The sequence below is a fragment of the Mytilus trossulus genome, chromosome 6, assembly GCF_036588685.1.
Source record: "Mytilus trossulus isolate FHL-02 chromosome 6, PNRI_Mtr1.1.1.hap1, whole genome shotgun sequence".
In the NCBI taxonomy this organism is placed as follows: Eukaryota; Metazoa; Mollusca; class Bivalvia; order Mytilida; family Mytilidae; genus Mytilus; species Mytilus trossulus.
In genome coordinates this window covers 50034050-50178228 of record NC_086378.1, presented here as the reverse complement: position 1 = coordinate 50178228, position 144179 = coordinate 50034050, and the positions used below count along the sequence as shown (strand labels likewise).

The 144179-nt window shown below is 32.2% G+C and overlaps 3 protein-coding genes across 4 annotated transcripts; 1 reads left to right on the top strand and 2 right to left on the bottom strand.

The window, feature by feature from the left end:
* Positions 1-53009: 53009 nt before the first annotated feature.
* LOC134722775 (uncharacterized) lies at positions 53010-58484 on the bottom strand. The gene has a single exon (XM_063586403.1). It carries the CDS (start codon positions 58482-58484, stop codon positions 53010-53012), a length of 5475 nt encoding a protein of 1824 aa, XP_063442473.1.
* Positions 58485-69023: 10539 nt separating this feature from the next.
* Positions 69024-111286, top strand: LOC134723512 (uncharacterized). Of its 2 annotated transcripts, none has more exons than XM_063587101.1 (4): positions 69024-69262; positions 104855-105968; positions 109970-110112; positions 111132-111286. In XM_063587101.1, the coding sequence occupies exons 2-4, from the start codon at positions 104868-104870 to the stop codon at positions 111268-111270; spliced, it is 1383 nt and encodes a 460-aa protein (XP_063443171.1). In that variant the 5' UTR covers positions 69024-69262; positions 104855-104867; the 3' UTR covers positions 111271-111286. The 2 variants fall into 2 exon arrangements, with proteins under 2 accessions (XP_063443171.1, XP_063443172.1); XM_063587102.1 differs by lacking the exon at positions 69024-69262 and adding an exon at positions 84970-85185.
* A 22303-nt stretch (positions 111287-133589) lies between these two features.
* LOC134723510 (uncharacterized) lies at positions 133590-141272 on the bottom strand. The gene is made up of 3 exons (XM_063587100.1): positions 141179-141272; positions 134884-134946; positions 133590-133994 (listed from the first exon to the last, which is right to left on the bottom strand). The coding sequence occupies exons 2-3, from the start codon at positions 134936-134938 to the stop codon at positions 133609-133611; spliced, it is 441 nt and encodes a 146-aa protein (XP_063443170.1). The 5' UTR covers positions 134939-134946; positions 141179-141272; the 3' UTR covers positions 133590-133608.
* Positions 141273-144179: the final 2907 nt, after the last annotated feature.

Here is a 144179-nt window from a genome sequence, read left to right as displayed (position 1 = left end):
CCTCAAATATAATATCTTTATTCTCTTAATTGCCCATGTCTAGATTTTACACACAGCTTTTCTGCATCAATGCTATTTAACAACAAAGTATTAGTATATTTTTGACAAAAATCTACTGGTCAAATAGGTTTCACTCTCCAAAAGAATTCTAAACGGAGGCACCAACCTCAACGCGTCTTGTTCAGAGCTAAAAAAATGGACGTCCATTCCAAACCCAAAGTAGGCGTTGCACTATGAGTGCTGCCACTCTCTTACCTGAGCCATCCCCCCCTGGAATCTCCTGTTTATTCTTTGGTTTTCTATGTTGTGTCATGTGCACTATTGTTTGTCTGTTTGTCTTTTTCATTTTTAGCCATGTCGTTGTCAGTTTGTTTTAGACTTATAAGTTTGACTGTCCCTTCGATATCTTTCGTCCCTCTTAATCTTAGGGAGCTCATCAATAGTCAAAGATTTGAGAATTTACTGAAAGTCATATCTAGAAGATTGTGTCAAGTTGAATCCTTTGGCAGCATCTAACACTCTTTTTACACCGACGAAACGCGCGTCTGTTGTAAATGTAGAATTGCAATCCAGGTATCTATGATGAGTTTACCTATGTCATCTTCGGAATCAATATCATCTTCATTATCCGGAGAAGTTTCGATATCAGTCACCTGTTCATTAAATGAATTGCAAGTACTAGTGCAATATGCATGGTCACTGTAATATACAAATTAGATATAAGGTCAAGTGTTAGTCTAAAGTCATATGAAACGAGTGAGTGGTGAAAAATAATGTTTGTCCAATTCCTGAACCAATGCATGTATACATCATAAACTTAGTCCTCTGTGCACGATTTTATCATTATTTTCGCAAAAATATCATTTCATCGGCAATTTTTTTTTCTCTTTGTTTGTTATGATTTAACATATACTCATAACATAAACTCAACATATACCCTCACGACACTTACCAAAGAGGAAATCCTGGATAATCATAGGTCTGTTCTTTGTTCCTTTGGTATTTCAACCAAAGATGAAGAACTGGATCTTCAATCACTGTATTGGATACCTTAACTACATAAGTGTCCTTAAAACAACGGTATATTGCTGGGTCTTCCAAGTGCTCCACGAAACAGCTTTCTAAATTATTAACATCAATTTTATCAGCAATCAAAGACGGGCTTCAAAGTTATTGTGAAACTGCCTATTCTAGAGGTGGCGTGAATCAGATGTGGATACTTAAAAATTCCAAAGATCTTTTAGAGTACATACAATATAACCCTCTTTCATCTTGTAACAGTATTAAAACATTTGACTTTTCTACTCTTTACACAAGTATTCCACATTCCAAACTAAAAGACAAATTACAAGAGTAGGTATTACTTTGCTTCATAAAAAAGAATGGCCAACGTAGATACAAGTATCTTGTCTTAGGGAGGGATAAATCCTACTTTGTAAAGAATCACTCTGATTCAAACAAAATATTCTCTGAAAACGATAATCTCTAATTCTATGGAAATTTATCCCTTTGCGAACCCATTGTATAAAAAAAAATTAATCAACGTGTGATTGCTGGTGATCTCTTAAGATCATTGGATGATTTTAAGGGTCATGACCTTTTTAGCTAACTGGATGAATCGAAATTTGATAACAGATGTTAATGAAATTGACAACTTCGTGCAATGTGAAAGGCACTCGAAAGGGATTTTCGGTTAACAAAAAAAGAAAATGTCTTTTTAATCATTAGAGAAACAGATTCTTACATAGTTACTCGTGAATTATCGGATTTATCCAATCTCGATAGTTAAATTATAAATATATGAGGCGGCTTGGACTTCAAAATTAATAATTTAACCATCTCGATTGGATAAATCCGATAATCCACTGGTATCAATGTAAGAATCTATATTTATCAAGATGCTTGATTTCTTGAATGACAACATATTTGTTACGTTCGGAGGACGTGTTTTTCGACAGACTGTCGGCATCCCAATGAGAACAAACTGCCCCTCTACTTGCTGACTTGTTTCTTTATTATTATGAGGCTGGCCTCATGCAGGAACTTCTTAGGAAGAAAGATAAGAAGTTAGCAATATCATTTAGCTCTACTTTTCGCTTTATAGATGACGTTCTTTTACTAAACAATTCAAAATTTGGTGACTATGTGGATCGCATCTATCCCATCGAATTGGAGATAAAGGATACTACAGATACAGTTAAGTCGGCTTCGTATCTTGACTTATATCTAGAAATTGACAATGAGGGTCGGTTGAAGACAAAACTTTACGACAAATGAGATGATTTCAGCTTTCCAATTGTGAACTTTCCATTTTTAAGTAACAACATTCCAGCAGCACCTGCATACGGGGTATATATCTCCCAATTGATACGATATTCCCGTGCTTGCATTTCCTATCATGATTTTCTTGATAGAGGGTTACTGCTCACAAGGAAGCTATTAAACCAAGAGTTCCAAATGGTGAAGTTGTAATCATCCCTTCGTAAATTTTACGGACGCCATCAGGAGTTTGTTGACCGTTATGAAATAACCGTTTCACAAATGATATCGGATATGTTCATTACGTCGTAACTACAATCCCCTTCCCTTCCATAAATTTGACCTACCGAATTAGACTATTTACCGGATTTGTAATCACATAAGCAACACGACGGGTGCCGCATATGGAGCAGGATCTGCTTACCCTTCCGGAGCACCTGAGATCACTCATAGTTTTGGTGGGGTTCGTGTTGTCTTTTCTTTAGTTCGGACCTCCCTTACATACTTCCCATACTCACGCGTACGGATATGGCTATTAAGGTCATACTCATTCCTACACCTAAACATACAAAAGGTGTAGGTCAACGACTGCCACCAAGTTTGTAATTGAGAGTCCTGTTGCGTCGTGTATTTTAAATATGGAAACACCTACAGAGTATTCTATGCCAGTTCCACCTCTGGATCAGTTTGAATTTGATCTAGAGGATAATTTAGAATGTGGAAGCTTAAAGTTTCCTGTCTCGGTATCATCTCAATCTATTGAAGATGAAGTTGAATGCCCAGATGACCTGGTTGCAAATTATAAAAACAAAAGTGATCAAAATAACAATCGTATTGATTTAACTAAATCTTCTTCCTTCCTAGAGGCAAAAGTGTCTGATGTGCAGTTAACCTATTACGGACAGAATTTTGTAGGTTATTTGAAACGTAGTTTTCATTGACTCGTCTGTTAGAATCTATTAATGGGTTAACAAAGTCCATAACTGTTCAAACGTCAGCATTTAATGCCATGGACCGGAGTTTAACTCCAGTCAAGAGACCGCTACCGTCCATATGGGGGAAACCACTATAATACTAAAAAGAATAACAAAAACAAAAGATTTAGGGACTAGTTTAAACTGTTTGTGTTATTTGGTGTAGTTTGATATTAATGGGTGAATTTTAAAATATATTGTGTGATGTTATATAATTCAATAATAATTATGGAAGGGGGTTGGTTTTTATATGTATATATATTAATGTGAAGATAGTTTCTTTGATGAGTTATCTTTTGGTTAATATTTAGTGGCATGGGTGGACTTTACAAATTTGAAATTATGTGGGTGAACTTTATGATAAATAAAAGTTGAATTTCTCGTTTACATCTTTAGCAGTACAGGGTAATGAGTAATAAAGAACATTGGACAATAGTGTTTTAATTATATTATCTTACAATTGTTATTAATATTAAGTGTTCATTTATTGATGATAAAAAAAAAGATATATAGTGGATAAATTCAGTATTCAAATTCATTTGTGTTGTTGACTATACTTTGTCTTTGCCTTGGCACTGGGTGAATTTATAATAGCATATATAATGACATGTTGTTTGGAGTATTTATATGCTTACTTTATACCGTATCAATCATTAGGTAATGGCCGTTGTTGTTTGTAAAATGATCAATTTTGGTTTCACATGTTTTGTAAAGGAAGTCAATTACTCGCTTCTAATACTACTTCTCCTTGATGTAGTAATTAGGCAACCCGATAGCTTTAGGCTTATCGGTAAGAAAGTTCGGTTTCGAGCCATATACACTTCAAACCTAGAATCTGACAAACTATATAGCTTTTTAAATAAAATTTATTATTAGTTTGATTCAATGTTTCATAAATACAAGTCTGGAAAGATACAATAACATAAATAGTAATGGTCACGTGATTATTAGAGTAAGGAGAATATTGTTGTAACCAATCGTAAGGCCTAAATTCTCCTTTACTGATGACGCTGACATATACAAGCTCAGAAGCGGCAAAGTTCGAATTTCGTTAAGCTAGTAATAAAAAGAAACTGCTTCCCCTTAGTTATACCTGTGCTGTAATCAACAGTATCAACAGAAACATGTATGTTTAACTGTGGTCAATAGCGGGATAGCGGAGTAAATTTATTAACATGAGGATAAGGAGAAAAATAAATGTTTATTTTGTTGTGAGCTTGGGGCTTTTCTCTAGAAGTTACAGAATATTGGGCCATGTATGTAAATAAAGTAATAGAGATCTTGCATATGATATGAAGGTTTATGGGGAAGAATCCTTAAATGCTTATCATTAATTTTTAGCGTGTAACTTGAGGATATGGAATTATCCTAGTGCTAGTTTTACAAAAGTGAATTTTAGCTGGGAGAGTACGCCGCCTGTGCTGTGTTTAAGCTCTTCACTATAATGATATTTTTATTTACATATAAAAGGGGGGGTCAGACTTTGAAGAATTTACTTTTTGTCATGTTCAGTGTAAATAGTTGTGAATATCTTTAGTTATTGTTGAAATTTGTAATATATAACATATGAATAATTACTGTTTATGGCTCTGTAGATAGGCGAAATATCTCTAAAAAATATTCAAGAGGGGCGCTCTTGCTATATAAAATACATGCTATAATATATGTCGTTCTTTGGAATGACTATGGCTGACTACACGTATGTGTACTATGATACAGAAACTGTCAGAAATAATATTATACTAGTATATATACAGTACGAAAGCCAGTCGAGCCTAGTGGAGGTTTCTCCCATATATATATCTATATACAGTTGCAATTATAATATAAATGTATGGTAAGAAGTATAACTCAATTAGTCTCTCCTTTAACTAATTGTTATAACATGTATTCTTGAAGCATCAGTAAAATACTTCCTTTAGTCTTGCTCATCTTCTTTGGTTAACTAGTTTCAAATTAATAGTTACTTAATTTCCAAGTCAAACGAACGTTACTGTAAATACAAACTAAGAATGTAGTAAAGTAATAACCACTAAGCCAGACCGTCACAATAGTCTAGAGACTTAGAAAGTAGTGCATTACTTTGCATAAAGAAGCGGGCTTAAAATCAACGAACGGCAGAGGTCATTATGTTGTAGTGTACTAAGTATACAGAAAGGAAACGAGCGCTGTATGGAGATTGATAATTGTCTTGTGCTACAGAAAAAAATTCAGTGTTCAAAATGCCCGATTCAGATCGCAGGAAAAAAACTAAAAAGAAAAAAAATTGTCAAAGGGTACTAAACCGAGAAAAAAAAAAGTCAAAGGGTACTAAACCGGGAGAAAAAATTGTCAAAGGGTACCTCCCTTGGAATGACAAGGAAATTATATCAGATACTGAAGCAGAACATCAATAAGTTAACAACAGAGTCCGTAGGCCTGAAATGAATTTATATAAATTTCAGTGTCGCAGTATATTAGAGAAGAAAATACATTGCCAACAAAACTCCAGCCTAGTCATAACTGCATGGAGGAGGAAATTGAATAGCGAGAGGACAATACAGAAAATATTAAAGTCAATTTTTCAAAGTTAAAGGATTTTATCTAAAAAAAAAAAAAGGGCATGAAACATCGGTAAAGGGAAAAGTTTAGTATGAATATTGCCATTTCACACCGCATGGGTGCATGCATTTCTCTACTTGCGAATTGTGAAAAATGCCACTTCGACACAACTTCATATAAGGTATACACAGAGTGTAAACAAAAGGTAGAGGACCAGCTGCATACTTCCTCCATAAAGAAATGACACTGGCAGTATTAAAAACAAAAATGGGAGGATTATCCCACAAATGACCCTAGCATGCCTTTAGATCAGGGTGCCAAGTTTAGAGCTTATATCAAATAACATAAATAAACAATGTGATACAAGTTTAGAGCTAAATGAGGACGCCATGATAAAAAAAAAAAGAGATTTGTGAAAGACTTTAATACTTGTATCGGTAAAGACAATGAGGTAAATGTAGAAACTGATCTAGCATTTAACAATAGGAACTAAGTTGGGTATAAAGCTGGTACGTCCTTATGCCCACTTTTTGAGAAAAAATACACTGGACTAAATTTGCCTATTACTGTGTCAACAACAAACAAACTATGCAGCAAGAACAAAAAATGTAGTCACAGTCACATTCAAAGTTGTAAGAAAATTTACAATACTGATGATAAAATTGTTTCCAGTTAAGGAAAACTTGCAGGCAAGTATTTGCAAACAGATAATGATTTCAAAAGGTGACCAGTGATGCAAGCGCTCAATTGAGTTAAGTTGTGAGAGAATTTGGGGAAAAGTCTGGCAACTCCATTCCGTACTATCAATGTTTTGTACAGAGGATGCGCACTGTTGAAAATATATTAAAAAAAAAAAGATTTTTTTCGAAATTACTACCTGGTTTTGACAGAGACTTTTTTCGGCAAAGATTAGCTACTTGTATTCGATCTAGGGTAAGGCTCGAGTTAGTGTGCATTTACAAAATTTGTACAGAACATACTTTAAGAACTTTAGCACAGTCAGCAATCGAAAATATTGTTTCTTGTTTTAGTGGAAATCATGTGAATTGCAAAGAAAATTCTGGAACCTGCAGTGCACTTTTAGACACTTTTAATAATTAGTCTAAATATTTGCTGTATGCAGTTTCTTTGAATCTTAATGTGATCTTTCTTTAGATTTTTTAAATAAGGTTTCTAGTTTTCACACAACAAACCAATGTGAGAGCTTGCATCACCGTGTAATCACATATGCTTCAAAATAAGTACTGCATGAAAGAAATTTTTATGTTTTATGTCATTCTGCATGTCACTCGTCTATATTTTGAACTGGGAAATCTTCTATCTAATCGGCTAAATCTAAAGGACTTAACATTTCAAAAGACATCATCACACAGCAAAATATATAATTCAAAAAGTCCTGGCTAAGTGTAAAAGACAAAAAAGAAGAGTAAGGCAAGGGTCTATGTTAGTTGCGGCAGTAATGATAAAAAAAAATCTAAATTAAAACCATTATGTTCTTATGGTTTACATTGGGTTCTCTCAAAATTAATGTTAACCGTTTCTGACATGTCTGATAAATGATCAATATTTAAACACATTTTTTTTTGGCATGAATGTGAAACATGGTGAATGATATATTAAAGAAAATTTGCAATTATTTGCCAAAAAATAGTGAAGGCTGTGTACGATGAAGTTTTGTTTTTTGCCTCTAAAAGTTGGCCGTATATGCTATATCTATTTGCATTTGTTGCCATATCTGACGGTCATTTTGTATATTGAATCTAAAAAATATTTGCATTTAACACATAAAATAAACAAAGACTAAACTGCAATTGAGCATAATGGTTACAAAAATGAAAAATGATATGTACATGCGTAAAAAAAAAAATGAACCCGAGCTGTCTTGAATATTTTTTATATAGTATGCTTCATCCATCAACAACTTCCTGTTTTCCGAGCACTTTCTAATGATAGCCAAGTTGAAATTTTTTGTCCCATATTTGTCCGATTAACGGATTATTAGACCAACGGGGTAGTCCGACAAATGGGATGTCGGAATAATTGTAAGTTTTTCTTCAAGCTTTCGAATGTGAACATTAGCAGAAACAATTTTGATATCTTCCATCCAGCAGTGGTAAGATATTCAAATGTATATGTATATTTTATTTTGCATAGTGTAATTGGCGTTGGAAAAAAGGAAACCAAAAAACGCGTATGAAAAGATCCGTAAATGAAGACCGAGCGAGAAGTGCCGTCTTTGTGCGAAAAGGCATTTGAAGAATACAAAAGAACTTTTAACAAGACAGAGCGAGAAGTGATGTCATAGAGACATGATCAAATGGTGATGTACTAATATCTGCTTCTCCATGTTCTCATGATATAAAAAGTAAAATCACAAAAATACTGAACTTAGAGGAAAATCAATTCGGAAAGTCCATAATCACATGGCAAAATCAAATAACAAAACGCATCAAAAACGAATGGACAAGAACTGTCATATCCCTGACTCGGTACAGGCATTTTCAAATGAAGAAACGTAAAGGGAATCTCAATCTAAGTGGTTTGCTAAAAGATGACTGAATTGGCACATATAAAATTTATGGTGTTATACACAGTGACACCATTGTTCATATATTTGACCATGTCAATCAAGATGCTATAATATCTAGTGCAATTTTTGAAAGATTCTGTTTTGAAACTAAAAGAGAAAAACCTAAATTTAACAAGAGAATATATATCTTTATTGCAAAATTACACCCATGAGGGTCAAGCAATACAATGAAACAATAATTTTATACTTTACAATGCAATACAATGATATAAGATCGGATAATGCTGGTTGTTCCCATAGTATAATGGCCATTTTGGTATTCCTCTTTTAAATCGAGTAAGTACTATGAAGGTTGTGCAAGAAGATTTTGCTGACCTACTAGGCCGCGGAAAAAGTATATGCGATCAAAGAGTTGAACATATTAAAAGGTCAATCAGAATATATATGAAAGAAGGGATTAATTTGACTGTCTGAAATGAATTGTGAATGCTATCATCATATCTAAAATTAAGAACGTTCTGCTCCAAGTTGCTACAGCAACCCGACCATGTGAAATCGTTGTGAAAAAAATAGTCAAAGTTAAAAAAATTTAAACAATTTTCAATGTCAGGATGTTCATGTTTTAGCTTTCAAGCAATCCCAGATTGGAAAAGGAGTAAAGATTGTCAATGCATCTTTTCATGTCTATGGTGTTTACTCATCTAACACAATTCTCAAATCAAACTCTACAGATGACGTTGTAAACGACCAAAAACCAAAAGCTGCAATCGAAAATATAAATCCTTCTGTAGCGGACAGAATGTGCAACTACAATGATACGAATTGCAGACTATAACAGTTGTATCACTTTCATCTTTAAATGACCGGAACCATGTCGCTTTCATGAAGTACGAAGTTTGTTTGATAACAAATATTCCACCAGAAAACCAAATGACGTAGACGTTTTATTCTATGTCACTGATCTGTCTTAACCTGTTTATAAGAATAATTAGGTTATCAGGAGGTTAAATGGAGGATTAAACCTGGTTAATAGCGCTAAACCTCTCATTTTGATAACAGTCTAAGCAAATTCCGTTATATTGACAATGATGCGTGAACTAAACAGACATAATTCAGTGGTTGTCGTTTGTTTAAGTGTCACACATTTGTTTTTCGTTCATTTTTTTACATAAATAAGGCCACTAGTTTTCTCGTTTGAATTGTTTTACATTGTGTTATCGGGGCTTTTTATAGCTGACTTTGCGGTTTGGACGTTGTTGAAGGCCGTACGGTGACCTATAGTTGATAATGTCTGTGTCATTTAGGCTTTAGTGGATAGTTGTCTCATTGGCAATCATACCACACCTTCTTTTTTATATAATAAATAAAATAAGTCCAAATATTGGTACAGAAGTCATCATCGTTTAACAATTTTAAAAGGATCAATTTAACAGAACACAAAAACATCTATCGACATACACATTCATTGATTCGTGTGGCTGACGTCAGAAAATTTTACACGTCACATAATTTTAAAATGTCACATGGGCAATGTTAGCATACAGAGTTCAAAAATCAAAAGTATGCAAGAATTAATTTAAGAAATAGACGAAGATTTTAAATATCCCAAAAGTTAGAAACATTTTATACAAAAACCATAAAAAGTTTATTCCACCAACGATTAATTTTGAGGTTTGTGGTTCAACATATTTTGTAATTCATAATTGAAATATATCGTGGCATATAATAGAACAATATCATACTGACGGGATCTTTAAAAGTACAGAGTCACGTTATAAGAACCAAAGAAACACAAAAAGTCGTTATTTTAAACACACCAGCAAATAATGAAAGACAACACAAACACACTGACGGGATGTCTAAGTACCGAGCCACTTTACATAGATATCACAGAAAACAATCCAACGGTACATTCTACTCAACCAGCTTCAACTCAACAGTAACCACATTCGTCAGATCAAGAAATATTGTCACCTCCTCGTTAGAGCCTTCTACTGAACAAGCTTCAACAAAAAATAAACAAGTTCATCAGTTCAAGCAGTCAACTGCAAGATATATAAGAATCATGTTTCATAGGTGATTCATATGGTTCTTCAGACATTTTATCTAACAACAATATAACAATATTTAACATATTATTTGCATGCCCAGAATCGACACGTCTTCTACAGAGAATAATGGGGGACAGCTATAATACGAACTCCTTACTCCTATAACAAAAAAGTAATGTCATGTCTCTATCAGCATTCAATTTGGCTTTTATTTATCATTAAAACTGGAATATGAGACCAAAGGAGACCATAAATGCCCTGCTTAGTCTTTTCTGATTGCATGATTATTGAAATTTAAAATCTTGAGTCAAACCCACACTTTTCACAAAATACCACGCTTCACTTCTTTATGAAAATTTGCCACTCTGAAATTGATATGTTATAAACCAACTCTCAACATTAATTAGAACTTAGGATAAACTTTTGACCGGATGCATGATTGACAGAGAAATGAATGCTAACATAAAAGAATGTGTCTGAGGGCAAACAAGATGTCCCTCTTTTTATTTCTGCATACAACATTTTAAAGTGATGCTACCAAAATTTTAAATCAGTCTGTGTTTTGAGGTTATAAACATTGTGTTCAGTTCAGGAAAAACTAAGTTAGAGAACGGAAACGAAAAATTCATCATCTTTTTTTTTATGTGTAAAGGGGCATAACAATTATCAATCACCGTACAGCGCTCGTTGCCTTTCCGTATACTTAGTATACTACAATATAATGGCCTCTGTCGGACGTTGTTTTTACATGTAAGCACTGCCTTTCTATGCAAAGTAATGCAATACTTTCCAAGTCTTATGATCAGCTTCAAAACTGTTAAATAAAGATATAGTTATTTATAAAAGTATTTTATCAATCAAAAATTATAAAAAAGATTCATTGTAATGCGCTTAAAAAAGTTGTATGTGTGCTTTGAGAGTAAGGCACTTTGTCGTCTGCAATCATCCATGAAAATGTAAACAAAAAATAAAAGTATCATTTAATTCTGTTCTGTCTGTAAAGGAGTAAAATCATGGAGATATATAAACATATCTGGAGACGAGGAAGTGTTTCATAAAAAAATCTGTTCCCTATTTTGTGTAAATCAAGTCCAAGAAAATGTAATCCTCTGATACAATTGCAGATCATTTATGACAAAGGTCAACTTTTGTGGCAAATCGCAGGTACAAATGAAGTGATGTACGCGAGAAAAAATACAGGGAAAATTATCAGACACCTTCAAAATCCAAAAATAAATTGCAACACTAAAAAGCATCCTCAGGTCGTAATTGTGGCATAATAATAACTCTTAAAAGTTAACAATAACAGTAACAAAGGTACAAAACTCAAAAGTGAAAAACATAAAAATAGACAAGACACAAAACAAAATGATATACATCATTAGTAAAATGAAATTATATCATGTTTTGGGACATATACCTTAAATAATGTAGTGGGCATTAACTGAACTTTGGAAATATCATTTTAAGGTTATGTTGTGAATTATAAGGTTGGGGACAACCACTATATCAGGAACTACAGTCTGTCCGAAATAGAAATTTGACATTACTATATGACGTGTCACGGTACTTTTCTATCCCAAATTTCGTGTATTTGGTTTTGATGTTATATTTGTTATTCTCATCGGATTTTGTCTAATGCTTAGTCCGTTTCTGTGTGTGTTTATGTTGTGCCATTGTTCTTCTGTTATATTTAACACGTTTCCCGCAGTCTCAGTTTGTTACCCAGATTTAGTTTTTTATCCATGAATTTACGAGTTTAGAACAGCGATATTCTTCTGTTGCCTTTATATACTATATTTGCAACCAACATATATCTTAAAAGTTCTGTCTGACTTTTTCGTCGGTCTTTTTGTCGGTCAGACGGAGTTACGTTGGAATGATCAAATTAGTAACAATCCCTCGTTAGAGTTATTATTTGATAGTGCTATAAAACTTTCTTCAAATGACTCTTTTCACTTAAAAAGAAAGAACAAATTTAACTGTTTCTAAAGAACTACATAATATATGTCTATATATTTGTCATATACCGTGTGCACTTGCGCGAATGTGTTCGTCTTTGATCATATCTCACTTAAGGTAGTACCTAACACCTTCATTAAAACTAATTTGGCTCGTGTAATTTTCATGACATTTTGACAAAGTATTTACTTTGACCCTTTGACAAAAATATGAAATTTTCAAAAAAATTGACCAACCATTTTATCAGAAAAATTACACTGGTTAAGGGGGCTCGCGGGTCTAAATCAAAATGCATCATACATTTAGTAGTCATGTAAATTTAAAAAAAAAAGGAGTTATTTCTTTTGATAAGTGCAATAATCTACATATACATCATTACCTGTGTATTTGTCATTTATAGTGATCATGAGTATTGTTAACGTTTCTTAAATTGTTGAAAATGTTTGATTAACAATTGTCAATAATTGAATTGATTTTCAATTTGTATGCAGATAGTGCACATCTTTTAATTGCACCATAGCAACTCAAACCTTTAGATTTGCCTTTAATACATGTACTAGTACATGTACCTTAATTATATCTTGCTTGGGTCTGGAACATAAGAGAAATACATGTGCATTATAAGAATGGTGTTGTATTGTAAGATATGAAAAAAAACCAGTATTAGTTACTAAAATTCTGGTTTGCTTTACAGAAACACTATGGAAACAAACCAGGATAAAATAATCTTCCCAGATGAAGATTCTTATTTTCCCCAGGATAATGAATTGGAAGATGGTATTTTTTTCCCTGATGAAAAATTTTCATCAAATAAAGATTGTTATGGTATCATATTCTAAACTCAAGCAGTAATAGTGAAGGTGCTATTTGTTTTTATCAAATTGGTTTTCAAAATTTGTAATATGCCATGTGATCACATGCTTTAAAAAAAAATCAAGTGCATCAGTCAAAAGATATTGGTGCTCTAAGATAACACTTAATGTTTATGGTTTATTACAATTGTCTTATTTTAAGTAATGTAACGTCACGCACGCTGCTCCTACAACCCCTATAATTTAAAACAGAATCTTCGAAATTTCCTCCGCAAAACAAAATAACCAAAAAAATGTTAATAAACACTAACCACTATAAAAACTAATTCAGTATATGTTTCCCTTTATGTTCTTATATGTCTTGGTCATATGCTTAGTAATATATAGTATATTTGAGGATTAAAACAACAAAGCTATATGAAAAAAACGGATGTCCAACGTTACATTTTTGAACAACTGTTTTATTTCTTATGTAAAGTGATCCTATTTATTATTCTCTGATCTTCCCGAAACTTGGCAGAAGCAACGAAATGTGTCAGTTCTTTGTTAGATTAAAGCCGTTCTTTTGTCGAATTTCGTTTGACTCGGTAGCTACATATTAAGCTGGAATCAGAAAAATGTCCAATGACGTTTTTCGTTGACTTCACGACTAAAAGGTAGTTTTAAAAGTAGACATAGCTAAAAATGTCTGAAAAATATGAGATAATTATAACATCTACCGAAAGAACAAACATTTGCCTCATTTTTCGTGAGTTCAAAAATTGTAGATTCCATAAAACCATCTCTACACAGTCGTTTTTCAAGCGGTAGCCATTTTGTCCAAGTTGATATTCCATTTGTCCAAGCAATTATTGCGGGTTTTTTACTTTATATTTCAGTAAGTAATTTATAATTTACCAAAACAAAAGTTAGATACACGAAAAGAACATAAAGTCTAGATTCTTTTTTTATTAACTGCATGTTTGAGTCTTATAGGAATAAAATGCTACGAAACATTACAAAACGGTAGCCATTTTGTCCAAACGTCGAAAAATCCAAACAAACGGGTTTTTTTCGACGTTACATGTTCAAAATTTGTTCCATTGTATATTCCTGATACTTAAAACGAATCGCGTGGTTAAACTTAAAAAAAAAATGCTGGTTGCCGAAAAAAAAAACACGGTGCATGTTGTGCATAAAACGGAGGTAACTGAAAGACTTATCGGAAACAGGGACAAAACCAGTTTCATTGAATTAACACAGACCCGGATGATTCAGGAGAAGATTAGTACATTTTAAAATCAAGCAACTTCAAATAACTGGGAAAATATTTTTAAAAGATCGGGTTATAATAATTTTATTTAATGGTTGTATTTCGACAAGTTCTGTGTCAAGCAAATTTTTAATATAATTCAATTCAAATTAATCAAGGGTAAATATGTTTTTATTTACATGCAGAGTGTCGGATATATTTGTATTAGGGTTGAATCACGATATCAAAAATTTACAATGACAGATGATTTGCACCACGCAATTTTAGGAGCCTGCGATTATTTTTTTTGTTATAATTCATTTATTGAAAACCGTATACTAATTCTGTCCCATTTTTTCTTCCTGTAAGTTCATTGCGATAGTACAGCATTTTAAGATGAATTAAGGATAAACATTATTTAATCGATTTCTACAACTTGAGATAAATAAATTCATGGTAAATAGACATCACAAAATTAAAAGAGACAGATTTAGAATCAACCAACTACATAAAAAAAAAGCAAATGAAACTTTCAAACTGAATAAATGTACGTCAAAAGTTTCAGAAAACTCTCTTTGGCGTCGTAGTGGTGTTATGTCGTGTTGTAGGAACATCGTGCTCAACGTTTGTATATTAATCGTATTCTGTAATTTATATAAGCAGAACAATCTTTTTATCATGACATGGGTTACATGTTCCTTCATGTATGGCCATACATGTAGACAATTAACGGGCTGTGTATCTGCAATGTATGTTGGTTAATTATGACCTTACATGTATGTATATAAAAAAATATACATACATGTAAGGTCATAATTATAAAAAAATATATATATCATATTGTAATGGATGGTTGCAGTTTGATAATTAAAAATAGATTTACCTATGTATTTCAGATGAGAACAATGTTTGCTGCTCCAATATGTGCTCTTTGAAATTGTCAAAGTAAGTTTATACAAACAATTCTTAGCTATGAAGATATATGATAATTTTCTTATTTTAAAGAAAAAAGATTGAAATTTATATACATGTATCAAGATTTTTGAATTACTCAAATATTCTTATAGGAAAGTACTGAAGATGTAATAAGAATTGATTATGCATGTTATTTGATATTTCAATTGTTAACTCAGGCGGGATTATTATTTTTTAAACTTTGTATGGTGATAAAATACATCAAAATTTGCATAATTATCTTAATTTGAATTGTTCAATGTATATCAATTTAAGAAAGTACTGACTTGAATTTGCATAATATTTGAAATTCCAATTTATAAATTAGGCATGATATCAGAACTGCAAAAAGGAGTTACCCAGCAGACAGTGTGTCACACGCTAATTGGATAGTCCAGTATCTGAATATGCATTCTACCGTTCTGATGAAGTTTCAGAAGGCAAAGTGGTGATGAAATTCAAGAATAGCTTTTTTATATGTGGAAAAGTAGTATGTGAAAAAAACTGGAGGTAAACTACATTTACTGCTAAAGTTTTAATATTAGTTCATATTTTAATAAAATAATTATTATTTACAAAGAAATTTCTTTTTAAAAAAATGTTTTTTTTTTAGGTAGTTAAATGAAATTGTAATTAATGCAACATTCATTGTTATAGTTTCCGGACAATAACTTTTGTTTATGTGAATTGATCTCAAGAAATTTCAACCTTGTTTGAAAGCACAAAAAAGAAGGTTGGAATTAATTTTTGAGGTCATGGTCCCAACAGATTAGAAACAAGGGGCCGAAAAGTGGTCAACATAAGTATTTTCACCTGGCCTATCTATTATAGATAGAGACAAACTGTAAACAGCAATAATGTTCAGCAAAGTTTGATCTAATAATAAGTCAACATGACTACAAGTTGACCCCTTAAGAAGTTATTGCCCTTTATAGTTATTTTTTAACAATTTTCATTAATTTGGTAACTTTTGGTAAATTTTTCCAAAATACTTTCCTCTGTATCTAAAAGGCCAAGTTTATATCGATAGAGAAAATTGTAAGTATCAAAAATGTTTAGTAAAAGTAAGATCTAAAAACACATCACCATCACCAAAACCCTATTTTGTCATAAATCCATTTTTGTCCTTTGTTGAATAAAAAGTAAAATCACAAAAATACTGAACTCAGAGGAAAATCAATTTGGAAAGTCCATAATCACATGGCAAAATCAAAAAACAAAACGCATCAAAAACGAATGGACAAGAACTGTCATATTCCTGACTTGGTACAGGCATTTTCAAATGTAGAAAATGGTGGATTAAACCTGGTTCTATAGCGCTAACCCTCTCACTTTAATAACAGTCTCATCAAATTCCGTTACATTTACATGATGCGTTAAATAAACAGTCACAATCAATAAAATAGTCAAAATATGGGAACATCAGTCATCATCGTATAACAATTTAACAGGACACAACAACATCTACTACATGAATATGAACATAGACCATGGTGAGCGGCACAGGCTCTTTGGAGCCTCTAGTTTTAGTTTCTGGACAGTAACTTGTGTTACAGTTAAAGGATCCTTTCTGAAATTGTAACACAAGGTTTTTAATTATACCAGAAAAGGAAGGTTGGGATTGATTTTGGGGGTTATGGCCCAAACTGTGTATGAATTAGGGACAACATTGAGTACTATTATATATGTATTATAAACAGTATTTATGAACATTTATTTTTTTTCTCAGAGAAATATATGGTTTTTCCGATTATCGATTTAAAAAGTACAGACAGATATGTATAAGTGGACAAACTCATGTAATCCATGGTAACAGTAGTACTTTTAAATTACAACCAAATTTTTCAGGTAAGATTTGATGAAAATAAAAATTCAAGAAGGGATAAAAAGTAAACTGGCTTAGGCAGAGATCCTTTGTTTAAGAAAAAAGAACTATTTGGCCCTGTTTGTTGTAAAAAATAAATATCTGGCCATCAATTGGATTTGAAACCAAGTTCCTGAGCAGTTTTGTTAATTATTAAAAATATAAATATTTTTCCAAAATTGAATATTTAGGAGGAAAATCTACAGCCATATCTATTAAAAATCAAAACAAATTGCTATATAAAAATTGCATTTGAGTTATTCATTTTTATTAATGTTAAATATTTTTTGAAATTACAGAATGTCTGGAATGGTTACTTAATTATGTCTCCTCCATTGGGATACATTTGCCAAACGAAAACAAGATAGAATTGCCTGCAGGTAAAGACTTTCTTTAATTGATTTTAGGATAAAAAAAAATATATATATGTTTTAATTTGGAGTAACTGGATACTATCTGACAAGCTTCTGTCCAAATTTGATACAAATCCATGACAGTTTAAAAAAGTTATTTAAATTTAAAAGCAGAGTGAATATGTACGTTTAATGGGTTTCCTTGGAGTGTAGTACTTTGTAGTGTGATTTTACTTTTTTCGTAGTGTCAGAGTGATTGAATGTTTTTGAAACATTACTGTGACTACAATTTACTATCACCTCCACGTTTAAAATACGAGTTTTGAGTGGTGTTTCTCTCAAACGCTGAAACTGTTCCACCTTGATTGATGTAAGTGGAGAAATCCTAATATAAACAGTGCCGCTAAGAATTTTAAAGTGGTGCAATTTCATTAATCAAACTTTTTCCGTAACCAGTGGGTAAACTTTCAATTATTTCTTTGTTCCCCTTCTGTAACATATCTAAAATTTCTATTTGCTTTTCTTTTACATTTTTTAAATACGTTCTTTGTTCAGTACAAGTAGGTGCGATTTGTAGTCGGCCAACTTTCTAACTAAAATTGAGAATGGAAATGGGGATTATAATCCCAATTCTATCTTATTTATGAGATATAGTTTTTAAAATGCGACGTCAATTTTGTTTTGCTTCAGAAATTCAAATGTGACGTAATTTGTGTGCCTTTTCACCACTTCGTATGTGACGTCATTTTTATGATTTTTTGCTTTGAGGCCTGAACTAAGTCGGGTGTGTCTATGTTTCTGTGTTGGTCTTTGCATTATGTATTCGGGTTTTGTTTTCTGTATTAAATTAGTTCAGTTTCATTATGTATATCTTTTATATTCATTTGATAAAATTTACTGTTTGCAATAGCATAAATTGTTCTAAATAATAAGGTTGGTCTTATCCGAAGCATAAAACCATGGTCGTATTTGACACAACTTTTTTTCACTTTCGATCTTTTAAATCTGGGCGTCACTGGTGAGTCTTGTTTGGACGAGGCGCGTTTTTTTGGCGTATTGAATTTTAAACTTGATGTCTTTTGTTATCTATTAATCTTGTGTTTCTTTGTCTTATACGTTATATTAAATATTGCCATTAAAGTGCGAGGTTTGGCATGCATCAAAAACAGGTTCAACCCACCATTTTTATCTTTAAAAATGTCCTATACCGGCCAAGTCAGAAGAATAGTTCGTTTCTGTGAGTGTAACAGTTTGACGTTGTGTCGTTTGTTTTCTCTTATATTTGAGTGTGAATTCACATCACTATAAGACGTGTCACGGTACTTTTCTATCCTAAATTCATGCATTTGGTTTTGATGTTATATTTGTTATTCTCATCGGATTTTGTATAATGCTTATTTCGTTTCTGTGTGTGTTACATTTTAATGCTGTGTCGTTGTTCTCTTATATTTAATGCATTTCCCTCAGTTTTGTTTGTTACCCCAATTTGGTTTTTTGTCCATAGATTAACGAGTTTTGAATAGCGGTATACTACTGTTGCCTTTATTTATGTAAACTTGTGCGTATTTTAGTGTTGTTAATCGGTTCGGAGACCAATTCAGCAAGTGTGGCAGAGGCCATATTAAGTTTAGTGACACGAAGTAAGTACGGAACGGATGTGAGCTCTGCGCCGGAGATTGAACAATTGTGAACCTTAATTACAAATAGTATTTCTATCACATTTCAAAATTAGAAATAATTGTTTTAAAATTGTATTCCAGATCAGAATTAAACAGAAAAAAAATTGTCTAATAGTCATTGCTTGGTTTTTTTTCTGCATACTAATGCCATTATGAGGAATGAGGCACACGTTGCAGAAGAACAATTTAGACCTGTTTACCACAACTTTTGTACCTATTCAGTGCATGTTTTAATTTTCCACATGTTCATACATTGTTGTTTATTAAATAGAATATTTAAAAAATGTCACATGTTCTCAAATGATCACTCTAACAATTTTAAAATCGAAAGTAGCATTTTATGCCTCTAAATTGGTACAGTAATTGGTGAAGTATTAGTTGCCCAAGGAACTTCAAAAATCAGTTAGATATGTGGTTAGGATTGCATTTACAACTGACAACCATTGAACTGACTAGCTCATGACTTAGGGAGGATCCAACCATATTTCGTTCCTTGCATGCTGTCAAAACTGTAAAAAAACAATCCTAGGTTACAGCTTTCAGTTCATGCTGTTGCCCAATTATGTCCATAAATATTTGAACTATTAAATACTTGTCATTTTAATTGTTCAGTATCACTCAATATTCTTTAAAAGATAGAAGTGCTTAGAATATACCGTATAGCGGGTTATTTTCGCGGGGTGTAAATTTTCACTTATTTTCGCGGATAAAACAAAATCGCCAAAATAAATTCCGCCAATTTAAAAGTGAACATGCAAAGGTAATGTTAAAAATGTTGAATCCGCCAAAATAATAACCGCCAAAATATTTCGTATACCTTATTCAATGAAAATCGCGAAATTTTACCCCCGCGAAAATAACCCGCTATACGGTATTTACCAGAAAAATGTTGGCCTCGTAACAATTGAAAATAAAAATCAACAATATAACAATGAATTAAAATTTGTTTGAGGCAAGTGCCTAGGAGATAATTACCTATTAAGAATAGCCACCCAATGATTTCTGTAATAGTTCTATTTGGACTTCAGTTTTAGTTTAAAGTGATTTGGATGTCCTCTTTCTCTTACGTTTTTACAATTTATTCTGCAGAGCTTGATACTAAATGTCATCATTATCATGATTATTCGAATGATTCTGAAAAAATGAGAAAACAAATGACTTACTTTGTGTAGGTGATTTTGTATTTATAAGGGAAGGCAATATAAACATATCTTCATTCCATGCACTTTAAATTAGAAGTGAAAAAAATGTTCAAAGGACCATATAAGACCCAATTATAATCCCTTAGAATATTAAGGTGTCAGCTATAAACGATGTTTTCCTGTAGATATCAAAATCAAGTTTAAAATTTTCCAGTGCCAAATGATCGCTTACTCTGATGATTCAAAAAATGTTTTGTTTTTGTGCACTTCAATTTAAATCATGTTCATTTCCGGCTTGCTTGCAACCACTTTTTTTTTTAAAAAGGTCCCAAAGGCTCTATCATGTGTATGTATGAAAAAAGCCATTATCTATAACGTCAACTATAATTTAAATTTCAAGGTCATACTTATAAATTTTCAAATTATCCCATATATAAGCATTTTAAGTATACCAGAGGAGAATATATCCTCTTTAAAAAACGCATTCGACCCTCGTGTTATTATAAAAATCACTTTAAACACGTACAAATATGTAACGAAGAAGCTTAAAATGGCATATAGACAAAACAGATACAAAGACAAGAGTACGAAAGTGTACTATAATAGCACAATGCTGGGAGGTATAAGTACAAAGCCACGTCATATGTATTAAAGAAACACTAAATGGCATATTCACAACATGTATTTAGCCAAAATGAAAGATAGACTTGTGCACAAAAACACAATGAAGGGATGTATAAGTACAGAGTCACGTCACATGTATCAAAGAAACACAAACAAAAAGACATACCGACAAAGCACATTAGCGAAAAATAAAGAAACACAAACAAAAAAGACATACCGACAAAGAACATTAGCCAAAATATTACGAAAAATTTATCAACTAGGTGTTGGTTTTCGCTAAACTTTTTTTTTCTAAAAAACAGGCATTGTTTGACATACTCCTGGTTCTATCTGTTTAGACGATGGCTTATATAATTTTCTCATAACTTATCATTGTACGACGTTTATTATAGCAAAGAATTGTTTAAATGTTGATTGTTTTCCAATATTGGTCATCAAGTTATTGATGTATAGAGATAAATACCAATATTTCTTCTATTTGATATCCTTTTAACTTCTTTTTTATGGATAATTTATGATATGTACCTTTATTGTAATATATATTTTGGATTAACTTCTGGAGTTGTAAAGGATTCTGCTTTGTTAAAAGAACATAATTTTTGTCTATCTGATGATTTAAGCCTTTTTCAACTGATTTTTATAGTTCGTTCTTATGTTGTAATGTTATACCACTGTCCCAGGTTAGGGGGAGGTTTGGGATCCCGCTAACATGTTTTACCCCGCCACATTATTTATGTATGTGCCTGTCCCATGTCAGGAGTCTGTAATTCAGTGGTTGTCGTTTGTTTATGTGTTTCATATTTGTTTTTCGTTTGTTTTCTCGTTTGACTATATGCGGTATGAGCTTTCCTCATTGTTGAAGGCCGTACGGTGACCTATAATTGTTAATGTTTTTGTCATATTGGTCTTTTGTGGATAGTTGTCTCATTGGCAATCATACCACTTCTTTTTTTTATAAGTAGGTGTTGTTAGATCTACATGTACTGTTAGATCTACTTATTTCTCTTATTTTTTTAAACAATCCTTGAGAAATATTCCTTCTTACTATTGTTTTAAATGAAAACGAAACACTCTAAGAAAAGAAAAATGCATTATCAATTCTGTTTTGTCAGGGTGTCACAGTAGTTGATCACACCAAAATATATTCATAATATTATCGCTGAACTTTGGTCATCAAATAATAAACAAATATAGTCCTTTAGGATGTATTGTTCTGACGTTTCAGTCTCGTTGAAATCTTGTTCTTGATTATTTCTAAAATATGTGATACAAGATACAAGTGGAAATTATCAATGAATTCAAAAAATGTTATAAAACTTGAAAAAAATTGGTTTTTCTAATGAGAAGTTTTTGAGTAATATTTTTTTTTCTATTTTTTTACCAATCAAGTCAGTATTTTAGCCAAAACTTTGAGGAATACAAAATGTCTTTACCAAAAACATTCCGCACCTCTTTTATTTTCTTAGATGTGTATGTTTTCATTCATTTTTAACAAAGTGAAATAATATGCAAATTGTTAAAACTGAGAAAAATAAAAAAATAACCAGTTCTTAACATAGGTCATCAACGGTTTCGATACTTATACATCTTCAGTTTTCAAATGTTTGGCTTTTGATATGAGCGTCAATGATAAGTCTTATGTTGACGAAACGCGCGGCTGGCGTACTAAATTATAATCCTGGTACCTTTGATAACTATTTACACCACTGGGTCGATGCCACTGCTGGTGGACGTTTCGTCCCCGAGGGTATCACCAGCCAAGTAGTCAACACCATGAATATCAATAATGTGGTCATTTTTATAAATTTCCTGTTTACAAAAAAGTAAATTCACAAAAAATACTGAACTCAGAGGAAAATCAATTTGGAAAGTCCATAATCACATGGCAAAATCAAAAAACAAAACGCATCAAAAACGAATGGACAAGAACTGTCATATTCCTGACTTGGTACAAGCATTTTCAAATGTAGAAAATGGTGGATTAAACCTGGTTCTATAGCGCTCACCCTCTCACTTTAATAACAGTCTCATCAAATTCCGCTACATTTACATGATGCGTTAAATAAACAGTCGAAATTAATAAAATAGTCAAAATATGGGTACATCAGTCATCATCGTATAACAATTTTAAAAGGAACAATTTAACAGGACACAAAAACATCTACTACAAAAGTTAGAATTTTTCGAAAAACTAAGGATTTTCTTATCCCAAGCATATATTACCTTAGCCGTATTTGGCACAACTTTTTGGAATTGTGGGTCCTCAATGCTCTTCAATTTTGTACTTGTTTGGCTTTATACATATTTTGATATGAGCTTCACTGATGAGTCTTATGTATACGAAACACGCGTCTAGAGTATTAAATTATAATCCTGGTACCTTTGATAACTATTTGAGTGTTCCTGATGATGGTCAATCTCCCATACAGACAAGAGTTGACCTTTCCTCTTCAATTCATCAAATCGGAAGAGTAAAAGTCCACATCATTTCTACAGAAAACAGAAAAGGTGAGTCTATACATACTGCTGAATTTACCTGTCCTTGATTTCCAGTGCTGTATTCCTTGTTTCTAGTAGTGAACACTCCTTGTCTATTTCTTCAGCAAAGGCCTTATCTAATCTTTCGTTAATTGAACGGTCATTAAAAAAAGCATGAACTAAAAAGGAAAATCACAAAAATACACAAAGAACTGTCATATTCCTGACTTGGTAGAGGCATTTTGATCATTGTTTATCAAACATTTAAAACAAAGTCATATCTTTCGAATCGGATTCATGCTTGTTTTCAATATAAATCCCCATTGTTTCATCAGTTTTCGGTATGGTTTGAACAAAATAGGAATGATTATTCATTTGATCAATATTCCCCATTGTTCCGTCTATTGGATTGTCAAAAATTAGCTAACCGAAGGTTCGCCTGGTTCTGTAAGTATTAACATTTTCTTTGCAGATGACTGAGATGCTGTAGCCTTCGATTTCGATTTTTCGTAGCCTTTAGTTTTCCATTTTTGCAACGAAGTTAAGACAATCTCGACAAATTGGTGCCTCGCAATTTACCAGCTCTGTTATGATCGTCGAATCTAAAAATGACGAAAGATTGCTCAACAGACCGGTTTCCTCGCACTTCTTACCACCAAGCTTAAACGATCTTGTCTGACCAGCAGCAAGACAACAAAACAAGTTACGTTTTGCTTCTTTACTGTTGTTGCCATCTCAGGGCTGCCATTTTTGCTGTCATGTGACTGATTTTCAACCGCGTGATCTAAAGAAGTTCTTCGCCGGGTGCAGATAGATTGAGGAGGAAAGGACGACAATTCATTCTGTATTGGAGATTGTATGAAGGTAAATCCAGAAGAGCGCAACGGACCCAAGAAATTATTAGGGCCCCGCCGAAAAGGCGGGTCGCCCTATAGTGATCAGTCTGTCCGTCCGTCCGTCCGTCTGTCCGTCTGTCCGTCCGTCTGTCCGTCCGTCTGTCCGTCCGTCTGTCCGTCCGTCCGTAACACTTTCGTGTCCGCTCCATATCTAGAGAACCATAATGATTTCATACTTTATACTTTACATGTATATTAACCACCACCAGAGGGTGTGTCATGATGTATGTACAACTTCCTAGGTCAAAGGTCAAGGTCAAAAACTTTGGTTTCAGTTGACAACCCTGTGTTCTTTGGTGAAGATCGTGTCCGCTCCATATCTAGATAACCGTTATGATTTTATACTTAATACTTTACATGATTATTAACCAACACCCAAGGGTGTGTCATGATGTATGTACAACTTCCTAGGTCAAAGGTCAAGGTCAAAACCTTTGGTTTCAGTTGACAACCCCGTGTCCTGTGGTGAAGATCGTGTCCGCTCCATATCTAGATAACCGTTATGATTTCAAAGTTTATACTTGTCATCCATTTTAACCACCACCAGAGGGCGTGTCATGATGTATGTACAACTTCCTAGGTCAAAGGTCAACGTCAAAAAAACTTTGGTTTCAGTTGACAACCCTGTGTTCTGTTGTGAAGATTGTGTCCGCTCTATATCTTGAGAACCATTATGATTTCAAATATTATACTTGACATCCATTTTAACCAACACCAGAGGATGTGTCATGATGTATGTACCACTTCCTAGGTCAAAGGTCTGTCTGTCTGTTGGTCTGTCCATCGCTAACAAATTTGATCCACACTATATTTTGAGAGGACAGCTGTTATTATTTCATACTTTATACCTGACAAACATTTTCAACTTAACATATATATTAAATGTGTCATAATGTATGCATCCTAGGTCAAAGGTCAGTCCGTTGGTCTGTCCATCCGTTCGTTGTTCTTAACAAATTGTGTCCGCTTTACCTCTCGAGAACCGTTAATATTTCATACTTTATACTTGGTGGGTCATAATATATTGAAGGCATAATTCTAAAAATATGTGACAAATATCAATTGGGCAGCATCTTTAAACATTGTTCAAACATCAATCCATATATCCAGAAGTCACCTTAGAGTAGTCAACAATGAGTTCACATCATGCAGTCATATCACTATTATACTATGAAAGTAAGTTGAGAATATTTATCAGTTTTAACTTAAAATCTTAGATTAAAATCACATGTGAGACTATGTAATAACTTCCAAATAATGCTCTATGTGAGACTATGTAATAACTTCCAAATAATGCTTCATATCAGATTATCCATACAACTTATTTACCCCACATTATTGACAGCGGGGCCCAAAGAGATGGCTCCCATCTCAATGAAATCTAGTTAAACGTGTTGTTTTCAATTTTTTACATCACTTGGTCGATACCTCTGCTGGCGGATATCAGTTCCCGAGGGTGTCATAAGCTCAGAACATGCAGAAGAATTTAACAAACTTTACTTATATTGTCCGTTTATAATTTTTAAAGAAACTAAGGTTTTGTTTTGGGATACAATACTTCATATTTTGTGAAGAATCATACTGAATCTCCCAGAAAATATACTGAAGATGATATTATTAAAATGCTGGAATTTTTTATCGACAATATATTTGTTGAGTTTAGAGGATTTATATTTCAACAGACAGTCGGTATTCCAATGGGTACTAATTGTGCACCCCTGCTGGCTGATTTCTTTTTGTATTCGTATGAAGCAGAATTTATTCAGAACCTTCTAAAAGACAAAAAGAAAAAGTACCTTGCGAAATTCTTTAATTTTACTTTTCTATATATTGATGATGTTTTATCGTTGAACAACCCATACTTCAGCCAATACTTACATCTCATATATCCCAGTGAACTTGAAATTAAGGATACTACTGATACTAGAAGGACTGCTTCATACCTTGATCTTTTCCTCAATATTGACGTAGATGGACGACTTCACACAAAAATCTATGATAAACGGGACGATTTCAACTTCCCAATTATAAATTTCCCATTTATCAGCAGTAACATACCCTCTGCCCCTTCGTATGGTGTTTACATATCACAATTGATACGTTATTCACGTGCATGTTCACACTATACGGACTTCATATACAGGAGTGTGCTCCTTACGCAGAAACTGCTCCAACAAAGTTATGAGGAGGACAGATTAAAATTGACACTCCGTAAATTTTATGGACACCATCACGAATTGGTTGATCCATATGATGTCTCTTTAACCAAACTAGCTAAGGACATTTTTACCACATGGTAGATTGTGGTTTGTCATTATGTCGTCTAATCTTTTAATTACCAAACGTGACTTATTCCCGATTGTGACCGTTTTGCTGAATGTGAATTCGCATTACTATAAGACGTGTTTCTGTACTTGTTTATCCCAAATTCATGTATTTAGTTTACATGTTTAATGTTATATTTGGAATTCTCATCAGATTTTGTCAAATGTGTTGACGTCTTCTTATTATATATTTAGGTATGACGTATAGAAAAATTAATCACCTCCTCTTTATTAATTATATTAAATTTTGTACGATAATTTACGTTTGAAGTTGGATTCATAACAAACTGGACATATATATGTATTACAGTTAATTGCTATTAATAAGTATTGCAATATGCATTTTGTTTAAATGAATTATCAGTATTTAGTTCTAAATCAATCCTAATTCTATCTCATTTTTGAATGATAGTTTTTCATATGTGACGTCATACTGTTTCTAAATTTCATAAATTCAAATGTGGCATAACGTTTCTGCCTTTTCGCCATCGTATGTGAAGTCACAATTTTTTAAATTACGTTGACGCCTGGACTGATTCGGATGTGTGTCTATTTTGTGATAAACTTGGGTTTAGTTTTCTGTAATTAGTTAATATTTCAGTTTCATTATGTATATCTCTTTCATATTCATTTGTTAAAATTTACTGTTTGCAATAGCATTAAGTATTCTATATAATAAGGATGTTCTTATCCCGTGCATAAAAACAATGCCGTGTTTGTCAAAACCTTTTCAACTTTTCATCTTCAGTGTTGTACCACTTTGTACCTTTTTCACGTTCGATCTTTTATATCTAGGCGTTATGTATTCAGGTTTAGTTTTTAGTAATTAGTTAATACTTTAGTTTCTTTGTGTATATCTCTTTCATATTCATTTGATAAAATTTACTGTTTGCAATAGCATGAATTGTTCTATATAATAAGAATGTTCTTATCCCGGGCATAAAAACAATGCCGTATTTTGCGAAACCTTTTCAACTTTTGATCTTCAGTGCTGTACAACTTTGTACTTTTTTCACTTTCGATCTTTTATATCTGGGCGTCACTGGTGAGTCTTGTGTGGACAAGGCGCGTTTTTGGCGTATTGAATTTTAAACCTGATGCTTTTTGTTATCTATTAATCATGTTTTTCTGTGTCTAATATGTTCTCCTATTTATTTGTATTGTAGTCCTGTAATATGTTGTCATTTCAATGTTATATTTAACTTTGCCATTAAAGTGCGAGGTTTGGCATGCCTTAAAGCCAGGTTCAACCCACCACTTTTATTCCCCTTTAAAAGTGTCCTGTACCAAGTCAGGAAGATGGTCATTGTTATAATATTGTTCGTTTCTCTTTGTGTTGCATTTTAACGTTGAGTCGTTTGTGTTTTCTCTTATTTTTGAGATATTGAGATAAGACGTGGCACGGTACTTGTCTATCCCAAATTCATGTATTTGGTTTTCATGTTACATTTGTTATTCTCGTGGTGTTTTGTCTGATGATTGGTCTGTTTCTGTGTGTGTTGCGTTTCGGTGTTGTGTCGTTGTTCTCCTCTTATATTTAATGCATTTCGCTCGGTTTTGGTTTGTTACCCCGATTTTGTTTTTTGTCCATGGATTTATGAGTTTTGAACAGCGGTATACTACTGTTGCCTTTATTTAACTCCCTCAGGCAAAGTAGGCTTTAGCTGATTTTGGCTTTTTATTTTAGGTATTTATGACTTATAGCTCTTCAACGGTTCCGGTACTTATACATCTTCGAATTTCAAATGTTTGGCATTGAACGTCCCTGATGAAGGTAAATCCAGAAAAGCGCTATTGACGCAAGAAACTATTAAACGTGTTGTTTTAAAATTGTTAACATCACTGGGTTAATACCTCTGCTCGTAGACTATCAGACGCCGAGGGTATCATCAGCTCAGTAGTCAGTTATTCGGTACTGACATGATTTATCACACGTTACTACTATTTCCCGTATATAAATTTTTAAGAGACTAAGGTTTCAACTCCCTCAGGCAAAACTCTTCAACGGTTTCGGTACTTCCAATGTTTGGCTTTGAGCGTTCCTGATGCAAGTAAAATCCAGAATAGCGCGTCTGGCGCAAGAATTTATTAAACATGTTGTTTTCAATTTTGTACATCAATGGATCGATACCTCTGCTGGTGGATTATTAATCCCCTAGGGTACTGATATAATTTAACAAACTTAACTAAAATTGTTCGTTTATAAGTTTTGAAATAATTTAAAAGAAACTAAGGTTTCAACTCTCTCAGGCAAAGTTGGCTTTAGATGAATTTGGCTATTTATTTCATGAATTTTTTTATTAAAGCTCTTCAAAGGTTTCGGTGCCTATACATATTCGGATTTCTAATGTTTGACTTTGAGCTTTCCTGATGAAGGTAGTTCCAGAAAAGCGATTCGGACGCAAGAAATTATTAAAGGTGTTGTTTTAAATTTAATAAGTCAAACTTTATGAGTGACAAATAAGTTGAAGTTGTTGAAAGTATAAATTTCATCAGAAGTGACATATTAGAAAAAAAAAGGGACTGGAAACTCATATCAGAGGAGGTAAACGCCTTTGATGTCTTCCTCAGAACTTGTGCAGAAGTTTAAATAAAAAACGGATTATCTGTCGTGGTACAAAAGAAATCTTAGTTAGCTCTAGAAGGGAAATAAGCGAGACTAGAGGTGGACTACCATGTCTACAGCTGCGCTCTGTAGAGAAAACAACGTTGTAAATGCAAAAACAATTTGCCTTTTTAGAGGATTTGATGTCATTGAACCAGATATAAAACTTGTAATGGTACTATGTTTGATTTAAATGTAACATTATTTTTACATAAATTTTATTCTTTGTTTTGACCTTTAATCTGTAAATGCAACAGTAAGCTTACGCTTACGATCGTCTACTTTGACATTCGGGTTTCACATAACATTGGATTACCTCGCTTTATATATTGTGGACCCTTGACATGTTCTAAAGATATATGTCTATCTACTTAAATCATCATTTGGATGCATCCATTTACGCTTTTAACATTCGAATATCCATCAATAAAGGGAAATAGCCTGCTTCTTATATCCTGTAAATAAATAATTTAAAGTTATTTCTCTTTGTACTTCTACTTTCAAATTTAAAAAATCAAATAATTCCAGTATTACTTCAAAAGGGGTCTTTACAAATTGACCTGAAACTGAAATAAAATAAGAAAATGAAATCAGATCAAACAAGCAGACAAATGGAAACAAAAAAAACAAGTATTTCTCTTTTTAAATAACTACAAAGCCATCATTCACATTTGTATGCCGCATTTTTCTGCATGAATGGTTAGGATGAAAAATTATGGTTGGTCATATTCTTTCCTGCCTTGTTTTTTAGATTACCCTGAATATTTTCATGTTATTTACATGAATTGTCATTCTGCCCTTTTGTGTACTCAAAACTTCTGTCTTGGCTCCCCACCTTAAAAAAAACTCCCTTTCACTTGATAGAAAAATTTAAAATGAGCAGACTCCTTTTATTGAGTAATTCTATGTGTTTTTCTTTAATTACAATTTTCTGTTTTCTATAATTTTTAATCATTTAAGGAGTTTTTTCCCGAGCTATTTTGAAACTTCTGTCTTTATCAGGATTTAAACTGTCCAACCATTGTAAAGTTTTATTTTTAGTAAATAAAATCATTCCTTTTACCGCTAAGTGTATTCGCAGTTGGTTTCTCCCTTGTTTAACGATCTAAATTTACAAATTCACTCTCAGAAATAATGTTAGTTGTCGATACATTTATAGATATGATTTTTAAATTTCAAAATTTTCTGAACTATCCACGATAAATTTGCCACAGGGAAGACTATCACCAAGCTGCAGTTATCTTATTTACTTGTGCTTGTTTACAACATTCACGGCAGTGGAGTTCAATATTAGGGTCAACTTCTTTTGGTGCCAATGGTGGTTGATATGCGCCATTTAAGAAATTGTCTCTTTCTTCCAATTTCATTTCGTTTTTTTTATTGAACATTCTATCAATATTAATCCACAAACTTCCTAAGTGAGGTATTGATTCAAGCTCTTGCATATATGCTTGATCCACATGCTTTATCTGTTATATTATTCCGCCTTTTATAATGTCGAAGTTCAAAAATTAATTTTCTGGACACAAAACCGACGTTTATTTCTTCAGGATTAAGAAGCCATTTTTCTGTAATGCCATGTTTTTTTGCATTCAACGCCTAGTTTCTCAATTTTTTTAACTTCAAGGACACTATTATATAGAAGTTCTTTCTGTTTCTTTTTCTTTACGTTTTCTTTCAAATTTTCAATTCTCCTTACAAAGGCAGAGACGTTTGAACAATGAAGATGGACATTTTCAATATAATTTTGTGCATGATATTTGTATGTAAGCTGTGGGTCAGAATCTACATAATCTAATATGCATATCCAAAAAATGCCACTTGAAAAACTTTGTCTTGAATTCTTCCAATCATCTGCAAAAAATATGCATGCATAAGAAATAAATTTCCATCATCAAATTAAAAAAAATATATATAACTTAAAACAAGTCAGCCAGCTGACAATAAATAAAACAATTCATTTAACAAAAGGCATACGTTGACATCTGATGTTTTCAGTCCAGCTGACATGTCTTGTGGTGTTGTGTTGTCATTTTGATGTTATATTTGACATAGCCATAAAAGTGCGAGGTTTTGGCATGCCACAAAACCAGGTTCAAACCACCATTTTTTCCTTTAAAAATGTCCTGTATCTAGTCAGGAATATGGCCATTGTTATATAATAGTTCGTTTCTGTGTTATTTTTTAACGTTGCGTCGTTTTCTCTTATTTTTGAGTGGAAATTCAAATTGCGATAAAACGTGTCACGGTACTATTCCAAATTCATTTATTTGGTTTTGACGTTATATTTGCTATTCTCGTGGGATTTTGTCTGATGCTCGGTCCGTTTCTGTGTGTGTTACATTTTAGTGTTATGTCGTTGTTATGCTCTTATATTTAATGCGTTTCCCTGGGTTTTAATTTGTTACCCCGATTTTGTTTTTTGTCCATGGATTTATGAGTTTTGAACAGCGGTATACTACTTTATTTTGCCAAATACAAAATTAAAACATCAATTTTCTGCAAAAAGGTCCCAACGAAATCAATACAAGCTTTTGGAGGCAATTGAAATGATCAGTGCTTCTAATATTCATTTACAAGTTCAGATGAGACACTTAAAGATATGTTGTTTTGGTACCCATTTTGAATATAGTCATTTAATTTTACTTTGGAGAAAATCAAAATCCTAAATTCTATTGTTAGATAAATAAAAAAAAATTAAAATCCTAAATTCTATTGTTAGATAAATAAAAAAAATTCCTGTTGTTTTAGAATATAAAGATGACAATAACGCTTTTTTTATTTATTTTTCTCATATAAACAAACATGTTTATGATCAACCGTCTTAATTGTCAGTTCTTTGTATTAAACGGTTGAAAAGAGTTACAAAAAGTGCGCCTTTTTTTCAGATGACGTCGGCTGACGCAAAAAATTCCCACAAATCATATTATGGCCGAAAAAGCTACATCCGGTTGTCCTATTGTATGAGGATAGTGAGCCATTTTAACGTTATCAATCAATATTGACATGATCGTCACTGATTAGTCTTATCTAGACGAAACGCGCGTATGGCGTACAAACTTATGATTTTGGTACCTTTGATAAATATTGACCAATGAAGTAAAGCAGTTACAAAAGGATAGTGTTTAATGCATTTGATTTTACTATGGTAGCAGCAATGTTTGCAAACTTAAAAATAAAAGCAACGTGAACTTGCGATTGTAATTCATCGAGTTTTTTTCTTTTTCTTTTTTAAATCATGTATTATTCGAACATCATTATTTTAATTGACATTTTGTTTTTTGTTATGTTAATACTAAATTGATTAAAAGACTTGTACTTATGTTATTAAACCCCGTCGATGATGATATCACAGCTTCGTATTCGAAGTAAAGTTAAAAAGATAAAAAATGTTTGTGGTACATGTCGGTCGCTCTGTTGTACAGGACATTTTTTTTTTTAATATACGAACACGCTTCGCTCTCAATATCTTATTGAAATGTCTATTTAAATGTATCTCAAAATAAGCTGTAGGTTCACTGTAGCGATACAACAAAAGTGAATAAACAAAAACTGACGGGAGTCGCATGAAATCCAAAATGAGCAAAACCGGTTGGTCAACAGTGTAAGATTCGTCTGCTTTGACTTTTAACCTTAGCCATTTTTGGCACGTCTTTTTGGAATTTTGTTCATCAATGCTCTTCAATTTTGTACTAGCTTGGCTTTCTAAATACTTGATCTGAGCTTTAATGATTAGTCTTGTGTATACGAAACGCGCGTCTTGTGTATTAAATCATAAGCGTACGACACAATCATGAAGTTGTACTCGTTAAAATAACAGATCAGACGACAATACTGGTATATATCTGAAGATCTAAAACTGCAAGCGAATACATGTCGATAGTGATATGAGACATGGAGACTCGTGTCGTATATTCAGTAATACTTGAACTTTTTTTATGTAAACAAGAATATCTGTTATGTCGATTGATCCATTGAATGCACACGCCATGTTCAATTCATTAACAAAAGCCTCCTCACAGCAAACTTGTTATGATCTGGGAAATAGTCAGCAGAGTGTTTTAAAATTATTCGTGCATATTCCTTGTCGCCGAATAAAAGTAGAGCAACTCCAAGTAGATTGAAGGCTTCTCCTTTATGACGCATACTATATCCTATTAAATAATTTTGCTTTATTATCAGTTTTAAATAATGGAGGGAATTCTGACATTGTCCCACATCATTTAGATGATAATGACAAAGAAATTTTAGGAAATAAGCATACGCTGCAGATGGAAAATGATGTATTCCATTCGACCCGTCAATTTGAAGTTCATTTGGTATTAACGTCGAATTCCTCTCAAACTTTACATTGTCAACGTACATTACTTTCAACAAACAAACAAAACTGTTCTTCAAAAATGTTTGCAGTTTTAGCATATGGTAATGGATATCCGACAAAGTCATGCAATGATAAAGTTTTCGGTGGTACATTTTGATAAAGAATAGATTATTAAGTGTAAAGCTGTATTATATTGTTTTCTCTTGAAGAAAAAAGAAGCTACCATCAGCCATCCAGATACAACGTCATGGTAAACATTTTTTAGCAGAATACTAAGACAAGATTTATATAGTTTGTATTGATATTTATTATCACATACTGTACTTTCCAGATCTTCAAACTGAGCATCTGAATTACACACATTTGAAATGCAGTATTTATATAAGTGTTTTATGGAAGCATGTTGACACGAAAACCTCTGTATTATTCTGTTATTAAAGATTGATTTCACCGATTTGAACAGCGGTATACTACTGTTGCCTTTATGTACCGCAATATACCCAGAATTCAATAACCTGGATTTCATAATTTTGGCAATTTCCTTTACATACATGGTTTGAGGTTCGATGGGAATATTCCACATTGATACATCGAACTTCGATATTTGACTCGATAATAAGATGCATCTCCAACCGTAGCTATGCAACGTTAATAGTTTCTCCAACAGTATTTCACGAGCACGGCCCTCTATTTTGTTCTCGAACATGTTGTTTTCTGGAATGAAAAAATGCAAACACACTGAATTCTCAACACAATAAACAAGCCTGTTAAAACATCGCATAAAACATGGTATTAAATTGCCAGGATTCCACACGGATTGAGGCAGTTCTTCAGATATCCAGAAAATAATAGTTTTCAGGAAATAAGAACATAGTAAATCTTTACATTCAGTGTAAGAGGTAATAACATCTTTCAAAATAATTTTCAAAAGAGCATAGCACAGTAATTGAGTGTGTGTAAAGCTATTAATTAGAAGTTTTTCACCAACTGAAAAAGATATTCGCCACTCAAGATCTTCTGTTGGTGATCCCTTAACTCCGACTGGTACAAAAAGTACACCGTGTTCTATAATACTTTGTTTGATATTACAACTCGGCCACGAGTTACTTGATCGTGTTATCCATTGAAATGCAGGTGATATCCACGTTTTACAATGGAAAGAAAAAGCACCGTCATAAACTCCATTTTTATCAGATACACACGGTCCATGGATTATTTGTCCTTCATCACATATTAAATACTGTTTACTTAATGCGTTCGAAATATAATATTCACCATTATGTTTTTCAAATAATTCAAAAAATTGTCCTCCGCAAAATGTAGGTATATGTTTCAACCTAGTAAAGCCGGGTTTTACATCTTCTCTATCCATTGAAAAATATGTTGTATATGTATCAAAGTGGGGTTTTACTACGTCGTAAACCTCACAAGTTTTATTTACGTACATTAAATCTAAATCACTCCCGCGCATCTCGAGTCCTTCCCCAAAGCTTCCACTTGTTACGTGAGCCAACATCTTGTTACTTGCTATATCGTCCCTGACAGCGTTTAATAATCTGATTCGTTTAACATAAGCTTCTGTTCCAACTATATTATGACACATATAACGATACAGTGCTATTGATAAGTTAGGTGTTAAATAGTCTGTAATGAGAAAAATAAAATGCACATAAGGAATAACGAAATATCATGCAACTACAACATGTGCAATCACAAGTTACACGAATAAAAAGATGAAACAAGCACATGTCACACGAAAAACATAAGCATAATCAACAGTGTATACACTTAAACGCATTCGCATAAAACAAGTTAAACGGTGATGACATTTATACTATACAAAGTGGTTGTACGAAACGCGGGGTTGGCGCAAATACTAAATTGCAATCCTAGTATAGATAATAAGTTTATTTACAACCACTTGGTCGAGGCTACTGCTGGCGGATTTAGATTCCGAGGGTATCACCAGCCCAGTAATCAGCACTTTTGTGTTGACATTAATTGTCTTTGATATGGTCATAAAACATGATTTCACGGTTATCGCCGCCATCTTGAATAGGGGACCAATTGCTCGGCGTTTTTTTATTTCCGGAATTTTTGACGACAACCATATATAAAACTGATAATGACTTACTTGGTAATATTTCAACACAGTGTAGTTTGTTTATTTTGTACAGAAAGGGCCATTATGTTCCGCTGAAGATTTTTCAGAGTATTAACAGACAAAATTCCATGATGAAAAAAGTTGGCGTGGTATTTATATAAAACAAACTGAAAAACCGTTTTATATCATTTCAAATATTTTTTAGCTAGCCAGTTCGAATTATTTTTGCTAAGAATCAAACAATACATGTATGTGTTAAAAATTAAAGTAGTATTTTGAGAGAAACTTTGAATAAATAACCTGACTGAAAAAATGGGGTACCTGCCATTTATGGATCTGCAATAACTATCCATATGGCTTTACACAGGTTTCAAAAGTGTGTCAGAATGAAAACATCCTTCATATTAATTGTTCACACCCATACACATTATATATATTAAAAAAAGTGTTCTATAAGAAGAGAGTAGTCAAAATTAAAGATTGAGTTATGGTTTCGTGTTTGCCTGTGTCCGATGATATTGTTGTTGTTTGTTATGCTGCTTGCAATCTGCTTGACCCCTTATGTTAAATTATTTCATCAAATCAAATCGTTCATTTAGTATGCATTTATTTTGTTTTCTAGAAAAAATATACATTATATGATAAATGCTGAAAGATTGATTGAAAAATACTGTTAAATATATTATTATACTTTTTCCTTCAACAGTGAGATGTGCATGTATATTTAATTGAAACGAGATATGTTCATTGTGAAATAATTTAGCACCATGCTTTCCCTGAATGACCCAGCTAACACATAATATTTTCATGATATTATTGACTGGTTATATATATGTTTGTCAAATATATTTACCAAAAAATATTTTATAGACATTTTATTACATCAGAAATTATGCATTAATGATATTTTAACAATAATATTTCATCCCAATGTGTGATTGCTAATATAAATACATTTTTTGTAAATATTTTTTATAATAAATAATAAATATTCTTTGCTATTGTTTTTAAAACGTTAAATAGACAGTTTTATTAATGAGAACAATTGTATGTCGAGGAGATATTTCTTTGCCATATTCAATCCATATCTGATGGACATTTTTATATAACATTTAATAAATATATTTTTTAGATGTGTAAAAGAAATATTTATAAAACATTTTTGATTTACATCTATGAAAAGCATAGGTTTGATGTATAATAAAATATCTTTTTGATGTAACATCAATATACTTCCAAAAATACCAGAAAATATGCTATTCACATGAGTACAGCTAGACATATCACGTCAAAAACATGTTTTTGAATGATATTTGGTGACATTTTGCAATATATTTTAAAAATATCAATAAAATGTTTTTGTACTACCTGGGGAACAACAAAGAACAAAGTAGTATTATAACTTTTATCTTTTTTTTTCAAGTTTTCAATAATGCATATGAATTGCAAATTAAATTAACATATAATTGATTGCTTTTAATTTCAATATTTCGAGCAATATGTACCAAGAATATTGAAACTGGTTTGTAAACTAGTTTTGCTTTCTGATAGTGCTAGTAACACGACATTAGAATCACCAACTCTAACTGGCTCACAGTTACCATTGATAAAATATTTCACGACATCATCAAAAAAATATGAAAAAGTGTGAGGCTTAAAGCATCCCCTTGTTTAACGCAACGGTCTGAAGTAAATGCAGAGCTAAGACCATTTGAATTCTTAATCATAGTGGTAGAATACGCATTCATAGCAGATAAAATATTAAGAAGTTTTTTTTTTATTGGTAAACCTGATTTTAAAAGTTACTAAAATAAGCCAACTTTCTATATATTAGCAAAGGCTTCGCGCAAATCTTTGAAAGCAGCAAATACTTCTTTTTACTTTTATAAAGATGAAAAATTGACTGGGCGATGGTTACAAAGGGAAGTATACTCAATAACTACCAAATAGTATCATATTGAATCAATTAATTCTTCTGAAATAAGTGTGTAATTTACAAGGATACTATCGTTGTATATTATACGTTTGTATTATTATAACTTGAATACTCAGAAGATATATAAACAACAGTTACAAACACATCTCTACTAATACTAGTCCCCCTCCCCCACCCCCCCCCCCCCCCCCCCGACTTTATCAGGAGGACTGTTTATCGAAGGTTTCCCTCCTTTTGGAAATTGAACTTTTGCAAACATATTATTTCCTCCAGAATACTTTCTTGCTTTTTCATGTTTTTTTCTGGTACTTGAATGAACTAACTCAAAGTTAGGAATGGAAATGTCCTTGGTAGGTTCATTACCTATCCAGGTTTCTACAAAACTAACAATACTTAAACAATGTCTTGGAAATGTGTTTTCCCACTTGAAAGACACAGTGTGTTCCACATGCCAATTTTTAAAGATTCTCATTTTTTTTTTATTGTTTAAGGTCTCATCTTGAAATATAATAAAAAGATGTTGAATAGAATATTTTAGTAATATAATGATACAATTTTGTAATAATAATTAAAAATAGCAAAATAAGAGGAGTCAAAACGAATCAATATATACGATATATACTTCATGTGTTTATGAATAGGAATAATATAAACACGTTATTTCATTTTCCTTATTGAATGAAAAAAATAACATATGTTTATGATTAAAGTCTATTAAAAACATCAGCTAATCCTGAATATGAAATAATAATAGAATCACACTACATTGCCAGAAAAAAAGAAGAGAGGAGCAGCAGCAGATGGGTGAACGTGGTCACCTTAAGCTGCGACTTTTAAGATTAGTTAGAAACTATGAATTTATATTTACTGTTATCTTCCATCTTGCTAGCCTGTTGAATGAACATGTAGTTTTCCGATTTTTTTTCTTTCGTTTCCACTTAATTTTAACTTCCACCTTACCAATGATTTGTTATTTAAATTTTAAACTTCACAAATTAAATAAGGATCAGATACATAATTATGAAACAGAAACAGGGACGAATAGGTTTAATTTAATAGATCCTTAGTATATTTCACAATACAATTGAAAATCTGCATACAAGTACAGCATTTTGCGTTGTCAAGGTTCACGTTGAGATTGAATAAAAGAAATCCCAGATTTTGAAGCAAAATACATTATATAAGTGGCGAACAAACACAGTCATTCAATTCAATGACTAGTTTGTTTGAATATCTAAAACTCATGTGACAGGTATGTTGACGTGGAGTCACTTTTCGCGATAAAATGTGTATACAAACAACAGCTATTCAAAAAATCATTTAAACTGTATCACCCAACATGATGGATTAGAAAGATAATCATTTCAATTTATTGATACCTGCATTCTTTCGAGCCTGTTGAGTGTTAAGAACGAAATATGGTTTTCAATATTTTGATTCATTTGTTTTGATACTATTAAAATTCCCATCCCGTTTTTCATCCACCTCAGCAGTAGATTACCCTTACTTGTATTTGGGGGAGGGGGTTGTTCTGTATGATCACCAAACACGTGGCAGTATAATCAGATTGTTAATAGTGGCCATTATCTGGCAGAAAAAGCTGTAATTGGCAAGACTTTCGGGGGTTTTGGTCCTCGGTTCTTTTGTATTTCGTACTTTTTTTGGCCTATCTTACTTTTTTGGACTCTAGCGTCACTGATTAGTCTTTTGAAGACGAAACGCGCGTCTGGCAAAAATGCAAAATTTGATCCTGGTATGATGAGTTTAATGACAGCTTTGCAATGTTATGTTATTTATGCTTGACATTTTAGAAATAGAATGTAGATGATATATAAACCTACGATACAAAACAACAAGGACTAATCAAAATGATAATAGAACGGCAATATATCTCCTAATAAAACGGTTATAATTTGCTTAAATTCTTACATGGATACGAGTCAAAGTACTCGGATGGTTTTGCACAAATACAACTTTACATTTTGAAACAAAATATATTATAGAATTTGATGAAAAAAAACAAAGAAAACAAACAGCAAAAGTACTTTTAATTTAATGAGTAAGTGCATGGCTAAATTTTGGGCATAAGCTAAGCTATGTTGATGATCAGTCTATATGAAAACAACTACTATACAAAATGAAAACAATTATTTTACTACTATAAGGATTAGTAAGAAGATTAAAATGAATGTTACCTGCCATCTTGTTAACCTGTCTGGTAAAAATTACGAAATGTGGTTTTCCGTAAATCCTTCTTTTGTTTCTATTTAATTTAACCGTGCCCATAACACCTACGCAATGTTTCGTCATGTGTATTTTTAATTCCACGCAATACAAGTGGTGTAAATACCATACTTTGTGTGTATACACAGGTGGAATTGAAATCTTAATAACACATGAGTATATTTATCAAATAAACTGCATGTAAAATTGTTCGTTATAACCTAGAAATTTAGGTTTTTAAATCCATTAGGCAAAGTTGACCTTGATGAATTGGACTTTTTCTATGTTCTATTTGTATTGGTTCTATAGTAAAGCTCTGATCGCAACTGTTGATATTATGCTTTGAACGTTCCTGATTAATGTAAATCCTGAAAACTGTTTGTACGTATGCAATAATTAACGTGTTAATTTCATTATTTAATATATAATTTATAAGATAAAAAAATACACACAAGAGTTCAATAATACATCTTTAAATGGCCATATATAGTTTAACATAATTTCTATTATAAGAGCCTGAAAAGTATAAAATATAATGTCTGGTATCTCAATATTAATTTTTGATATGCATCTCTTTAACAATCTTTTGATTGCCATATAAACCAACTTACACGATTTGTGAAAAAAAGAAACCCATTAACATCATGACAAGAAAAAGAATAATTAATACCACAAGTTTTAATTTTTATTATCATTTTAAACCATAAACCAACTTACACGATTTGTGACAAAAAAAAAAACATTAACCTAATGACAAGAAAATTGAAAAATTAATACCACACGTTTTAATTGTTATTATAATTTTTACAAATCTTCTTAGTGTATATAATAAAACAAGGAAATATTTAAAGCTATTATTTGTCTCGCATGTCATGCTAGACGACCTTGAACGTTCATCTCAAATTCCCACTTAAGACATGTTAGATCATCACAAACTACTGTTTTATACGTTCAAAGATTGTTATCAAGAGAAGACATTCCTGGTACTCATGATATCGACTACGCACTAACGTAAGCTTGTTATTAAAAATTGAAAAGTTAACGTAGATACAAATCATTGTTTTACATGTTTTAGGTCATGTCAAAGCTTTTTTTGCAAAAAGTCACATTGATTATAACATGTACAAAACAGGAAATATAAAAATACCGCGAAGAAATATTTTTTTTTTTATTTAATTTGATAACATATTCGTTTAGCTTTTTGCATTGATATTTCAGCAGACAATCGTTGACACAAAGTAAAACAAATGTAATTAATGGTTTTCAAACGGAAGTAAGTACACGTACTGTTAAAAAAAACCAAGAAAACTATTTCTGCAAATGAAGGGAATTCATATTTTAATTTTCCGCAATTTAATTTACACATCATAGTTAAGGAAGGAAATTCATAATTGTATAACCTACACAGATTATCTGTCTTAAACGCAAGACATTGTTTTCATGTACAATGTACATAAACATTTATTGTTTTTTTCTGTGTTAATAAATAAACTCATCATAGATACTTGTACTAGGACTAAATTTAGTATAAACGTTAGACGCGCGTTTCGTCTACAAAAGACTCATCAGTGACGCTCGAATCCAAAAAAGTTAAAAAGGCCAAATAAAGGACGAAGTTGAAGAGTATTGAGGACCAAAATTCCTTAAAGTTTTGCCAAATACAGCTAAGGTAATCTATGCCTGAGGTAGAAAATCCTTAGTATTTCGAAAATTCAAACATTTGTAAACAGTAAATTTATAAATATAACCATATCAATGACAATTCATGTCAGCACGAACAGTGCTGACTACTGAGCTTGTGCTACCCTCGGGGAAATAAATCCCCACCAGCAGTGGCATCGACCCAGTGGTTGTAAATAAACTCATCAAAGATACCAGGACTAAATTTATTATATACGTCATACGCGCGTTTCGTCTACAAAAGACTCATCAGTGACGCCCGAACCACAAAAATTAAAAAGGCCAAATAAAGTACGAAGTTGAAGAGCATCAATTAACCTTTGTCTGCTACTCGCACAACATGAAGTCGGATTACTACAGATTACTTGAACTAGAGAAAACACTTATCGTTATTAAAAAGTTAATTTTGGCTTGTTAGATGAAACCAATTGTTAACTTGATAAAGAACGAAATTATTTTCACAATTCATTAAAATATTATTTGTCCATGTTTGATTTGCAATTCAGACATTTGTTTCTTCATTGCTCTTTAAAAGTTATTTTTGAAATCAAAACTTATATTTTCTTTGATAATTGTTTTCATGTAAGAATCGCTCCTATTTAATTTACTTATATGAATAGTGGTACATGTATTTTATAGGTACAGGGAAAGAGTTGAGATCTCACAAAACATGTTAACCCCGCCGAAAAAGATGACAAGCTAGATTATTTAACCATTGCAACTGTTCAGCTTGAACATATTATATTTACTTAAATATGCAAAACTAATGAGACACAAGTGAATCAAACGTTGAAACTGTTACATGTTTGTAATAACGAAATGTCGGTCAGTTTAAGTAGTGGCACAAAACATGACCGAGTTTGAAATTGCGCTAATTTGTTTTACCCATTCAATGGCGGACATCACCAAGTGACCAGTAGTTTAAATATAGAACAGTAAACCTGTCTTTAGTCAGAAACCATAGCTGACATTTGGTTTCATGTGTCGCTCGAGGTATTATAACATTACTTGGAAGAGCACGAGGCTTGTGATCCAATGGTATTTCTTGAGACGACGTAAATTCTGGAGGAGTTTATTTTAGTATGCTATCAAATGACGTTAGCATATCTATTTTGATTAAATTGGTATTTTTTTCTTTTACGTTTCCTGGATACCCCAATGATGACTGGGGTATTGAAATATGGACACTTGGTCTTCTCCCGACCGGCAGTAAAACGCATGCCGAAGTGGGGCGTCCGTTTGACTGTTCGGGATGTATCAAATTCAGTCACGTCCGGTCAGAAGGGGGACGTTAATTACGATGCCTCGTGTACAGAGAGTGCCACGCGCTTTGCACGTTCAGAACCCTTGCAACAATCCTTTGAGGGGTCCGTAGGTGGCCTGTTGCAAGGCAAAATATCTGTCCCAATCCAATATACCCTTATTTTCCAGTGGCAGTCCAAATTTCCCCGACGACCATCCTAGATGGCTTCGATTCTATTACAACAACCTAACTATTGCATTTATTGTTAATTTGTTCTCGTCCTGAATATGCATGAAATATTTACCACAGGACGATAAGCAACCAACAATCAATCAATTTACGTTTCCTGGTAGGCGGTGGTGGTTTATCGCCTTAATATTCAAAATGAGCGCCTCATAAATTTCAATTTCAAACCTTGTGCCACTTAGTACAACCGTCGCTCATGTTATATTTAAAACTATCTGAAACGTCCTAAGACGAAATGATACAGAAATCAACAACTATAGTTCACTGTACGGCCTTCATAAATTAGCAAAGACCATACCGCATAGTTAACTATAAAAGGCCTCGAAATGACAAACGTAATTTGATTCAAAAGAGAAAACTGACGGATACTATATTATTTATAATTTCAGCTCCCACAATACGTTCATATAAGGGTTAATTTGTTACTGGTGACAGATCTTATTTCTTTATATTCCACATTATATAATAGATATTATCACAGAGAAGTTTTTAATATGAATTCAATTTTCTTTGATAAATCAGAGCATAATTCAGTTGCCGTTTCTTTTTTGCGTGCCATAAAAACTTAAAATAAATACATTTCACCGTCATTGATTTTTGTTCCGTTTAAGGTCTTTTTATTTTATTGCAAATATATTTTTTGCATCCTCTGTGTAATGCGTTAGGTATTCGGTATTCCGTTGTGCCGTTGATCCAGCAATTGGGTATAGATGCGCATTAGTTTCTCCATAGGCGGTAATGGTAACGTTTTCTTCTGTTGCTCAGTCCATATCGTTAACTTGGATATGTGTGATGGCTCGTTTCGAAGCGGAGACATTTAGACACATGTGGTTAAATTTTCGGGGCACGAAGTGACATTGCTTTTTCCGTAAATTAGCAAACCCCGAGTATCCTATTGTGATGCGGCTCCTCATGGTAAATAATCCCATTTTTAACCGGATTTTTGTGTCAAAAATGTCGGTTATTGATTTGGGGATGTACGGCGGCCGGGCGGCAATCAAATGTTATCCGTGCATTAACTCATGAACCCTTCAACCAAAGCTTTTAAAAGTTGAATATGTTGTTACTGACAATTAAATGAAGGTCAAGTTCAATAATGGCGTTTTTTACTTTTACCGTTCAGGAGTTATGATTCTTGAAAGATTGAAAAATGGAGTTTCCAGTCGTGTCCGTGCATTTTCGCATGAACCGTTCTACCACAGCTTCCCAAATTTTAATATGTTGTTACCGATGACAAAATGGAGGTCAAGTTCTATAATGACGATTTTGACTTTTACCGTTCAGGAGTTATGGTTCTTGAAAGATTGAAAAATGGAGTTTCTAGTCGTGTCCGTGCATTGACGCATGAACTCTTCTACCAAAGCTTCCCAAATATTAATATATTATTACTGATGACAAAATGGAGGTCAAGTTCAATAATGACGATTTTGACTTTTACCGTTCAGGAGTTATGGTTCTTGAAAGATTAAAAAATGGTGTTTCCAGTCATGTCCGTGCATTTTCTCATAAACCGTTCAACCAAAGCTTTTGAAATTTTTATATGTTGTTACTAATGACAAAATAGAGGTCAAGTTCAATAATGACGATTTTGACTTTTATCGTTCAGGAGTTATGGTTCTTGAAAGATCGTAAAATGGCGTTTCCATTCATGTTGATGCATTTACTCATGAACCATTAATCTAAGCTTTTCAGATTTTAATATGTTGATACTGACTACAAAATGGAGGTCAAATTTGATATTGACGATTTTCACTTTCACAATTCACCAGTAATGGTCCTGTGATCTTGCCAGGACACAGATAAATGTTAATAAATCCGGTTTGCTGTCGTTGTGACAGCCTCTTGTTAAAACAATAAGTTCTTTGAAAAATTTAATACCTTCAACACATATAATAGCTCCATAGATTTTACACATTTATTTTGTGTTCCCCTACTTTCTAAATTAACTGTGTTCCCCTACTTTCTAAATTAACTCAAATGGTTGAGCTCAGTCAATTGTTTATCATAGAAAAGTGCCAAATATCACTACACAGATAATTTTTGTTTAAACGTGACTTTTTAGTTCCTCATTTCAAGGCGCATTAGGGATGTTGTCCCAGATGAGTACCTTTATTGTAACAGTTAGTTATAAACCATTAATTACAGCTGTCAAACTTTCAAATGTCACTGGCCTACGTAACCTTAGTTTTCAATGAAATCTTAGCAGATTTTATGCATTGTCAGAATTAAACATGTGACATTGATAATTAAGTAACAGGTGCAACTAGCAAAAAATTATTAATTGCACGTGTTATTGTGTAAAAGTTATACACCGAGGGATAGGCCTGTCTGGATAAAAAAAAAAACTCCGACCGACGGGGTTTCTTTTCCAGACAGGCCTATCCCTCGGTGTATAATTTTTAACATATCCCGAGGTGCATAACTAACGAACACCCCATATAAACCCTATATTTGTAAACATTGATTATTACATGGAGAAAAAAAACGAAAGCATATTTATCGACAATATCGATTTATTCCTGTTAAATCTATATGGATCAGCAGGTCAATGTTGACTTTCGTGTATTCTTTTTTGCAAGTGTTGTAAAAATGTAACTACCGAGCGGAATAGTAGACAAGGCTGCAAATTAACAAAGAGTTCTAAATAAAATAATTTATTATGCAGGAATATTCATTTCAATTCTTCAAAGTAAATTTATAATTCACACAATATTCAGTGTTGGGCTAAAATTGTTTCACGGTAAAAACGCCACCGTCAAATACAATGTGTAACGGAATTCATCGTCTCTTTACACAATTAAAACCTGAAGATTTGTAAATAAATGCTAAAATAGTTTAACTTTACTTCTTATATAAATTCTCAATGCCAAACGTGAAATAAATAGGTTAGGAGAACGAAAAGCATCCGTTCTCTTGGACAGTTAAATTTCAACTTACCAAGTTGTTTACGTCGCAATAAGCACACCCGGAATTAAATCCCGTATTTCAGAAATAACTTCTTTGTTGTGAAAAGAACGACAACTCTTGCACTAAACATGGAACTACGGTTTGGCGGAAAATGTGTCAACACAGTAAACTCTACTGAAAACGTTAATAATAAATGAAACAAGACTTAAATGTGCTTTACCAGGTCTGTCATACCTTTACAGAAATTGGGCAAACAGAAATAATACGGAAGGAATGAGATTCCATGAGAAATTATTATTAAAGATCGAGGTTTAACCAAATACCAATTCAGTTTCACAACACTAACCCCCTTGAAGAATACATTTCGTTCCCGAAATTCTATAACTCAATTAACAAAAATTAGAATAGTATGCTCATTGAACATAATAATATCAATAAAAAACAACCTACATATCATTGAATGGGTTTGACGCTGAGAACTTCTCCTTTAAGCATCACATAAAATCTATATATACACAATAACAACGAAAAGTGTTTGAGGACTTCGTCTCCTTAACAACACTAAAATATTTGACAAAATAAAGACAAAATTGGTATTCAAAATAAGGAATCAATAAAAAAAAAAAAAAAAGTAAATTATTAAAGCTCCAATGAAAATTAATTCATTCCATATCTATATACTGATTATCTAAAAAATCATTTTTATTTTTTGTAAATAATACGGAAACCAATTTTGTCAACAGTTACAAATGCATAAATATGACATTTAAATAAAAATTTACATTAAGATATTGTCTAAAACAATTTTTTAACAACATATCCTTTCAGCTTTTTCCTGGGCATCTCATTTTCTTTTTCTTCCTCTGTATCAAACTCGTCCACTTTAAGTTTTCTCCTCAACTCTTCAACTTCATTATCTTTGTGTCTGAGTTTTCATTCCAGTTTCCTAATCAAATCATCATTTTCTTTTAACTACTTCTTCTTCATCCTTCCTAAATTTTCTTTCTGGTGATTTTACCTCATCTTCCTTCACTTTCAACCTTCTCTCTAAACGGGCGATATAGTCTCCAAATCTATTTAGCTCAGCATGATGACTGCCTTTCATGATATTTATTTCTGCCTTGAGCTCTCTGAAGGTTATAAAGGTTTCTACGGTTTGACATGCGTTATCTGTAATATTAAACTCCCCGCTATCTTCCTTTATTTCTATTATTGCTTCTATCACTTCTGTTATTGTATAAGATTGGTCCTTGTATGTAGCATCACAAGATGTGTCAGTACCCTATTTAACAAAATATGGGTTTCCAGATTTGATTATACAGTTGTAACTAGACTGAATACCAAGTTCTTCCATTTTCTCAAGATATGGTTTTTAAGACAAGTTATGTCGGTCCATGTTTCTTCTTGTATTTCCCCGGAAGTGACAGATGTTGCAATGCAATGGTACCTAGTTTCCCTGTACATGGTTAAGTAATACATGCCAAATTGTATCCCTCTTATTTCCTTCGTACACACAATCAGTCCAGTTACAATTATAAATTTCACAGATTTTACTGAAGAAAACAAAGACTTGAAAGAAATGAAAACACATAATTGACAGCAGGTACCTTGACTTGAACATTTTACATTCCTTTCTGGACAGCAACAGCCTAGGCTGGAACATCATAAGATTGGTATGTCTTTGTTATTTTATAAAGTACAGGACTCAAAACATCTACTATTACAAATGGACCAGACCATCTTTCGTTTAGTTTTTTTTTAAATATGTTATTAAATTTGTAAACAAGTGATCCTTTACAAAATTGATTTTCGGTTATACGGCTGTCCTTATCGTTTTTCCGTCGTACAGCAGAGGAACGGAAATTTCACGTGCTAATTGGTAAATTCTCCAATTTTGACCTCATCTTGGACACGTTAGTCTCGACTTCCATTGATTCATTACAATTTGGGAAAGGGAATATAATTTGAGGGGGTGAAGTAATCTCCCTGCCTAGCATTAACATGTTACGGGAATATCCTGTAGCTAGTAATACTATCACTATCACACTCATTGAAGATACACATGTATCAGGTTTGATATTCGGAAACGTTGAAGTCTCATTACACTCTTTATAACGTTGCTCATCAAAATATATTCCTAGTTACAACTATCGACATATAATAGTAGAATGACAAAATTACTACGTTCAACTTTAAGTTAGTAATTATTGGCTTTCATATACACAGGAGGAAGTTTGGTATTTTCCAATTGAGACAATTATTCATCCAAATTCAAACGTCCTTCAACGATGAAAATCATTCTTTGTGAAGGGAGAGGAAGATAGTATTTTTTTTAAATGTTGTCTTAAGAGAAATAGCTCTAATTTACACATTATCAACTTTCATTTTTTTTCTAAAACAAAACGAGAAGTTCACTTTTATTCCATTCGGGGTTTTTTCTTGTTGATTGGTTCAAATAAAAATATAAATACATAAGTATTTTATCAAGGACTCTGTATGAAATTAACCATAAATGAGGTTGGTAAAACGAGATGGGGTACGTGCACGGGGAACGTTTATGAAATGCAATTCACGCGAAAAGTAATATCACAAGAATACTGAACTGTCCGAGGAAAATCTTTCATGTTCCCGACTTGTTATAGACATTTTCAAATGTAGAAAATGGTGGATTGAAACTGGTTTTATAGCGCTGAAAATGACAGGAATCCTTCAATTGCACAGGATACACTGGATGAGATGGCCTCTTTGCCATGGTGATACATTCTGTTGCCTGAAATTGATAGGCCTGTAATATCTGATGCGCCTTTGCAAATAGGGTGTTTTGGAAAGACATAGGTGCTCCATTTGTTGTCCCCATATGCTGCTGCCATCTGTGTGGTGGGAGAAGTCCTTGTTAAAAAAATATACAATATTTCAATCTGTGTTTAAAATTAGCCTAAGTAGGTAGTAATTATTTAGACATTTTGATCAATGTAACATTTCAACTGCTACTTAAAAATATAATGGTTCTGTTTCCCTTTAATCATGTTAATTACATGATAGTAACAAAAACCAGCCACTACAGTAGAAATGTCAGTGGGCTATAAATTTAGCTGCCACAGGTAGTTATAATATGGTGTAGCATTCTCCTGTTTGAATTTGATATTATGATCATGTGTTTTGCATGTTATTTTATGTATCTGACGCCTTGTTTCTTTTTGTATGTATTTTGGCCTTGTTTCGAATTCTGTTTGTTTGTACGGTCAATATTAAAAATACTCCCCAATTATTTAAAAATACACAGCAAGAACATTGAATTCCCGTTTTTTTTTTTTTTTTTCACATATGCAATATATAAACTAAGGACTTCCACTCAGTCAATATGTAATATATGGACCAGTTACATTATATTGATACTCTGACTGCATCATCAGTGAATATTATTTGCTCAGGTCTATACATAACGCATCAAGCTTGTTCCAAAACCATAATAAATAGCTGCCAAATATATTCATTTCGTGTCATAAATCAAATTGGAGTTCATACATTTCATAAATCTAATTAGAATTTACCTTCTAGCCTTCAGCTTCAGCCTGCGAATGTTTGCCTTCTTAGTCATTGAAAATAATCTCATCATATATACCAGGACTAAATTTAGTTACGTATACGCCAGACGCGCGTTTCGTCTACAAAAGATTCATCAGTGACGCTCGAATCCAAAAAAAAACATCAATAGCCTTTCTCTTTCTTGCCCGGATGTCATGTAAAATGGCCAATTTCATGGTATTTTGTCCAGGAAACATGCCAAATTTTCTTGTTGACCTATTCGAAAAAAATCATCAAAAACATTATCTTGGCCTTAAATAGTGGAAAAGAAATTAATTGGAATAAATGTACCTGTAACTTGATAGAACAACACACAGACAAATAGAGACATAGGCATCCTTGACGTATAATGATAATTCAGTAACAATAGTGTCCTTTTATCCATATTTTGGATGATGAAACGTTTTTTGTCAAAATTCTTCTGCATGTAGAGTAATAATTCTTTTTTACTTTATTTTTCATTCATTGCTTTTTAGATTTGCAATATTTTTTTTTTATTTCTATGCACTATTCAAGATTGTATGATTTGTAATGTATGTGATGGCAAAAGGTCATCCTGGCTATATAGCTTTAAGTGTGACCAACATTATTTTAAGATTCACGCGCGGCTAGCCAATGGTTTAAACTTGGAGTACGACTGTAGTAGTGTGCCTTTGGTGTTTTTGATGCTATACTCTTTTTGAGGGATTCATTGGCTTGTGTACTGCCTAGGGTGGCATATTTTTTCACTATTCGTTTTAAGCTCAGTAAATAAAATATTTAGTAGAGCCGAGTCTGTCAAAGGACGTCCATAAGGGAGTGATTTATACTTCTTAAGTGTATCTTCAACATGAGAACACCAGTTTGGATTACATAATGTATTATCTCCAAACGAATGACGTGATATGGCATCAAATCCTCCAAAAATGCCTTCTTCATTGCCTTGGTTCTGTGATATCATGTAGTTGATAAACTTCTGTGTTTATATTTTGGTTGAAAGGAATATAATTTTGGTGTTAAATTTTTCTAACATGATTTCGATCAGATTTTTTCTTGACACCTGGATTTACAACACTTCTAAATCGTGAAATGGTTGTAGTGTCAACATCAGCTACTATTGTTGATACATAATGTCCTGCCTTCTCTAGCTTTGAAACCATTTCAACAACCATGTCTTGTTCCTTGGCTTTTCTGCTTCCTTCCCAGTTAATGTTACAGTTATGAGAGCTTTCTTACTCTTACGATATCGCACACTTTGCAGAATTTGCTCTTCACAGAAAAGCCTATTACCTTTCCTCCTGAATTTGTCCCTATCATTGTACAATGTTCTGAAAAGGTTAATATATTTTTACACTGTTTTTTTTCATAAAGCTTATTTTGATAATGTTTTAAAGACTTGGATCATGTTTCATTTATCCTTATACGTGAATTTTCTAGTGATTTCTTTAATGGCCATATAGCAGACGTTACAATAAACTTATAAATCTACAGGCCTAAAGCTCAATGTGTGCAAATTCTATTTAGATTTGGTTGTCTTGACGAGATTATTTTTACAGGCCTGAATGCAATTTTACCAGCATGGACCCCTGGTCCTGTTATCAAGCTTGAAGACTGCACAAGTTGGCTTGCTTGTGATTCGTCTTTCTAATGCACCATTTTTTCATATTACTTTTTAGTAGATGTTATACAATTATAGGAGGTCGATACAAGGATTGAAATATTTGAGATCCTGTCACATGTTTGACTTCAGAATTGAAACGTCTCACAGAAAGAGATATAAAATAATTTTGTCGTTGAAAGTATTTTCTAAATTATAATAGAACAATAACATAATGGTAATACACATGTCTTGTATGCCAGAATGTCAAATAGCAGACCACCAGAACGAATGAATATCAAATAATAAAACTACATTGGACAAAAATAACTCTTTGACACCGCCATGCATATATCGCTATGACACGAGGGGCCTATTTTTCGCAGTCAACAAATAAATAAAGATGCACCTATTTTTTTAGAAGGTCAGAGTCACACTTTTGGATTTTCCCTTGCAGTATTTGTAAACATTGCATCGCTTTAGAAGTTATAGTAAAAATACAACACATAAATCTCTAGAAAAAAAAAGAGTATCAAAATAATCTTTACGACAATATATAAACAGTTTCTCCATTTATAACCTTCTAAATGAATTATTGAAGTTTCCTGGCCAACAGAGACTCCACGAAATGAAGCGGAGTTCTTCATGACGTTTATTGTGTTTTCCTCTGCATGTGATGGTTGTGAAAGGGCAGGGCCAGCACCAGTCTTTAACCTTTCCTCCTAAACATTTATGACATTTTCTTTGTTCCCTCTGCTTCAGTTTCATCATATATTTCAAACGTTATCCTCTGTTCTCTTGCAAACATCAAGGGCATTGGCTTTACTTGTTTTGATATTGGTTATCTCCGTAGAATGTTTCCCTTTCAGAATTTCCAGGTTCTTGTTATTAACTCACTTGTGAGATTGCTTTCGGAGACGGCAAAATTGAGTTTCTTTCCTTGGTAGGATTTTTGAGTGTGAGTGTTTTTACCGATATTTAGAATTATTTTGGATTTTTCTTCTCATACAACATCGTTAATGTTGCGGAGACGATTTGAAATGTGCAGTGGAATAAATTGTTTCATATAAAGTTCGACGATTTGGGATTTGGGAGTTCGACGATAACGTTATACCAATAGCATTATTATATCCATATCATATAACTAACGAATGTTTGCTAATAACTACGTTTTAATCCAATATTTACAATATATACAATCATTTTCGTAATACAATTTCACAACATTGTTTTCGATGTTAACTTATCGCATGGATTAAAATCATTTTCGTAATACAATTTCACAACATTGTTTTCGATGTTAACTTATCGCATGATAAAGACGATCTGTTTACGTCTGACCAGTAGACATAAAATTTCACACTAATTTAACCTGATTCCCAGAGATGATCAAAACAAAGTAATTAAATTAAATAGCCACAGCTGCACGTGCAGACGATTTGTACTTGAACTCTAAATGACTAGACTGACCTACTGAAGGTGTCATACAATTTAGGAATACCGTTAAGATTAACCATTAACTTTCTACACAGTAATAAATTCTTTGGAAAATACTGTTATCTTTAACTAATCTTAGCAGACGAAAATGTAGCTTTATTTCAACATAATTATATAGAAAATTAACGCTAAAATTAAACTTGCAAAAATTAAAAGTGCAATTAATAAAAACCGATTTCTACTCTATTAAATATCCTAACTAAAAAACAATCATACTTATAAAAACTAAACAAAACTATTGTCTTCAATCCATTCTCCCCCTCTTGATTGCTCTAAGCCAATCAAACAAAACAAATAATTAAACGATATAAAACTGTCTTTGATCTAAGTTCAAAATTGTCAAAATCTAAAACTATTTCAAAATATTTAACTGTCTAAATTGAAATGAAAATATATGTCCACATTACTTCAATTATTTATCACTGTCATTTTCGGAGGTTTCGATGTCTAACGGACACAGTTTTGTAATTGGTCTCATTAATACAGTTTGTCCAAGTGAAACTTTTGCAACGCGAACATGTCCATCTTTGCCAGGGAAAACTTCGATTATTCTGCCAAGCGGCCAATGTCCTCTCTGAACGTTCGGATTCATCACCAGTACAATATCATCGGTTTTTATGTCCCTTTTCGTTTTAGTCCACTTGTCGCGTTTGTTAAGTCCTGGCAACCATTCACTAATCCAACGTTTCCAAAAATGTCTAATTAATTCCTGAATTCTTCTCCATCGTTTTCTCGGGTTAAAATCAGTAATATCAACGGTTTCTGGAGCGAAATGACCACCTAATTGTCCGTGCAAGAAGTGATTCGGTGTTAAAGGTGTATCATCTTTCGGATCAGCAGACTGGTACGTAAGCGGTCTCGAATTTATCAGTGCTTCAGCTCCGGTAAATGCTGTTAAAAGCTCCTCATCATTAATGTCTGCATTTCCTAATATTGCATAAATAGCCCGTTTTGCCGATTTTATCATTGTCTCGTGAATACCACCAAAATGCGGAGCTAACGGTGGGTTGAAATGCCACTTAATTCCTTGGTTACTAATTGAATTATGTATTTTATCCTTGTCTAAAAGCGCAACTAGTTCTTTCAGTTCTCTATTTGCTCCAACAAAATTAGTTCCATTGTCTGAAATTATCTCTTTCGGAAGACCTCGCCTGTTCACCATCCGATAAAATGCGTTAAGAAATGAGTCCGTATCTAATCCAAATGCTACTTCCAAATGCACTGCGCGTGACGCTAAACATGTAAATAGACATAAGTATCTTTTCTGACGGCGCTTTCCTCTGCCCTGAACTGTTATGAACGGTCCACCAAAATCAACTGCTGTACGAGCGAAAGCATGTAAAGGTGTTTTGAAACGAATTTCCGGTAATGGAGCCATCACTTGCTCGGCAACTTTAGCTTTCTTCTTACGACACGTATAACACTCATGTTCATATTCTCTTATTTCTTCTCTTCCTGAAATAATCCAAAATCGTGACGATAATGCTGAAAATGTTTGATTTGTCCCACTAACATGTTTTCCAAGTTCGTGATAGCGTTTCACAATAAGCTTCGTGACCCAATTCTTTCGTGGTAATATAATTGGATATCTTGCATCGAATGATAGAAAATCAGCGAACTCTAAACGTCCATCGCATCTTATTAATCCATTTTCATCAATTCGCGGTTGTAATCCTAATAATTTGCTTGTTTTCGGTAAATCTTTACTTTTCATAAGAGCGTTGTATTCGTCTGGAAATGCCTCTCTTTGTGCATTTTTTATTGTTTCCAATTCGGCATCTGCATACTCGACGGTAGATAAACTTCCTTGACGACGTTGTTTTTGCTTTAGTCTGCAATTGTCAAGAAATCTGTGCACATACGCTTGTACCCGAACTAGTCTTACAAAAGTCGAATAACGTGCGGGATCTAGACGCCAATCTGAATCACTAGTATGAATACTTTTCAGTGTAGTGCAATTAGTTAAGTTATCGCTTGTTTTCTTTTGACATCTTAGTTCGGTATCACGTATGTTTTCTATCTGAATATTAGTGTCCGGCCATTGCGGTTCTTCATCTTGTAGGAATTCCGGTCCATTCCACCAAATTACGTCCGACTGTAACTGTTTTACGGTTCTTCCTCTCGATACTAAATCTGCCGGATTAACTTTTGTTGGCACATGTCGCCATTGATTAGGATGCGATGACGTATGAATTTCTCCAATTCTATTCGCTACAAATGGCTTATATTCTCTACTTCTGCCTCTAATCCAATGCAAAACGTTCATACTGTCTGACCAGAATGTCATATTATCCTCTAGCACTTCTAATGCGTTTTTAACCGAAAGTGCTAATCTTAATCCTAAAACTGCGGCCATTAACTCAAGTCTTGGAATGCTGACTGATGTTAAAGGAGCAACTCTCGATTTCGCTGCTATTAATCTAGTAGATATCATTCCACTCGTATGCTCGTTTCTAGCATATATTACTGAGCCATAAGCCTCTTGAGAAGCGTCACTAAATGTGTGTAAACTCGTCGAAACAATGTCTTCGTTTAACTGCAAACATCTCGGTATTTCAATACAACATAGTTCATCAAGTTCTCGGAACCACTCTCTAGATTTTTCAACCAGTTCTTCGTCTAACTGGTCGTCCCAGTCTAGTCCTGCTGTCCACATCTCTTGTAGTAGCAGTTTTCCTCTTATTGTGTACGGCGCAATAAATCCCAACGGATCGAATAACGTAGCAACTTTGCTTAGAATGTTTCGTTTAGTAAATTTAAAATCCTCTGCCGGTGGGTTAGCTTTAAACGTGAATATGTCATTGTCTGCCTGCCATATAACTCCTAGTGTTTTCACTGACGGTAAATATCCCTCATCGAGATCGACTTGTGACGCGCGATCTTCTTCTGGAATGCATTGTAAAACTGCCTTTGAATTCGATAGCCATTTCCGTGCATACATCCCTGCCTTTGCCCATAACTGAGATAGCTGATTATAAAGTTCGATGCCTTGTTCATCGTTGATTACGGAGTCCATACTGTCGTCCATGTATGTAGATTTTAGAACTGTTTCGGCGGCTAGTGGATATGAATCTTTTGTCATTTCGGCATGTTTTCTAGAAACAAACTGAGCTTGAAATGGAGACGAATTTACTCCAAAAACAACACTATTGAATTCATATTCCTCTGGTACTTGTTCAGTGTTCATTGCGCGCCATAAAAATCTGTGATACGGCCTGTCGTCTGGTGCAATTTTAATTCTCAAATACATTTCAGCGATGTCACAAACAAGTGCAACGGGGTACTTTCTGAAGCGTAATAGTACATCGAATAAATCTTGCTGTAACTTTGGACCTTGATGAATAGTGTCATTTAGCGAAATCCCCTGAAATTTTGCGGACGCATCAAATACAATCCTAGTTTTAGTTGTTTCCTTGTCCGGTCTAATCACTGGAAAATGTGGCAAATACCATTTTCCTGCAACAGTCTCCTTTGTCGACACTTTGCGAACATATCCTTTCTCAATATATTTCTCTATTGTTTGTGTATAAACTTTAGCAATACTCGGGTCTTTGTTTAATCTTTTTTCTGTATTTGCTAATCTACTTAATGCCATATTATAATTGTTCGGTAATGAAGGTGTGTCGTCTTTCCACGGTACTTTAACTTCGTAGTGTCCATCCTTAAATTCCAACGATTGCTCTACCTTTGACAACGCTTTTTTCTCATCACTGCTTAGAAATACGTTTTCGCTTGGTGTTTTGACATTTTCGATTTCCCAAAATTTCCTAACAATGTTATCTAGATTATTTCGATTCTCTTGTCCACGAGCAAAATAAGTTCGGTTAAATAATGTCTGATCCTGACCGCTATTCGGATCTCCGATGCACGTCCAACCTAACGGTGTTAGTCTAGCAATTGGCTCTCCAGGCTTACCACGTATATCTCTATAAGAATAATGTAGATCCGGATAGTCCAGTCCGATCAACATATCAACGGTAGGTCTCTTTCCTAGATTCGGAAATTTAATCCCTGCAAGATGGTCCCATTTCCGAGCGTGTTGTTTCCAGTCAACTGGCTGTAAACTTCCGGTTACACGGTTTGTAGTGAATGCGACTACTTTGGCGTCTGTCTGACCATTGTGACTTTGAAGTCTTACCTCGACTGGCATAGTTTCAAATGTTTCAACATTGTCATTTAATACATTAACTGTCACTTTCTGAATTTGTCCTTGAAGTCCCAATTCGGCGGCAACATCAGCGTTGATATATGTTTTCGTACTTGCGTCATCCAGTAATGCATTAACACTAACGGTACGGTTTCCATTTTTCAATATTACAGGTACTGTTCTAAGCGTAACGATGTTTGATTTTCTGTCTCGGCCAATCATTGTTCGATCCCGACTCTCCCTCTCAGTGACAGCGCCTGTATTTTCCTTCTTTTCAGCAGCATAGTTCTGTTTTGTTTTCGATTCGGTTCTCACTGGAACTTTTGGCTCACTGAACGATTGTTTATCTCTATGTAAAAGTCTGTTGTGCACTTCTTTGCATCCATCCAAGTTACATGCTCTACTTCTCGGACACTGTCTGCCTACGTGATCATGTCCTAAGCAACGATAACACAACTGTAAACGTTTCGCGGTATCCCATCTCTTGTTAACGGTTAACTTCCGAAATTCATCACACTTCCAGACTCCATGATTACCGTTACAACACTTGCACATCCTATTTCCGGTATAGCTTTCATTTTGCGATTCTCCAAAAAATGTTCTAAATCCATCCCTACGATTTCCTTTATAATTCCGCTGTGAATTGCTACTAGTGATTGCACTTAATCCATGTATTGTTTCTGATGCTATAGTTTGAAACTCTGCTTCCTGTAAAATCCACTCACGTAGACATTCGACTGACTCTGTTTTTCCGCTTTCGAATATCCAACGATGATACCTCGACAACATAGATTCTGTCATCTTTCGCTGCAATTTGTTGTACAAAGAACCATTCTTTAGCTCCTCGAAACGACCTGCTTCTTTCAAGTTCACAACTGCTATATCCAGTAAATCTGCAAAATGTTCTATGTCTTTAGCGATACCTTCTCTCATAGGTTTAAAGTTTTCAAGTTCTTCTATATACAGGGTTATCTGTCTTCGTTGTCCTCCATACTTTCTTTCTAAGCGCTCCTTTGCGGCATCATACGCAACTGCTGAATGTCCTAAATTTTCGATAACTTGTAACGCTTCACCTTCAACATATTGTCTTAGTTGTAATAATTTATATTCCTTTGTCGCCGGTGCTTGATCGATACATGCTAGAAATGCAGCTTTCCAGCTCTGGTAGTTTCTTTTATTTCCATTAAATATCGGTATTGAAACTCTTTTTAATTGTTTCCACATGTCGCTTCCTAATTCAGACTTCAACTGCTTGTTTTTATTTCCTTCTTTCGTAGTTTGTTCGAATTCTGGTTTAACTTCCTTTTCTTCAGTAACATGTTTACTTTCCACTTTATTTACGGAATTCACATTATCTCGTTTTGAGATTCTAGATACACTGGATCCAACGCTTGACGCAACTTTGCTCTCGATCAAATAGTCACGACACTCATTTTCTGCTTCTGTGAATTCTTCTTCGATTTTTTCCATTTCTTTTGTTGTTTTCATCACATTTTGAATGTCATTTCTATGCTTGTATTTATCGTATAAATTCCCCATAATATCCATCGCTTTTTCTTCTGCATTTATAAGTTTCTCTTGAATTACTTTTATTTCTTCACGATCCGGAAAATCTTCTTCAAGAATTTGCAATAATGAATGTCTAGTTTTTGTGAATGCCGATTTCGCTTTCGCTTTTTCCTTCTTCAGATCTTCTAATTGTAAACTTTCGTCCGGTTTAGCAATTACAGTTTCGTCCATGTTGTCTCCCTCGCTTGCCGCTGCTTCGATTTCCAAATCCCAATTACTAATTTTCTCACAATACGAGTTCGATTAAAGTTCCTTGAACCACGCTCTGCTACCAAAATGTTGCGGAGACGATTTGAAATGTGCAGTGGAATAAATTGTTTCATATAAAGTTCGACGATTTGGGATTTGGGAGTTCGACGATAACGTTATACCAATAGCATTATTATATCCATATCATATAACTAACGAATGTTTGCTAATAACTACGTTTTAATCCAATATTTACAATATATACAATCATTTTCGTAATACAATTTCACAACATTGTTTTCGATGTTAACTTATCGCATGATAAAGACGATCTGTTTACGTCTGACCAGTAGATATAAAATTTCACACTAATTTAACCTGATTCCCAGAGATGATCAAAACAAAGTAATTAAATTAAATAGCCACAGCTGCACGTGCAGACGATTTGTACTTGAACTCTAAATGACTAGACTGACCTACTGAAGGTGTCATACAATTTAGGAATACCGTTAAGATTAACCATTAACTTTCTACACAGTAATAAATTCTTTGGAAAATACTGTTATCTTTAACTAATCTTAGCAGACGAAAATGTAGCTTTATTTCAACATAATTATATAGAAAATTAACGCTAAAATTAAACTTGCAAAAATTAAAAGTGCAATTAATAAAAACCGATTTCTACTCTATTAAATATCCTAACTAAAAAACAATCATACTTATAAAAACTAAACAAAACTATTGTCTTCAATCCAGTTAATTATTAACATTAGTTTAACTAGCCACATAGTTTAATTTTTCTGACAACAAATTTAACTAAGTGATTAGTAAATTTAATTTAGATGTCATAGCTGATAAATGGTTGCCACTGTTGCTGGTGGAGTAGGGGGGCTCCAATTGTAATACTGGAAACTGCGATTAATTTTATGTGGCTCTTTCGGGTCAGCCGAAGTCGTCAGGAAATGTGTCTAAATATTTAGCTTTTCCGATATCAAATGTTAATTTTATAGACGATCTAGACGAGCTTAAGAGCGCATGAAAAAAAGAAAACACTAAAAAATTAAGAATCAACGTTAACCAATTACATTTATCAAAAGAGGGGTGAAAGAATTTAGAGAACAAACAAACTCATAGATCGCAAATAAACCGACATCGCCATGGCTAAAAAAGAAAGAGACAACAAATATTACACAAGACACAACATATAAAACTAAAGACTTAGCAACACGAAACCCACTAACTATGTTTTAAATTAAAGGAGGGATACTTATGCAAATCTTTCAAGAAGTTTTGTTTTTAATGATATCTTAAAAAGCACTATCAAATATTGCACCTTACATGTCTTATTGTCAACTTATTTATTGGTAGGATAGTGATGGCTATGGACAAACTATTAATGCCAAACACGATGTAGTACTATAAATACAAGTCCACTTATATTCCAATCGAATTCGAAGTAATCACATTTATTTCGGCCTTGAGCATATCTGAAAATGTAAGCAAAGCAACAGGTGCAGCAAGCGATACATTAATTTGGTACGTCTTCCTATCCTAACTTAATTTAGATTTGGTAATTGTATTTTGTATTTATAGATACCATATAATTTATTATTTCAGCACCCACACTACGTTCATATATGGGTCAATTTGTTATCGATGACAGATCTTATTACTTTATAATCCACATAATATAACAGATACTATCGCAGAGAAGTCTGGCTACGCAATTCAAATGTCTTTGATAAATCAGAGTAACTAGGTTGTCGTTGCTTCTTAGTTCTTCTTTTTTGTATGTGTGATAAAATGTTCCTAAAAAAATGCATTGAACGAACATGGAATTTTCTCTATTTACATTTTTTTTATTCCTTTTTGTTCATTCCAACTATTTTTTTTATCGCCATCTGCGTGATTTGTATAGTGTGCCGCTTATGCCGCATATTTGTTCCGTTACTGTAACAGTAATCAATCATAAATTACAGCTTTTAATCTTTCAAATAAACTTTTTTTTACAAAACATCACGTTTTCTATGTAATCTAAATAGCAGAGGCCATTCATTGTCAAGATTAAACATCTTAACAGGGTTTGTAAAGTATCATCCGCAAACAATTGCTAGCCGGGAAAAACAGAAAAAAACAGTTTGTTTTATGGCTGGGCAATACTCCCTCAGTTAGGCAAAATATTACTTTTTAGTTTATTTTTATACAAAAGAGTAACAACATGTGTTTTCATAGCATTATCAAAAAAATAAATACATTATATACACAATACATTTAGAGCAGTTAATTCACAATTCAATTTCATCTATTTCTGTAAACATTCTATAATTAAAATAAGTTTTGCACATTGTTGAATGCCTAGTTTATTTTTCGCATTTTGTTTTATACAAACCAAAGTGGGAAAATATTCTTTCTATGGTAGGAAAACGTGCTGGCATGCACATTGGCTTCCCAGCTAGCTTACTGACAAAATAAGTGATTAAGTACTGTTATTTTTTTCAACACTTTTCCACGAAACAGTTAGTGAATATTCTTTATTGTTGTTTCATTGGTTAAAGAATTTGAAAGGGATTCACCATCACACATGAATTTTACCAAATCTTGAAAAAGTTCTTAGTTTTCCTCAAGAATAATATCGTGTGCAGTCAGATGATACTTAAGTTTTCCACTGTATCTAGGATACTTTATGTGAGGTAGGAAATGACTGGAGATCATTGCTTCATCAAATTGCTTATTTAAAGTTTTCAAATAAGGAGTAAGGTATTTTCTTTGAAGTAAATCAATCCAGACATCACATGCATCAGCAATGGAAGCAGAATTTGACTGTAAACTGTCTTAAGCAGTTGGAATTGGACTGGGCTGACTTTTTCGGTGTTAAGTTTCTTTTGCGTAATCAATATTTTGCATAAAATTTCTGATGTCTAGTTCTTTGACATCTTCATGCTGGGCAGCTACAAACAACATGTAAGGTCTATTACGAATGAAAGTTTCAATGTAATGTAATTGACGATTTTATCTGGAAACTCATGATAATTGTGTGACTGTGTAACTGACCGACTCATTTAAATGAATTTCAATTATGTGGTCATTTTTATAAATTTCCTGTTTACAAAACTTTGAATTTTTCGAAAAACTAAGGATTTTCTTATCCCAGGCATAGATTACCTTAGCCGTATTTGGCACAACTTTTTGGAATTTGGGATCCTCAATGCTCTTCAACTTTTTATTTGTTTGGGTTATAACTATTTTGATATGAGCGTCACTGATGAGTCTTGTGTAGACGAAACGCGCGTCTGGCGTACTAATTTATAATCCTGGTACCTTTGATAACTATTAACACCACTTGGTCGATGCCTCTGCTGGTGGACGTTTCGTCCCCGAGGGTATCACCAGCCCAGTAGTCAGCACTTCGGTGTTGACATGAATTTCAATTATGTGGTCATTTTTATAAATTTCCTGTTTACAAAACTTTGAATTTTTCGAAAAACTAAGGATTTTCTTATCCCATGCATAGATTACCTTAGCCGTATTTGGCACAAATTTTTGGAATTTTGGATCCTCAATGCTCTTCAACTTTTTATTTGTTTGGGTTATAACTATTTTGATATGAGCGTCACTGATGAGTCTTGTGTAGACGAAACGCGCGTCTGGCGTACTAAATTATAATCCTGGTACCTTTGATAACTATTATCTTAACAATGTCACTACATTCATCTTGTACTAAAACGGCGACTTGTCCCTTTAAATAAAATGTCATCTCTTTAGTTATCTTTTCGTTAATTCTACCAAGGAGACAACCTCCAATGTCCTTGATAATTGGACTGTAATGACCTGGTTTTAACATTTCAACAGTTTTCCTCCAGACAATATTATCAGCTATATTATACAGGGCAAGTTACAGGCAAAAAATAATTCGGTTATTTGTTCATCTTATTTCTCCCATGTAGTGAAATCAGTTGTTATACAAAATCTTTTTGGAGTTTAAGGTTGGTCTTGGTCATACAACCTACAAAATACAAATTATTTTCATGCTACAAAATATGTTTTAAGGTATTATACATCTTAAATACTAAATAAACAATCGAAGGGTAAATGTAACACATAAAGCTGAATGGACTTATTATTGTTAAATAAACAAAATGGTTTGCCATTTTTTAATCTTAATAATTATAGATTCGGACATGTCATTTTCAATATTGGCCCTGGTATCAGCCCTCGACCCATATCCAACCCTCCAATATCAAGCCTTCTGGCTTGATATGGGAGTCTTGGGTTGATACCAAGACCAATATTGAAAATGCCACGTAATAATCTATTGATCACATATTTTCAGGCTGGAGAAAAAAAGAAAGCATATATCAAATTATTGTCAACCAAAATTCATAACAATTGAATAAAAAAAAAATGTATCACAGTGCATATATAAATAATATTATTTTTCAGAGTTGTAAATGTTAATTGTAAAATTTATAATAAAAGCTTGTGGAAGAATGGAAATGTGGAACATTTTCCACAGGTTATTCTTTTTTTTCTGTAGATTCAAAATTTTCTATTGTTTCGCAGACTTCATTTAGTCCAATAGTGTCAAAAATATCATCCTCAGGAAAAATCAGCAGGTATAGCTTCAAAACTAGTGTTTGAAGTTGATCTTTGAGGTATTAATCCTTGGCATCCTGAACCAATATCGAAAAAAAATGTGGACATAGTTTGCTGTTGCTGTAATAATGCTGAACTTTACTCATTGACGGAAGCAACATTCTTATGGCCTGTCAATTGCATGACTGTAGTGGCCTCCACATTGGAGTGCAGAAGTGAGAAAACTGTAGTCTTCCGAACACTATGATTCACTTTTCTTCCTGTAAGACCACCTTTCATAGACAAATCTTCTAGAGTATTTTTACCTAATTGCTGCATGATAAACCATGTTTGTTTAGCATTTTCACTGGCATCAGGTTGTAGTTTTTATTTTATACTTAGATAAAAGCAACCGTCTGGAGTCATAGCTTATTCAGGACGGCGGCGAATATATTGTTTGAAAGCATTGACTGGACACCGTGGATAAGCTATTATAATAAAAGATAAAAAAAAAATCAAGGACATGTTTCTTGATATCATATAACATTAAAACAATATTTACATTTTTTTATATTTAATTTAAGATGAATTAGCTTTAATGATATTTTTTATTCTTTTTATATCGTTCATATTTCCCCTTTTTTTTACGCGGGTGGCTAGATATTTTGGGGTATTATTTTTTCTTTCTTGTTTGTATTCTTTTTTTTTAAAGTACATGTCAGTATATATGTATGAATGAAATCAGAACTTAGGAGGCATACGTGTGTGGTGGTTCCTGTATTTATCATTTACTTTCAATTTCATATTAATATTTAATAAATTGATAGAAAGTTACAACGCGTTGCAAACATTTTAGGTGCAAATGCTCTACTGTCACTGTGTCCTGTCCTGGTTTTGGTCAGCCTTTCATTGTACTCCAGATAATGTTCACCACTCGCTGTTGTCATAATTTTTATGTCTCCAAATAACATGTCAGTATGCTCCTTCCTTCTCCTCATACCTAAGTGCAAAGTTTTATTTAAAGATATGGTATTAGAAGTGCCTCAGGGTTGCCTCAAAGTAAGAATTGAGAATAAAGATATGAATAATTAAAACATTTTAAAAAGGTACATTGTAAGTTGTTTACATTCAATAATGACAATATATAGAAGACTGAAGCACATTTTCCAAAAATTAGACCAGTCTTGAAACTTGTATGACAAACTATGTTGACATTGCCTGGCATTGCTTAGTAACAAACTTTGCAAATTGAAAATGTCTCTCTTGATTATCTATTTAGCTGGTTTAAAGATACATTTTTTAAGCTGACATAATTATCATTTTATGTACATGCATAGACACAAGATAATATTTCATAAACTACCTGTTTCTAGGAGAGTTTGTTCAAATAACCTATCTATGGATCTGCTTTCAGTATTTTGTTTACAAGTCCCTGTGACTTCAGGTGATTTCTTTTGGCAGATAGTACCTTTCTACTGTGGTACAATTCCTTATCTTTAAGAATGTATATTCCATTCTTTTCCAATAAGTACTAACTAATGGATGACTGGATTAATTTCAGGCTTTCCGGCTCATACTCCTCATTTTTCTGAGACCGGACAGACAAGTAAAATCTGGCTAAGTACTGATTGAATTCAAGTACAGATATGTCCTCTTCTGCCCGAAATTCATTTTTCTACTTTAACCATTCAGTTAAAAGTTTTACGTCACTTTTAGTTTTTCTCTTTGTGCTATCATTTTTTCAATGAAATTACTGGCATCATACAATACTGTGAGGAACCTCTCATCGTCTGCTTCAGTTACCATCTTGTTTACAAATAGTATTTGATTGACAGGTTACCAGAAGTCAAACTCGGGGACGCGATATGATTTTTCGGTGGCTGATATCGATATTGACCTCCGCCTATTATTTGCCCTGCAAAAACGTAACATCAGTACAAATATGTGATAATAAGTAATAAAGTACATGTAAGAAGTAAGTATGAAAGTATGTGAGAAATATTCAAACACAATTAAAAACTAAGACAAAGTAACTTACAATCAGTAAATTTCCTCTTTGCTGAAGCTGCATCGTTTTGTACTTCCTTTTTATTAAGTTCATTGTTATCAGTAGCTATAAGCCCATCAGGTTTTAAGTTGAAATTTTGTTTATAAGCTTTCAGTCTCTTTTTGCACTAAATTTTTTACAGTTTCACTTTTGATAATTTTTAGTGTCATCTTCCGTTATGTAAAAACTGCAAATTGAATCTTTGGTTTTATGTTTACAGTTTAACAATATCACATAGAATAACAATCCAATGAGTAACTTTTTGGAGTATGTTTAAATGTTTTGGGTCGAACTTCACATTTCTCCTGCTACACATATTTGGAAGCCTAAGACCAATACTCACTTAGCTGTCCCAGTCTCATGTTAATATTAGATCATTGTGAAAATGAAATTTAAAATACTTATAAGTACTAAGATTATTTATGCATTGCATACCTGATTTATAACCTTAATTATCTAAGGAAGGGTCATGAAATATTATTGACGTTGGTCAGTATTTTTTTTATTGCCAAATATTACCCAATTAAACTCCTTCTTTCCGAGTATTTCCAACTAGCCTAACTGAAACTACATAAAACGTCTTTTTGCCAAATTTGCATTTGAATGTGTTATTTCAGCAACAGGTGTGGCTATCAATTATATGTTAATTTAGCACGTATAAATATCCTAACCTAATTTAGAAGTTGTAATTGTATTTTGTATTGGTATATACCATTCAATTACTTTAGTACCCAAATACGTTCCTACAATGGTCAATTTGTCCTCGTTGACGGATATTATATATTTAATCTACATAATCTTTCCTCGGAGTAGTTTTCCCATGTTGGAAAATGTTCTTGTGATGAAACTGAGTTTAACTCTTTCTTTTGCAGTCATTCCTTCTTTTTGCAAGTTATAAAACTTCATAAATATAAATGTATATTAGACATATTGGCATTTCACGAAACTATAGGTATTTACAAAAAAAAAGTAATCTTCACATCACACGTTTGATTTAATATCAACTCACTGTCTTACCGTTTAAGACATTGTACTTTAGATTTTTATCTTTCTTTCTACTCTTACCCGTGTTTAATAAAGGTTATACTGTGTTTTTCTCATATTGGATTTAAATAGTTTATGCCTTTATATGAGTAATTATGTTTCGATGCTTTAGAAAAGTATTTTATTAAATTGTGTCCGTATGATTACGATAAGGTCTTACTATAATACTTATTAGAGCTTTCTTACAAATTGACGAATTCGAAAGGTACGTATGCTTGACGAATTATACATAAGACTCGTTTTAGGGATCCTTTATTTTGACATATTTAAATATAAGTCGTGAACTTCGGACAATTATCGTGCATGCAACGACACTTATTAAATTGGATTTCTCTTGAGATCAATTTGGGATTTCGGGACGTACGATAGGTTAGACTATGATTATTGATACCACCAGGTCGGAGGAGATAACACTACAAAATATTCTAAATATAGAGTAGTCAGACGGAAAAAATACCATTTAAAAACTAAAAGCCGGCCCCTCCCCCACTCTTCAATTTACAATGTTGCACTGTTTACTGAACATAAGAAAATGTAAAAGCAAAGACATTGTCTTCTTCTCTTACAGAAACACAAATACTTCCTTGATTCAAAATTTGCAACGCTCAAAATAATAAAATGAAAATGAAGAAAAAAAGATGATCTTCATACTATGCCATATGCTTGTGCTCGTTTCATAACTTTTGAATCATCATCTCTGGTAATATTCATTGCCCCCCTAAATGTTTATATATGATACACTGGAACAATGGAACGGTTATTTTAGCGTATAACTGCGTTTTGCCTATAGTCCAGAACAATCATGAAATATTAGCCACTGGACGATAAGTGACAACTTCACGTCTATCTTCAAATCATGTGAACTGTTAAATCATTGTTATAATATCCACAATTTATATGGTGCAAAATTGTAGATTTTTTTTCTTAGCTAGCTATAAAACCAGGTTCAATCCACCATTTTCTACATTAGAAATTGCCTGTACCAAGTCTGGAATATGACAGTTGTTATCCATTCGTTTGATGTGTTTGGACTTTTGATTTTGCTATTTGTTTTTGGATTTTCCTTTTTGATTTTTCCTCGGAATTCAGTATTTTTGTGTTTTTACTTTTTTCTTGATATACAAAGTCTTTTTTTTCTAGATTTATTCAACATTACTTTTTATAACATTATAGCATTATTTTTTAGGAAAATCTCGATATTCCACTTTGACAATTTGCTGAAAGTGTACTGAATCTTGTCGTTACATTTACACTAACGTACTTCAAGAATGTCATTGAAATGTTAACCGTGAAACTCGTGCTTAAAAAATTCCCGCGGAAATGTGTGCACTCGTGGTTTACGTAAGTAACGTATCGGACGTAAGTGTATTTGGCACTTTTTTTCTGTTTGATTATATTAAAATCGTGTATTATTTGCGATATTCTTTTTTTTCAAAGAAACTTGATTTAGAAAAGAATGCTGTGTTACTGGATAAAAACTTTTAACTGTTATTGTAGAAATGAAATACGTGCTCCCTTTACGTTTGTTCGTACCTTTCGTCACTTTGTAAGAAAGCTCTAATATGACGTTGCTCGTCAAAACCTGCTCCGAGGTACAACTCACAACATACAACAAGACGGCATAATTACTATGTTACTAATTAATGACTTTGTTATAAAGATAAGGACATGTGCTATTTGGGCCAAGAGAAAACTACCCACCAAAATTCAAATAAATGTGATGTACATGCAAGTAATTATAGGCAACCGTACGTCCCTCCCCAAATTAAAAAAATCATACCGTATAGTAGATTATAAATGGCAATGACATTAGAAATATGGAACAATTCAGTTGCGAAAACTAACGGACTAGCTAGGTTATTACAAACCATTTGACCAAAAAATAAAAAAAAATAACATCGACAATGACTAAACTACAGGCTCCACACTTTGGGCAAGCACATAACGAATGCGTCGAGGTTGAATGTATTTGTTATCGCTAAACCCCTCCCTCTGACCAGCGATAGTTATACAGCACAACATTACAGTACACTATAATAATTGAGACTATGTTCAGTGAATGCGAGAATTCATTCAAATTGAATTACTAATTTTTTTATCTGTAGTCAATGTACCAGTATTATAGAGCTTCGAAATACTAGTTTCCCAATAGGTTTGAGTAAGTTCATGAGAACTGATTCCAGACAGTAATGCCTGTATTACAGGGTTCTGTTAAACCAGTTTCTTGATACACCTACGTACTTTTAATTGATTGAACAAAAACTATTGTGCATTATGATCCGAAATATCATTAACATAGAACTTACTGTTACTGATTTTCAACTGAGCTCATATTATTGTACATTATTAAAAATTAAACAAAGCTTACAAAGTAAACATTTATGAGTTATCAACCAGAGTCATACTTGTGTGTCAAGATAGCGGTGACGAGCTTAACTATATCATTGTCAGTAGGCACAATATTATATTGACGAAGCAAATATTCATATGACACTTAAATATTATAATAAATATTGTCCTGAACACATTACAACTGGAGATTAAGCAGATACAAATCGATAACAATAAAGAACATATTGAACATAACAATAAGCAATAATAAATTCAATAATGTACCATCTTTTCAATAACTATCAGCACAAAGTTCTAAAACAACAAGTTATAGAAAAGTCTTTGAAATTTAGTTTCATAGAAATGCTTTGATATCAAGTATACTTGTAATGGGCTTGAAATCAATCCCATTGAAAATATATTCTACTGTTTACACAGCAGGGTTAGTCATTAAAAGACAATGACCACTTGAATAGCATACTTCCATTCATCTGATTTCCAGTCCACCTGAGACGAACACAATATAATCAGTTTTATTGATATATTTTAACATCATTGATCGGTACCATTCTCTTTAAAGATATTGATGAATTTTATGTATTCTCGTCGTGTAATTATATAGCGTAAATTTCATAGATTAAATTTTACTTTCGATGACAACAGAAATAGATATTTCCTAAAAGCATTGAGATTGTTATACAGATGTATGATATTGAATGTAGTTCTAGTTAATTAGTGTAGGAGAATTCTATTCAGGGAAATCAAAGTAAGTAAGTTTACTTCTTATATTTTGTCAAATCACAATTATTTTATTCAATTGAATTGAAATTTGAATCGCTAAAATTTTGAGTGACAGGCATGAACGAATATAATTTTTTTATTATATTTTTATGACGGAGAGTTCTCACAAATCAACTGAATAACAAATAAAAATGAGAAATCATGAATCTAGATTAATACTAGAACAGAAGAAAATTAACTTTACGTACACGTAGGCATATTAATGATATCAATGATAATAATGCATTGGTTATGTGCAATGCATTTTCTCGTACGTCATTGTTTCAATACTTTGTTGGATGCATAAATACCTAGCAACGGCTGCAATCAACAGAGATGTACAATCTGATGCATAAATATGAGTAGAGTGTTATACTCACCCCTGTAATACGTTTTTGAGTGGCATTTTGATGACCTGCACTTTTCACAATACCCTCGTTTCCTAAACCGTCATTTCCATCTATCAACTTTCAAGAATAAATAATCGTACCGAATATTCTATAAATACTAGTAAACAAACACTCTTGACTGTATATGAATAATATGGTGATAGAATTGCCATATCATCATGATCATAGATTGTTTGGTTTTATGTGGTTACTTATTGGGAAAACAATGTTAAATTCTAAATATATAAATCCATGGGGGCTGTGCAAAATTTTGGTTGGCTCTCATCATGATTTTCTTTACTTTTGTCGAACTTAATTGTAAAGCATTTGTGTAAACTCCAATTAACAGTCATGTACAAATCTGAACAAATATTGAGTTTAACATGTTTTAAGGGGCATTAACTTTGAGATATAAAACAATAAAGTATGATTTTTTGTTTGTTTTGTTCAAATCTTAAATGAAAGTGACATAGTGAAACAATAATTCGCTTTAAGAAGACAGTTAAGTACAATTGTGCCAACACTAGACAAGAAGCAATACGGATGAATTACTCATTCACAAGTGAATAATTCGACCTCATTGAATTCATTTTCATGTTATCTTCAATATAACGCCTTAGCTAGAGATGTTTACGTATGAGTAAGATGTGTTCAGTTATTATAAGGGAAAAGAAAAAGAAATGTCAACTTTGAAGGCGAATTAAGGAAAACCCATTTGATTGACTATTTGATTCGTAAAAAGCTCATTCTTGCAGGTAATAACGATACTAAATATATATATCTAACTTTAAGTATAAAATCAAACAGACCTAGAAAAATCCATTCGAACGAGCTAGTTATCTATTTAGATCATTATAAAAATTATTAATATAAGGTCATATGCCAGTCGGCAGTCTTCAGAGTTCATCTCGATTGTCAATTAGAAGGCGTCTAGACCAGGATAAACACGAAATGCTGATATATTTTTATCGAGCCCATGCATTGTAAAAAAATTTGATATACGATTAAATATTTTATAAATCGAACAGGAAGATTTGTGTCAAATATGTGAACAAGAATTTGACAGATTTTATTCCTTTGTCAATCAAAGGTTTTGGTCTAAAAAGTAAAGTAATTTGACTGTTTGTGTATATAAAAAAAACCTCACCAAAACAACTTTTAGCATGATTTTAACATACACAATACAGGGCAAAATCCTATCCATTGGACGAATTTATTGTTTATTTTTTAGGTCTTAGAGATGCATGAATCGTTTGCCTCTTCACAGTTAGCAAACGACACTGTCAATGACTTGTATGCCGCTTTGAAGATCTATATTGTATTTTCATTGTGTTCCTCATTTTATGTTTTTCATGCTATCAAACGTTTGATTTTTATTTCAAAAACATTCCATTTTTGAAAATTTGACAAATAAAATTAAACTTTCTGCCAAAATTCTGGGAGGGCTTTTTAATCGGCTTATGATTGTTATGGTCCTAAATATCAAACTCATTGTATTATGAACGCCAAGGGTAAAAAAAACGTAACATATATAGAGGTATTCCACTTGCTTAATCCAGGGAATTAATATTGCATGTTTTACAAGTTAAAATTACTAAGTAAACATCCATTTTCATTACAAAACATCCATTAACGCCATAAAAATACGTCAGAATAGTTAAAATAATGGATTTGTAATATACGAACATTTCCCATGAAACATGGAATCACGTTTATATATCAATTAAGCAACCTTTAAAACGAATGTGAATCCAAGTGAAAGATGTAGCAATAAATCAAATATATAAGACTTATTAAAGCTTTTGATAAGCAAATATTTACACGGTACAAGTCATGTTAATTTCCTGTGATTGAATTAGAATCCATGCCTGGAAAATCAGATATTTCGCTTGGCATGTTTCATTATTAGTACCTTTAACTGCAGCAAGACAAAAATAAACTTTTACAAATAAAAAAACAATTCATAATAGTAAGACATCCAAACCACAAGTATTCTTCTGAAACATTATATTTTGAATCGAACACACCATGTTTAAGAATATACCCATATTAAAGCCAATTTGCCTTTTATCACCTTAACTTTTCTCTTGAATCAAAAACGGAAGCTTAATATAATAATTATATTACGTTCCTGAAATTGAAAAAGCGGATTAGTGAACCAAAGTTTAATCTTAATTACAAACTCCCAGTTCGTAATTATTTTCTTCGCATCAAGGGAAACAAAGATACATTTGTTAAATTTTAATCAATAAAGAATTAGCATGATTGTATTCAGTTTAAATATACTAGAATCGTTCTTCATTGAGGGTTGAGATCTCACAAACATGTTTAACCCCGCCGCATTTTTGCGCCTGTCCCAAGTCAGGAGCCTCTGGCCTTTGTTAGTCTTGTATTATTTAAATTTTAGTTTCATGTGTACAATTTGGAAATTAGTATGGCGTTCATTATCACTGAACTGGTATATATTTGTTATGGGGCCAGCTGAAGGACGCCTCCGGGTGCGGGAATTTCTCGCTACATTGAAGACCTGTTGGTGACCTTCTGCTGTTGTGGTTTTTTTTTTATTTTGGTCGGGTTGTTGTCTCTTTGACACATTCCCCATTTCCATTCTCAATTTTATTCATTGCGTATTTTATTCATTTTCATCACTCTTCTTCTCATTTTAACCTGAGTAAATTATTTTTTTAGAAATCCTTGTTCTTTTAAGTTGATTTAAAATCGCTAAACGTCTTGAAAATAAAATACCTAGATTTGGGAATGCTTAAGCTGATCAAATATTATATGAAGATGTATTTTATATTTTTGTTGTTAGGTTTTTGTCTCATTTATGTTTACCCCAAATCTCCTTTCTTTCATATAATGTGTATTCTAATATGACGTGCTTTTTTCGCTTTCTGAATAAACCCAGACTCTAAACCGAATAAAATGTGTTTGCACATGCGTATATTGAAAACAGCAGGATAATGAATTTTATCAAATTTGCATGCATTTAATATATTTCATAAACTTAAAACACTTCCGAACTCTTAAATGATGAACATGTTGTTACTTATTAATTTATCATGAATGTAATGTGTTTCAATTCGAAATTGACATATTTGACATAGATACGACAACCGGTCATGCTGGCTGTTCCACTCCTCCTTCTGAAAAATCACATTGCCAGGCGTTTGCTTGTTTACAAACAAAAACGGAGGTTTATGAAAGAGCCTCACAAACGCTATACATTTATACACATCAGACATAAAAATTACCTGTATTATCCTATTCAATATCGAATTAATTGATGCAAGCTATACTTTGTTGTAGGTGAAACATTGGAAGGCAATTAATTCGTGTTATTTTAGCGCTCACTATCGCTCGGGCAAAAATAATCACGAATATAATGCCAACCCTTGTTAAAACTACAATAAAGTATAGCTGGTATCAATTATTTCTTAAATATTGTATTTTGTTCTTACCAGTATTTGACTCAGCGAGTTTTTCGACAGGTTACCAAACCTGGTTAAGAACATTCTACATGTAATACTCTGTCGAGTAGAATCAACCCAACGAAGTAAAAACACGGTAATATTTTTTTTATATTAATTTTGGGATAGGAGGGAACTAATATTTAAGTTTCTAAATAAACAAAAGAATCATTGAAATCAGTTACTTTTTTCAACATTTTACCGATTGTAAGCTTGATTTTGCCTATTTTAGTAGCTCTTGCTTGACCGTGTACCGGATTGTTCTACTACAGTGTACTCATTATTTTGCAAAAAAACATTTGGTATTCCGGAGTTAAAAGTCGGAAAGAAGAAAAAAGTATCGACTTAATACTGGAATGTTTTTATGTAAAACGTGTATGTTCTAAACTTAGGATACCAATCATAAGGAAAATACGAAATTTTGGTTTCAATCTGATATGTAGAAAATATTGAATAAATTAAAGATAAAAAAAATTGCATGTTGTCTGCACACAAAAAAAAACTTTTGAAACGTTTGATATTTAACATTTTTATCAGCTTAAACGTACATTAAATATTGCCATGCAGTGAAGCTGTTATGAACTTCACTGCATGGCAATAGTTAATGTACGTTTAAGCTAATAAAAATGTAAAAAAATCAAACGTTTCAAAAACTATATCGGAAAATAAAACGAGATACAAGCTGTTATGAACTTGTATCTCGTTTTATTTTCCGATATAGTTCTGCCTAATAGGAAACCTCATCTGCGAGTCTGGTGACACAGGAGTTCTGTTTAGACTGTATGTCATTTACACACAGACTTTTGGAAATTGCTTTTTATCATTTCTCAGACTTGTTGATAACCTCGATGACATCGTTGCCGCCATATACAATTAATGTTACTCGATAAGGATGGGATAAAGTATGCTTGAACGTTGTTTTTTTGTTTGTTACTACACATGTATATTACTAAAACTTTATTGAAACTTCATTATACATGATATACAGGTTACATATAAACGATGAAAAAAACTATGCAGACACTTTGTCTGAGATCACCGCTAGTTTTTGGTGGGGTTCGTGTTAATTATTCAGTTTTCTATGTTGTGTCATGTGTACCATTGTTTGTCTGTTTGTCCTTTTCATTTTTAGAAATGATGTTTTCAGTGTTTTTTCGATTTATGAGTTTGGCTGTCCCATTTGTATAAATATATATAAGAGATTTAAATAATATCAAGGACTCCCTGCCCTCAGTCTTGGTGACTTTTTTAAAAAGGAGCCTAATTTGATAGTGTCCTGTTTTGTTTCAGGATTGAGGATATGTTTTAATTTATCTATATATATATCTTTTAAATAAACTCATCATAGATACCAGGACTAAATTTAGTTTATACGCCAGACGCGCGTTTCGTCAGTGAAGACTCATCAGTGAACGTGACGCTCGAATCCAAAAAAGTTTTAAATGCCAAATAAAGTACAAAGTTGAAGAGCATTGAGGACCAAAATTCCTAAAATGTTTGCCAAATACAGCTAAGGTAATATATGCCTGAGGTAGAAAAGCCTTAGTAAGTTATTGTAATTATTTTCATTTAAAAATGAATAATAACCCTATTGAAAATATAAAATATTGTGTGCAAAACATCTGAAGGCATGATTTAGTTTAAACATATCAAAATTTCCCTGTCCGATTCAATTTGCCACCACCACGCAGTCAAAATTGTATCGTTAAGAAAACTGAAATCCCATCGTCGCAAAAACCCACATTGTGTTAATTTAGATTTGTTGCAACTTTTAAAAAAAGTACAGAAATTTTCCTAAACCAAATTTAGTAAAAATATATTGATACTTATTTTCCTGGTTCTTGTTTGTCTCTAAAAAGAAGTCAAGCTGCAAATAAATCGCCGATGATATTTGAAGATTTTTCAAGCCGTGTTAGTTAGGTTTGGTATAATGGATCTTATTTAATGGCGTATGTGCATTTTCCTAAAGAATATTGGAATCTGTCAAACTGTATTTCAATTACGCTATCGGTTAATTACTTCGTTTGTCAGTGCAAGTGTCAACTTCGCTGTGTTGATGATTTGTCTTCTGAAGATTTAGATCTTAGTGTCATGGTTTCAAGGCTATACTATTTTGCAGCTGAATCAATGGCATCTGGTGTCTTCATTTATAATTAAAATATTTTGGTGTTGTCAGATTGCATATTATTTCCTGAGTTCGTTTTACGTTGTATAGACATCAGTTTTAATTAATTGACCTGAAGCATCTTTGATCATATAATGGACTCAAGCCTTCTAACTGTGTTTGCTATTTAGCATATCAATATAGTATATCAATGATGCGCATTATTCATTCGCGCAGGTTCAAATACTCTACGTAACATTTCATTACCGAAGTACAGTAAGTATACAGACACTACGAATGTATATTCATATTAACTGAATATTTGGTATTTGTTTGATCTTGTAGTAGTAAAGATGTAACACTGCATGTCTTGTTATGTACATTTCGGAGAATATGTTATTATTTATGGGCCAGCTGAAACCCGTGTTATGGATTTTTTGTAGCGTAGAAGTACCAGTGGTGGCCTTGGATTGCTTTCTGCCCTTTGGTCGGGTTGTTTTCTCTTTAACACGTTCCCCGTTTTCATACTGTTTTCAATTTTGAAATGATTTTTCAGTTTTCACTGGCGTCAGTATGCGGGATAAAAGAAGTCATAATTGGTATTTGCATATACAATGCCAATGTTTTGATTGGTCCGGCGAAAAAATCAAGTAAGTGATAGTGGGAATTTTGGGATTGATAAAACAAATTAATGTATGCCGAACCTCAATGTACTTTAAAACTAAAACGACACCCTTAGTTCCTACAGACAATTAAGTTGATTTCTATTCCGTTCCGATAGTCAAATTATAAGACATTCTTCTTTTGATTAAAGTAAATGAAAAAGAAGGAGTTTGTTCAAGTAGCTGTTTGTTGTTTTACGCGTACGTTAAACAGTTAGATAGACAGAAATGTTAGGAAGTCGTCCAAATCATTACGTATTGGTAGTTAATTGAGTTTATGATCAAAATGAGATTGAAACTTTTCAGAGAATGATACTTTAAGAAATAAAACAAAATGTTAGCAAATGAGACCGCGGCTCTTATTTAACAAAATTCGAATTAACAACGGCTGAAATGTTTTCTTGAAAGCAGAGCTTTTCGATTCATTCTGTTTTTTAGGGGGCGACGAAGAAAAGTGAAACTTATAAATATTTACACTGCTACCGATTTATTTTAGAATATTTATCTCTATTACAAACATATTCAAGTTATTATACATATAAAGTACATATAGCACTTGGCTACAGTAGCTAGTATATAGTGAAGTTGAAGTTATTTTTCTCTGAAAACTGTGACAAGTCATTATTAATAAATATGTAATAGCGTCATATATTAGTCTGTGCATCCTCTACGGTATTATACTGTTTCCGTTATACATCACAGATACCACTAAGGTGAATACTGGAGTATGTAATAATGAATTATCTATGCCATTTGATAATTCTTTATCACCATATTTCATGCTTACATAAAATTGGTTTTGGCAAATTATATCATAAACTAAGATACGTAATTTATATTAGATGTATATGGAGATATATTGACGTAAAAATTGTGTCAGTATTTAGTGGAATTGTCCCTAAGGTTACACGACTTTTGTAATGTCTTGATGAATACATCATCCATTTATACTACCTTACATTCCTTAACCCTTACAAAATAAATGAAATTTAGTGATAATGAAACAGTACATATATCTAACTACAATGTATAAATGTATTGTGTCCAATTCCAAAGATAACGTGTACATGCATAAAATAGTATCTGGTTTTAGAACAACCATATGTCTACATCAAATTAAGAATAGAAATAGGGAATGTGTTAAAGAGACAACAACCCGACAATAGAACAGACAACAGCAGAAGGTCAGCAATAGGTCTTCAATGCAGCGAGAAACTCCCGCACCCTGATGCCCTTCAGCTGGCCCCTAAACAAATATATGTACTACTGTAGTTCAGTGATAATGGACGTCATACTAAACTCAAGTAACAGAAATTAAAACTCATACAAGACTAACAAAGACCAGAGTCTCCTGGCTTGGGACAGGCGCAAAAATGCGGTATCTGTGATGTATAACGAAAACAGTGCAATTCTGTAGAGGATGCACAGACTAATATATGTCGCTATTACAAATTTATTGATTATGACTTGTCACAGGCTTCAGATAAGATTTTAATGTGTAATGGAATAACGTTATTTTAATTGCGATAATGAGTCCAGAAAACTTACTTCTCTTACGTCTATTATTACACTATATATACCTAGCAGATATTGCTCAGCTCAGCAATTTTTTCATATTTTAAAAGCCTTTAAATTTTAATTGAAATGCTTTTGAATGTCTGTTCAGAATCCTAGTGGGATATTTTTACTCAGATTAAATGCAGTTGTATATTTGTTTCTCTAACTCTATGGAAATTTATCCCTTTCCAAACCCATTGTATAAAAAATTTAATCAACGTGTGGTTGCTGGTGATCTCAAAAGATCATTGGATGATTTTAAGGGTCATGACCTTTTTAGCTAACTGAATGAATCAAAATATGATAACAGGTATTAAAGAAATTGACAACTTCGTGCAATGTGAAAGGCACTCGAAGGGGATTTTCGGTTAACAAAAAAAGAAAACGTATTTTTAATCATTAGAGAAACAGATTCTTACATAGTTACTCGTGGATTATCGGATTTATCCAATCTCGATAGTTAAATTATAAATTTTAAAGTCCTCGCCGAGGCGGCTCGGACTTTAAAATTGATAATTTAACTATCTCGATTGGATAAATCCGATAATCCACTGGTATCAATGTAAGAATCTATATATATCTATGTGAATAAACAAGGCATTTCAACTTTTTATCCCACAATTTTTTGTCTCAAACACATCCATCAAATAACATTATGCATGATATTGGTAATCCCGAGTGTGTTTTCATACTGTTAATGTCTATATTTTTTTTGTAATGGTCTGAATAATTTAAATCATTTTAATGCTATTTTATCAAATCAATAATATTACAGAGATACTTATAACATATACACTAAACTGTTCAAACAAGACGATTCAGTGTCATTGCATTTATTGCATTTTTCATTCATGTTATTTGCTACTATATTAAAACGTCGTATCTTAATGGTATGTTTATTCAAGCTAAATAATGAAAACGCCAATATGTTATTATGTAACGATTAAAACTGACTCGTAACTTTTTATTTTTTACTAGTATCAAAGTATGATAATTGTTTTTTAAAACGGGTTCATTTTCCGAATCTCTTAATAAAACAATTTGTGGAGTTCCATTTTTCTAGATCTTTGAAACTTTTATAAATACAAGGAAAATTAAATTGAAACAATTACATCGTAAACGGACTTCCCATTTTCTAAATTATTGATATGCAAACATTGCACTTTTACATCCTTTGTGTCTGTTTTTATTCGAGCGTCACTGATGAGTCTTGTTTAGACGAAACGCGCGGCTAGCAAATATGATTTTCATCATATCATCTATAATATATAAGTTTAATTTATTACACAATGAAATTAAATTGAAAATAGAAGATTTCGAGATAAACATAGAACCACAATTTATTCATGATGGTTGCTTTACCATGCAATCAGTTGCGTTACATTCATTATGTAACTAATCTTTATCAAAATTAAAAGTGCAGCGGAATTACTGACGTTGAAAAGAAAACTATCAGTAATATGAGACATCGAACATGTAATTGATTCACGAAAGTAAACATTGCAAACATTTTTTGGCTAGCTTTACCTGGTATTAAACTGTAAATTAAATTGACAAAGCAAAGAAATTCGAAAGTTAATGATTAGTTCGTGAACAATACTTAAAGTTCTAAACTCAAGTTAAATTTAACCAATAAACTACTACTGCATTCAACAGTTAAGAAAAGGTTCATGCTGGAGAGATTTGCATGTCAAAATGCATTCAATTTGGTATTTAGTGGCTTGGAAATCAAAACATCTAGACATGCATGCACCTTGGATAGGATGTTTAAAGTCATTCACCGCCTAAACATTTTTAATTTTTGAAAGCTAATGCCGCAACAAGGCGACATTAACACCAGCAAAGTAGAAATGGATAAGTATAAGTTGTTATAACTTGTTTCCCAATCCACTATAAACAAATTTGTCTACACTAAGCGTTGCTGAGGTTTTTATCGTGACAAAAGTTTTCAGTACATTTTTTATGAGTTATATTTTTAATGTTTTTATTTTTACGGAGTTTATGGAAGTGTTTTAATTAGGCCTTTCACGTACAACTATCCTCCTTTTGGGTGACTTGGTTAAGTAAATACATCAGTACACTTCTTGAAAAAAAACTTTGATAACAATCATGACAATAAATATATTATCGATGGGCAATTCGACTGTCTTAAAAAAAGACATTTGCCAACTTTCTGACCACCAGAGGATTGTTGAATAATGGGAAAGATGTCATCGAGACAAATTCACATTACAGCCCAGACATATTAAAATACAGATTTAATACCTCGAGTGTAAATGGCACTATTATGTGGGGTGATATGTTTTTGAAGTGTACAAATGTCTACTGAATGTTATGTGACTTCGTATTAAAGCAACCTATATGGTTCAAATAAATTTGTTTTATCTTTAATTTCAGAATGCATCGACATGCATATTTCCAAAAATAAAAACACATCTTCCCTTAAAAAACAACAAGGACATCAACTCTTTTGCTTTAAATTACATTGCAATTCAATGTGTTGCACAAACTTATAGATTCTATAAATATGCATTGCAAGAAGCAGCAATTGAGCATTAACTATGAAACAATATAAAATATGTTTAGTTTTTGTACATAACTGTGAAAAAAATATGTGCTGTATACGTCAATTTGTTAAGAACCAGCCGAAAAGAAACAAAAAAAAATACTTTCAGAAAATGTATGTTCAGATGAGTTTGCTCTCTCATATTGCAAGGATATGCACAATTAAAACCTGATGGCACATTTGATAGACTTTGAACTCTTGCTTGCAAAACAATGTGTTTTAAGAAGGTACCTTTGCTTAAATCAAGTTGTTTAACAGTTATCAAGTTGCGTCAAGCAGATATTGAAATACACCGACATACACATTGTTTTAATTTCATATGTTTTTATTTGCTTATTATTGTTTATAAGATAGGTTCTCATAAACGACGATGGTTGTATGTCAACACAATATCGAAAAAAAACATTATTCAGCCTGCATGTCACTACAAAAGAAATGTGTGTGAACACAATTTACATGTTCTAGTATTAACACTGCCACATTTTGACAACCATGTTCCAAGTCCTCAACAGTTTTAAAGATCATTTTTAGATATCACAAAATTATCTATCTATATTTTTTATTCTAAATTATTTATGTGTTTTTCTAAATAAACTATGGCGTATATGGTCAATTTGTCTTTGAATGGAAATGCAGATATAGAATAATAATACTGGTACTTTTGATAACTATTAAACAACTAGTATTTAATTGAAAAACATAATTATTGTACTTTGAATAAAACTCTTGATTGATTCTGCTAAATACAACAATTTAAAAAAGATTTATCTTAGAATATATCCATTATAATAAATATTGTTTCAATGTTGATTAAAGCCGAATTCAAAAACGAAAAACAGATTTATGAAATATCTGGATTGGAACTACCATAATTTGTGTACATAGTTTTAGTCAATTTTGTCCTGCTCTTACGGGTCGATAGTATAACTGCAATTATATCGTTAAACAGAATTGCTAATACATTGTAGTCGCCGTGTCTTAATCTAACAATCAGAAGGAATAGCATTAATCATACCATTTACTTACTTCATTACTGATTGCAGACTTTTATTTGACAGCGGCTATAAGAGACAAGCTTTATTTTTGCACACCGTCTCCAAAGGATGCAATTATCTCTAAAGAAGCTGATCTCTTAAAGATGATTGTTGGAAAAAAGAAGTAGATACCAAATGGTAGAATTGAAACTGTTATGTCAAAGAGACGATGTAAAAATCATGACCCCAAAAAAACGAGATGAATTCATTTAAACATCATACTAAAACAAAAATTAACCAACACAAAACACCTAGCTCTTGATAGATATCATATGTCGTCTTTGAGTTTCTGATTCATAAAAAAAAACACCATCCGCTCAAGTGACTGACACTTGAACTACATTTATAAAAAGTCAACAAACTCAAAGGATGTTTTACGATGTGTCATTTCTAATTAGTAACTAATTACTTAAGATGAATCTGTTAATCCATCCTCCTTATCTGATGTTATATTTTGCTTCAGAAAAATATTAATTTCCTGAAATGTAACAGAATAGTTGTAATTTGAGATTGGTGACATCTTTTAGTTTGCGTCACTTCAACGCTTAAACAAAACAAAAGGTGTAAATACTTATGTGTTTCTTTAAAGGATGTGAATAAATTAAATTGAAATAACAAGTTCGCATTTAACACCGTGGTCTCCGACAAACTATAAAAATTAGAATGTTAGTCGTTTCAATAACAGTCGAGGTAAGACGCCTTAAAATGACACCACGGTTAATATACCACGATAACACTAAGGAACTAGTAAATTCTGCGCGAGGAGAATTGTTGACTGCTGTTATTGAACAAGAATTGTACTTTACAGAACAATCGGTGAAATAATGAGCGTTGTTACTGTATCTCGCTTTAATGTTTAAAAGTTTATAATGTTTAAACTTGCACGATTTAAAACATTGAATCACTTTTAATATGTTCTTCCATTATCGTCTGCTAACATAAAGTTAATTCTCATTTTAAAAAGATAAGGTATAAAGATCGTATAGCTGGTTTTGTAAAATTTAATTAAAAATAAAGTACAACCAGAATATCTTTAAACATGAAATTAAGAAAGAAAAAAATATCTTCAACTTCTAAATGTCATTCAAATAACGTAATGCATTGTTTAATGGTAGTCACAAGGGACATTTCGAAGATACGATATATTGAAATTTTCGACTTTTATAAAAATTAATGGAGACCCATCTGAGTTTGTCAGATTGACTGTCATGATAAATTTGGTTTGTAAAGTTTCTTTGTATTAAACAAAGGTTGTCACGAATAACGGTGAATAACATGAGAAGAAAAAGCAAAATCTGAGTGATTAAAGTACAACAGCAAAGGATGTTTAAATGATATGCGTTTGTTTTATAATTCATATTGAAATATGTCATGAAAAATCATGCCATAATAACCTTACACACGTACCTCATGATTGGTGCCATCTAATTGATATGACAATATTTTTGAATTGTAATGAGAATATGAAGTCATTTAAACGTGTTTTTTTATTTTATATATTTCATGTATTTGGTTCTTCGATCTTGTCTCTAGTGCGCATGACGAAGGATAATCAAAACACGTTATTTATATACGGAAATATGGAATCGCATGTCAAAATGTAAAAAAAACACCATTTTATCATCTAATTACTTACGAACGGCACAATAATATCATAAATACTTGATGATTGTCTTAGTACTTCGCGTTTTGTTATTAGTTCTAAAGTATCTAGATTAGACGTAACGAATCCTAATGTGTCACTGGCTGTATCCTATCGTAATCCTAAGATTTTAACTAGTTGATCCATACGTATCGTCTATCTGTCCGAGTGACTCGAGACCTCTTACATACGGTTCTGTCTTACCATAGTAGTAACGGAGTCTAGTAATTGTATTACTTGGAGCCTGTAAATCCAGTAAGGCCTGCATGTAGGTTTGGACGATTTTATGAGTTTGCCCGTATCTTTCCTAGAGTAATGAAATTGCTTTGTTGTAATTTGTGTTCGTCATTAAAAAAATCTGCTAAAGTTTTTAACGTTTCGCTTTGTAGAAGGGACTTTAGGTAGTTAAATTTTTGTGCATCACTCAGTGTCGGATTTGTGTGGATCGCGGTTTCACAGGAGTCCCAAAACGATTGCAAGTCTAGTTTATTTCCGGTAAATATAGGTAAGTTTAACTTTGGTAGCTTGTGATACTCGCTGTTTGCGCTAGATGATGAGCGTGAATGTGAGCTATGCGTATATTGTTGGTTTGCTGATGTTAAAGGTTGACTAATAAATGTAGATGGAACTGATTGTATAAAATTATCGGCATGAGGTTTCAAATTCGATGAAATTTGTTCATTGCGGGTAAACTCTGATTTTGAACTGACTTTGCTAATTTTGTAATTTGCCGTAATTTATATTCTAGATTGAACATGTACTTATCTGATTCCAGTATTTCAACTGCTACATCTTCACTTGAAGTTTGCTCCAGGATCTTCTCGTTGATGTCCTCTAAAGTTCTTCTCTGAGTGACTACTTCTAATAATGTTGCAATTGCCTCGTAATCCGCTTAGGAACTATGATGAATTTCTTCAAATTTCTTTAGGAATTTCCTTACTGCACCTTTGTGTCCCGATCGTACGGCTTTCATCTTCGTATCCATTTTCCCTTTTGTTACGGCACCATAATATCATAAAGTGGGTGATAGAAATAAAAGACATCTTGACTATTTGATAGATGTATTAGCAAAAAAGCATAATAACACGTCAAGGCGACGTGACGTTACATAAAGCGCGGTACATAGTAAACGTCTAGTGTGCGGTATTTACGATAGTATTGTTATCTTATCCTATTTTGTCCAGTAATTTCTGTGGAGTTTCATGAAATAGAAAATAGTATATGTAAGGGAAAGTGCCACATAAGAATCCAGTTTCTAAGATTGAAAAAAACGTCGTTTCATTTTTCGACTAAATCCTTGCAATACGTTTTGCAAAACAATGAGGTAGCTCTATTTTATAATTTCATAGATTACATGTTTCTACCCATATTTATAATTCACAAAAAGATTAACATGAAAACAGTGTAACAAAAGTAACTTACTTCAAGGAAAACTTATAAATGGGAAGCCATAAACACTAACGAGTAGAAGACAACGGTTATATAAGTTTTACTGAAATGATAGTGTTAACACCACCATCAAGATATTGATTCTGTTTAATAAAAATTAAGTCATCATGAATCCCTGGTTGTTTATTTTGAAATTGTCGTTTTGTACAATTTTTATTAGTAAGACTGCTTGTTTGCGTCGAAAGGTTGCTGTTATGGTGGTTTTTTTTATAAAATTTACCCGACGTTATCATTTATTCATAATACGTATTTTATCTGTTTTATCACTTATTACCTTCTTACGTCATCATATCAATATAACATTTTGTTTAATGACTTTGTTTTCCCCCAACGTTTCCCGTAACTCAAATGACTTATGTCTCAGGTGGTATTAACCTACATGTATCAGTTGACAAAAGCGGTATTTAACATGTTTTATAACATCGTAGTGTAGTCTTCCGAACGTTTGATGATCAAACTCATTAATCCCAGGTAACGTCATACAATTTTATAACCATTTATACATCTAAATATTTATATACAGTTTACACATTATTATCCGAATTGGATTTATTTTTTTCCTCCAGAAACTCAGTTGGTCGTTATGTATGTCATTAATATATGCCCCTATTATTCCAAGTTTTACCCCAGAGTCCTCACTCGTTTATTTCAAGTATGACAATATCACAATTAATTCGTATATTTAGATATAGTTATTTGGTTTCAAAATTGTTCTGATTGTGGACATCATCGATTAAAATGCTTAATTAGATCAAAGAATCTACACTCATTACAATGTCATAATTTCTTTTGATGTGAAGACAGTTAAGCAGTTGTCATTAAACAACGGAAATTGATTCTACTTGTATGACATTTACATAAATGCAGCCTCCCTTGTCAAGGTAAATTGTCTAGTTCACATATTGTACTGGAGCTTGCACATACGTTAAACTGCAGACTTGCATCGCATTCTTAAAATAACAACGGAAGTTTAAAAACTGATAACAGACACACGTATATTTATCTAGGATTAAACTGTTGGTCAATCATCATCACGGTAAGTTTTTACTAATTTCTACAGTATGTTATGTATTGACATCTAACATAAGGACTACTAAATGTTACATCTGAGTGTAACAATGAATGCCGGGAAGTCTAATATTGTTTTCCATTTTATATTCTAAACAATATTTTATTTGATAAATTCATAATTATTTAGGGGACATATATATTCTATATTTTTGTTCTAAGGAAGATATAATTTCATTTTACGTGTTAAGCTCTAGTACAGCATATCAAATAGCTTCACTTCAGTAATAATGTACGAAATTTGATCATAAATACATGCTATACAATAATGTATATGGAACATGACTAACATACTAATATGTTTTTAAATTGATGTTAAAAGATTTATTTCCGAATCTAATAATTTTTAAATAATTCAATATTCATATTTCATGAACAGAATAACTGATTCTATACCGATAAATTATATTGGTCTTGGTATTTCACTGTCATCCTGACATTAGTTTATTTCTATTCTCTGATGATATTGCATTGTGCTGCATACCAATGAACACTATGTATATGGAGCTTATGGACGTAATCGGTTTGTGAAATTGGTGTCAAATCTCGAAAGATAAGTGTTTTGCCGTTTGTGAAAGGCAGTTCAACTGTTTACGAATAAATGATATTATAATTTAGAAGGTGGTACGAATATTTATCATTTGTTGCGTAACCACGTGCACTGACAAACATCTTTTGCATAATAAGGACAAAAAAACCGTGTATGATCACCAGATCGAAATCAAGGAGAAAACAAATTATGAATCAAATATATGTTACTTGGAAACAGGAAAATAATATTAGAAAAACCACAAGCAACGAATAACTTAAAATGATTTATGGCCTATACTTTACTGCAGATATTCCAAGACGTGCCACGTGTTTAACTATTCCGATTCCACAAAACGTTTAACGTAACTCAATCAATTTAAAAGTTTCACCTTTGAATGTGTCTTACTGTCGTCTCGGAGAAAGCAAAGTAGGCATACTGGTGTTCCCGACTAACATACAGTCATATGATATTCGAAAACTTGAAAAACCAAACTCTAAAAACACATAATACGAAAATACGACAACAAACAAGTTAGAATAGTTTTTATTTTGCAATTTTAATGTAAATAGGAACGCCGATTGCCGAGTATCTCAAATGTCGAAATACAAATACTGTATCACTAGCCTGTGGATGCTGGGGTTGTCAGTACAAATTCTGCCTATGACAACTACTCACAACTCCTTTTAAATAGTCCAATTGGCAATTAACAAATTTTCCATGAAACATAATTTTAGATGTCAAAAGTATTTAGCTTAAAAACAAATTAATGTACTTTAAAAATTTTAAAACATTACAGATTACCTACATTACGCACAGGTAAACTTCCACTTTCTGCTAGCCCACCAGAATTTGAATAAAAATTAATGTCCCTCAAAAGGGAGACAACTTCAAATTGGGTATTGGAAAATGGACTATTGACAAGGATTATCAGCATTCTAACCGCCAGTTGGAGGTTCTCTGGTCACGTCAGCTTCCTTCACCAATAAAACTGACCATCAATATTGAGCAGCTTTATAGTGCTGAAAGTGTCCATTAAAACCATCTAAATAAACTCATCATAGATACCAGGACTACATATCAGTTAATAAAACGTAAACAGGTAAAACAGTTTTGATGAGCTTTAGTTTAGCCAATTGAACATTTTTTTGGTAAACTAATACATTTCAACTATATCCAGTTTGTGCCCGCCACACTAATAAATCCTAACGATTTCAATAACCTGTCATTTTAAAGAAGTATCACGTACAGTTTGTTTAAAAGTTAAAGCTTCTTCATCTTCATTCTACTTATGATAATGAAGACCTTTATTGCTGCATCAAGTAAGTCATCATGAAAAGAAATAAAATGTTAGTAAATCAATATAAAAATGTACAACAGAACAAATAAATCCTTAAAAGCTTTACCTTTTTGTTATGTAGCTCTAATGTTTCTTCCTACACCAAGAATTTTCTATTAGATATCATCTTTCACTTTGTTATAAAATAAATTTGATTTACATTTTAAAAAGATGGAACTGAATATTTTATATTGCTCTCTATTTGATTTCAATTGCACTTTGTTTGTTTTTTCAAGTTTGCTATTTCGAAAACATTATACGTGAAACAAAAGTAAGGTTTTCACTTATATAGTACTAAATCATCCCGTGACTTCTGTGAACTTATATTCACAAGGTTGTTTTAACAATACAACTTATTTATTCCTTTGTTATAATGATATAAAATATTGAAACTTGTTTTTATCTAAGAGATTGAATTGGAAGGATAAATGGACAGATTCGTTATTGTTTGTCGAGCATAAGATGGTATCGTTTCATGCATATTCATGTAAGATTAGGGCAAGAAACAATTAACGAAGTAACATTTTTACGTTTTTAAAACAAAATAAGACCTCAATGAGACTATGCCAGTTGAAAGACAGACTTCAAATAAATTCATCATAAATACCAGGATTGAAATTTTATATTTACGCCAAACGCGCGTTTCGTCTACAAAAGACTCATCAATGACGCTCGACTTCATAAAATGTTAAAAAGGCCAAATAATCGACGAAGTTAAAGAGCAAACGTTCTTATTTGACAAAAAATATTTGATCGGTGTATAAGGCATACAAATTACCTTGTAAACATCAATGTGCATTACTGATTTAACTTAATCTTTATAATACTAGTTGACTGTTGTAATTTGCAAGACCGAGCAGACAGTGACAGATTCGGGTGTAGGAGTCTTTCTTGTTATAATCAAAAACAAACATTTCACAAAATAACTAACATTTTCAATATCTTTTTTGCCCGCTATGCACGGTTTAGTTGTTTTACAATTAATATGGAATCCCAATTCGAAAAACAAACTGCCTCTTCTCGTCAACAAAGAAATACTATATAAGAAAAAAGCAATACTCAAGACTAAAACAGCACTAAATATTGAGCAGAACAAACGCCTTAAAAACCGGATGGCGGTCTACCTAATTCCAAAAGGTTAAACATTTCTAGTTCCACTAGTATTTCTCATCGTTAGTAAAAACTATATGTTTTGAGTCTCAGTTGTTCTAGTCATGAGGAACAGTTGTGGCTGCGATAATTAAAATGTAAACAAAGGGAAAAACGAAAGACTCAAAAACCGGATGGCGGTCTTCCTTAATCCAAATGTGTAAATATTTGTAATTCCACAGTATTCCTGCAGGAAAGTAATCATCTTATTATTGTTGACCTTTTTTCACGTCTTGAGGAAATATTTTGGCTAAGAAGGTAGGAAAGTAACCACGTTACCTTTTGACAGATTTTCCCTAACGGTGAACCAGATCATAATGGCGTCCGTCACTTATTCGAAGGGATAACTTAACTTTGCGATCTGAAATACTTGATTAAACAGTTATCTTGCTAGCTACTGTTCATCAAAGAAATATCTTTGGTATCGCCAGCCATTTAATCAAGGGTTGGAAATGTAAACTGCATCTAATGAAAATTAGAGTATGTTAGATGAAGATCACGTTTCTCTTAGCTTTAGAATATTGAAGTTCATGCATTGTTCTTTAAAGTTCAGTGACGATAATGGTCATTCCTTCATGCGGCATAGGATTTAAACAATATGACACAGCAACCTATATTCTTCTGTAGCAAAAGTTGACAACTAATATAAGATACATATCATCATTCTTTCACATTTTCTTCAGGAAAGTAGGAGTTCTAGCACCAATAACACCACTTGTTTAATCAATGCGAGGATAGGCTGTCATCACTAAATGAGTTAGTTATTTACATGTTAACTCCTTATTTAATTAGAAAAAGAAATATAGCAATTAGTTCATGTGATCCCTTGTGCACAAATGAAGTTCAAATTTTCTTAACAATGAATACATATTATTGCTAAGCAATGGACACGAAACCAAATACTGAAAATGAAGATACATACTGGTATTGGATGAATTCATCTTCATTTGATGTAAAAGCTGTTTTTGCAAATATTTATTCTGTTCTATTCTTCGTTGAGCGCTCGATTGTTACACATGTATTCTCGTTCATTGTTAAACAATTCTATCACTAAAAGAAACTTTAGAGTATGACATTTTTCATTGATGTAGCCGTCGTTGAACATTTATTTACTCTACAACTTCTTCCTATTTGGATTATTCCAACTATATGAAGCGGATTTAAAGAAGTTTTTTGGTTCCTAATTACTATTGGCAGATAATCAGTTAAAACATTGGTGTGTAATGTTACAAATCAAAATATCCAGGTAGAATTTTAATATTTTCTGAATTTAAAGAATATCGCTCAATATGTATTTACTTTAATTAATTGTAATTTAATATCAAAAATGTGTCTAATCATGAAGGCATTTACGTGCATGTATTTTATATCAATCGTTTTGCCAATTCATCTTTAGCCATTTCAGATACATGTAGAATTCAACGGATAGGAATTGATCGTCAAAGATCTCGATTACTTATTTTTTATGTAACAATCTTAAATTTTTTTGATATTTTAATCCATGCATTTGTAGCTACAATTGAAAGTTTTGTTTAGAACAAATGCTTATTTGTAGTCATATATGGGTTAGTTTTCAATGTAAATAAGAGCAAAACTTCCTATTGATTTAGCATGTATCACAGTGTACAAGCGGACAGTGACACAAAACGGAAGTTGCTGATCTGTCCGACGGCGATCGGCTCGTTGTTTTTCAAAAAAATATAGAATATCAACACAAAGTGTCCCATAATGGATTGTTCAGCAGCTCAAGGTAAGTGAATAACTACAATGATGTATTTTTGACCATTTAAAGCTTATTTTATGCTTTTAGCATCAACCGTCTTTTTAAAATAACTCCTGATCATGAAGAGGGGTCAAAATTTTGCGATTTTTCGAGTCATAAATCTTAACAAAACTCCGAAAATTCAAACATTTTCAAGATTTTTAATCGATACATAGTTGAATAATCATATTCCGCATACACACACAAAAGTTTGGTTCATTTTTTTTTATTATATTGTCACAATTGAATCTTTTCTATTCAAAGTGTACTGTCCGCCTCGTTGCCACCGTATGTTTTCATACTGTCCAATTCGTTGGTCATATTCATGATCGATATCTTAAGCAAAAGTAAGATTGAAACATGCAATTTATCCACATTTAAACTTTATTCAACACAGATACTGTCTATGATTATATATGGAAAATATTTATAGATTATATATTCAGCTTGGATCTCGTGTCAATTAAAGGGGGACATTGGTCACTCTTCCAGAACCTTTACTCATGTCTGCTGCTCGTATTCATCGTTTGCGGACCTTGTTGTTAGATTCTCTACCGATATAATATTCTAATAAATGCATGGTGAATTCAGTACACATGTTCCCTATGACATGATCTTTCTAATTTAATGCAAAATTAGAGAATTGAGATAGGAAAACAAACTCATGGACCATTCAAGTACACCGTAACTTTTCAATTGATTCTTTTTGACTTGAATTCCAAGACATGAGATTTGTTTGATTATTGGTGAAATAAGACGCAAACTGGGTGTAAAAACTATTGTTTTGATTTTCTGTGTCGAACGTTTATAAATATAAAAAAGAAGATTTGGTGTAATTGCCAATGAGACAACTCTAAACAAGAGAACAAATTAAATGACACAGAAATGAACAACTATAGGTCACCGTACGGCCTTCAACAATGAGCAAAGCCCATACCGCATAGTCAGCTATAAAAGGCCTAGAAATAACTTTTGTTGCATGGTTGTATTTTTCATGAAAAGTTATTACCCCTATTTATGTTTTTAAGTGATAAAAATAACAATGTTCCACATGAATGTATGAATAAATATACCATAAAAATCACCTACGTGCCCCATTTTCCTAAAACAAACTAGAGAAATGTATATTAAATTTTCATGTGCATGCATTAACAATGCTTTTTATATGTAATAATCAGTAACATTTTATAAATGTTGATATTTCCTAGGAAATCGGTCATGAATGTGGATAAATTGCATGTTTCAATCTTACTTTTGCTTAAGATATCGATCATGAATATGACCAACGAATCGGACAGTATGAAAACATACGGTGGCAACGAGGCGGACAGTACACTTTGAATAGAAAAGATTCAATTGTGACAATATAATAAAAAAAAATGAACCAAACTTTTGTGTGTGTATGCGGAATATGATTATTCAACTATGTATCGATTAAAAATCTTGAAAATGTTTGAATTTTCGGAGTTTTGTTAAGATTTATGACTCGAAAAATCGCAAAATTTTGACCCCTCTTCATGATCAGGAGTTATTTTAAAAAGACGGTTGATGCTAAAAGCATAAAATAAGCTTTAAATGGTCAAAAATACATCATTGTAGTTATTCACTTACCTTGAGCTGCTGAACAATCCATTATGGGACACTTTGTGTTGATATTCTATATTTTTTTGAAAAACAACGAGCCGATCGCCGTCGGACAGATCAGCAACTTCCGTTTTGTGTCACTGTCCGCTTGTACACTGTGTGTATAATATTATTTAAATGTGTTTTATCAATTGCGTTGTTACTCGCATATATCTCTTCTGAGTAGTTATAAATTAGTTATGTTTTAATTCTATGCATCATCGTTTATGCATGTGGGTGTTCAAACTCACAAGTAACAAGATGAAGATTAAATAGAAACACGTAATTTACAAATGGAAGTTTTTAAACGCATGTATTAATTTATGACAGTTAACTATATCTGGTCTTCGCGATTTCCGATGTTTCTTTTCTCCGAATAGCTGTTCATGTATTTTTGTATGCTTAAATGAAAAAATGACACATTTTGACAATTATCCCTTATAAACTATTGAAATGTACTGTAACAACTTATATTGCAAATCAATCATTTCAAATTAGTCTTGTGCTTACGAAAATCCATAAGCAATACTCAATGAATATACAAATAAGATGATGCGGTATAGTTGACAATGAGAAAACTATCGAGCAGACTACTAAGTCAAAAACTAAAGGCCTGGTTTATGCTTAGACCAATAAAGGTGAGCCAAGCATCATGCCATACAGCAACAAAGGATTGCCAGTTTGGAATGTTACTAGAAATCAAGAGATCAAGAGACACATGTTTTGAGAAGGCAACAAATATAATACGATGATGTTAGGACACACATTTGAATTTAATTGACAGTTGGTTAAATATATCGAATGGTTTCATTGCAGAAGCAGATTCAATCTCTTGTAAGGTGACAGCGTGTTGAATTGAATCTGCTATTTATAATTCTTTAAAAAGATTTGTTGGATCAGTTGAACTCAACAGTAAAGATTAAAATTAATGTTATCAATCTTAGGCCGTGTTCACATTGACCTAAACTCGGTGTTGTGTTATTGTGACTCACATATACACTAAACATAATTACGTTCTCATTGATAAAACTCAATGTTTACATGTAGTTTAAATCATGTTTTATCTACACACAGTCGATAGTCAATGTAGGCCTTGTGTAGGTTAAGTGTACATAAAACTAGGCATTCAGAACTTGAAATTTCCCATTATTTTTTTATTATATAGAATTGATACTTATAACACTTATTAATAAAGTTCTTTGCAGAAATATTTGTCTACACTTGATATATTTATTTGTTATAAAAACACTTTACGTAGCCTTATGAACCCCTTATCAAGACAGACAAGACTCATCAATGATCATTGCCGAACACATAATTCATTTTAAAAGGTCTTCCCGAATCGACAGGACGTACACACTGACAGAAATATTTGCCACTGGTCTTTACTCAAACAACGATTCACTCATAAATGCATTAAGGATGAGGCTAATTGTTTGTTTGTGCAGTATCTCAGGTCCGTTAAAATACAGTTAGAAAAGAAAAAAAAAGCATAACCCCCTCCTTTTGCTATATATTCTTTGGAGAAAAAAATAACATTTGAAACAAACAGAACAGATAGATACAATTTATTTAGTGATCCTTTACATCGCAATTCTTTTTCTTCGTCAGGTCTGTAAGCAAGCTGATGCAGCCTACGTTTTTAATGCGTAATCGAGACATCTTTAAACTACTGAAAATCATCCAAAATGACTTTCTTAAAGGAGCAACCACTGTAATTCCCCCCAAAAAAAGGGGGGGGGATTATGAGTCAGAATTTTTTCTCGCGCGAAATTTATATTTATGTATTTTTTCTATGGTGCCAATTCAATATTTGACACTATAATGTATTGGCAAACTTTGGATTCAGAATATTGTTCATTCTAATCATCTGTATTACCCGATTTTTTTAATCAAATTGTTGTAAAATCACTCCCCCCCCCCTTTTTAAAGTCAAATGGTCGTTCCCAAACTGCTAGAAAAGTTGTTGAAAATTTGAAATCTGTTCTAAGTAATGAACATCTAAAAGTAAATAAAGTTTACAAGTGTGAACAAAACTTATGTACAGGTAGATAATAAATGGCTAAACAAGGTGTATAGATGTGAAAAAACTTAATGTGAAACTACTCTACATTACATTAAACCAAATGTAAACATGTTTACTGTACACAGCGTTTGGTGTGATCACGGCCTTAATTGCTAACGGTATTGTAATCCTACTATAATAGATCATTTGGTTTAGTTATTTCTGATTATTTTCATTAAATACTACATTTATGCGATCGTGTAACTTTCTATTACAGTTTCTTAAATTGAAACAAAGAACCAGATACTGTTTAGATAAAATGTTAGACAAACAAATTATTAACCTCATCGATATTCTAAAAATTTATAAGGTTCAAACATGCAGTTTTATTCCAAATTGATGTCGGTTACCTAACCATATTTTCAATTGCCAACGTTTTTGAAGGAAGTCTAATAATAATTTTATTACCAACAATTATTAATCAATTTAGTAAGATTCATCCTCGTGATTCCTTAGATGTTTTATTTTGGCTGTATGCCGTACATAAACCACGTGGAATGTAGTTACTGTAATGTGAAATAAAAAAAGACGAATTCAAACAAAAATGCATGTGATTATGTATGAATAAGTAATTTGAGAAAATATTTGGTTGTTGATGTGTATTAACCCATTTTAATCCATTTGTGCATGATTAACTACCAAGAAAAATATAGAATGTATAACATAAATTGAAATGTTAAAACAAACATTGATTTGTAAGCGATAATAAATGAAGTAAACTTGTTCTCAAAAGTATCTTAAACAGATATTGAAAACTTTTTACGAAAATGTCAAATGAAGATGTTGCAGAGACTAAAACAATACCTTTCTTCAGATCTCTGTGGACAGATTTTTTCACAAAATCTAGTTCTTCATTCTAAATAATTAATGAATTCTCATTATGTACTTACGTGTGGTGAAAACTGTATGTTTGTGTGGATGAGTTGCTGCCACTTGAGGAATAACAGTACTGTAGTTGAAGAGTTGCCACCGTCAATTGTAGATTTGACGGTCGCAAATGCAGTTTTACCTTGCGACGCGTAGCGGAGAGAGTATAACGGAGATTTGCGACCCTTAAATCAAAATTGACGATGGCAACTCTTCAACTACAGTACTGTTATTCCGATTATAATGCAGTACAAAAAGAAAAAAATATGATAAAACTTGAAAAAATGTCTAAATTTGTCAAATAAAAAAAAACCGCGAACCTTCATGAACGTCATTACGTTACATGTTCGCTTCAAATTCGGATAAAATTACGTTAAAATGGCGAATTCGAGGAAGGTGTTGTTTTATTTTGTATTATATAGTAGTAATCGAACATTTGTTGATTCATCAATTCAAAATGGCGAGTCCCTCCTTAGTTACGCCTGGTCAACTGTGGATTTGACGGGAATTTTTAGCCAATGAAAAACATTGTTACATCTAAATTGCATTAGAATTTAGCGTACACTCATCCGCCCCCTTTTTGTTTTATCATATAACGTTTTGTAGCCCGTTTTATTTGCTTGATCACTGATTACTTTGACGTCATTATGTCAATACCGCTTTATGTTAATTACCTCGGTTACTTATCGTTCAACATAACTTCAATGACTGATGTCTCAGGTGGTATAAGAAAAAAGCGGATTTTAATCACATCTTGTCTTTCAGTCCCGCAAAACATTTTATTAGCAAAATCAATATAATCATGTAACGTCATGCAATTAAAAGTCGTATTAGAAACATTTTTTTTTTATAATTTACACATACTTTTTGAATCTAAATTAAACGCTTTTAAAAATGCAATCAGCATATTTAGTTGCCATGTCATTGTCAAACGTCTCCTTTTATTTTTATACTTCAGTGTACGCATTCATTTACTTTATGTATAACAATGTCACAATTAATTTATATCTTTATACATAACTGTATTGTTATCAAAACTGTCTTGATTGTGACAGCTTCGTTTTAAAGATCCAAGAATGCTATTATTTCTCCTTATCTAGAAACATGTAAGCGATTGTCATCATACAACGGATATTGGATCTATGGCATTTTCATAATTGTGGCCTCCTGTATGTAGGTAAACTGGATATTCTGCTTGCTGTATCAGAACGTCCTCATACGTTGTAATGAACAACTGAAACACTTGCATCGCCTGTACAAATGCATTTGGAAGTTGATTATCAGATTACAGAAAGACATTGTTTATTTATATGGTTCTGTTGGTCAACTGTTCTCACGGAGAGACTATTCTTGGTTCTATATCTACTGTATTGAATTTATCAATATCCTAAATAAGCATCAACAATTGTACATCTGTTGGGATGAATGCCGGGAGATATTATATTTTCTCGTTTCGTCTATCTATGTAGAAAATATTCTTTTGATTCCGATGAATATTTTATTGTTCAGAGGACGTTGATATTTTATTGAAAATACGATTTCATTCCAATATGACAAAAAGCTTTTAAAGACCGTACGGTTACCAATAGTTGTTAATTTCCTTGTCAATTGGTCTCTTGTAGAGAGTTGTCTCATTGGCAATCATACCACATCTTCTTTGTTATAATTAGTTTAGTTACACTGAATAACATGTGATTATAAATATATGCTATTTATCGAACATACCATTATGAATAACGTGCTTTCAAAAATGAGGTGACTTTTGATTTCAAAGAACGCTTTGAAGTCAGAATTACTGATCCTAGGTTGATTAAAACACTTATTTGTTTAGTCAATACCTTTGGTCATTAATATTTTTGTCTCTTGTTATATTACAGTGTCCTGTATATATATATAAACAAACAACTTGTATATGCAACTTATTGACGTATTTGTTTTGCACGATGCATGACAGATAAATGGCAGGATAGATTAGAACTATAGTATAGTATGTTTCAATCATTCATGAAACAATTATTCAATATTTTAGTAAAAAGTATGTTTTGTTGCATGGCGTACACTGGCAAATATATCATGCAATATCATCCGGGTTTTTTTTTTGGTGACGAGAATTTAGTATATAATGTTTGTGCCGATGAAATGCTCTCATTTTTTACGTATACTCGACGTCTTCGTGTTACGTTTAAAAATCAATAAACATATGTTAGTTTTACCTGCATGATCACTAATTACTTTCTAGCATCATCATGTCAATATCCCATTCTGTTTAATGACTTTGTTTTCCAAACGTCTACCATAACTTAAATGACTTACATCTCTGGTGGCAAAAGATAAAAGAGGTATTTAATGACATCTGGTATGTCAGTCCTGATGAGCAAAATCCTTATTCTCAGGTAACGTCATACAAATTTATTATTATTTATAAACATTTATTTGCAATTAGCACATGTTTATTTAAACATAATTTAAGTTTTCTGTAATCAAATAATACGAAATCGGTCGCTGTGTCACGAACAGGTGCATTTTTTTTATTTTCGTATTGGCAAAGAGTTCGCATTCATCCATTTCATGAACGACAATATCACATTAAATTCCTATATTGAGAAATAAGTGTTTTGTTTCAAAATTGCCCTGATTGTGACATTTTCGATAAAAATACTATAATAAGTTCCAAGAATCGACACTGTCATTACAAAGTCATAATATCTTCTCACGTTGAGACAGGTACGCGCTCGTCTTCAAACAACGGAAATTGGATCCATGCCATTTTCATAAATACGAATTGTGTATCGGGGTAAACAATTCATTTTACTTGTTGTACTGGAACAGCGCAAAAGTTATAAACAACAAAATAACCAACATCGCCTTTCATGTGAGTACTTTGGAAATTTTTTTTATGAATACATATTCATATACTTTATACTTATACTGTTAGTCTTCCTAGCGGTACTTTTGTACCAGTTTCTACTTTCTAATTGATTGTTGGCATCCAAAAGAAAGCATCAATAATGTCATTTCTGAACGTGCACATGCTGTGAAATATATTTATTTTTTTCAGATATTGTCATGATTGTAATGACTAAATAATTATTCATATGACATTAATATTCTATGAAAGATATGATTTCATTTTACGAGTGAATCTTCATTTCAACATGACATATTACCCCAGTTTAGTAGTACTGAATGAAAGTTAAAATAAAATAGGCGTATCAACATCTATTTTTCTCGCTACTTAATGGTTTAAAATATTTGAATAATTGATATAAAATACATATCGGCTTTCTTTAAAATTTTGTTAAAAAAAGGGAATTCTAGCAACAATAATACAACACCGTTGATCAAAGAGAGAATGGTATGCCATAACTGACAAACATATCAATTGAGTTAGCTTTACTCAAGTTTAAAGATTATTTAAAAACAAGGGGATTCATAGGATTGCATTATATTTTTTATTCCTTGAGCACAAACGAAGTACAACTTTTTCTTCACCATGGATAAATATTATTGTTAAATGTGAGCAATAGACACGAAACCAAATATTGCAAATTGAAATCGAAGATATGTTATTTGAAACTTATTCATTCAAATATCTGAAATTGCAGCTGTCAATTTTCAAAATATTTATTTAATTTTCTCTTTAGTTGAACTTTCGATGGCTGTAATCATTAATTTTTTAATAATTCTATAACAAAATTACACTTGAGAGTATGATATTTTACAATATCGATCTGACAATCTGTGGATATGCAGTTCATCTTCTCACTTCTTCCTATTTGGATTTTTCCAAATATATAGAGCGGATTTCTTGAAAGTATATTGCAGTTTCTAATACCAGATCATCAGTTTGAACAATAGTTAAAACATGGATGTGTAATATATTAAAGCATAATTTTGGAAATCAAATTTGTGAGTGGAATATAAATATTCTATCTGAGGAAAATCACTAAGTATGTTACTTATTTTTTAATGTTTAGCATTCATCATCTACAGTGGCGGTTCAACACGGGGGACAGGGATTTAACCCTACCCCTTTTTTTACTATAAATGCATTAGAATGGGGACATATAGTTTGGTACCATCTTTATATCCTGGGTTGGGAACTCCCGTTTTAAAAATAACTGCCTTTAGATTTTCAGCTATGTGTTCACACTGTCTTAATGTCGTCTTTCATTCTTTGCCATTGCGTTTTCAGTTTGTCATCGAATTGTGAGTCAGTATCACCAGCCCAGGAGTCAACACTTCGGATTTGACATGAATATCAATAATATGGTTATTTTTATAAATTTCCTGTTTACAAAACTTTAAAAATTTTCGAAAAACTAATGATTTTATTATCCAAGGCATAGATTACCTTAGCCGAATTTGGCACAACCTTTTGGAATTTCGGATCAGCAATGCTCTTCATCTTTGTACTTGTTTGGCTTTATAGATATTTTGATATGAACGTCACTGATGAGTCTTATGTAGACGTAACGCGCGTCTGGTGTACTAAGTTATTATCCTGGGACCCTTTGACAACTGTTGAATTTCCTTTTCGGAATGTTTCCCTTCAGTCTCTTGAACACATGTGGATAAATTGATGTATTTGTTGTATATGCCATGATTACTAGTAGTCTTTTACAAAACTTGTTACAAACATTTGAACTTTCAAAGTAGTGTTTATGTTTAGGATGAATCGCCATCAATATGATTAGGTGAGTAAAATCGAATGTGTGTAACGCAACTTTTCACCCGATTTATTTTTACGTATTCGGAATCTATTTATGTCTCCAAATGTATTTAATCTTTTTATTACTCAATAAAACGTTAATAAATAAGGAATCGTTGCAAGAAATAAAATCACCAAAATACTGAACTTCGAGGAAAATTCATAAGGGAAAGGTCCCTAATCAAATAGCAAAATTAAAAGCTCAAACACACCAAACAAATCGTTACAATGAAACAACTGTAACATTCCTTATAAGAGCATATTCCTCAAATGAGCAGTATTATTTGCATTTATACACAACAGCAAAATTAATTAAAATCAGCAAGCATCATTTAATCAAAATGCATCATTTCAGAAGTGCTATTGTATTTTCTCATTTTTGAAGGCCGTAAGGTGACCTATAGATGTAATTTTCTGTGCCATTTAGTCTCTTGTGGAGAGTTGTCTCATTTGCAATCATATCAAATCATCTTTGTAATGTAAGGAATATTTTCTACAATATATTCAAATCGTGGAAACGTCAAACGATGGACAACGACTTTCATATTCCTGACTGTCATATTCCTGACTGGGTACAGGCATTTTCAAATGTAAATAATAGCTAATGTCAAGAAAAGTGGCATCGATACACTATGCACTCAAATAGCGGGTAACACAACTGCATGGTGTTAGAGAAAAAAAATACATTCATTTACATTCCATATACCGAATAAGCATTTATGAAAGGCGAAATAATGTGCATACTTTATTCATACTAGACGATTTTATTTACTCATTAATCTTTCGTTATAGTTTATCACTGTCACTGATAAGGCTAATCAACTTAGTCATATTATGTATAAAATTGGTATTGGCATTATATGTCTATAGCAGTATTCGTAATTAGTTTACAGATTAAAGCAATGCAATTGAATGTCTTATAACAAGAATATAAACTGTATACGTGAAATTATGCCAAAACAATATCAATAACAAGCGATTTGCTTAAAAAAACAAATATGTATATAGCCGAGTTCATATACTACTTTATATAACTCTGACATAAGTGATAAATACCACTTTTTTAGTCACATTCACAATTGAATTACGGTTGGTGTTTTTTAACGGACACAAAGGAAATGCTGGCTGTATCCCACCATACATATAAGTGTGAAAAACACATCGAACCCCAGCCAACAGTCATATGTGTCTGGTGCGTTTCTGTCCTGGAGAACCTGGCACGATTACAGTGATATCTTTACTTTCAAACTTGAGAATTTAAAGAGGTGCGCAGTGAATAATTAAATGTTTGAACTCAAATCAGTAATGTATACTTCGAGTATTATCCTCCATTCTGTAGATACTATTTGGTTATGTTTTAGTCTAGAACAATGTCTTGCTTTTTTAAAACTGTTTATGATTGATTCTTTAGTCTTGGAGAACAATCAGGATTCATTGAATAATTGAAAATATAAATGTGAACTACAGTGTAGCTACATTTGTATATGTGACTGCGAAGTGTTTTCATACTATATTCTTTATAAGCTGACTTTATAATATAAGTTTGTTGATGACGATATCCATATATACTAAGTAGTCGCTAAAATCCATATCATTTTGATTTTACTGAATGTTGTCGCATTGTCTTTCAAACAGTGCAGCACATCTCCTTATAAAAGAAAAACAATACAAACATCACTTTGGCAGGCCGAATACATGATGTTCAATAATCATGAACATGTGCTATATCACTTATTTGAAAATATATGCACTTATTATTGCGTCAGTATTTATAACAAACACCTTATATATAGTTTATTCTTCCATTAAAATAGTTCAAAGTTAAATTTTCGATATGTAAAGTATCGGTTTTTTATATAGATACATGTATATTGTTCTCTGATAAATCTTTTATGTTTTAAATTGCTCTGTTTTGAAAAGACAAAATGTAATGCTTTGTGAAGAGAGTGTGTCTAGCGTTAACGTTAAACAATCCTTATAGTAAATCTTTCTTATGGCCAGATGCAAAGCAAACTGTCAGTCCAATCCAATAGAGGGGCAAATTCAGTAAAAAATCTCCCATAGACTTTAATGCTAATCTATGTATGGAATGACATTTATACCTGATTTACCTTTAGAAATTGGAAACTTTCATATAACATTCATGAAAGTACAAATGTAGCTCTATCTTTTGCAACAATAAAAACATAGGGTCATGCGGCGTTTTTAGGTACATGTATTCACATGTCCTTATTAACAAACAAAGTACTCACACCACATCTTCCTATATCTATAAAGTAGATTCGCACTGAATTCCTATACTGACCCCCATTACTTTTCAACACTGTAGTAAACAAAGTTACTACATTCAGCATTTTATTTTTTATTTTCATATAACTCTAGTTTTGATCCATCTGCCAAAAATATTTGTTACAAACATTAGCTACCAATAAGAAGAGCATATGGCTTCATTTTTATATAGAAAGCTCTCCCCTTAAAGGGCGGTCCCTGATGACGTAAATTTATTTACTGAATTTACCCCTATAGCCTACACTTCTACCGCAGCTCTTTAAATTTCCAATCCTTCATCCAAGTTCAACCCCTCTGTATAACCTAACAATTATATGAATTGTTAATTGTTTTCGTTTTGAATATGCATGACCTATTTGCAATTGCAAACAATAATCAATCATTTAATTGACTCTGTTGAAGTATGATAGATAAACACGAACCTGAATCAACTAAATTGCGACATTCCTCTATCATCAATTTTTCATTTATAATTTATCCTTCTACAATAAGGAAAGAATTAATATTTTGACATAAACATTTCCCCGTAGGTATCTGTGTTTCATATAGAGTAGAGTTTTCGATTTAGACTGAATAATTTAAAAGCTTCTAGCAAAGATGTAATGAATCAATATTAATACAAAAAATACTTATAATGGTACATTAGTATCGATTAGCTGGTAATCAAAACTAGGGTAAATCATAATAACATATCTTGTGTATATAATTATGCGCTTATTTTGCATGAAAAGAAAAACAATCTCGTTTTCCCAAAAGTTCAAGACAATCCAAGGTATAGGGTGATACATCCAAATAGAAGATTTAAAATCGTGGTGCAATGGACACTTTAACACAACCAGTTCAAAACGTGTTTTAATTGAAGTGCTGTCGACATGTGCACAACATGTAGATTTAAAATTTTCGACATCATAGACACACGAAAATTCTTTGCAAATATTTCAAGGCTGATTTTGTGAATAATGTGTGAAATGATAATATTTTGAATAAGTCTTGCATTTTTCACTGTTTCATGCAGACTGGTGATAGGATGAATTTTCAGGGTACATTGGTTTATTTTATATTTGGGAGCAGAATAACATTTCTCTGGAAAGAATTGAAGAGTAAGCTTTTGATTGAATTTGTGTATACATGTTATAATAATTGTATGACTTTAATTTATCAGGTACCTGCATCGTCCCAACGTATTACTTTTTAATACACATATAATAGCTTGGAACCTTTATTGTTTTCTATTTGAGTTGGAAATCAATGAAGAAATGTAAAAATCAAAGCAATATGCAATAACCGATAAAAATTATAAATGCATGAATATTCGCCGAAACCTACATTTGACATTATCAGTATTGATTTAAATGCATTTAAAAATGTTCTCTTATGTTTATTCCGTCACCGGATATTATAAAAAAAAGAATGTGTATTTATGATGTTCGTGAACATAAATATTCCATGTACGGTTGAACAGCTCCCACATTGCTCAAATCCCATTAATTTCTTTGTTAGTGATTTTCTTTAGGGAAATCTACACAATAATGCCATTAAACAAAATATACTGGAGGTGCATAGTGATACATATTTTTTTTTAAGTTTATGGTAACAAGTTGCAACGATGGAACGAGAGGCGGATATAATGCTAACTGAAGCTTGTGAAGAATATCAATAATTCAAAGAATCATTTTAATCTTTATTAGGAAAGCAAATGAAAGAGATATTTAAGAAAGTTTTTAATACTTAACATCATCAATGCACAATATTAATAGACACTATCGAAATTGTAACATCTAGATATAATGTATACTGTATTGAAAGAGGGCGAAAGATACCAGAGGAACAGTCAAACTCACAAATCGAAAGCAAACTGACAACGCTATGGCTAAAAAAAGAAGACGAACAGACAAATAATAGTACACAAGAAACAACATAGAAAACTTAAGACTGAGCAACACAAACCTTACCAAACACTGGGGGTGATCTCAAATCCTGCTTCACTTGTATTGACCATATTAATTATGTTGAAACTTTCAGATTGCATATGACAGTCAAAGTAATGCGCTACATTGCCAAACAATAGCATCTTTCATTGCTAAAGTAATTGATAAATTAAACAAAACTAACATTAGTATGTTTAACCCCGCCGCAATTTTGCACCTGTTCCAAGTCAGGAGCCTCTTGCCTTTGTTAGTCTAGTTTCATTTTTATTTTTAGTTTCTTGTGTATAATTCGGAGTTTAGTATGACGTCCACTATCTCTGTGCTAGTTTACATATTTTTAAGGGGCCAACTGAAGGACGAGAGTTTCTCGCTACATTGAAGACCTTCGGCTGTTGTCTACGGTCGGGTTGTTGTCGCTTGGACACATTCCCAATTTCCTTTCTTAGTTTTACATTTTATGAACTTTAGTATTTTATCTAGAACAATGTATTTCTCACGGCTGAATGATTGATCAAACAACTATAACAAGCCTCTAAGGTGTTTTTCTGTTTAATGTACGTAAGTTATAAAACCATTTGAATCGTATGCATAACGATGTACGAATAGAAGCTGCTATACAATATAAACACATAAAAAGTAGGTCCGTTGGGATCTCAAGATAACTGATATTTTCCCAGGGTACCCAGTTGTCGATAATAAACATTGGTATTCTGGCTATTTTCATACGTTAATAACTTTCTATAATTCCCACGTCCAGAATGAAGTTGTGTTGATTCGGGAAACATTGTTATTTGATCATAAACCATTCCTAAATTAATATATAGAACTGCCGAACACAAAACCTATATTAAAGTGAGTTCGTTCAATGAACTAGTTTTATGATGAAATAAGGATTTATGTTAAGAAATCGTGTTATTTGTCAGAACAATCACAGATAGGAAATTACACAATTCAAAAGACAGACGCAATATTAGTCAGGGATAAAATTCTAGATCAAATGTTCTAAGAAAGTTATTCAAGGTCTAGACATTCTTTTTTCACATTCTAAAAGTGATTGTTCGGGGACATTTATTGTATGGGGAATTCTCTTGTCACGCGCATTGATAAATGGTTTTATTTATGTTTGACTTAAGTGGTCGTTAATTGGATCTCTGTAAAAAGTACGGCTGAAATTGAAGTAAGTAATTATAAACTTTTTTTGAAATTGTAGTTTATCAAACCGACTGTTTTGAAATAGAAAAAGCGGCTCTTTTCAGTTGTACTTATAATTAAAGCTTCTCATATATTATATTAATCAGTAATATTGATGTTTTGTTTTGGATTACAAATAATTGTGTGCTCGAATAATGTAAAAAATTGTTTTCTGTTTTTTCAGTTTTAACGAAAAGATGGCAAAACTTTGTAGATTAGTGAAGCTCAACGACAGTTTTAATACACAAGTGTTTACCTTTATGCTACCTAACAAGGTTTTAAGAGAATTTTCGCAGGATATTTACGCCAAAGACATGGTTTATGGTCACCATAAATGGACTGTTAGTTTTATAAAAAGCGAAAAACATCTGGGTGCGTACATAAAACTTCAATCAACATCGACAGGGATGGTCAGCAAGCTGGACTTCTCCTTCACAATGCTAAACAACGATCATTTTACGAAAAACGAGTCTTTCATGGAGAAAGAAGGTGAATTTACATATGATGAAAACGTCAAAGGCAGAAAAACATTCGTTCCGCTAGAAGATATGGCAAAACGTGGCTTTATGCAAGGTAACGGGGAATTCTTAGTGGAACTTGAACTGAGAAATATTGTATCTTCCTTTGAATGCTACCTCCGTATTCCAAAAGAAAATAACTCACGACATTCATACGGTCCAAAAATGGAAACACCTTATTTTTCATTTGGTCTCTCTGACTGGAGTGTTTCATTATTCCCAAACGCTTGCACGGTTGAAACTGAAGACAACATCACAGTCCAATTAGTGCGGCACACAAACTTTGACCATATATGTGATGTTAAGTATCAATTATCACTCGGAGACCAAAATGCCTATGAATCTGGTCCAGTTGACCAGCTACTAGACGCAACCGGAAATAGCGAACCATTTACAGTTGGAGCATCACTCATGAAACTGTCGCGAGGACGTTCTTCTTTGAAGGTTAGGATTGAAATGCAAAACGTTGTTTCCGTAAGTGAAGTTTCTATTAATGTTCTAAGTAGAAACCGCAATCGAGCACACCTTTATGATAAAGACAAACAAGCATGGATGCTAGAAGCTGATGCCAGCGGCAAATATCTGGCTTTCAAGTTGTATTATACGGATATTAAGCATGTGCCACGAAAGAACAGTCGGTATGTAGCTTTCAATTTGGGAATAGTTCCTTATAGCGGGAATCAGTATGTCCGGGCTATCAATGGACCCTTTGTTAAATATTATGTTCAGGACGATCATGATGATGGATACTTAATACATACAGACATTCCAATTGAAGAGGTGAGGTTTCCCTTTAAGAGAAATGTGGAATTCTTTTAAAGAATTCTATTTTTGTTTAAATATTTATGACGTCAACAAAAATTGCAATGATCATTTACTTTATCATTTATATTTTTCTTTCACTCCTTTGGCAAGATTGTAAATCAAGAATAATAAACCAATATCTTGATTGTTGGTTGCTTAACGTCCAGTGGCAAATATTTCATGAATGTTCAGGACGAATAAATAATGAAAAAAACACATTGAATTAAAAGAAATATTAGTTTTAGTATTAAAAAAAAGTATACAAGAAATATGCGGGAGGATACTTTTATATCAAAATACAAATTAAATAGATGGAAACAGTTCATAGCAACCGTACGGTTTTCACCATAAGAAAAACTCATATCATATATTTGACTATAAAACCGCCCCCTCCCCTTTCCCCATTTTTTCCTGACTTGAAAAATATGAAACAATTCATGATCAGTAAAGAAAACAAAGAGTCCAATTTATAGAGTTACCCCATTGCATCTTTTTTTAAACATAAAATTAGAACAATTGTTTTCTGTACATGTTTAGTTATATGCAATTAAATTAGTTAGGCATTCCTATATGTTACTTGCAAAAAATGGTAAAAGGTCCATACATGTACACATAAAAAAAGAAGATGTGGTATGATTTCAAACGAGACAACTCTCCACAAGAGACAAAGCGAGACAGAAAAAAACAACTATAAGGCATCGTACGACCTTGGACAATGAGCAAAGCCCATACCGCAAAGTAAGCTATAAAAGGCCCCGAGGTGACAATGTCAACCAATTTAAACCATAATACCAACGGCCTGATTTGTAGTTACCTGTATTTTACTATTTCTTTTGATTGACTTAACCCATTTCAATTGAAATTGTATAGTATGTCGTATTATGTTGTGATGTTACACTATAATTGTTTAAGGTACATGTATTTAGTACGGAAGCCGTCTAGTGTCAGGATGGAGTTACATATTTAGCTATCACGTTATAACAACCTACTAGCTAACTTGTTTTTACGACTAATCTATCTGGTTTAAACAACTCAGCTAACTCTTTTTGGGCTCTCTATAGCTTGCTGTTCGTAATGAGTCAAGGCTCCGTGTTGAAGACCGTACTTTGATCTTTAATGGTTTTCTTCTACAAATTGGGTCTTAGACGGAGAGTTGTCTCATTGGCATTCATATCACATCTTATTGTATCTATTTGGTCGATCTCTCGGATATTATTTATTTGTTCATATAGCTAAAGACAAATTATAAATACATGATTATTCTTGAATAAAAGGGAATAGAATAAAAAGTAATATGCCATGTATATCATATCCATGTGTGAGCTTTATAAAAGCCTTGCAAATAAAGCAATTGCTGTACTTCCGTATGCCGTGAAAATGTCATCGTTTTAAACACTATACATGTACATGTACACAAAATGCGATTATGCAAAATCCAAAATAATTGATCAATTAATAAGTTTTTTAATTTCAAAAATTATAAAAGATTGAGTTAACACATTCAGACATTTTCGACAATTTTTTCATACTTAAGAAAAACAAATTAAATTTAAGGCAAGTTCTTATTGGGGAATTCAAGTAACTGTAATTCTGATCCCTTTTTCCGTAATATATTCTATTCTTTTTATTTTTATGTCTTTTTGGTTAGAATACTCTTTGACTTTTTTTCGCTTATTTTACAGTTTTGTATTCAAATATTTGTGTTCAAGTGTTACTGAGGAAGATAGATCCTAAGTTATGGAAGTCAACGTTTAACTGTCAAATTTAGGATTATTTATTAACTCCATATTATGTCCTCCTGCAAGTTTTTCAGCAGGATTTTTAATTTCACTTCTGATTTAATGCTTTGTACACTATTACAATGTCATTCTTGACTATTTCAAATATACCGACACATCGTTCGCTCTATGTGCAGCTGTTTCAATCTCGTATAAGTCAATTATTATAATTCAATATAAAGATTGTTTTTTAAATGTGAGAAAACATTTTACATATTTATTTCTGAACCTTGTTCGCCAAAGAGCCTAATATTTTCTTGCATTTTGAAGGCTCTAGTTAAGATTTTTTTTTATGAATTTGGTTAAAGATTTCATCCGTACTTTAATTGTTCAATTGTAAAAATTGCATGCAAAAAGCTATTTTTATAAACCCTGTGTCATTTCAAATCAAATTTAGTCATCCGCGCCTGTATACTGCATGTCGGGTCAGTGGTTTAAGGTTCTTTTGATTGTTATTATATCGTCAGTATAAAATCAACACATTTACGTTGGAAAACTCATCTAAGGTACCATACATGCTTATACTTGTTTATGCCAGACGTGCCTTTTGTCTACATTAGAATATCATCGGATCTGGACAAATGGATAGGCCAAAACTTTAGGACCAATCATGTTAAATGTTACACAAAATTCTTATGGAAATAATATTATTGTTTAACTGTACAATGACTTTCTAAGCAAGAACTATTTACCACTGAATGTTATACTCAGCATTCCCCTTTAAGTAATATTTTGCCAATTTTGATAAAAAATAATAATCTTACGAAATTCTCGACAACTTTTAAGAAAACGAAAAGTCTATAAAAGTACCACTTCTACTCCCCAACTTCAATTAAACACAACTTTTCAGTTTCAAAACTAGCACTTTTCAGAAATGTATTAGATTTTTGCATTCAGCATACTTAAAGCAATCAATGCTATACATTTGCTTTGATTTTTGTTTTTAAAAAGAATGCAAAATTTTAACGTAAATAATCATTTTGTAAAACTATATCAGGCTAGTATATAAGTGCAATTTCCCACAGTACGCCACTCAGACGTTGATTGTAATAGCGTTACACTAAAGCATGACAATTCGAGAGATCGGAACTGCTAACGACATGCTGACATACTTCAAATCCTTCTTTCATTGTTAAAATAGAACAACTGGCGTTCTGTTCTTACATGGTATCTTGTTGCATCGTTCTAATTCAATAAATTCTATATTAACTCGCGTGCTCGAACATATATATATATACGGGAGCAACGAAATCAGAGAACTATATTTTTATTAGATTGTTTGTTATTTTAAACATAGTGCATTGTTCTAAATGACAAATGGATCATACACAAGTTTTACAACGAAGTAAAATTATTTACTTGGTGCACTTTTGTTATGGTTATGGTTATTCATTTGGTTTGAAGATATGGTATAATTGCGAATAAAGTGTGGCTTTCAACAATGAGAAAACCCGTTACCGCAAAGTCAGCTTTAAAGTTCTAAAACATAAAAATATATGTTTCAAACATACATGTACAGTATATCACTGTGCATGTCCCTTCAACAGTTCTAACATGAACAATGTTCAACATCTGATTGTAACTCGTTTATTTTGATACTGCATACGGATATTATTTTGTACAGCAATCCAACACAAAAAAAAAATTTAAAAAAATGCATATATAGGTATACGGGCTCCAACAATGTTCGAATGTCGCTATTAGAATATACGGGAACTCAGAAAAATGAAAAAACATTCTGGTAAAATTCAAGGAGATACACCTAGTCTTTTCGTAGAAAGTATTTAAGTTTCACCTATCCTAAAATAAACGTTTTCCCGTCTTTTAAAAATCTTTGCTTGTTAATAAATTTCCGTGATTAATATTTCAAAGAAAAGCTTACATATGAAAAAGAAGATGTGGTATGCATGCCAATGAGACAACTTTCCACAAAAGACCAAAATGACACACACATTAACAACTACATGTAAAGGTCACCGAACGGCCTTCGACAATGAGAAAAGCCCATACCGCATAGTCAGCAATAAAAGGCCCCGATTAGAAATGTAAAACAATTCAAACGAAAAAACTAACGGCCTTATTTATGTTAAAAAAAATTACGAAAAAACAAATATGTAACACATAAACAAACGACAACCACTGAATTACAAGCTTTGGCTTTGAGTGATTTGAATGGTTTTTTTTATTGGATTATTTCAGATAAGCAGTCCCGATAATGATTGGGTAAGCACAGAAGACCAACACATAACAGTACATGTAGAGTGGATTGATTCACAACTATTAATTTACCCAACATACCATAGATTAGATGACGTTGCAAGAGTTCATAAACAACAAATGATGTAAGAAAATTTAAAATATTGTCCTTTATCATTAAATGTAACGTCCTCTAGGGCAAAAAAAAGTATAACCGAAATCATTAACATTAACGGTACCAATAATTCAAGCATCAGATGCGATGGCATACATTACTAGCTTACTAAATTACTAAAGGTTTATCTAAAGGGAGTTACGGACGCAGAACATTCATAAAGTAAATAAATTACTTGTTTAACAAATCATTTCCGCCATATTTCTGCTTCCGAAAATTGTACAACTGTATATGACGTTACGAAAAAAATCATAGAAAAAAAAGTGGTGTCGATGTTAGGTACAAGCTTGATCTGCGTCAATATGTTAACTTAATTGTCGAAGGTCCCAAGCAAATAAGAAGACGAAGAACAGTAATGAAGATAATTTGCGGTACCGGTAATTTTTTATCATTTCTTTTGATGTTTGTCTCAAGAACATCTAGCCAAATAAATTACATGTATAAGAACATAGAAGTTATACACTATTGCGTCACAAGCATGGTCTTGTCTGAATCATGGATACAATTGGTGGGCTTCGGCTTCTGCTCTTTGATCGGGTTTGTGTCCCTTGACACGTTCCCCATTTCTATTCTCAATTTTACAATCATTTATATATTTCTTTTATTTTTACAAAGATACTACGATTCACATATTATTATGTCATTTTTATTACATTAAATAAAAAAGAAAATGATACAAGTATTTGTTTTGAATTATTTTAATGGTTTTCATCCTCAAGGAATAATTGCGTTAAACAATTCTTCCCAAAACCAATAAAGATTTCGCTAATTATGTTCACTATTAATTTACAAATAATCGTTTTTAATTTTTTTTATTTTAAAATTTTTCTACGCTCACCTGCAAATTGAAAACTCTAAGTGGTCTCGAACCAGTGTAGCTCTTATCCATGTGTAATGTAATAAAATACAACTCTAGAAAAGGCTACATTTGTATATTTTTTTGCTCCTCTGTTCTACCATTGTATAAAATCATTTTATTTTATATTTTAGACGAGAGATACTCGCTTTACAATCAGAAAATTACGCCTTAGAGAAACAACTCTATAGTTATCAACAATCAATTGCAAAGACAAATTCTAAACCACGTTCTCTTAGTGAAGATAGAGGAAATTCATATAGAAGACAGTGAACAAAAGACGACGGAAGACTATAAAATCAAGAACAATGGAATGATGTCTCTAGCTGCTTCCATTTTTCATTTTCATCTTTATTCAATTAAATGATTATCCCAATTTTTACAATCCAATAAAAGAACCGGTTTCGGTGACAACTTATGATTATATTGTTATGTCGTTGGAAATCTGTTTTCAATGTAAATCATAGAATCTAAAATATATTTTTTACAAACGCTATAGTATATCATTTTGATGCGTGTTCATTCATCCAATCTGTAATTTGCTCGATAAAAAAATTATATTGGAAACACACAATTTACAAACCTTGCATACTGCTTTTGGATAGAACATTATGTATGATTGGTAATATAACAGCTGCAAACAAATATTGGGTAAGAAAACTGAAATTATTTCATAAGATTGATTGATGGCCGTTTAACATTCAGTGGCGAATATTACAGGGCGATCACATTTTAATAAGATATGAATACACATTTTTATTGCAAAAAAATAGACACTTTTACAACGACATTCTCGGACTACATTCATCCGCCTCCCAATTGATACTTTTGGCGGACGTAAACATGTTGGGTAGCAGGTTAAAAGCATATAGTTGTGCTTCATTCTATGTGTAAACTCAGCATTCTTTTCTTTGTATTTTACAATTTAAATAGATCGAATGCATTGTTATACAACGCAACTTTCATAATTTCTCTGCAATATAAATAAAACTTCGAACAACACATTGACTTACGCGTAAAATCATAAGCAAACAGTAGCTAAACAGACATACTGTGCCACATTCTGTGTGGAACTGTAGTTATTGGTGCAGACATAATGTAAGTTATGTGTTTGTCAATGTTACAACTATGCACACAGTGACGTGGATGCACATACTTTGAATATTAGTCGACAAACATTTAAACTCCAGCAACATTTTGTATGTACCACTACCTACAGTGGAGATCACTTCTAACCTCTCATTAGAACTGTCAGAATAATCTGTCATAGAACTGTTCTAACCTGTCCTAGAACAGTTCTAGGTAGAACTGACTAAATCAGATCTAGGTAGAACTGTCAGGATCAGTTCTAGGGTAGAACTGTCTAATACTGTTCTAGGTAGAACTGACCAAATCAGTTCTAACCGTAGAACTGTCAGCAGAACTGACTAAATCAGTCAGGACTGTAGAACAGTTCCAAATGACGTCACTGCAAAAAGGGCACTTTAGAATTTAGAAGAAAAGATCAGTTCCAATTACTTTACTATATATAATAGCAGATTTTTCTATAGTTTTTACTGATCAAAAGTTACATGTACAAATATCAAAGTGGATAGGAGGTTATCCAACTCATCGGAGAAATATTTTCATAAGATTACAAATGAAACATCATTGTTTACGTTTCTTTGTTCCCCGTTTTTAACAGTCTCTTCGTAAATATAACTCTGCATTTAATTCAAGTAAATTTAATCTTAATTTACCTTGTTTGCCTTGGATTTATATTTATGATTTAAGATTCTGTTTTGACAAATATTCAAACGAAAATTGTACAGATGGAATATTAATGAACTGTCCATTTCTAAGTAGCAACATTCCAGCAGCACCTGCATACGGGGTATATATCTCCCAATTGATACGATATTCCCGTGCTTGCATTTCCTATCATGATTTTCTTGATAGAGGGTTACTGCTCACAAGGAAGCTATTAAACCAAGAGTTCCAAATGGTGAAGTTGAAATCATCCCTTCGTAAATTTTACGGACGCCATCACGAGTTGATTGACCGTTATGGAATAACCGTTTCACAAATGATATCGGATATGTTCCTTACGTCGTATACGTAACTACAATCCCCTTCCCTTTCATGAATTTGACCTACCGAATTATACTTTTTACCGGATTTGTAATCACATAAGCAACACGACGGGTGCCGCATGTGGAGCAGGATCTGCTTACCCTTCCGGAGCACCTGAGATCACCCCTGGTTTTTGGTGGGGTTCGTGTTGTTTATTCTTTAGTTTTCTATGTTGTGTCATGTGTACTATTGTTTTTCTGTTTGTCTTTTTCATTTTTAGCCATGGCGTTGTCAGTTTGTTTTAGATTTACGAGTTTGACTGTCCCTTTGGTATCTTTCGTCCCTCTTTTAATGAAAACAGTGTTTTAAACTTAAAAATAACTAGCCTCACCGGACACAATTACGAACGATTTTTGAACTGTGATTAATAATTTTTTTATGTAGACTACTTTTATTGAATTGTTTATACCATAGAATTTTAGATGTATGCAGGTTTGCATCATATCCTACATAAAAAAAATTTCACGTTAAGATACTTTAGTACGATTTGCATGACCTCGTTTTACGGGCCAAGAGAGACACATATGGACGCAATTCCGAACAGCACTATTTTGATATATCTTGCAGAAGAAAACAATGACAACAGTCTAGATTGATAAAGCATACATTAATCTTTATCTCAAACACATTTTCATAGGAAAATAAGATGCACAATTTTTTTTTTACTTCAATTACTTCAGCAGTGGTTGCAGAAGAAATGTCGGTCATGTGTAAAGGATAGATTTCTGATTTTTTTTTGTTTTTGTGTAAGTCCCTCCTTTAAAGGAGCACTAAATTCAAGTTTATCTATTTCGGTGGTGTACTTATCATTCATCTGTGACCTTTTTTTTTTACATAGGTCAACATTTCTTTCGGAGTTCTCTGGACTTTATTATAAAATTAATATATTTTCTTTTGACCATAAATAGGGTCACAAGAGTAAAAAAAAGTCAATTGTGGGGTTATTTGGGCAAGATAAAAGGAATCACGCACATGAACTGAATCAGGAGATATTTGTATCTCTATATATTAACAAAAGAAGGCAATATGCACTTACATTTATGTTTTTTTTATATATAACTTGCAGGCCAGATTGCCGTTCTTATAATATGTATAGAATGATTTTGTCATCGTCATGAACATTCACCAAGTGCACATGAATTGTTTTAATTTTTTATGCAACACATCAACAATAAAAAATCACTGAATAACAGGCTCCTGACTTGGAACAGTCATATACATGCAGAATATGGCGGGGTTATAAACATAATTATGTTCTCTTGCCGACGAAAAATTTGAAATAAAACCGGCAAAATAGCAAAACTCCTTATAATATTAATCGCTATTTTACCGAAGCCTTTATATTTAGACAAATAGTTCTTAAAACTTATAAATCAATTCTAGCCGTAGAATATATATAAATCAATTTAGCCGTGCGTAGTATTTATAAATCAAATCTAGCCGTAGTATTTATAAATCAAATCTAGCCGTAGTATTTATAAATCAAATCTAGCCGTAGTATTTATAAATCAATTCTAGCCGTGGAACTGTTCTAGAAGTAGAACTGTCTAAAAATGGTCTAGGGTAGAACTACTGTCAGGATCAGTTCTAGGTAGAACTGTCCAAATCAGTTCTAGGTAGAACTGTCCAAATCAGTTCTAGGTAGAACTGACTAAATCAGTTCTAGGTAGAACTGACTAAATCAGTTCTAGCCTAGAACTGACTAAAAAGTGTCAGACTGAAATTTCTACGTACTGTTCTAGAACAGTTCTCCTGACAAATTCTGACAGGTTTAATGAGAGGTTAGAAGTGATCTCCACTGTATTTCAGTGGTTGTCGTTTTTGCTATATATCATAATAATATAATGTTCATTCATTTTTTGTATATAATTCAGGACGTTAGTTTTCTTGTTTGAATTGTTTTACATTTGTCATTTCGATGTCATTTATACGGTATAATGCAGTACATGTTTTTCTCATTGTTGAAGGCCATAGGGTAACCTATAGCTGTCAGAGTCTAAGAGATTGGTTTCTGGTGGAGAATCGTTTCATTTGCAATCACGCCAAATCTTCTTATATTCCTACTTGTTTAAATTTTTACAAGGGAGAAGCTATTGTAAGGCCAATTAAAAAGTATCATGGATCTTTGAAATCTATTACATCCTTCAAATGTTCCTGATTACTTAAATAATTCTGTCAAACGATAGTACAGACATATTTTAAGTTTAGAATGACACACGACGCTTCACACTTCTTTCATTCAGAATACTACAGAGAACTACAAAAACTGCTAAAGTATTTTAATTATGAGCCGACTTGAATATTTAATATCTTTTTTATGTCACCATAGATACCTCGCATATAACTTTTTAGGATTAAAGTATCCAGATTATTTTATCAACTTTTTAATTTATAAGTAACATGAACACATAATTTTGAAAATCTGTCATTGTAATTTATGAGCTTTCCATAAATCACGGAACAGAAGGGGATCTTTTTTAAAATCTCATTCCTTTATTTGAAATCTTGAATCTCACTACCGACACTTCGAGAAATGAATATTTGTAAAACTTAAGTAAATTAAAACTTCATGATTATCTCATTCCACCATCACTATTGCATTAACCAAGCGTTCTCGTGGTCAATTTTGATTTTGCATTGCGGTTCACACTTAACATGTGATGTAAAATGGTTATGTTCCGGACCATATGAGTATTTGGACCATACGCGTATGGTCAATATGGTCATGACCATATGGGTATATACTCATATGGTCCGACCATACGCGTATGGTCGGGTTAATTAACACTGTTACAGCTTACTTTAATACTTCTAAACTCTTCATATGGTATGACCGTTCATCAAAAAGACGCTATCATATAGGTAATTTTATTATTATATTATAATAAAAAGATAAGCTAAATAAACATTAGAAGTTTCAGCTAGTTGATTTTACTTACTTACTTACTATAATAAACACATTTTATACTTATGGTCATTACCGATGGTCAATATCGATTTGTTATTACGAGTGAATGGCAATATTTCCACTCAAAAATATAACTTTCAAAAATTTCTTAATGAACTGAACATTACACAACTAAGAAGTAACTGGAAAGTAAAACAGTTTCTTTAAGTGGTTTGTGAATATGATTATTGCAGTCATGTTACGATATTTGAGATCTAGAGCTTCTTTTAAAAAAACACCGTAGACATATCGGAAATGGCCGACCTCGGTGTCACTGTACGTAGAGCTACAAAAAGGCTAGCTTTTCACTCGCAACCAAAAGGTGTAAATGAAAAGGATCGTGCGCAACCAAGACTAGCAAATGCAAAAAAACTATGATACCGTATTGAAGTAAATGACACCCAAGCCTACATGTAAGAATGAAATAAACGATGAAAACTAACTATGGCATCAATATTTGGTTTTTACGTAGTATTTGTATTATAAAAATAATACAATTGTTATGTTACCATCACTTTTTTTAGATAATTTTTTTGTTTTATTGAAACTTTTATAATGTAATTAAAAAAATATATACCTATATGGTCCAAATATTCATATGGTCCGGCCCGTTAATAAACAAACAAGTATTATACTCATATGGTCCGACCATACGCGTATGGTCGGACCATATGAGTATACGCATATGGTCATGACCATACGCGTATGGTCCAAATACTCATATGGTCCGGAACAGTTACAATATTCACAGTGAAATGTCATTTACTAGCTTTAGAAAAAGACATTGTAACAGATTTTTTTTTAGATGTTATGAACACTGTAGCACAATTTTAAATACAGAAAATGGAGAACAAAAACTGTTCAGAAAAAAGATAATTACTAAGAATTATTTCTTAACTTTTAATATTTTTTTAGGTAATCAGTTTTGATTTTAGTCTTAAAAAATCGCTTTTATAATACTCTTTCATTATAAAAGACCCTTGCATGTGTTTTTAACTCTCAATGGTTCTTAGATATAAGAAGATATGGTAAGAGTGCCTATGAGACGACTCTCCATCCAAGTCACAACTTGTAAAAGTTAACCATTATAAGTCAAAGTGCGGTTTTCAACCAGGAGCCTTCAGTTTGCTCACACTGAACAGCAAGTTATAAAGAACCCCAAAAAATTACTCGTGTAAAACCATTCAAACGGGAGAACCAATGGTCTAACCTATATAGAAAAAGAGAAACGAGGACAGTTATTAACCACACATACGCACGACAACTTATTGTTAGCTGATTCATGACTTGGGACAGTTGCAAACAATTGCAGCTTGTTAAAACGTTTTAATGGTACCAAATATTTACCCTGAACAATAGTGTAACATCAAAACATAAAAAGACACACTATTAAATATCAATTGAAAGCGCTTAACTCTATCAAAAGACATATTAACACAAGTAAAAATACAGTGAACTAATAAATTTGATCTATGATACAATGTTCAAATTTAAATACAAAATCAATAAAATAAAATAAAATAAGGGATGAAGAATCAAAGTAAATGTATTATACCGCTGTAAAACCATTATCAATATCAGAAAACCAATAATACACTTGGACACATGATTCGCATACAGAGGATTTAGGCTAAAAAATGTATTAAAAGGATAAAGGAATAGCAATGCTCGGCATCTGTACATTTTAGCAGGAAATTAGATGTTTTCACAAATTATGGCATCAATTTACACGAATAAACTTTTGTTGTTATTGTTATCAAGAAACTTTGTAATATTTTTACATAATATTATTGTACAGGAATTATTGTAATATGTACATATTTAAACATTCCACAACTTCTCATTCAGTCTTTTGTTGATTTCTACCAGCGAAAGGACCATTTTTTCTGTGCATTTGCGTTTTTGGCACGGTTTGACATTTTCTATCACCCGAAAAGTCGGGTATAAACTGCTTCGGAGTACATACTTTCTTTTGTACATTCATCGCATTTCCCCCGTTCGTATGGTTAATTGAAACCTGTACATGCTCCGCTGTAGTGATATTGACTGTCGGTTCTGGCTCATATGTTTCGCTCCCGTTTTTGGTCATTAAAGAAGTCATTTGGGACATCAATTTGTCTGACTGCTGTCGCTGCATTTCAGCTTTGAGATCTTTTATTTGTTGACCAACAGCACAATTTTGGAATTTTTGTTCGTGCCTCAATTTTTTTAATTCACTTTCGACCCACGTTAGCTCATTCTTTAGTTTTTCTATTTCTTCCCTTTGTTTTGAATTTATCTGAGTTGATTGCTGCATCTGTTCTTCTAAGTTATCGATTTTATCTGACAATTCTTCTTTCATCTGTTCAAATTTGCGTTTGTCATTTTGTGCTTCATGTGCTTTTCTCTTCAGTTCCTCAATTTCTTTATCCTTTCTTTCGCTAGCACTGCCTATTCTTTGAATGTGTCTTTCTTGGTCCAAAGTCTTCACTGTTAGATTTTCGTTTTCATTTTCAAGTAATTGATATCTTCTTCCACTTTCTTCAAGTATCATATTTTTCTCAATTTCGTGGTTATTTTCATCCATTTTTTTTTCATCTTCAAAACTTCCGAGGTTCGTAGTTCTAAACTGTCCTCGTCATCATTTTCAAAAACTGGATAATTCTGTTTGCCCTTGCAACCCTTGCCTGTTTCACTGTTATGGCTAGACAGTCTAGAAAAGGGGGATGGAAATGTTTTTGATAGGTATTTTTTTTCATCCATTTCATCAATATGACCTCTTCTTTCCTAAAAATATAAACTATTCGTACAAAAAAGGCCAATAACATGCATAGCGAAATAGAGTCAGGGGGATTAAAATTTGAGCACCTTGATGTTTTATACTGGTAGTTCTATAGATGGCAAGTAGTTTAATAAATACACTAAAAGAAAGAGAAGGAAGGAGCAACGCGAACCTCGCCTCTAAATTTTTGGTAATGTTTATTTTTGTTTCAAAGACACAAGAAAAAACAAAAAAAGGTGACGAAGTCGATTTATTTTTTGTTGGATGTGAGTAAAAAGGTGATACATGTTCTTGAAAAGCAAATGAATTGAAGCTACCTGGATAAAATATTTATTACAAAATTTTACAAAATAGGCATCATTTGAGATAAATAAATATGTTAAAACATACAATAAAAGTATTGGAGAATGAGGATTTCACCCTTAAAAAAAATACACATGAAAATTAATAAATACACCACACAAACTTAAACATTATTATGCAAATGTGCGTACATGCATCAGTTTTATTTTTAGAACACATGTTGATTTGATTATTAAGTACACATTTTGTAGCCTGTACTTTCCAATATGGGATTTCTCCGTTAGACTTGCTGAAAGGAATAGGTATTTACCGGATCGACGGGAATATCCGCTATCATTTTACATTTCTAATGTTGTAAAATCCTATTTCTTAATTTGTAAAATGTAATATCTTAAATTTATAACATGTATTTCTTCTATCCGTTTAATGAATTCTTGATTTGTGAGTTGTAAATTCTTAATATGTAAAGTAAAAGCATTTTTTTAATTTGTATTTTCTTCATTCGTTACATAAGTAAAATCACAAAAGTACTAAACTCCGAGGAAAAACGAAAAGTACCTAATCAAATGGCAAAATCAAATAATATAACAAACTGTCATATTCCTGACTTGGTACAAACATTTTTTCCTTAGTAGGTAAGAAAATCAAATTGTTGTCAATAATTTCCATTCAAATGAAGAAATGATTTCTTTCTGGTTCAACAAAATAAAAAGTAAACCGATACTTATTCTTCAAATATTCAAATTTTATACAAAACTAGTCATAAAAAGGAATTTATAACCACTGATTGCAATTGAAGTTATAATATTTTCAAATATGAAAAGAAACATTTGCATTTAAGGCAACGCGTACAAAAATTTAATATCCTTTTTTCTTAAAGTAAACATAAAGCATGAAGAACAACCAATCCTGATGAACCAAAATTACTCAAATCATATGGCGGTTAATAACTTATATCAAAATAAAGCAATAACTGCATTCATATTCCGCAAAAATAAAAAATTAAGTATCTTAATTCTTATTTTATCTCAATTCTAATTAAAGAACTTGTCTTGAGATTTAAAAATAACTGATTTCAAATAAAAAAGTATAATTTTTAATCATGTTAATAAAATCAAGAAAAGTTTGGGTAATTCTAAACAATTGAGAACAAAATTTTAGTATGACTTTTCTGACATCCCTTTAATTCTATGAAAAGCACTCTACTTTTAACTATGAAAAGTACAAAAATCCAATGGGGGTCAATAATATCAGTAAAATGAAGAAATATTTGCATTTTAGGCAACGCGTACGAAAATTAAGTATCTTTTTCCTTTCAGAAAGAATATTTTATGAAGAACAGACAATCCTGATGTAAAAAAATTATGGAAAAATATGGCAGTTAATAATTTGTATCAAAATATAGTAATATCTGTATTCCTATTTCACAAAAATAAAGTTAAAGTATTTTAAATCTGAGTGTTTCTAAATTCCAATTAAAAGACTTGTCTCAAGATGTTAAAAATAACTGATTTCAAATAAAATAGTATCATTTTCATAAAAAGAAGAGTAATTTTAGATATTTTAAAAAATGTGAATAAAATTTTAGTATGATTCTCGGACATTCTTTTAATTTTATGAAAAAACTTCCAATTTTAAACTACAATATACAGTAAAAAAATCAAAATGTGGTCAATAATTTCCATCCAAATGAAGAAATGATTACATTCTGGTTCAACAAAATAAAAAGTAAACAGATACTTATTCTTCAAATATTCACTTTTAAAACAAAATTAGACATGAAAAGGAATTTATAGCAACTATTGCAATTAAAGTTACAATATTTTCAAATATGAGAAGAAATATTAGCATTTTATGCAACAGGTACCACCACTTAATATCTTTTTCCTTTAAGTAAACGTAATTTATGAAGAACAACCAATCCTGATGAACAAAATGTACTGAAATCATAAGGCGGTTAGTAATTTAAATCAAAATAAAGCAATAATTGCATTCATATTCCGCAAAAATACAAATTTAAGTATTTTAATTCTTATTTTATCTCACTTCTAATTAAAGGACTTGTCTTGAAATGTTGAAAATAACTGATTTCAAATAAAAAGTACCATTTTTAATAAAATCAAGAATAGTTTTGGTAATTTTGGACAATTGACAACAACATTTCAGTATGATTTTTCTGACATTCCTGTAAATCTATGAAAAACAGCCTACTCTAAACTATAAAAAATACAAAAATCCAATGGCAGTCAATAATTTCAGTAAAATGAAGAAATATTTGCATTTTAGGAAACACGTTTTAGTATCTTTTTCCTTAAAGTAATCATACATTATGAAGAACAGACAATCCTGAAGTACAAAAAGTACAGAAATCATTTGGCGGTAAATAATTTGTATTGAGATAAAGTAATATCTGCATTCCTATTCCAAAACATTAAAAGTTAAAGTATTTTAAATCTTATTATATCCTTTTCTAATTTAAAGACTTGTCTTGGGATGTTAAAAATAACTGATTTCAAATAAAATAGTATAGTTTTTAATAAAAAAAAGACGAATGTTTTGGGGTATTTTAAATAATGCGAAAAAAATTTAACATGATTTCTTGAAGTTTTTGTTCAGTTTGATGAGTGGACTGAAGAATTTGACAGATAGATTCCAGAAACAGACGTCAAAGACGTTGCAGATTCATAGGAGTGAAGATGAGCATGTATGTAAGGTTAAGTAGTGATAAATCATCTGAATTCTACCCCAACAATAAACCTTATCAATTCAAGGCACATCTCAATGCTCCAATTGTATTAGAAGGAACACGGAGAGTGGCTTTAATAGAGGCCGACATTTCTAGTTCATTTTCAAAAGAAGAAGCATTATACTTACATTCGAGTATCTGCAAAGAAACTATTGTGGAGGGTGAAAAGAAGCCACTGATGCGGAGACTACTAGCCAACAGTCCTAGTGATTGGAGAACCATTTTGGAGTCGCCATACTACATCCCTGTCAATGTAAAAGAATTGTTTAATATCGATATTTATATAACAGACCGTGATGATGAGAAAGCTTCATTCTTAAATCAACCGTTGACGTTAACACTTCATTTTAAGTCGTTCCCGTTTTTCTAAAATGAATAAGATGTACATTCCCGATGCTCAGAAATGGGTGGAATATTATGAATAGTTATCAAAAGTACAAGGATTATAATTTTATACGCCAGACGCGCGTTTCGTCTACATAAGACTCATCAGTGACGCTCAAATCAAAATATTTAAAAAGCCAAACAATTACAAAGTTGAAGAGCATTGAGGACCCAAAATTCCAAAAAGTTGTGCCAAATACGGCTAAGGTAATCTACTCCTGGGGTAAGAAAATCCTTAGTTTTTCGAAAAATTCAAAGTTTTGAAAATATGGCAAAAGGATAAAATAACCCTTTCATCAATCAAAAAGGAACAAAAAACAAACAAATTGGAGGCTCTCTTTCCGGTAGTCAAGGACAATTCATGATACCCATTGAAGAAACATCTAGATTGACGGATTCACTATCGCACAACCCTGTTAGAGTTCAATTAGTTTCACCCGCTCAACAGGTCGTTGAACAAGCCAATTCAGAACTGCAGCAAATGAAGAGCGATGCAAAAAGATCACACTCATTCAAATCAAACAGTTCAGCTAAAAAAAGTCGAACAGACAACACGTCTCTGCAAGGAAGGAAATCACAAGTAAAACCAAAGAAGAAAAGGTTGACTAAACGTAAATCAAAAAACGTTAAAAAGACTTCAAATAAATCCAAGGGACAGAAATCAAAATCTAAAAAATCAACCAAACAGAAAGTTACAATTGGTAAAAAAATAAAGTCAAAACCAAAGCAAGTTATAAAATCAAAGGGGAAGAAAACTACTAAACAAACTAAGTCCTTTGTTAGAGACATTTTTACTTAAAACAATGTCAACACTTAGTATGGAGGGTTTTAGAGAGTGTAACAAACTTCAGTTAATTATTTATATGATTTATTTTACACCTAGGACTATATTTTATGTTATCTCTTATTTTCACTAACACCGGTAATCTAGTCAAGCAGACCTTGTTTATCACGTGATTACGCACCTATTGAAATTTAACAGGTGAGTCCCAAATCGAGTCGGCACATGATCATTGAGAGTAGCACACGTTTGTGCAGTTGGGTTTGTGGTTTAGATAGCAATTTGGACATTATAATTGTCAGGACAGGACATGGATGTCCAAAGGCTAATTGAAACAACACTCAGGGGTTTTTAGGCCCGGTTTTAGTGTGCGTTGGCACGTTGCTAATTGTCGACTGGTCGGAGATAATGGTGTCGATGAATTAATGGTGTCGGGGTTAAAAATGGTAACAACTCGGTGATATATTGGTTGGAGTTACAACGCATGGAGGCGGTGATAAATTTATAGTCCGTTTCTATTTATTTGGAGCAAAAAGTCCGTAAAATTATATACATTTTTAGTTGAGAAATCGAGAAGTCCGTGCAGTATTTATGCAGTTTAAAGCAGTTATAGTTTGTTATTCAGCATTATATTTATTCATACAAATTTAGTGTTCTCTTCAATCAATTTAGAAGCAACCAAATATATGTGAAAATTAGTTAATTCGTCCGTTTAATTATAAAGAGAAATTCAAAGGGGAACAACCCAGTTCATCATTTACATCTACAGTACGTACAACGAGGAACGTATCCGGGCAGTGTGCGGAAAGTGTGCAGGCCGAAATTTGTTTGATTTATGTTTATTTCATGACATTTTGTTTTGTTCCGTGTGTGTTTATTTAGTTACATTTGTGTTCTCATTTCATATTACATTTTTTGTTGAATTTACTTTATTTTGTTTTGTTAATTAAATTTATATTTTAATTTGGTTTTGTATGACATTGGCCACCTGACAATTCCCAAAGAACTTACTTCGTTACAGAGAGGCGCAACCAAGTGGATTAAGTTTGTTTAACGTTCCACCATACCAATCAGCAATTGAAAGGATGTATTACCAAGAAGTTCGTTCAAACTCTCAATCAACGGGAAATATCATAGATATGGAGATTACGAGGCAAGCATGGAATGGAATATGTAGATCTAAAGAGATCCAAACTCTATGTCAGAGCTAAAATTGTTAAAAGTGATTCTTCAACACTATCAGATACCGAATATGTAGGTCCAGTCAACTTATTTCTTCAATCTATGTTTTCTCAAGTTGAAGTAACCATGCAAGGTAAACTTGTTACTTCAACCACGAGTCATTACCCTTACAAAGCCATGATTCAGACATTGTTATCATATGGAGATGGAGCCAAAACATCTCAATTATCATCTCAATTTTGGGAAAAGGATACACCGGGACACCTCGATGATAATGACGTTGAAAACGGTTCAAACAACGGTCTCAATCGTCGCTCTTTATATTTTACACAATCAAAAATAACAGACATGGAAGGACCTCTATATCATGATTTATTTCACATGGATAGACTAATCTTAAACCAAGTAGCCATTAACGTGAGACTAACAAGAGCTAGACCCGAATTCTGTCTCATGACGAATATGTACGCACCTGATTATAAAATCATCATCGAAGATATTGTTTTGAAAGCCTGTAAAGTTCAGATCAACCCCGCCGTCATCTACGGACATGCTGAAATATTAAAATCTGTGAATGCAAAGTATCCATTTACCAAAACAGAAGTTAAACAGATTGCCATTGCTAAAGGGACAATAAATTTCGATCAAGACCAATTGTTTCAAAATATAAGACCAAACAGAGTGGTAGTTGGATTTGTTAATGCCATAGGTGCAGCCGGTGACTATACCAAAAACCCATTTAATTTTCAACATTTCAACTTAAACCAGATCGGATTATTTGTTGACAACGTCCCCGTATCCGTAAATGTGATGAGGTTACACTCTAATTCAAACAACGGTCGAACCATTGTTTCTGCATTTAATAACATGTTTGAAGTGACAGACAAATGGATGAGAGATTCGGGTAATCAGTTATCTAGAAACGTTTTTGCAGGTGGGTATGCCTTGTATTGTTTTGAAATGGAGCCCAATTTCGGAGACGATGGATCCTATCTGCATCTTTTATAACAGGGAAACGTGAGACTTGAATAAAATTGAGAATGGAAATAGGGAATGTGTCAAAGAGACAACAAGCCGATCAAATAAAAAAACCAACAGCAGAAGGTCACCAACAGGTCTTCAATGTAGCGAGAAATTCCCGCACCCGGAGGCGTCCTTCAGCTGGCCCCTTAACAAATATATACTAGTTCAGTGATAATGAACGCCATACTAATTTCCAAATTGTACACAAGAAACTAAAATTAAAATAATACAAGACTAACAAAGGCCTGAGGCTCCTGACTTGGGACAGGCGCAAAAAATACGGCGGGGTTAAACATGTTTGTGAGATCTCAACCCTCCCCCTATACCTCTAACCAATGTAGAAAAGTAAAAGCATAACAATACGCACATTAAAATTCATTTCAAGAGGAGTCCGAGTCTAATGTCAAAAGATGTAACCAAAGAAAATAAAGAAAATGACAATAGTACATAAATAACAACAGACTACTAGCAGTTAACTGACATGCAAGCTCCAGACTTCAATTACACTGACTGAAAGATTATGATTTCATCATATGAACATCAGACACAATCCTTCCCGTTAGGGGTTTAGTATCATACCATCATAACATATATGAGAAGAACATAAGCCGTGTCATGCCAACAACTGTTTTTAGAATAAATGTGCTTAGTTCCGACGCAAAGACCTTATCAGTGACTCAATATTAACGCCAAAATATGCAATCTTTAATGACTTGACAACAGTATCGTAACTATATCCCTTCTTAATAAGTCTATTCAAAGGTTTTGTAAGTTTATGAGGTGAATTCTGACACCTTTGTGCTTTATAAAGAATATTTCCATAACAAATTGGATGTGAAATACCTGAACGTATAAGAAGTCTGCATGTTGAGCTATATTTACGAATGATGTCTTTATACCGATGATACAATTTAGAATGGAATATATTGACCGCCTTTGGATTTTTGTACTTTTTATTGTTTCAGAATGGTTATTTTTTAAAAAGGTAAAATAAGACTATCAGTAAAATATAATGTGCTGTCGTTTACATTGTTCAAAATATTATTCATATTTCTTTTTAAAAAAAGCCCAGCATCTTCTATCTTCAGATATTGCTAAATTTCTATTTCCTTCTGCGCGACGTTTCGAATAAATATCACCCCAATGATACTTTTCAGCTAATTGTTTAGATAAACCATGTGATTTTATACAGAGACAGTTTACTCGGTGAATGATTGCATCTACGTCTCTTAATGATAATAAATCTCCAAAAAATAATTTCAACCCCATTACCTGTGTTGGTTTTATATGATTAGAAATCTGTAAGCAATTTTCAATTTCAAGCTGGTGTCCAAAAATCAATTACACCTGTTGTGACATCATGCCTGCAGCAAGCTTCAAACATTATATCAGGGAAATCACCTGTTGTGACGTCAAATAACTGCCTTTGCTGCCGTGCTGCTGAATTAGTACTCTCTTTATCTAACTACTTGTGTTATAGCTAGCTAAACCTGTCATTTGTCGCATCACATTCAATTATATTTACAACAATCCGTGAACAGAACAGACATAATATGTAAAGTTGTCAAAGTAGGGGTACAACAGTCATAAAAAAATAAACAATCTTTAAATAAAGAAGCCCAAAAAGCATACAATTGTACATCTCTTAATTTTGTAAATGTAATTTCTTTGTATGCGTCCTGTTTTGCGAGGATGCAACAGTTGACAGCCAATGAGACGTTACGTTTGTGAAGAAAAAACACAAGTTATAAAAGAAAATTGCTGTTTGAAATTCATACCAAAATTCAAATTTCAAAACCAATGTTTGTTAGCTTATTTTGACCAATTTGAACCATACTGGCTGGTTATAGCGAATTGTTATAATTTCATTTCAATTATTGATTGAACAACAACAAAACAAATCTAGATTTTTTTTATATATCTCATAGCTGCGGTCTTTTAGACCGTATATAGAATATCAAGTATAAATCCGTACGTTAAAAATAATTCCTCGATACTTTTTCTGGTTTTACCCCAATAAAAGATTTAAATTTTCCTTTTACGTGCCGCATGTAATTCACCGTGTAGAACGCCACATGCGGGGTGTCGGCTATGTGTGACATGGGGTGGCAATTTTGAAGCGACGAAAAAGTAACAAAGTAAGTTCAGGCATGAACATTTCTTATTTTAAGAAATCTCAGTACCATATAATGTATTGCACGGAAGGAACCGCAACATAATCTATTTCCTGAAAGCAGAAGCAGTCGTTTACAGTGCTCAGTTTTCTCAAACACCTCGCCCTAGTTTTCCGTGTTACAGATTTTGAGGCTTTATATGCAAATTTCTGTATAAAAAACTACTTCGTGCAACTACCCTCCGTATTATTTATATAGAATTGTAATCCTCTCATGAACTTCTACCAAATATCAGTTTCTTAGTTAAAATTAATTGGTTTTAAAACTATGATTCATCAAAATATAAAGTGACGCTCGGGGTGTCAGATTTCGCATCTCAAGGGGTAGAGGCTTGTCATAAAAATAGAATACATTTTCTTATAAATCAGTCTGTATCTGATACTTTTTTATTCAAATACAAATACACTGTTATGACGACAAATTACAAACTTAAGGTATGTCATTTGGCCCATATTTTAGTCTTTTAAGTAGCAGTCTGGCTAAACACGTCCTCATCTAAAATTAAAAATTCTCATATATGCCACTTAACTCATGTCTGTGTGAAAAAGCTACATCGTTTGGGATGACTGATATATTTCACGTTTAGAGGTCTTTGATGTAGTTGACCACGCCACATCAATGTTAATGAATTGTGAGGTGTAATAATATTCACTCACACATATATATGTATGATATGTAGTTTCCATTTCTCGTTTTAGCATTTTTCAAACATAGGCTATGCATGTACATTTCGTGTTACTATTTATGTGTTGCTTATTATTTTAATTTTGACACGTCTTAGTGACTGGCTAGGTTAAACCAATGCCTTCCTAGAAAACTATTACACCAATGAACAACAACAGACTTTTTGTTGTTCCTGCCAATAATGTATACATCATCATCCAGGCTTCACTAGAAAGGACGACAAATAGAAAAAGGCATCAATTCTTTGGCTTACCTGAATGAAGGATATGTTTTTACAACTCCAGTGTATATGCCATTATACACAATTGTTACTATAGTATAATGCTATAAATTAACTAATTTTCATATCTAAGCTAGTTCAGTTTGATATCGACTTATGATATGTAGTGGAGACAGATCATTTCAATTTTTTTTAAATTACCGTTAATTAAAATACATTTATGCATGTTTGGCATACATCTTTGTAAAGCAAATTGTATACAGACATCCCCCTAAAAGCATTTAACAAAAAACAAACAATAACTTTGGCATACAATATATGTTGACAGGCAGAATGTAAACACAACAACTTAAAAAAATGCGGTTTCACTATCTATTTATATTAGTATGCATAATGCCAGCTATATCAGATTTTAAGACAGTTTATTTTCTCTCCATAAATTTCTAACCAAGATTTCTAAATGGTGAAGTTGAAATCATCCTGTGTAAATTTTAAGGGCGCCATCACGAGTTGGTTGACCGTTATGGAATAAACGTTCTACAGATGATATCTGATATGTTTCTTACGTCGTAATAACAATCAATGACAATCCCCTTCCCTATTCATGAAGGTGACTTACCGGATAAGACTATTTACTGGGTTTGTAATAGCATGAGCAACACGACGGGTGCCACATTTGGAGCAGAATCTGCTTATTGTTCTGGAGCACCTGAGATCATCCCCAGGTTTTGGTTACGGTTCGAGTTGCTCAGACTTTCTTAGTTTTCACTGCTGTTTCTTGTGAACTTTTATTAATTTGTCTGCTTGTCTTTTTCATGCCATGGTGTTGTCAGTCTCTTTTCGATTTATGAGTTCGACCGTTCCTCCTGTATATTTCGCCCCTCTTGACCTGACAAATACTAGTATATGCCTCGAGTGAGAGTTTAGCATACTCCAGGTCAGTATGCTGGCATACAAACCTAACAAATACTAGTATATGCATAGAGGGCGAGTTTAGCATACACCAGGTCGGTATTCTAGCATACAGACCTGACAAATACAAGTATATGCATAAAATAAGAGTATAGCATACACCAGGTCGGTATGCTAGCATACAGACCTGAAAAGAACTTTTATATGCACAGAGTGAGAGTTTAGAATACACCAGGTCGGTATGCTGACATACAGGCCTGAAAAATTCTAGTATACACATAGAGTTGGGTTTTAGCATACACCAGGTTGGTATGCAGACATACCTGACAAATACAAATAAGAGAAAAAAGACTAAATTTAGCATACTTTTCATTGAAACGTCTGAAATAAAGAAGGGTAAATGCTATGTCATGTATATATTTCAGAAATGGGATAAAAGTATATCAAAAATGCAGAATGAAAAGGTTTATTTGCTCTAGCTTTTTCCTGGGTGTTGAAATAGTTTATTCTAGCATCCTATGAACAAGGTTTATGATAAAATGATGAAATTTTTGATTCGCATTTACCAAAAAATGACCACAAATCTTGTGAAAATCTCAGACAAATATTAATAATGCTTCATACAGTGACTTGTTAACGTGAAATAAATCAGTCTTCCCAAGCGATGTAGCCTTTTCACACAAACATGAGTTAAGTGGCATATGAGAATTTTTTATTTTAGATGAGGACGTGTTTAGCCAGACTGCTACTTAAAAGACTAAAATATGGACCAAATGACATACCTTAAGTTTGTAATTTGTCATCATAACAGTGTAGGTGTGTTGGAATAAAAAAAGTATTAGATAGAGACCGATTTATAAGAAAATGTATTCTTTTTTTATGACAAGCCTCTACCCCTTGAGATGCAAAATCTGACACCCCGAGCGACACTTTATATTTTGATGTATAATAGTTTTAAAACCAATTAATTCTAATTAAGAAACTGATATTTGGTAGAAGTCCATGAGAGGAAAACAATTCTATATAAATAATACGGATAGTAGTTGTATAAAGTAGTTTTTATACAGAATTTTGCATATAAAGCCTCAAAATCTGCAACACGAAAAACTAGGGCGAGGTGTTTGAGAAAACTGAGCACTGTAAACGACTGCTTCTGCTTTCAGGAAATAGATTATGTTGCGGTTCCTTCCGTGCAATACATTATATGGTACTGAGATTTCTTAAAATAAGAAATTTTTATGCTTGAACTTACCTTGTTACTTTTTCGTCGCTTCAAAATTGCCACCCCATGTCACACATAGCCTACACCCCGCATGTGGCGTTCTACACGGTGTAATTGGTGGTTTTATTTATAAACGGGAGACATTGACGTTTTCTTTTAAATATTGGCCTTCATTGAATATAATTTTTATTGGCTTATATTCAATGCTCATTTCTAAAATGTAAATGGCTTCATTGAATTCCTTCAGAAATGCAAATGGTGTCAAATTAATACGTATGTAAAAGGGTATTTCAACTCATTATGAAATAATTCGTAGTTTGTTCTATTTATAGTAATGATCGTTATTGAAATACGAATCTTCACCTATAAAAATATACCCTGGTATTTCCAATTCAATTTATAGTTGTTAAAACATGCAACAAAATTTACGAACAATGAGAAAAAAATGCGCATCGTGGCTGGTACATTTGCCCTTGTATACTGTAGACAGACAATTTGTGTTAATTATTATTTGTAAATGAGAAAAAATATTAAGGTGATTTGTGTAAATGCGAACAAAGCAACTATATCCACATCGCGATTATATATACACTGCAATTTGAATTATAAAAAAAAACAGTTGCAAAAGGTTGAAGCATTTAGCATTTTGAATACACAGGGGTGAGTTCGGAGAGTTTAAAGGGGATTCAAACCTATATGTTTCCATTCAAACGCATACATCGTTCAATGGGGGGGGGAGGGGTCGAAAAAGTTAGAATTATTGGAATAATTCAATGTGTTCTCGTAAGAATAGTTTATCTATATTTAAATAAACATATATCTTAACAGTAGGAAGTTTATTTTTATTAAAAAAAAGATATGGATAGTCATATTTGATAACTCTGTTTCACAAAATGTTCTTGAACCTAAAAACCAATACCAGAATTCACCAAATAAAAGTATAATTAGTTACAGTTCTTATAACAATTGCAGAAACCTGCCTTTTAACAGCAATGCTTATTTTCAAAACACATACAGAAAGTATAAACTTCTGTCGGCAGTTATACCATCGAGTGGTTTAATTGATTAACTGTCATTTGATATGAATAGTGTTTACAGATATTTCACGTTGAGGACAAAATGGTATTATGCCAAATTCAAACCTATCTTTGCTTACTTATTTAATTTGAGATACAATAATGTATTGTTTCTTTTGAAAATAATAACATACAAGGTCTAACCTAGATAGGAGAAGATGTATTATGAGTGCAAATGAGACAACTTTCAATCCAAGCCACAATTAATAAAAGTAAACTATAAAAGGTCAAGATACGGTCTTCAACACGGAGTCTTGGCTCACATCGAACATCAAGCTATAAAGGACCCCAACATTACTAGTGTATAACCATTCAAGCTTGTTTTTCCCTTTTAACAAGTAACATTTACATTCTGAAAATGTTGTCAACTTGATTTTGTAGTTTAGTAAGCAACTGAATGATGTTTTATTCCGATTCAGAATTGTTGTTCAGATCTCTTCTTTCAAATAGTGGTTGTTGTCATTGATGCAAAACATACAATAAAAATAGTTTACGAATATGAAAAGTCACATACCTATAATACTTATAAACACAAGAGCTGCAAACAAACAAAGAAAGGGCCCCAAAAAATTACTTGTGTAAAAGCATTCAAACGGAGATAACCAACGGTCTTGCCCATTTAAGAACATGACACGAGGACCACTTATAAAGCACATAAACAAACTGCTGAACATCAGAATCCTTTGGACAGGTGAAAACAATTGCAGCGGGTTCAAACGTTTTAATAGAACAAAACCTTCTCTCTAATCTAACATCACAACAAAGAAAGACGCACTATCAAATATCAATTTGAATGGCTTAAAACAATCATAAAACGTAGTAACACAAATAAACACACAATGAATGAATAAATTTGTTCATGATGCAATGTAAATGTAAAAAGATAACTAAATGAAAAAAGAGATGAATAATTTAAGTAAAAGTATTTACATGTTTATACATTTGTACTGCTGTAAAATATTAAACAATTTCAGAAAAAAAACCATCAACTTTGAAAAAAAATACTTCATATTAAACCCTTGTAAATGAAAATAGTTTTGAATTTAAGTATACATCTTTTACAAACATGTACAAAAATAAGGTCCAATTCATAAGCGGATTCTCTATTCTTACAAGGTCGAAATATAACACATTGTATTCACGAATGATAAAAATGAAATCCATTTCTACTAAAAAGATTACACAAAATAGTATCTATAAATTCATAATGTTTTCCATAGTACATGAATATGCATGTTTGTTTACAGTAATTTCGCACTTTGTATACATGTACAGTATAATGTTACTGTAAAATGTTGAATAGGTGGACATAGATAACCAATATGGAGCAATTTACATTTGAGAAAAAGAAAATAATAATTAAGAATTTAGACATGTAAAACAATTCAAACGAGAAAAAAACGATGCCCTTATTCATAACAAAACAATTTACGAATATGAGAGACATAAATTAGAGAAAACTCATAAACCACTATACGCTCAGGCATTTATATAACCTAGTTTTGCCCAGTTTTACCCACTTAAACCTGGGTTTTCCGAGTATTTCCCACTGGGCTTGGCAATACTCATAAAACCCGGGTGTTTGCCAACCCTAAATAATTACAATAAGATTATTCTGTTTTTTGTCGTCCACATGATCCATGTCCTCTATCCCTACGTAATCTTGATGAATTTCCGCAACCTCTCCCATCTTCGAACACAGGAATAACTGTTTTAATAGGATATGTTTGTCGGCTTGTATTTTGTGCACCATTACTATTAGTTTGGTTGATTTGAATATTTCCTGTATTATTTATAGTAGTTTTATCAATATTTTCGGAGCTGGTTTTCATATGATGTAGTAGTGCTTTTGTCTGTTTTTCCATCAATAATTCAAACTTATTTTCCATTTCAGCAGCTTGTTTGTCATTCCTTCTTTGCATTTCAGCATCTCGTTCTTCAAATCTACTTTGCCATTCGGCATCTCGTTTTTCTAGTTTGGTATCCAGATTCTGTAATTGTTCTCGGACAGATCTTTCGTCAGACTCTTTTTGTTTTAGCTCCTTATTTACTGTAGCTAGCTCGCATTTCAGCCTCTCAATTTCTCATTTCTGTTCATCAGTGGTTTCCTTTGTTTGAAGAATTTCAGCTTCTAGTTCAAAAATCTTTCCGGACAGTTCATCTTGTCTGTTTTTCAGTTTTTGTATTTCTCTGTCTTTTTTAGTGTTTGCATTATCCAACTGTTTAATTTTGTCTGCTTGATCCTCAGTCTTGATTTTTAAAAAGTCATTTTCATTTTCAAGTAATCTAATCTTTTCCCCACTTTTCTCCAGGATTTGATTTTTCTCATCTTGGTGACTCTTTTCGTCAACGTTTATTTTCATTTCCAAAACTTCAAGTTGTCGCATCGAAACTTTATCTAGATCAACCTCGTTGTCATATTCAATAGTGAACTGATCCTTGTTGGATACATTGCAAGACATACCTTTTGCTAAAATAGAATGGATGTTATTTTCAGATATTGATCTCAGCTTAACTTCCACATTAAATTTGAAAAAAAAAAAAATTTAAAATTAATACATCAAGTCACAAAGTTTAGTTAAGGAACACAATAAACTAAATATTGATGGGTCATGGAGATCCCTTTTGAGATTTTTTTTTCACTGGCTGGAAACTCCATATTTGCATATGCCATTGAAGTATTGGATATGTATGTGATATGTTATTGATTTATTTTTAGAAATCTTGCAATTGGAAGCTGCACGAATTGTTACATGTCTAGCTATTTAAACTCTTTACACTGAGTTTATTGAGAAACTTTATACAAAGACAAAAAAACATTTTTTAGAAAGTTACATTATTCTATAATTACATTTTATTATATTCTTTAATAAATATAATAAAAAAACATGCACATAAGTACCTGTGTGATAGGGTCACCCAAAGTTTACAATGTATATCCAACTATCTGTCGTCAAACGGACAATACTTGTAATATCATTGTTGGCATTTGGTAGAATGTCTCTCACAAATGAATTATTATACACATGTGTATCCGAAATACACTACCTGTAGAGAAACAGAAAAATAATGTTTTATACTAAACTGGCAACATGTCGAGACTCTGTACGTTCGAATGAATATCATCATCATCATCATTATCATCAGAAAAATATGATTTCTCAATCTTTGCGGCTTCTATTTCAAAGTATAGTTCGTTATATACATTTTATAACTGATAAATGAAATCGTTAGTTTTTGATACAAGTACGCATGATACCCCCTCCCCCATGATCTTATAATAATATATTAATGTACGATTAATTTGCTTATCCGTTTTGCATAGGTTAAGCAAGTACATACGATTAAACTAAACTTACGTTTTCTTTGCTTCTTACATGGGAAGGTGAATGAGAAATTTTTCCTGTCATCCATAGTTTATTCTGAAATTAAAATTAAACACTTTGATGATGATAAACTTTGTTGTAATTCTACAGCGCTATACGATTTTATGAGCTAGATGCATCTAGTTTCAAGTCTATCAATTGCTCTTACATGTATTCCTGATGTTTTCTACGAGAATACACAGCACTTTAGAAAAATCAGTTGTACTCTTAAAATGAATATCCCACATCAGCAGTAATAAATGTGTATATGAACGCTGTACAGGATATTGTGAAAATAATGTTGGATGTCCTGTATTTTATTTACATTCAAGTAAAAAAAACAAATTGTGACTGCCAGAAATTTTATTATTATAGGCTAAATTGCATCTGCTCGAAGCGCATATCTGAATTAATGTTAATCAGGAACGCTCGAAGCTGACGTTTTGAAAGTCAATGACGTGTATAATATAGCAACGGCGGGTTTCATGACAAACAGGATTTGATTAGCCTACTGTAGCAGCTGAGATCATCTCATTTTCCGGTGGGGTCCATATAACTCAGTTTTTAGTTTAATATATTGTGTGTATATCTTATTGTTTGGCTGTTAGTTGTTTTCTTTTTTAACCATACAGTTGTTAGTTTATTTTCAAATTATAAGTTTAGATGCGCCTCCAGTTTCTTTCGCTTATATTACATACTGCAAAACGTCTACGAGTATAAAACCTCATGTAGAATAATGAATTTATTTCTTAACATTGTCTGTTCTATATCAGTTTTTTTTTAATTACACAGGACCTTATTTAGATAAAAAGGTTTTAAACATTCGTTTCCAAATACAAAAAATGGAGCGTGTTATTATTTGCATTGCTTTGGTCTTTGATAGGAAGTTGCAAACAAAATGTACAAATCTCTGATGTCAAGGGTGACAAAAGGACTGTCTTATATTTAAGACAGAGGCATTTATTCATTGTTTAATTGAAACTTCTTAGCTTGGCGACATTGAGGCCTCTCAAACATATGGCTGATAAAATATAATTAAAGTAGATTCATGGTGATGCGCCATCTCGGATTGTACAATCACAGTACAAAATCGGTCTACTTATTGAACCAAATCTTCAAATCTGGAGACAGATTTGCAATTTAATGGTTACACTGTTTCTTTATTAAATGTGATGTATTGCTTTATACAGAATTTATAAACAAATATCATTTTTGTTTGTTTTAAAAATATTTTTTTGAAATGGGCAATTAAAGGAAAGATATTTCTTTTAGTAAAATATTTATAGTGGACTGATATATATATAGGGCAATTTTATATTTCTACTAGTAGCCAAAAAGCAAATTAATTGACACCATTTTTTTATTTCAAAATCATATCTTCATAACCTTCATAGGATCATTCGTTTTGTCTTTGACAAATAATGTTATTGGATACGATTGAACGTGTCCTTGACAGGGTTAGAGGTATGTATTATTGGAATTTAAAAAAAAAATCGATGTGGAATAATTTCATTTTAACTTGATTCAAGCTCAACTAAATATATTGAATTGTTCGTTTATTGGCCTAATGATAAGCAATGAACTTATATTGTATTCAATTGAACCTAAGATAATCTCCGGATTTAAGTGGGTCATGTGTTCTTCAATATTTAGTTTTCTTTGTTCTGTTTTGTGTACTTTTTCCTGTCCTTTTGTTTTTTTCTTCTATTTTTAGTCATAGTTTTGTCAGTTGATTTTTGACTTATGATTCATGATATTACTTCTAAATATCTAACATAAAATATCATTTTTGAAATCATGAATAAAACTTCATCCATACACATGCATATTACTTTATAAAATTACATTTTCATGTCAATCCTTATATGAAGATTCAAGCAAGTATTTCATATCATTTAGTGTTGTGCCTAATTCACAGATAATAATCATTTACAGGATATAAAGCAAAGTTAATCCAACACTCATGAATATCTAAATTGGTGTAATTTCATTTTATGTTTTAAAAATAATGATTTTAAACAACTTGAAGCATGCATTTAAAATCCCAAAATGGAGGACAAGTATTTTCTTTTTAAATATTCTCTAAATTCCTACGATCAATTCAATAGACTTATTAAGTGACATATCTACTGTATAATTTTCGAATAGACAAATAAAGGCACAGTACAATACTTTCGTTGTATCATACCTAGGCCTTATTTTATCGTTTCATTAATTTGTATTCCTACAGAACGGTGTTAAATGTCGCTTTACTACATGTACCTGTAAAACATCAATAATGTTAAAGCCTGTTACGTGATAATGTGTTGTAATAATATATGCTTAAAGACCACATTTATTAATAGAAAGAAAGTCATATCAACGGGAAAAGTACTAGTATACAGTATACTCATAATTAACTTTTTGTGTCAGGTGTATACCAAATACATCTTAAAATTATGTACAATTATACACATTCCTTTTTTTTAAATTCATGTGATTTTCGTTTTTGTTTTTTTGCCTTTTTTTTTCTTTCTTTTTTATTGTTCTTAAACGATCAGTTTAATATTAAATAACATGCCGGATTTTATTTTCATTTTTGGTATTATGAGTCAGATAGATTTTATTATTTTCATTTTCTCTTGTACTATATACTTGTATTTGTATTCCAAAATCTAATATTCAATCTTGGGCCATTTTATAAACTGTGCAGGCATTATTACAATCAAAACTATGGATAGTGTTTGTTAATTGAACAGGATAAAGAACTTTTTAAATTATTCGAAGTACTACAATAATACGGAACATTCCTGAAAATACAAAATAGCACACGATAGTAACTTTCATAAATTAATTGTGACCTTCAAATCATGAAATAAAACTTAAACTTTGCACAAGGTTTCAGCATCGATGTGTGATAAAAATTGAATCAATAAGAAAGGGCATCAATAGATAATTAAGTTTTGGCTAAATGTTTGTTTCATCAAAAAAAAATGCACATTAGTATGTAATTGATCTTTCGGTAAATTTGGACGGGTATATATTAAGATACAAAATTTTACGAAGAGTTTGTAATCAGCATCAATGTATTCATTCACTTTCAATAACCATGCAAAGCAGAGAAGTTTTTAATTTGTTTTTAAAATATGTCAAGTCGTTGGTTCAAGTTTTACCACCATTACCTTCTATGTACAAATTTCATTGTTATTAAGAATGTGCCCATGTAAGTGAAAATATTTATATTGTATGAATCGCTTTAACATTTTTTCAGAAAAAAAAAATGTGTAGCACACTAATTTATCTTTATGTACAAGAGGATCGAATGATACCAAAGGGACAGTCAAACTCATTAATCTAAAACAAACTGACAACACCATGGCTAAAAATGAAAAGGACAAACAGACAAACAATACTACACATAACATAGCATAGAAAACCAAAGAACAAACAACACGAACCCCAGGGGTGATATAAGGTACTCCGGAAGGGTAAGCAGATCCTGCTCCACATGTGGCATCCCTCGTGTTGCTTATGTGATATCAAATCCGGTAACTAGTCACATTCATGAAAGGGAAGGGGATTGTAGTTACGACGTAAGGAACATATCCGATATCATTTGTGAAACGGTTATTCCATAACGGTCAACCAACTCGTGATGGCGTCCGTAAAATTTACGAAGGGATGATTTCAACTTCACCATTTGAAACTCTTGGTTTAATAGCTTCCTTGTGAGCAGCAACTCTCTATCAAGAAAATCATGATAGGAAATGCAAGCACGGGAATATCGTATCAATTGGGAGATATATACCCCGTGGTGCTGCTGGAATGTTGCTACTTAGAAATGAAAAGTTCACAATTGGAAAGCTGAAATCCTCTCTTTTGTCGTAAAGTTTTGTTTTCAACCGACCAAATATGAAGCTGACTTAACTGTATCTGTAGTATCCTTTATATCTAGTTCAAGGGGATAAATGCGTTTCACAAAGTCACCAAATTTTGAATTATTTAGTGAAAGAACATCATCTATATAGCGGAAAGTAGAGTAAAAGGATATTGCTAACTTCTTATCTTTCTTCCTAAGAAGTTCCTGCATGAATTCAGCCTCATAATGATAAAAAAAAAATTCGGCTAGTAAAGGGGTCTGTTGAAAAACACGTCCTCCAAACGTAAAAAATATGTTGTCGATAAAAAAATCAAGCATCTTGATATTAACAGTTACAGAGAATTTTTTGTTTGAATCAGAGTGATCCTTTACAAAGTAGGATTGTCCTTCCTAAGACAAGATCCGCATGGCCATTCTTTTTTATGAAGAAAAGCAATTCCAACTCTTTCAATTTGTCTTTTAGTTTGAAATGTGTAATCATCTTGTATACATTTTACTCAAATCCCTACCATTTCAGTACACTGAACAAAATGAAGTTTATTTCCTTCAAAGCAATACGATAAATGGTGTAAGGTTACCATTTCACAAACATAATGTGATTTGAATGCCGTGAATATTGTCACCTTAAGATTTAAATTCAGATATATATTAGTTCACATATCAAAATAATTGAATAAAGAAATATTTTAATTGTATATTAGATCAACGCGTACTTAATTTATGTACATTTGTATATATCTATTTGAAAAAAAGAATGAAAGCAAACCTGCATTTTCAACTACATCTGTCTAATTAAAATGATTTATCATACTTTCTCAATTATTGTTTTTTTATTTTAAATGAGAGAAACCTATCATAAAATCTGCAAGAGTGTTTAAGTGGGTCTTTATCACCTTCACAGTGTTAAATAACTTTCAATTGTAATTCTAACCAATTGATAATTAACTTCCAATGATGATGAACAAGTGTATTGTGTTTACAAACAAATTGGTTATAAGAGTTTTGGTCCATCACTATTTGTACTATTCAACAGCAGAAGTCTGCAGCAAAGCTGGCTGCAAAATAAAACTACGTCTGCACGAGCCACGATCACGTCATCCACCTGCTTCAAAAATGTTGCATCCAATATTAGAGACATCTTCTCTAAATTATTTGCTGCTGAGAAATGTTCTTGGACAACATAATGTTTATATGGAAACATAATTATTTTGAATACGTCAATAAAAGATGTACTTAGAAGATTATAGGTGAAATTAAATAAATTAAGAATTCAATATAAGCTGAAAGAGTATTAGTTAAATATAAACATAAGCTAACAATTCTGATAGGTCATTGAGTTTCTAGATATTTGATTTATAAAGTTTGGCGGGAAAAGGCTGACTCGGACTTTTACCTTATATTTGAATTGGTCTCAAAGAAGTCCGAACATCTGACACAAATTCCGAAACACTCACCTAAGTATATCATTGCCGTATAAAAGTAGATAATATTTAATTTGCTTTAATATTTGTAAATTTGCAAAGACTCTATTCAAAATCTGAGACACCCTTTTGTACATAATGGCTCTAGGAAAAACATATAATAAAATCAACCCTCTCAGGATATCCATGAAGAAGCTAATTTCAATTGAAAGTTGAAATTTCTTGTAAAATTTTGTAGACACAGTTAATTTATTATATAATTGTTGTATAAAATTAACATTGCATTACTATAGAAGAGCAATTTTTTAGATATCCATAAATACCACTTGTATAAGTTTTAAAAAGAAGTTACAGCATTTTAAACTTTTAAACTACTCGACGTCTAATGAGAATGATTTTGGTGTTTTGATGATACTGAACATTATATAGATCATAAAATTCTTACATTTTTACACGTCTATTAAACTGATCTATATATTTCGATGCTTTCAAGACAATGTATCGACGTTAGCCATTTCTGTCGATATGCAAGGTTATCTGACATGTCTTACTTACAAGATACCTATTAATGATTTTGGTCACGTTTGTTTTAATTAGACCCAGTAGATTAAGATAATTTGATTGAAGTAAAAGTAAACGGAAGACGATAGTAGATAACAGACAACAAGTGAAAACATAAGTAAACACAGGCACTTGAGATCTACTGCGTGACATAATTTTCGTGTCATGTCGTTGCAAAATATAAAGAGTCAATCGAATTGGATAAGTTTATGGAAACCTTAAGATACAATACCCTGTGTAATAATTTTTGTGTTTATCATTTGTCTTAAATTCATTTGTTTTAAAAGCAAAACATAATATTCTAATTATTCTAAGATTTGTGATCGCTCAAATTTGATTAAATGAATAAAAACTGAAAACCCATTGCCAATGTGTCTTGCTGTCAAAATGTATGCATTAAATTAAATTGATATCATGTTGAATTGAATTATATTTTACAGAAGCTTACCTTCTCCCTCGAATGCCGTGTTTAGGCTTTATTTAAACCACATGTAGGAAGTAAGTACTTCTGTTTCGAAATTATACGACCAAATGATTTAATTGATTAACTGTCGTTTTATACAATAGTGCATGACGTGTTATCAGTGTGTTAAATTAAGTGGTATTAAATAGACGAAAGCCTGTTCACAGATAAAACACGGTAAAGTAGTACTGGTATTATGCCAAATTCAAAACTATATTTGTTAACTTATTTAGTTTATTATGAAATCATTTATGGTTTCGTTTTGATATAGCTCACTGGTACAAGCTTTGACCCACATTATAAAGGAAGCACCCATTTACCTGTTATTTATTTTACATCAACAGTCAAAATTAAAATCATTTATATTTAACGTACAAAATATGATTTGCATTTGTTTTTTATCTATAAATATAAAGAACTACCAATCCGAAACATATTAGTATCCATTTATCAAAACATTTACCTTTTCTATACATGTTTTTGGAGATACAGGAGTTATTGTTAAATGTTGCATGGATGGGAGAAGTTACCCAACTTTTCGTTCATTTTTTTTTTATATATACATACATGTAAGGCAGTAAGTTCTCTCGTTTGAATTGTTTTACATTTTCATATCGGGGCCTTTTATAGCTGACTATTCGGTATGGGCTTTGCTCAACATTGAAGGCCGTACGGTGACCTATAGTTGTAAATGTTTGTGTCATTTTGGTCTCTTGAGAACAGTTGTCTAAATGTGCAATCGTGCCACAAATTCATTTTTTTTTATATTATATCAATATCATTTAAAGACAAAAGCAGCATATTACTTCAACAGATTTTGCTTTAATAGTATTATAACTTTCTGTCTGTTTCATTTTTTTACTTATTTGTAGTAGTTATACAATAGATAAATAGAGATATGTATTCGCTTATTATCAAACATATACACAATAGCTGAAGGATGCCTCCAGGTGCGGGAATTTCTCGCTGCATCGAAGACCTATTGGTGACCTTCTGCTGTTGCCTATTCTATGATCGGGTTTTTGTCTCTTTGACACATTCCCCATTTCCATTCTCAATTTTACATATTGTTTACGTTTTATCATTATTTCTTCATAGCTTAATATCTCATATTATCAGCTGTTAGAAAGGATTATCTCAGAACAACTGGGATTAATTACATTATGTTAATCAGTCCCTCTTGTTTGAAATGAACATTGTATAGCAAATTTAGGTTTTTGCAGATTTGTTTATATGATCACTTTGTATCAAATGAAATCGCTGCTTTTAAGTTCTTCTTTTTTGTGGGAGGAATGGGTTTGATTTAACTTTTTTTCCTGCTGTATATGTTTTGTAATCCTAAAGGACGTTATTAATTGACACCTTATATTTTATACTTGTATTATAATTCTTTTTTTTTTTTTAAATTCAATGTTGCGCTGTTTGAAAGACCGTGTATATTTACGCCAAACATTTTTCATTTTAATCTGAAATATAGATTTTGCAAAATACTCTACAAATTTTAAAGTTAATTTGTTTGATAAATGTTACAAAAAATTGTTATAGTCACTTCTTAAAATTCACATTCGTTTTGAGATTTGAAATTTGTAATTTTCATGATATTACATTATTTGATACCAAGAGGATAATATAAAAAGAAATAATAAGTTTGTGTTAAAAACACTTTATTTTATCAATATTTTGAATAAATTAAAACATTTGAATTTGATAGTTTTAGAACAAATACAAATTTCAATCTCCTTCTAAAGAACAAAATATTGAAATTGCTTACCTTGATCATTTTTCAATTTGCCTTAAAAAATTGAAAATTGAAAAATGCTCCAACGTTGAGCATTTTTCAATTTGTCTATAAAAATTGAAAAATGAAAAATGCTCCAACGTGGAGCATTTTTCAATTTGTCTTTCAAAATTGAAAAATGAAAAATGCTCCAACGTGGAGCATTTTTCAATTTGTCTTTAAAATTGAAAAATGCTCCAACGTGGATCATTTTTCAATTTGCCTTGAAATATTGAAAAATGAAAATTGGTTGAATTTTCATTTTGAGAAAATTTTCTCAAATATGAAAATGTTTTTGCGTGTAGCATTGTTCAAATTTGTAATCGTTAAGAAATTGATATAAAAGATAATCAAATTACTGTTTCATTCATTCCCTTAAGAAATTTAGTTTTTATAGTTTAAATATAATACACATGTGTGTATTTGTGAACCCGTAAATGCACATTTATTACCAAACCCCGAAAAGATAGGAGAACAGCAACGCACCAGCAAACTTTTCTGATGTGGCACATGAATATCATGCTCTATTTATGTCCCTTCCTATTTTGTTATCTTTATCCAGGTTAACTAAATATTCTCTATATATCTGTTCCGGGCCATATGAGTATTTGGACCATACGCGTATGGTCATAACCATATGCGTATACTCATATGGTTCGACCATACGCGTATGGTCCGACTGTACGCGTATGGTCGGACCATATGTGTATAATACTCGTTTGGTTATTAACGGGCCGGACCATATGAGTATTTGGACCATATTGGTATATATTTTTTTCAAATTAAATTTATATAAACGTTTTAATGATACAAAAACTTAATATAAATAACAGTGATGGCGTGACAATTTTTTAATTTTAAAAATCCAAAAACTGCGTAAAAATTAAATATTGATGCCATAGTCATTTTTCATCGCTAGTTACATTCGTGCATGTAGACTTGGATGTCATTCACTTCCACACGGTATCATAGCTTATTTGCATTTGACGTTGCGTATAGTGATACCGATATCTTTGGCCATTCTGATGTCTACGGTGTTAGAAGCTCTAGATCTCAAATATCGAAAAATGACTGCAATACACCATATTCACAACACAACTTAAATAAAGTAAAAGTATGTTACTTTCCAGTGACTTCTTATGTAACAGTTCATTAAGATTTTTCGGAATTCATTTTTTGAGTCGACATATTGCCATTCACTCGTAATAA

What these genes read in the sequence shown, in the direction of transcription:
- LOC134722775 (XM_063586403.1), bottom strand. Translation starts at nt 58,484, where the DNA reads ATGGACGAAACTGTAATTGCTAAACCGGACGAAAGTTTACAATTAGAA.
- LOC134723512 (XM_063587101.1), top strand. Translation starts at nt 104,868, where the DNA reads ATGGCAAAACTTTGTAGATTAGTGAAGCTCAACGACAGTTTTAATACA. An exon ending in CAGACATTCCAATTGAAGAG is followed by an intron (nt 105,969 to 109,969) that starts GTGAGGTTTCCC and finishes GGATTATTTCAG; the next exon opens with ATAAGCAGTCCCGATAATGA. An exon ending in GTTCATAAACAACAAATGAT is followed by an intron (nt 110,113 to 111,131) that starts GTAAGAAAATTT and finishes TTTATATTTTAG; the next exon opens with ACGAGAGATACTCGCTTTAC.
- LOC134723510 (XM_063587100.1), bottom strand. Translation starts at nt 134,938, where the DNA reads ATGGATGACAGGAAAAATTTCTCATTCACCTTCCCATGTAAGAAGCAA. An exon ending in ATGTAAGAAGCAAAGAAAAC is followed by an intron (nt 133,995 to 134,883) that starts GTAAGTTTAGTT and finishes ATTCTATTTTAG; the next exon opens with CAAAAGGTATGTCTTGCAAT.